At 42.1% G+C, this 144,179-nt stretch overlaps 2 protein-coding genes and 1 pseudogene across 2 annotated transcripts in view; 1 reads left to right on the top strand and 2 right to left on the bottom strand.

The window, feature by feature from the left end:
- LOC126100339 (deoxyuridine 5'-triphosphate nucleotidohydrolase-like) overlaps positions 1 to 8,657 on the bottom strand; it is a 17,857-nt gene extending 9,200 nt beyond the window's left edge. The window contains exons 1-3 of the mRNA XM_049910951.1: positions 8,420 to 8,657; positions 8,149 to 8,285; positions 7,923 to 8,068 (exon numbers count right to left, since the gene is read on the bottom strand). Of these exons, the coding sequence (XP_049766908.1) occupies positions 7,923 to 8,068; positions 8,149 to 8,285; positions 8,420 to 8,520 (384 nt within the window). The 5' untranslated portion in view covers positions 8,521 to 8,657. The remainder of the gene's footprint in view (positions 1 to 7,922; positions 8,069 to 8,148; positions 8,286 to 8,419) is intronic.
- Positions 8,658 to 78,280: 69,623 nt separating this feature from the next.
- On the bottom strand, positions 78,281 to 105,648 carry LOC126100780 (cuticle protein 19). The gene is made up of 3 exons (XM_049911402.1): positions 105,528 to 105,648; positions 92,248 to 92,451; positions 78,281 to 79,083 (listed from the first exon to the last, which is right to left on the bottom strand). Exons 1-3 carry the CDS (start codon positions 105,543 to 105,545, stop codon positions 78,778 to 78,780), a joined length of 528 nt encoding a protein of 175 aa, XP_049767359.1. The 5' UTR covers positions 105,546 to 105,648; the 3' UTR covers positions 78,281 to 78,777.
- A 4,215-nt stretch (positions 105,649 to 109,863) lies between these two features.
- Positions 109,864 to 109,981, top strand: LOC126102250 (5S ribosomal RNA; annotated as a pseudogene).
- Positions 109,982 to 144,179: the final 34,198 nt, after the last annotated feature.

Genomic DNA, 144,179 nt, shown 5'->3' with positions numbered 1-144,179 from the left:
AATCTGCTGTTCTCCATCTTCTAAGCAGGAGCCACATAAAGAAGCCTAAAAAGTTTAAAACTTTTCAGTAATTGCAGAGGTCACTGTGGCCCGAGTGGAATGTGAGGCTCATATTGTACTAGGTACAGAAAATTGGTTAAACCCAAAAATGGTAGTGAGATACTTAGGGAAAGTATATTAGAAGGATACGCCAATGGTAAATGAAGGCAGTGTATGTCACAACATATAATACGCCACGATTGTCTAAGAAAGACTCGGTATTAAGGATAGGTATGACCTAACTGGATTATTCTACCACCGCCACTCACCTACAGATATAGCCAAAACCTTTACAGAAAACAGAAGTTCACTTACATGCAAGTTCCCATTTGTACTTTCATCTTTGGAGGAGACTTATCACCCATCAACTGGAAAAAATTCAGTTTTGTAAGTGGCAGTCATGACAAGATGTCCTACAAAATATTACTAAATGTGTTCACTAGAACAACAGACTGTTCGGAAGACCGCCACTGATGGTAATATACCAGATGTAATAGCAGCAAGTAAAGCTGACCTATCTGAGGATGTCCACATAGAAACTTGTATTTGTGCCCACTAAGCAGTTGTAGCAATAATGATAACCAAAATACTAAGTGCACCTAAAGCAAGCAGAAGTATTTGTACATCCAGCAAATTAGAGAGAGAGAGAGAGAGAGAGAGAGAGAGAGAGAGAGAGAGAGAGAGAGAGAGAGAGAGAGAGAGAGAGAGAGAGAGAGACGAGTGTATATTACTAAGGAACTCTTAAATATTTATCTGTGGAGTGCAGCACGTAGAGGAACTGTGGTTCACGTTTATTACCATGCACTGGATACGTATCTACCTAGTAGAACAGTGTGGCGGACAGTGATGTGCTGTTGGGGAGTGCGCAGGGACAAGGTGGAAAGAGGGTGGGGTAGCTATGTGCAGTTAGGATGTTAAATGGAGAGCAGCGGAGATGTGGGGAGTGGGATAGCAGAAAATGAGAGTAGTAGAAAGAGTGGAGGTGATAGAGGGAGGAGGGCTGTGTAGTGCCGGAATGGGAACAGAGAAGAGGCTCGACGGGAGAGGAAAATGAATAACAAAAGTTGAGGCCAGAAGGGTTATGTGAACATAAGATATATTGAAGGGGAAGTTCCCACCTGCGCAATTCAGAAAAGCTGGTGTCAGCGGGAAGGATCCATATGGCACAGGCTGTGAAGCAATCACTGAAATGAAGGATTCATGTTTGGCATAATGCTCAGCAACAGAGTGGTCCACTAGTTTTTTGGCCACAGTTTATCAGTGGCCATTCATGCGGACAAACAGCTTGTTTGTTGTCATGCCCACATAGAATGCAGAACTGGTTGCAGCTTAGCTCGTAGATTATATGACTAGCAGCCCTGCCTTTGATTGGATAGGTGATGTTTGGGACCGGACTGGAGTAGGTGGTGGTGGGAGGATGTGTAGGAAAGGTCTTGCATCTAGGTCTATTACAGGGGTATGAGCCATGAAGTAAGGAGTTGGGAGCACAGGTTGTGTTGTAATGGATGGGTGTATTGTGAAGATTCAGTGGGTGGCAGAATACCACTGTGGGATGGGTGGGAAGGATAGTGGGTATGACATTTCTCTGCCCTCCGCCTAACCTCCAGCTGCACATAGCTGCCCCACCCTCTGCCACCCCTAACCTACTATCCCTCCCCCTCCCTACCCCAGCCACCTCCTTATCCCCACCCAGTTGCCATTCCTCTCATTCATTGGTGCTGTTGCTCACAGTGTGGCCTCTGTTGCCTGAGACTGCAGTTATGTGTGTGCGAGTTGTGTTTGTGCGAGTGTGTATGCGCGTGTGGTCTAATTTTGACGAAGACCTGCCTGGCCGAGAGCTATATTTCTGACAGTCTTTTCGTTGTGCCTATCAGTGACTTAGTATCTTCACTATATGGTGAGTAGCAACACTTTTTCACAATATTATTACATTCAATCCTGGTTTTGCCAAAGAAATTCTAGTCATATGCAAAATCTGTAAGTGGTACCTAAGCAGCCAGACATTCATGTATTATGTGGGTGGAAATTTAGAGTAGCAATGCAAAAGTAGAAACACTGAACTCTGTTTTCTAAATATTCCTTTACAAATCGCAATCCAGGGGTACTGTCCCAATTTAATTCTCATACCACTGCGAGGATCAGTGACTTTTATTGCCAGTGGCGTTGAGAAACAAACAGCTGAAATTGAATAAAGCTCCAGTGCTCGGTGGAATCACTATCAGATTCTACACTGAAATTTTGGCCAATTTAACTCCTCTTAACTTTAATCTACCATGGATCTCTAAACAAAATCCGCCCAGTAATTTTTTTTTTCTTTTTGAGCCGTGGAGATGACACTGCAAACACCATTTTGAAGATGGTGATTTTGGAAATTTTTTAAATTGCTGTATCTCTCTAACATATCTAGATTTGTTAGTTTTTTTTTTTTTTTAATTCTATAGATAACTGCTTCATGATTACATTGGTAACTTCCATTTGGACATATCTGTCAAAAGTTCTTTTACTGTCACCTTTTGAATTGTTTTATAATTTAGTTTTTTTTGAAAATGTAAATCCAGAAAAGAGACTTCTGTTGATTAGTACCATGTAGTACTATATTCTCTGTACAGGAGAGCTCCCACTTTTACGATGGACAGGTTTTATTAAAAACATTTTTCAACTTTCTAGGGTAATGCATGTCTCCACTGAAGTTGTTCCCTACCAATTTGTTTGTTACAATGTTTATGTCTATTGTCTTTGTTGCAGTCATTTCTTATCACTTTCATTGTTGCAGATTTTTCTTACACTTCGTTGTAGTTTGTCAGTTTCTTTGTGGTTGTTCATTGCTGGTTTCTGTATTTTTGTTGTTCAACGCCAATTTACAATTACTGAAGAGGCTCTTAAGAAATCACACCATCCAGTGAGTTGTGTGTTTTCATGAGGAATTTGTGAGTTGATACAGTCGCAATGTATTTTGTGAAAAGGATTATTTTATGTGTCTTCTGACTATGAAGGTGAGATTTTTTCCTAGCCTGCCTGAATTGATATGGACTATGCCTATAGCGTATGAAGCAAAATTTATATGTGCAAAACGAATTTTTTTTTGTAGGGAGGATGCAACTTTTATCCTTTCGCCATCGGCAGATAAATACCTGAGGCGAGTCCCACCGAAGAGTGTTGGCACCCTTGCAGTTCATGTTTTATGTTAATGACCTCAAACTTTTTACAGATGATACCGTTGTCGATAGAGGGGTCCAGAACTTGTAGACACTTTGGTAGGCAGTGTCAATTGAACAAAATGTCATACCATTATAATTCTTGAACACTGAAAGTTTTTTTTTTTTGTTGTGTTCCAAGTGACCCCCATTAGCAGCCAAATAACACTGACTTAACTGTTGACCCAACTATGGCTGTCAGTGTTGCTGGCACGATAGCTGCACGGGATGCCTCAGCTTGCCGAGTGTAGCTTTCAAATTTTTACAAGTTGGTGCCTTATTTTAAAGGCCCGAAAATGTAAAATTATGCACTTCATAAAAAAACAGTACTCTATGACTATGTCATCAATGTACCACATTTTGATTCAGTCAACTCAAATACCTAGCTTTTATCACTTAACAGGAATATGAAAAAATGATTACAAAGGCTTAGTCATGAATAAAGCAGCTGACAGACATTGGTTTATATTGGAAGAATGCTAGGGAAATGCAGCCGGTCTATGAAGGAGATTGCTACAAAACACGTGTGTGACCTGTCTTAGGACACGGTTGGTATGTCAAGACCTGTACCATGTAGCACTGAAGTGGGATACTTAACGTATACAGAGAAGGGCAGCACAAATCATTACAGATTTATCTGACGTGGTAGAGTGCCAGAGAGGTGCTAAAGAAACTGAACTGGCAGAAGCAGACTTCCCTGAGAAAGCCTTGTAACGAAGTTTCAAGAACCTGGTTTATATGATGACTTAAAAATATAGAACCCCTAGATATCACTCTAAGGCATTGAAAAGACAAGATCAAATAAGTTAAAGCACACAGAGGTATGTAATTTTCTTCCAGTGCTCCTACAAGAATGTAATGAAAAGAAGCCCTAATAACTGACACAATGGGAAGAATGCTTGCCATGGCGGAACTTCATTGTGGTTTGCAGAGTATGACTGTGCATGAACAGCACATTCTAATTACCTGTAATAGTGTGTCGGGTTTACTCCTACAAGTGCAGCTACCAATTCTAAAGTGGCCAGACTTGAGATTTGAAGCACATTTGCAATAAGGATGGACTTCCGTATCATCAGACTAACCACACACTACTTGACATTTCAACAAATACAAAATGTGGGAAAGGGACGGAGAGGTGTAGTGTGTGCGTGTGTGTAAATTACTGTATTACTATCACTATAAATTTTAATAGTACCATGGGCTTCCCTTCCACAGTTGCAATTTGTGTGTTCATTCTTAACTAAATACGGTAGTTGACTGAATGCTGTGTGTCACACAGCACTAATCTTAGTAACAGTGTGAAGTACCCCAGCACTGGGATCAACTTTTTTTAAAACTATCTATAAGGTGATTTAGATTGAGGTCCTACGAATCAAACCCTGCAACCATTCACCTTGGTGGGTCCTTGTTTGCGAGTTATCCAGGGAGGGGGGACTCGGGAATTTTGCGTGATGCTCTTTGTTTATAAATAGTAAAAATTCATACACTGGTTGCATAGCATAATGGTTAAGGTATTAACCTCATAAGCAAAAGATTGTCAGTTTGAACACTGTCAGGTGCATTGAATTTCTATTATTTCTACATCTTCATTGAAATGACTGATCGCTGTTTTTATTCAAGTAATTGATTAACATGCAATTTGCTTTATTTGTATTTTTTGTCACATTTTAATTAATGTTTTATCTTTAACTGCTCTTATTTTTATCATTCTTTTCACACTTTGAATCTTTGTGCATGTAAATGTAATTATAATAATATATCATAATGTTTAAACAATTGAAAATCCCACCGTCAGTTAAAAAACAAAAGATGAAATAATCTATCTATATTGACTATAGAATGGTGTCAATGAGTTTTTCATTACAAGATTTGCATCTTTTTGGATGGCAGTCATTGTAGAAACATTTAAAACTTAAATTATTAATGTACTATGGAAAAATAACATGGATGATGATTTAAATGACAGCAGGGATTGTAAGTAAAATGAAATTAAAATGAGAAATAGAAATAATGAATGTAATAACATGGACAAAAAATGATAATTAACTGAAACCCTCAGCTGCCGACAGGTGGTGGTGTTATACCTCGATGGGGACAGCTGAAAATGTGTGCCCCGACCGGGACTTGAACCCAGGACCTCCTGCTTACATGGCAGAAGTTCTATCCATCTGAGCCACCGAGGAGACTGATGAATAGCACGACTGCAGGGACTTATCCCCTGCACGTTTCCTGTGAGACCCACATGCCCAACTGTCCACAATGTACATAAATAATGTTCCTAATACATATTTGCCCATCCACTCATTACTCATGCACACTAAGGAGAGGTTCCCGCAGGAGTTCGGGCAACCTGAGCGCATTCGCACAGACGAGTGTGTGTCTCACGGGCAGCGTGCAAGGGACAAGTTCCTTGCAGTCGTGCTACTCATCTGTGTCCTCAGTGGCTCAGATGGATAGAACGTCTGCCATGTAAGCAGGAGATCCCGGGTTCAAGTCCCGGTCAGGGCACACATTTTCAGTTGCCCCCATCGAGGTATATCAACAAAACCTGTTGGCAGCTGAGGGTTTCAACTGATAATCATTTATTCTAGAGAAGCTGCCCAGTCATCAATGGTATCCATTCATTTGAGAACAGTTACTATCTTCACATATGGACGAAACGAAAGCAATTAAATCAAACTTTAAACATAACAATAACCAAAATCATGTGAAAGTAGATTCCAAGTGGGGTAAAAGACTGCCAGGAAGAAAAATAAGCAAATGATGTATTTCATACAATGACTTAATATGAAGTGACAAACGAATATGAAAAAAATTTTGATCAGTCATTTTGATTAAGATTTAAAAATAAAAAAAGAACCTCAGGTCCTTTTGCACACGAGGTCAATACTTGAACCATTACGTTAGGTAACCAGTCTGAAGATTTTTACTATTTTCAAAGCTACAAAGCTTCAAGCAAAACTCTGAATTTTTTTTTTTTTCCATACTTGCAAACAAGGCGCCCCCCCCCCCCCCCCCCCCCACCAGGGTTAACTGCAGCAACAACTTTTTCACATTAGAATTCTGCACAATTTAGGATATTTATCTTATTGGAACTGGGAGTAGGCTTTAATTTCACAGATTTGACCTTTATTTTGAAGTTGAGTTTTACTGGCCACGATTTAAAAATCCTTTGATATATCACATCTGTCAAACTCTGAACCACCAAAGTGCATGGGAAAAGGTATGCCACATTTTGCCAATATTACGGCTCCCCACAAATTAAACTTCCTGGTAGATTAATCCCCACAAATGCATTTGTAAATGGATCATGAGAAGATTAATCACGTAAATGCCCCAGTAATTAGTCTGATCTTGTCTCTATGGGGTTTCACTGTATTCCTAGATTCATTGAAGTCCACTGTAGAAGCTAGGCAGGTTTTCATGGGATAGTTTTGTGTCTATCTTCAGAAGTCTGCCAGTTCAGTTCTTTCAGCAGCTTCTTAAGTATCCCATGGATCAAACAAACCTATGACCAATTGTGCTATTTCTTTTTTTTTAATGAATATCCCTGTTAGTTCTATTTAGTGTATGTCCCCACATTGAGGACTAAATCATTAATTTAATACAGTGTTTTAGCTTGCTCAAAATGAACCACATGTTATGGCATTATAACTATGTGTTTATTTTAACCCTATAGACAAAGAAATATTACTAATAAAATAGAGATGAAAGTTGCAAAATGCCTCTTTGTAGATGTGGTCAAACAAATTATGGGCAGGACTGGAGGTTCCAACTCCATTATCAATACATGCATTGTACTCTCAAGGAACTGTCATACAACTACTTTATTGCAATAATTTCTGCCACAAACAAGGACTTTCTGTGATCTAAACAAGGCCTACTTGGGACAAATGGCTGAACACCAGTTACAGTGAAGCTGCAGAAATTTGGATTTTGTCAGTATAATGACAAGAGAATTTTGTTACTCAGGGAGGCGCAAAATTGTGAAAATCTAATGTTGTTACAGTTTTATAAACAATACTGAAATTTATTATTTCTTGATGCTTCTGCCACAATTGGGCAGCCCATTGTTACCATCCTCAGACACCATACTGAGCCAGGCATTTATAACCAACCCAGGCATATTTTTAAAAACTAAATAACCAAGATCCTTCTATCTTGTTTACACAGCAGTGTTTGCAGAATCCACAACCAGCAACAAAATGTTGATATCAAAAGCTGAACTTTGCACTGAACAAAATGTGCAGTATTTTCATATGTCTTGTTGCTGAACAGCTGCTAAGTCCTCAAGCCATTGGAGGCTAAAGAAAGTTTAGCTCAACACAGTAACCAATAGTTAAGACACTTTGACAAATCTTCCCATCACAGAAGGCCAAACCATATTGTTGGAGCAAGTAGTTCTTGGACTTGAGTGACCAAAATACATTTTCTGCAAGTTTACATCCATAGCATTTACATAGGATTTATGTTCCAAATAACAATCTTGTCATACATCTCACACACAAAGCCAAATGTTTCAATTTTTATGAACTAAGTCAACAATATGGATGAAATAAATACAGTATATTAAATGTACCACAAATTTACTACCATGACTACAAAACACATGAAGCTTTATGTAGCATGTGTCTAAACAATATGCAGTGCTCAAGCTGTCAATAACAGAAAGGAAACGAAAAATGATACCTGAACTTCCTCCAGATCTGGATAGAATATCTGTTCACATATTAGCTGTGCTATTCTGTCGCCACGCTGAACGTTGAAGGGCTTATCCGAATGATTAAAAAGAACGACGCCAACATTTCCTCTGTAGTCCTCATCAACAACACCAGCTGTAACATAAGTGGGAGTTTTTTTTTGTTACTGATCACTGATGCTGTAACACAAGAAAGAATGGATTTCTGCATACTACCTCCGACGTCGATGTGATGTTTTAAAGCTAGACCTGACCGTGGAGCTATTCTCCCATAGCAACCTTTAGGCAGTTGTATCTTTATGTCAGTTTTCACAAGTTCTTTTCCACGTGGAGGGACGACTATATCATAAGCACTGCAAATAAGATGTGGAAGAGGAACGAATTAGAAAGACACAAATATGAAAATTAAAAACACTCTCTTAAGAAATTACTGTAAAGCAAACGTCTTTACTGGAAGAACACGAACAAAAGCAACTTCCATACAAACCTTTTCAGGTCATATCCCGCTGCTGTTGAAGATTCTTTCGAAGGAGCAAATGCATTTTCCGTTAGCTTCACAAACCGGAGTGTTGCAGTGGCAGTCGGCATCTGTCAAATTGTAGCGTACCGTGAACAACAAGATTAAAGCCTTCACGCACAAGAATCCCGGTCCTCTGCAACTGACACCTGCAGCTTTCGCGCGTAAACACTTCTTGGCGCGTTCGGCACACAGAATTCATATAACGTCTGTTGCCGCCGTTTTACTGCCAACTTTCAAATATGAAATGTTCCAGCATTTATTTTAGCAATAATCGACCTTTCCTTAAAAATTAATTGTATTGTCTTCTTGTAACAAAACAATACAGCCATTGCAGATGCTTAGAATGGTGCCTACAGTTAAATTTTAAGTACATATCTACTGTATACATAGATGAAATTACAAAATTCAATTTCAAATTCAGTGTTTTATATGTCAGAGCTTTAGCTCCACCTCTTGTAGGTAGTGTACTATTAAACTATTGATTTTTAGGTTATTCTCATTCGTTAATTTTTTAAATATTTGTTCGTAAGAGAATCTTCATTTTCACAATGTTTATCCACAGTTTATTTTAATGTGAAGCGTTTTTGGCGCATCCCACGACGATATGGTCAAGATCTCCGTTGTCTTCTGGATGTTCGCTGCATGTGTGAGAGTCTGTCATTCCAATCCTGTAGAGGTATGGGGGGAAACATGCGTGTCACAAATCTGCTAGACAGTTTAGTAAACTGGTTCCAACTAAATGGGTTAAAATTGAATATTGGAAAAACACATTTACTACAGTTTAAAACTAAAAACTCTAAGATAAATGAAATTCATATTACCTGCAGAAACCAGGAACTGAAAGAATAAGATTGTGTTAAATTTTTAGGAATATATTCAGACCAAAATCTATCCCGGTCTTCACATATAGAATACATAGCAAATAAGTTAAACAGCCTGGCCTTTGCTATGAAGATTTTGTCATAGTCATCTAGCATGAAGGTAAGAAAAGTAGTTTATTACAGCTGTTTTGAAGCTGTTATAAGGTGTGGCATTATCTTTCGGGGTAATACTAGCAAAATCATTAAAATATTAAAATTACAAAAATCAATTATTAGAAATATTTGTAATGCAAGACTAAAAGAATCTTGCTTCCCACTGTTAAGAAATCTAAAAGTATTAAGTGCCCCCTGTTTGTACATCTATGAACTGATTATTTTTGTATACAGTAACCCTACGTTATTCACAGACAACAATTTTAAGCATCAATACAGCACTAGGAATAAGACAAACTTCAAGCTTCCTACTCTCAGGTTAAAGTTATATGCACAAACCCCAGAATATATGGGCCTGAAAATCTACAACATGCTAAAAAAGAAACCTGCACAAGTTGTTAGTGGAGAAATGTTATTTAATCGATAGAAGAATTTATGACTGATGATGTGGAAGTCTGAGCCAGGAAACATCATCTGTAAATTAAGCTTAGCTGTTTTGTGTCAAATAAATAAGTGTAAAAATATGTTCACTATGTAAACACTGTTGTTATATATTACTTTGTAATACATGTAAACTGGAGTGTTGATATATTGTTTTTGTAATATGTATATACAAACTGTAATTGTAATGTAAATGTAGTGTTGACAAGTCCCCAGTACATCAGATCTGTGATTTGACTTTGTATATTGTGGAGTAACAAAAATTCTGATTCTGATTGCTCCTCTGGAGATTTTTCTTACTGCACTACTTTTTTACTATTTTTTGTATATTGCACTGGACTGAGGCGAGCAACAAGCCCCTTGCATGCTGTAATGTTTGCCACTGCTGTTCCCCTTGATGGTATGCCCCTTTTTTGTGTGTCAATGTCAGTTCCCCAACTGCGATGTTTTCTTTTGCAAGACAGTCTCCTGTTTATTTATTTAATTACATTTTTTGCATGCAGGCCATCAAGATGATTTCTTTTGCAAACGTAATACATAGGTTGAGTAGATTATTTACATACAGTAATGGTACATACATTTGTCTTAGTATTCTAATTATATTATGTGTTACAAGAGAGGGCAAGTAGATTAAGTTCACTGAATGAATATAAACATTTATTTACTGTGAAGGCTTTTAACGTCCCTTGAAACAGCTTTGGTTCACAAGCTTTCAAAGCTTGCAGCATCTTGTTGAACCATATCTGCCCACTAATTTAAGGACTATTGCAGTTATTCTTAATTTTGCCCTCCGCCTGAAGTAGTTCCCCTTACTTATAGTATCATAATTATGTGTATCAGCGCACTTATTTAGTTTGTTTTTACTATTCAGAAAAAATATATTAAGTTTAGACAAATACAAGGAATATACTGTTAGATATACAGGGTGAGTCACTAACTATTGCCACCAACAATAACTCTGAAAGTATGATAGGAGCTTCAAAGTTTGTGGGACAAATGTGGCATGGGACAACGGGGGCCATAATATGACGTTGGTTTTTTTTTGCTAGATGGGGTCGCTTAGAGACATGAAGGTCAACTTTGTTTTTTAATGGTATGCTATAGTTTGGTACGTATTTTCTGATAGCGGCTATCGAGACAAATCCAATGATGTGTAACAGTCAGGTCTTTGAAGGTCGAAGAAGGTCACAAAGGTGGCATGAACGTCCATTTACATAAGTTGTTGGAAGTGATGACCATTGGTATGAGTGCAGTGCTGCAATCTTCTTATGATGGATTGAGTGGTATTCCTTATCACATCGGCACTTATCAAAGCACATAGTTCCCTCCCGCATATCTTCAGGTGTAGTCGGAATGTCTTTATAAAGAATGTCTTATACGAATCTCCTCAAGGAAAAATCCAGAGGCGTCAACTCTGGCGAACGACATATCTCCTCCGCATCTAGTCCAACGATTTGGTAATTGTCTGTGCAACTCGATTCCAGCCATCAACAAAAAAGGCGCCGGATACCCATTGTGTTGATACCACATTATGTTTCTTGTTCCTGAAGGTATTTTTTGCAATAACTGACCTAATGTTTCTTGTAGGAATGTGGTGTACTTCCTACCATTAAGATTTCCTTCAATTGAATAGGGGCCTATACTTCTGTCTTCCAGAATCCCACACCATACATTCACCGAGCACGATTTTTGGTGTGCAACTTGCCGCAGCCACCATGGATTTTCAGTTGCCCAATAATGCATGTTATGCAAATTAACATTTCCATGGTTTGTGACTGTAGCCTTAGTCAGTAAATGAAATCAAATTAATAAATGTGTCATCCCTCTGAATCTGAAGTTGAGCCCATCAGCAGATTTCAATGCAATGGATACAATCTGTACCAGTTAATTCTTGGTGGAAACTGATATGGTAAGGATGATATTTATGGCGATGCAGAACACGAACAACACTACTCTGGCTCAGGCCAGATACCCTTGCGATTTGACATGAACTAACACAAGGATCTCCAAGCACAGTGGCAAGAGTACGAATTTCCGTTTCCTCATTAGTAAATTTCCTTTGCCAGATATGTTTCCGCTGCATTAAAGATTCGGTTGTTCTCCATTTATCATACACATATTTAAATGTACGACGTGAAGGGTGAGTATGTTGAGGATATCTTTCAGCGTATAAGTCTCTAGGTCTCACTGAACTTCGTTGGCATTCTCCATAAATGAGAAGAGCATCGACTTGTTCTTCGAAGGAAAACATAATTCACATTCACTTGATTCGACGATACTAGTCTTACCTTTCCTATTAGTGTCATATTGCGAAACCATTGAATGGCGTTTACATGTCAATGGCACATTAGATGGATACACTGTATTCGGCGAATATTTACTATTTGCATGATACACAGGAGAAAATTGTCAGAGCATGTGCTTCGATAAGTGCTGAAGTGATAAAGAATACCACTCAATCAATGATAAGAAGATTACAGCACTGCACTGATACCAATGGTCATTACTTCGAACACCTTCTGTAAATGGATGTTCATCCACCTTTTTGACTCTCGTTGACCTTCAACGACCTTACTGTTACACATCATTGGATTTGTCTCTATTTCCACTATCAGAAAATATGTACCAAACTATATCATCCCATTTAAAAAACAAAGTTGACCTTCACATCCCCGAAGCGACCTGACCTAGCATCAAAAAACCAAGATAAAATTATGGCCACATTGACCCATGCAACATTTGTCCTAAAAACTTTTCAGCTACTTTCATACTTTTCTAGTTTTTCTAGGTAACAATAGTTAATGACTCACTCTGTATAGGTTGGACAAAGGCTTCACGATAGGACTCTCTGGGCTTTAGTCCATGCATTGACCTAATGGCTCTTTTCTGTAACACTAATATTCTGTTCAGGTGCAGGTCTGCCACACAACCCCACAGCTCTGTTTATACACTGTTCCATAGTAAACAGTTTTTAGTTTTTGGATTGACACTATTTTTGTCAGCTCACGCATAAGATACTGTTAATTTTCTCACACACAGAAATAATGTTGTTTACCCAATGGAGATTTTTGTCCAGGTGGACACCAAGAAATTTAATGTTATCTGTTTTTGCTGGTGTAATACCACAAATATTGTTTATTTCAGCCTTAATACCATACACCTCAGTGCCCCTTTACCCACTTTAGATGCACTGATCCATTTTCGTTGTTAGGCTCTGTTGTTAGTTCCATCACATTGTAAATACAACTATTATCAACTTTCCACTACTGGTGCTCTGATTGCTCCAAAACGCTTCTAGAGCCAATGAGAATTAGTGTTTTGTTCCCATTTTCGCTTCCAAACTTAATTGCCTGTATAATAGTTGTTACTTCTGCAGTGAAAATGCTAATTAATAGTGACAATAAAAATTGTTTAGCAATAACAGGTGCAACCGACTACCTCATCAGTTTTTGATCAGTGTATGTGTGTGTGTAAAAAAAATCTGGCCACCTTTCATGTAATACATTACTTCTGTATTAGCTCCAGCTCTAAGCTCTTGACTCATTCTGCCTGGTAGATAAAAACTTAAGAGTGACAGGCTGTTGTTCCATATTATTTACTGAATGATGGTAACATTCTGTTTTTCCATGTCAAAGGAAACTGTTTTTGTAACAATGTGATTAACATGTTCTGTCCAAGTTAGTCTGCTATCCACAAAAAGTCGCAATACCTTTGCTGACATTTGTACATTACATCTAAAAAGTGCCAGGCTTATCATATTTTTTGGGTATTTCGGTGTTTTTGTGTAAAGACAACGGCAGATTTGGATTTTGGCAAATTGAGACCATTTCCCTCAGCAACCATTCAGATAGTAGATAAGCAGCATTATTCATCTGTGAGCAACTCAGTTCCATATATATATATATATATATATATATATATATATATATATATATATATATATATATATATATATAATGTGAATGGTCCATGGGAAAAAGGGTTAAGTAAAAGAAATGAAATTTTAGGTTATTACAGTTTCAGAAAGATTTCAACAAGCTGTTTTTATCAGTTTTTGCTTCATGGAAAGAAGGGGGATAGTCTCAAAGTTACAGCGGTTTAAAAATATAGCGTCCATGGGAAAAAGGAGGTAAGTCAGTGTGAAACTAGGAAAAAAGGGGATTAGTCAGTTGGCACCACTGATCGCAGCTGATGTTTACGTTCCATTGTCCATGATTATCAGGTGTTGAATATGTGCTGTTGGAGAGGTTGAATTAATGCTTTATGTGTTGTGTGAATTGTTTAGTTTGTTTTACATTTCAACTGAACTGTGGAAGTGAACACGGAAAATAAAGATGTGGCCTGAGCACATCGACAGCGCAGAAAGATACGTATATAGCTTCTTTTCTATGTTTACTTCGTAGATTCTTACTTAAATTGCGTGTGAGTTTCGTATAGGAGGTGTAATTTCGAGTTTTAGTTACTGTAATCGTAAATTCAGGCAGATGTAGCGCAGTCGTTAGGCATTTTTACAGGTTAGTTCATACATTCTTTACATGTTTCCCTTGTGTTATCCAGGCATGGACTCGTGTTTCAGTAACTGTTGTTCAACATCGATTAGAATGGACAGGGACTGTGATTGCTGTGTTTGGATGAGGGTTGAGTTGGCATCCCTTTGCTCACAGCTGCAGGCGGCGCTGACTTTGGTCACGCAGGTTGAGGCTGTTGCCAATGGGCACCACCGTGAGGAACCGGACTTGGGTATCATGGGGATGTCAACCTCGACCCGTCTGTCCCCAGATAGGTCTGCCGCTGTGGTTGCCCCGGTTGCTGCCTGCAGTGAGGCTGAGTCCTCGCCTGTGGTTGATTGGGAGGTCGTTCCAAGGCGTGGCAGGCAGCGAAAGACGTCCCCGAAGGCTGATTGGAAAACCTCCCCAGTGCGTCTGACAAACAAGTTTCAGGTACTGTCTCTGACTCAGCCAGGTGCAGCTGCCTGCCCTGTTTCAGATTCTCAGCCTTCAGGGTGCGGGTAATCGCAGAGGGTGGGCTTATTGGTAGTTGGGAGCTCCAATGATAGGCGCATAATGGGGCCCCTTAGGGATATGGCGGCTAAGGAGGGGAAGAAATCCAGTGTGCACTCCGTGTGCATTCTAGGTGGAGTCTTTCCTGATGTGGAAAGAGTCCTTCCGGATGCCATGAAGAGCGCAGGGTGCAGCCAGCTGCAGGTGGTGGCACATGTCGACACTAATGACGTGTGTCACTTTGGATCTGAGGAAATTCTCTCTGGATTCCAGCGGCTATCTGATTTGGTGAAGGCTGCCGGTCTTGCTTACGAGATGAAGGCAGAGCCCACCATCTGCAGCATCGTTGACAGAACCAACTGCGGACCTTTGGTGCAGAGCCGGATGGAGGGTCTGAATCAGAGGCTCAGACGGTTTTGCGACCATGTTGGCTGCAGATTCCTTGACTTGCGCCATAGGGTGGTGGAGTTTCGCGTTCCGCTGAATAGGTCAGGAGTTCACTACACTCAGCTGGCGGCTACACGGGTAGTGGAGGCTGTGTGGCGTAGACTGGGCGGTTTTTTAGGTTAGAAGGCCTCGGGAAAGTACGGGGTAGGCTGCAATCTCAAAGAGTGCATGGCAAATACAGGACGTGCTTGGATCAAGGAACAGTCGGAATTGTAGTTGTAAATTGATGTAGTTGTGCTGGGAAAGTCCCTGAGCTTCAAGCGCTAATAGAAAGCACAGAAGCTGAAATCGTTATAGGTACAGAAAGCTGGCTAAAGCCTGAAATAAGTTCTGCAGAAATTTTTACGAAGTCTCAGACGGTGTTCAGGAAAGATAGATTGGGCAGAATTGGTGGTGGAGTGTTTGTGTCTGGCAGTAGTGGTTTATCTTGTAGTAAACTCGAAGTAGATACTCCGTGCGAATTGGTATGGGTGGAGGTTATACTTAACAGCCGAAGTAAGTTAATAATTGGCTCCTTCTACCGACCCCCAGACTCCGATGAGATAGTTGCTGAACAGTTCAGAGAAAATTTGAGTCTCGTAACAAATAAATACCCCACTCATACGGTTATAGTTGGTGGGGACTTCAACCTTCCCTCGATATGTTGGCAAAAATACTTGTTCAAAACCGGTGGTAGGCAGAAAACATCTTCCGAGATTGTCCTAAATGCTTTCTCCGAAAATTATTTCGAGCAGTTAGTCCACGAACCCACGCGAATTGTAAATGGTTGCGAAAACACTCTCGACCTCTTAGCCACAAACAATCCAGAGCTAATAGAGAGCATTGTGACTGATACAGGGATTAGTGATCACAATGTCGTTGTAGCTAGGCTAAATACCCTTTCTTCCAAATCCACCAGAAACAAACGACAAATAATTTTATTTAAAAAAGCGGATAAAGTGTCACTAGAAGCCTTCCTAAGAGACAATCTCCAATCCTTCCGAACTGACTATGCAAATGTAGACGAGATATGGCTCAAATTCAAAGATACAGTAGCAACAGCAATTGAGAGATTCATACCTCATAAATTGGTAAGAAATGGAACTGATCCCCCATGGTACACAAAACAGGTCCGAACGCTGCTGCAGAGGCGACGAAAAAAGCATGCGAAGTTCAGAAGAACGCGAAATCCCAAAGATTGGCTAAAATTTACAGACGCGCGAAATTTGGCACGGACTTCAATGCGAGATGCCTTTAATAGGTTACACAACGAAACATTGTCTTCAAATTTGGTAGAAAATCCGAAGAAATTCTGGTCGTAAAGTACACAAGCGGCAAGACGCAGTCAATACCTTCGCTGCACAGTGCCGATGGTACTGTTACCGACGACTGTGCCGCTAAAGCGGAGTTATTGAACGCAGTTTTCCGAAATTCCTTCACCAGGGAAGACGAATGGAATATTCCAGAATTTGAAACACGAACAGCTGCTAGCATGAGTTTCTTAGAAGTAGATACCTTAGGGGTTGCGAAGCAAACCAAATCGCTTGATACAGGCAAGTCTTCAGGTCCAGATTGTATACCGATTAGGTTCCTTTCAGATTACGCTGATACAATAGCTCCCTACTTAGCAAAGCTTTTGACACCGTTCCTCACAAGCGACTTCTAATCAAGCTGCGGGCCTATGGGTATCGTCTCAGTTATGCGACTGGATTCGTGATTTCCTGTCAGGAAGGTCGCAGTTCGTAGTAATAGATGGCAAATCATCGAGTAAAACTGAAGTGATATCAGGTGTTCCCCAGGGAAGCGTCCTGGGACCTCTGCTGTTCCTGATGTATATAAATGACCTGGGTGACAATCTGAGGAGTTCTCTTAGGTTGTTCGCAGATGATGCTGTAATTTACCGTCTAGTAAGGTCATCCAAAGACCAGTATCAGTTGCAAAGCGATTTAGAAAAGATTGCTGTATGGTGTGGCAGGTGGCAGTTGACGCTAAATAACGAAACGTGTGAGGTGATCCACATGAGTTCCAAAAGAAATCCGTTGGAATTCGATTACTCGATAAATAATACAATTCTCAAGGCTGTTAATTCAACTAAGTACCTGGGTGTTAAAATTACGAACAACTTCAGTTGGAAAGACGACATAGATAATATTGTGGGGAAGGCGAGCCAATGGTTGCGTTTCATTGGCAGGACACTTAGAAGATGCAACAAGTCCACTAAAGGGACAGCTTACACTACACTCGTTCGTCCTCTGTTAGGATATTGCTGCACGGTGTGGGATAATTACCAGGTGGGAATGACGGAGGACGTCGAAAGGATGCAAAAAAGGGCAGCTCGTTTTGTATTATCATGTAATAGGCGACAGGGTGTGGCAGATATGACACGCGAGTTGGGATGGAAGTCATTAAAGCAAAGACGTTTTTCGTCGTGGCGAGATCTATTTACGAAATTTCAGTCACCAACTTTCTCTTCTGAATGCGAAAATATTTTGTTGAGCTCAGCCTACATAGGTAGGAATGACCATCAAAATAAAATAAGAGAATCAGAGCTCGAACAGAAGGGTTTAGGTGTTCGTTTTTCCCGCGCGCTGTTTGCGAGTGGAATGGTAGAGAGATAGTATGATTGTGGTTCGAAGAACCCTCTCCCAAGCACTTAAATGTGAATTGCAGAGTAATCATGTAGATGTAGATGTAGATCACCTTCAGCCAGCTATCACATTCAATGAAGAAAAGGAAATGAACAGGTCGACTTTCCAACGTGAGAAAAAAAACTTTTACCATCCAGCCATGAATTAGGACCAGATTGTAAATGTTCCAGATTGAAATGTTTTCGGAGTACCGCTGATGCAGAACGTGGGTATATTGTATCTAATTATGACAAAATGACTGTGAATGAGCATAATGCAGGCCTAATTAACGTAAATAGTGTATCGCAAAGGAGACCTAGGAAACCAGAAAATGAAGCTAAATTTCGTGACAACTGTTATTCATATCGTGTAAGAGTGAAGAGGGAGAATTCTGTCACTGAAGTAAATGTTTGTTCTAAATCCTTAACATCTTTTCATGGAATTTCTAAAAAACTTAGAAGTGATACAATGTTATTTGAAAAAACGTGTGAGTCGTAAGGATAGTCGAGGCAAACACTCTAATTGGAAACATCGTGTGACATTGGAGGCACTTGCGAATACATTAGTTTATTTAAAGGTGTTTACAGCTTGAAAACCTCTAAGAAAGTGTATCTCTCATCAGGTTCGAACATCAGTAAGATGTATGAGCTACTAAAGGAATCATGCCCTACTCAATCTGTGTCATATGAAAAATATAGACTTGTTTGCAATACAGAATTTAATGTCTACCTAGAATGGGCACTTGTAGTTACTGTGATAGGCATGCTGCCGAAATTCGAGCTGTTGAACATGCTTTGAAATTGCACCCAGAAAATAGCTCAGAAATGGTTAGTGCAGTAAAAAAATCAATTAACTGCCAACGGTTAAAAAACTTCACTTATTAATGTCTGACATGTTTTATATTAGAAAAAAATTTCTAAAGCAAACAGCAAGTCATCAAAAGAATGTGAAAGTCTTACTATGGATTTCCAGAAGAACTTACCTATCCCTAACATCACAAATAAAGTTGTGTACTACAAGAGACACTTAACGTTGTGCATGTTTAATATTCATATATTGTCAACTGATGAATCATATTTCTTCATGTATGATGAAACAGGAGCCTACAAAGGGTCTAACGAGATCTCTTCCTTTTTGTTTTATTTTGGGACAACAATTCTTGATCCCTCGGTTAGCAAATTAGATATAGTTTCAGACTCTTGTGGGGGGCAGAACAGGAATTGGACTATTTTCCACCTGCTGCACTACATCGTTCAACACATCAAGAGACTTGAGCATGTGAAAATGACTTTTCCAGTCCGTGGCCACTCGTATCTCGAATGTGATCGTAACATGGCCAGTATCAACGAAAAAAAATGGGTTGAAAAGCCCAAAAACTGGATAGAGGATATACAGAGTGCAAGAAAAAAACTCTCACCTTTCATGTTGTTGATGTAGACATGGAGTTTCTAAGACATTGGTCTACACACCTCGATCAGTTATATGTTAAGAAATGCCCATTTCCTTCTAGACCAATAAGAGAATTAGTGGCTGCAAAAGAGCATCCCTAATACTTGGAATACAGAAGTGCATTCCATGGCCATTGGGATTACAATGTTATCAACAAGTCACTGTTCCAACAGAACAATCTCAGCCTCAAGGAGTGTTCTCTCTACCTGACAATGCATTTGAAGGTGAATGTTTTTGGTTCATCCTTATTTTTATCTTAATTTTTATTGTATTATGTACTTAAAACGGTTTTTATTTTAAATTTTGTAAAAAACTACACCTACATTTACTTTTTAAAAACATACAAGAAGGTCTTTTTGTTGTAGGTGCACAACCTATTACATATGACAAGTATGCAGATCTACAACAGTTAGAGATGTTTTGCAGAGAAGAGGCTAAGCAGTTTTTTCACCAGGTGCCAAAGCTGGAAAAAGGACAAAAGTGTAACAAGAAACTGTGTCATCAAGATGATGCAATTTTTCCAAAACCCATGCAAAGAAGGAGACCCAGCACGGAAATGAATAAACAATGAATGAATATAGTTTAAAAAGAAACTGTTTGGACCTACAAAGTTTTGTTCTGTTTGTAAAGAATTAATTATAGTCTATAATTTTCTATCTTACGACTTTTATAATTTTTTCTTAACTAATAAATTTTTACACATTCATTTGTTACATTTTAATGGCATCTTAAATAATATTGGTAGTTAGTTGTATTAAGATTAACGAAGTTTACGAATTAGTGAGATTTACTGACATTCACCGTTTTATGATGACTTACACTCTTTTTCCATACAAAAATTGAAGTTATTTGATACAATATTTTTTTTTGTTTAGTCTAGTTATGTCATGTTCCATAGATCATTTTCAAGATTATTTTATTGATATGAAGAAAAAATGCTGCCTTTGTTTATTTCCTTCTGTCTAGAAAATTTATGGTACTGTGGGCAATGTGGATTTGCTGCAGTGATTTCTAATGGTAGTTCACCCTGATATGAACCACTGGGAATCACTTACTGGATGTTTTATTTGTTGCTGGGGCTGCTTGAAAGTTGCGAATCTGTGTTGTGTGTTAGGTAAACTGGAGCAAGCTTGGTTGTCTTCTCTCAGCTACAGAGCCATTGCAACTTCTGCGTAATGTCTGTGAGTTACTAGATTCTTAGCTTCAATGTATGGATGTTGAGGTCAACAGAAATTTTCTTTGTTTGTCTCTCCTTCTCATACTCTCGACACCCCTTATGTATTTCATTATGATACTCTCTGATATGAACATACATGCGATTTGGATTTGAGCACTTATTGCTGAATGATTATCATAATATCGAAAAGTGTCCCCATGAATATGCAGAAATGCCACAACACATTGTGGCATGGACTCGACTAATGTCTGAAGTAGTGCTGGTGGGAACTGACACTATGAATCCTTCAGAGCTGTCCATTAATCTGTAAAAGTATGAGGGGGTGGAGATGACTTCTGAACAGCACGTTGCAAGGCATCCCAGACATGCTCAATAATGTTCATGTCTGGGGAGTTTGGTGGCCAGCGGAAGTGTTTAACCTCATACGAGTGGTCATGGAGTCACTCTGTAGCAATTGTGGATGTGTGGGGTGATGCATTGTCCTGCTGAATTTGCTCAAGTCCGTGGGAATGCACAATGGTCATGAATAGATACAGGTGATCAGACAGGATACTTACGTACATGTCACCTATCAGAGTCGTATCTAGACATATCTAGACCCCTGGGTCCCATATCACTCCAACAGCTCATGTCTTACATCGTTACAGAGCCTCCACCAGCTTGAACAGTCCCCTGCAGACATATAGGGTTCAGGGATTCATGAGGTTCTCTTCATACCTGTACACATCCATCCACTAGATACAATTTGAAATGCGACTTGTCTGACCAGGCAATACGTTTCCAGTGATCAGTAGTCCAATGTCGATGTTGACAGGCCCAGGAGAGGCGTAAAGCTTTGTGTTGTGCAGTCATCAAGGATACACGAGTGTGCTTTCAACTCCAAAAGCCTATATCGATGATGTTTCGTTGAATGGTTTGCACGCTGACACTTGTTGATGGCTTAGGATTGAAACCGCAGCAATTTGCGGAAGTGTTGCACTTCTCTCATGTTGAACGATTCTCTTCAGTCGGCGTTCGCCCCATTCTTGCAGGACTTTTTTCCAGAAGCAGCGGTGTCGGAGATTTGATGTTATACTGGATTCCTGATATTTATGGTACACTCGTGAAATAGTCTTACGAGAAAATCCCCACTTAATCGCTACCTTGGAGATGCTATGTCCCATTGCTCGTGCGCCGACTGTAACACCACGTTCAAACTCATTTAAATCTTGATAATCTGCCATCGTAGCAGCAGTAACCAATCTAACAACTGCAGCAGATACTTATTGTCTTATATAAGCGTTGCTGACCGCAGCGCCGAATTCTGCCTGTTTACATAATTATGTGTTTGAATACACATGTCTATACCTGTTTCTTTGGCGTTTCAGTGTGTGGTCAGACTTGACACACTTTTGTATTCTGATAAGCTTTGGGAATCAAAGGTCAAAACACAAATTTTGTACGTCATTCTCCTGATGCTGAGTACTTTTGTCGGCGATTCTTTGGCTTGAAAATAATCTTCATCAGTAATATTCCAGTCAACATTTCGGATTTCCCCATGCCAGGTTAATTTGTGTGCTACAGTGTGGGCTAACAACTGCTTACTATGAAACAGCGACAATTCTGCTAAACTGTTTGCAGCTTGTGTGGAATTTAGATATCTTCTAACTCTGTTTTTCCCTACAGATATGATGTTTGTTACATTCCTTCCATAGTCTGGTTTTGATTATAAAACGATTTTTTCCAATGCCATTGGGTGCATGTTGCCAATGGTTTTGATTGGAAAACAATTTTTCCCAATGCCATTGGGTGCATGTTACCAATATTTCCGGCCTTTCCCTGAATATGTATTCAAAAAGGACCTGATGAATCGACTCTGTATTGGTTGTTCTTGGATATCATATACACATATTCTACGTCTGTCATTCTTTCGGAATCAGCACTATTGACACTATGTACCACAGGATGTACTGATGTTGCTTTTACATCAGTTTTGTAAGACTATTCGTTACGCAGTGCAATGTAATTAGTATCTGGTTCCATAGAGTGTTCCAAGTTATTGCAGTGTCATACCTGTTGAGTCACTTCATGTGTTTAATTCAGTTATTTCTTTTTTTTTGCGTGCCACTTACCTTTATTTTCAACTGTCTCATCAGATAAACGTTTGCTTTTCAATTCACAGTTTGTGGCATCAACATGAATGTTCAACGTTTTGTGCTCTTCATTCTGGTTTATTGGAGTTACAGCCTCACATCTGCATACAATTGTTCAAGTGTTGACTGTTCATCCTCGTTCAACTGTGAGTTTGAATGGCTGCCTTTGCCATACTGTCCACTGTCTATTATATAAATCTTCACACGACTGTGTGAAATACAAGTGGCTTTAGAAGTTGGAAAGTTATTTCACAAAGCAAGAAAATACAGACTGATGTAAGCACCAAATTCTACATATGTTGCTAGGTCACAGATGAATTGACCTTTTAGAAAGTCGAAGTTGTTAATACAGAATTCAGAATGACAAATATGATACATGCCTTCAATTCCTTATGACTTTTACTGACTGATTCTCCAGAGGAAGAATACTATGAATTAACTGAACAAGTATCATGTGTGACCGAAATTCGACCACTTGTGTTTATAAAGTAATGAAACTCAAATTTTTTAATATAAGTAATCGGAATTTATTCATATGCAGATTCTAAGTTCTTATCCAAATACTAAGCAGACTTTTAGGTCTTACCTGAAAGCTATGAGGAAGGGAGTAAGAAAGGATGAAGAGCAAACCTGAGAGAATGGAAGACACAAATGAGGAAAATAACTACTTTTTTCTACAATTTAATGATACAAAACCGCAGTACAAAAATATTTTCAGTAAATATTCATTTATGACTCGCTAAATGTCCTTGCTCACTGTGTTCACAAATATAAAATTTCACACCATCAAAAGAGCAAACTCTACTAGTTGTAACATATAACTGACATTGCATAAAAGCTGGTTGTCTTAATAAGATTCCAACTTTGTCGAATGTTTGTCCTTGTGACTTATTAATGGTAACAGGAAATGCAGGACTAATTGCGAACTGATTTCTTTGAAACTGAAAAGGTAAAATGGTACCTGAGTAAGTCATATGTACATGTGGAATCAAAATCCGCTTTTTTGTGATTACAGTTAAAACCTGGTAATCAATAGCATTATTACATAAACATATGACACGCATTATGGTTCCAGTAATCCTTCTTTTGCATTTACATTTGTAATAAAAGGAAGAATGCAGTTAATTTTTAACTGTAATTTGTGTGGTGGTAAACCACTTACAGACAGCGAAATCAGAACTCTTCTGGACAGTAATTACTAATTTTGTATTCTTTATCACAAATTTTGCTTCACCTGTCATACCATTGAGTATATCTTTATTTATTATGGCAAAACCTTTGTTTTTGGTGCTAGAATATTTGAATTTAACATGGATTGTGATAAACTTTGCCAGAAATATAGTTAATCATATTATTGTGATCAACAACTAATAGTTGTGGTATTCCAATAATATTGTCACCAAACTGTGGAAATTTCCTGGCTTGGTCGTTATCAATTTGTTTCAAAAAATCCACAAACACTGCATTATGTATGAACTTCCATCATGCTAGAGTAGCTTTGGGTCAGTAACTTCTGTTAACCGGTACAAGGAAAAACAAGCTATAGTTCAAATTTTGCATTTTTCTATTTAGTTGATGAGTACTTTTGGGCCAGGACCCATTTTCAAATCACTGCAACATAGTGAAACACGGTACTTCCGATAACGCACAAACCCATGTCAAAAATGTGCAAATGAACAATTACAGCAAGCGCATACAGATAACTCATGCAGAAAACTCCTCATATTTTGAGCTAAAGTAACATGATGATATTTATGAAACTCATTCCAACTTGCAATGCACTTCTCAAGTAAAGCCACATGTGATACATGCAAAACACCTGCAAAAATTGGTCGAAAATCACTCCACAAAGAAAAAGTATTTTATGTTTAATACATTCTGGAAATTTTATCAGTAAGAATCAATGAAAATTGAATTAATTTATTGACCATAGGTATTCTTTGATGTTATACTGGGAATTGAATTTTGCAAAAGCTGAATGGGCAATTTAAAAGCATTGTGTAAAGTTCTGTCTCCAATTAGAAGAGTTGATGGTACGCTGCTTAAGGCTGTTGCAATGTAACCAAGATTCAGTGAAGATAATTTCTGAAAAGTTGCAGTTTATTTGAATGTTTTACCACAACCTGCATGAACAGTTATGCAAAACATATTTGTGCCTGCATTATGGTACTGAACTTCAAGAATAACATGATCAATCAAGTAAGGTGTTCACAGTGAGCTATTTCATGAGGTTAATTAAATTGTAACTCTTCACAGATTGGATCTGAAATATGTACTTCAGGAAATTGTACTATTGAAACTTGAACAGGTAATCCAACTAACTGACGTGTTAATTATGGGCATTCAAAATACCATCTAATTCTAATAGTGGCCTGCTGTAAGAAATTTTTCATTGTATTCCCTTAAGAAATATTCACTAAAATATTCTAAATTCAAGCTCCAATGCTAAAACATTTGCTGGTATGATTAATGTACAAATTACACAATATGAATGGCACATTTGCTTTGGCAAATTCATTTCCTTTCCTTCATGTAAACATTCAAGCCAGTAATTAATTGTCAATTGAAGCAATACTATGAGTGTCACATGTTTCAGTATACATATTATAAATTATTCCATTATAAGTTATAACACCTTCAAATGATTTAGGACCATAAACTCTGAATAACAGTAAACATTAATAAAAAAGTTCCATATTGCTTGGAGATACTACATGTATGTTTGTAATAATTTTATCATCACCACATGCCCTCTTCTTCCATATTTTGAGCATATACCCAAACATAGTGCAAAGGAATGTCAGTATAACAGCAATTTTTCACTGATGAATCGATTTCATTTAATGCAAAGAATAATGACAATTTTTTTTTTTTTACGTTTTCAACTGGATTCCAATCTTGTCCTACTGTGAATTAAACATTTTGTCTATATAGTAAATGAATATCAAGCCTAATGATAGTGTATGACAGCAAAAGTATTGGAAATTAGCAAATACGCCTTATTGTGTATTTAAATATCTGGAAATTCTGCACATATGACTTTATCAATATCTTATATATCCACTACTTTATCGATTTCACATAAAGTTATTAAAATATGGGCATGTGGAATCCTCATTCTTTGAAATTCAATTGTGATAGCCTGAATTTAACCAACAATATGTTTCATTACCTCTGTATGAATTTATTCTTTTAATTTAAGTTTGAATACTGACACAACAATTGCTGGGCGGAAATTAGCAGTCACATGGTTCAATGTTGTTAGTAATTTCTGGACAAGTAGGATTGCAAGTCATTGTAAAAAATAATGTTGTCCCAAAATGTTGAAAAATAGATGTTACATCCAAATAATTTTGATGCATATTTCTTAGAGAACCATTCAATGAAGAAGGCAAAGTAAATCTTCTTCCAGTATGTACAATATCATTCAGGTTTAGCTCAAATGATCACAGAAGTTACTATAAATTTCTGAACATAGAGCAGACAGATTTTGCCTTATAAAATGAACTCTCCTACCTTCAGCACGTACATATGTATCAATAATCTACTGCAAAAATAATTTTTGTGAATGAAGTAAAACGCTGAAATCACCTGTAATTGAAAAGAAGTAGCATGCACATTGCGGCATAGTATCTTTATTTATAGGCTGTCTGACAGTGGATGTATTTGGTGTATAATGAAACCAATTAGCATGTCACTCAGCATCTCCATTAGAAAATAACTATAGATATTCTAATGGATCCAGTGAGGAACCTAAAACCGAGAAGTTTTTGATTGTACCAGTGTTTAAGAAAAAACACACTATACTTCTTTTTAATAATGGCTCACCATCAACTACAGTAAAAGTAACGGTCATATCAGCTTAACTGCATCATTGCAACACCAGAGGTGTAAATTTTTACCAACCATAATAACCATACAAATTTCTCTATTCCATTTTCCACTCTTGTACAATAATCTTTCCTCACAGTGAAGGCATGCACAAAAGGATTATCACATTCTAATTCAAAAGCAGTTCCATGCATTACATTGTTATCAGTACTGCACAAATGATCTACTTTTTCATTCAGTATATGGCGAACGTCAGTGTCGATGATATAAAATTATATTTGGACATAACATCATGAATGATGTACATAGAAACTATTGGACTAGATCTATGATAAAAATGTTGTGTATCTTACAATGATACACTCCACATAAAACTGTGTTTGAATTTTGACCTCAGAACTAACTGTAGCCAGTGCTGCATTGTGGCTATGAATATTGTTGAAATAATTTTTAACTGCTCTTGAATTCTTGTATCATTTGAAGTGTGTCACTATTAAAGTGTGTTGGAAAATAAGTTTTGTGTTAATGCTGGCAAATTAACTTTTCGCTTATGACAACACAATGTGAATGTCATTGCACATGTACAGTAACCTATGATGTGAAATGTTTTGCATTGCAAAATCTGCACTGTAATTTCATCAAACCACAATTATAATTGTCAAAATTATTCGGTGCACATCTTTATATATCGTTCAATAAAACAGTTGCATTAATAATATCAATGCCCACATTCCTCCTACTTTCTGTACAGCAAAATTGTGTTTGTCTAACTCTTCGTCTTTTATGGTGACCCATTAATGTTCTCCTTCTAGGTATGTTACAAAACAAACGTCGTTTCCATATAGTAACGTGAGTTGCAAGTCATAGTTATTCAAAAGGAAGAAATTAAAAATTAGGAACTTACTTCAAATTTTCAAGTGAAAGCGGCAAATAACCACAAAGTTATTCTCACAGAAAAGCAAGCGAATAATGAAGCAAATATGAAATCATGTATATAGACTTCATTACTACGATATTTTGATTTCCACTGCTGACAACATCTTTGACATAGCTATTGTAGCATTTTAGCTGCCCAGTATACACGTGTTGTGCAAATGAAACATGTAAACATCAATGTCCTAGAACACGTATTCACAAAACCTTCTTACTTTCATATGTCATTTCTACCTTAGTACCTGATCGGTACACAGGACAGAAGATTATACCACTTCAAATTTCAATGTTCACATACTGAAGATTTTAATGCGTGATAGAGAAGGTGTCTTCAGAGTTACGAATATGAAAGCATTGACTTCCTTTTACCACTCTTAAACGCTACATACACATTTAATTTTTTTCTCTGTACATATCTATGGCAAAGTATATTTCGAATTATATAAGTTTCATTAGTCTCCTTGTACAATTACTATTAAAACTCAGTACTTCAATTTTCGTGTTTACATATTAATATTATGATCAGGTAGGTGAGATGGCGCTGGTAGGATTGTGTAGTGATACGATGAGCCAAAATCAGTTGAATTAAATGGTTCTTGGTGCAGGAAGTGTAAAAAACCTGTAGTCAGAGGAATTAGATGCACCAAGTGCAGCTTTTGGTGACACAACAAGTGCACAACAAAAATTTGTGAATGACGATATTCTGTGGACATGCCTCGACTGTGTAAGTGACGAAAATGCACGATAAACTTACGCATTAAGTTCTAAAGACGAAACTATTCGTGTTATTAAAGTGACATTGACGCTCTGACAGCAGAACTGTCGGCTGTAAAACAGGAAAATATTGCACTGGAACGTGAAGATCCCAGTGGAGGTTCGAGTCCTCCCTCGGGCATGGGTGTGAGTGTTTGTCCTTAGGATAATTTAGGTTAAGTAGTGTGTAAGCTTAGGGACTAATGACCTTAGCAGTTGAGTCCCATAAGATTTAACACACATTTGAACATTTTTGAACGTAAAGAACATCTTCTTCTTCTTCTTTTCCTTGTACTGCTGTCCCATATTGTCGCAGGGTCGGCATGGTTATGGTTGTGTTTTGCATTGTTAATTTAAGGGGTGGCCAGTTGCCCTTCCTGTCGCCACCCCATTAGGCGAATGATGATGATGAGATGATGAGGACAACACAAAACACCCAGTCCCTGGGCAGAGAAAATCCCCTGCCTGGCTGGGAATTGAATGTGGGCCCACATTATCCAGAGGCAGCAACGCTAGCCACTAGACCACGGGCTGCAGATGGGGAAGTAAAGAAGATCGTTTTCGTAAAAGAACTCAGGTGGTAGATGGATGTACAGCGACAAATAAGCCTAGTGATATAATTGATCAATAGCGAAATAACCCAACCGCCATTACAGAAGAAAAAAGAAACTGAAGATTCAGAAGAACTAAAGAAATACAAGTGGACCAGTGTAACAAACAATAACGACAAAATGATGAGTCATAGTGACACAGAAAGTGAATTCCTTATAACAGGGGACTTATTGTTAAAAAAACATAGTCATACCATAGTTAAAATAGTGGCGGTCGAAGTAATAAGTAGTGATTCAGCTTTCATAAAAAATGGGTTGACCTATATATTAAGTATGTAAAATGTAAAAGAAACATAAGAAATTGTATTGTGTGTCCACTGGAATCACTTTGCTCATGCGAATGTTACTGAACATGACCTACCTGAAGAAAGTGCAGAGTGAATTTGTCCAAGGTGTGCTGATACAATAGGTAACATTATAAAACCTTACACAGTATCTGATAGAGATAACAATTCTTTATTACCAATTATTGCTCAGCTACATCAGGACTTAAAAATACTGAGACATGAAAGCAGAAAACTGAAGCATACCTCGGAAGAGAGTGATCATCAGGTATGTCTCAACATTTCAAAACTAGAAAGATTGTCCAGAAGCGAGGTTTGGATATCAACAGCTCACAATAAAAGCTCCAGCAGAGGATGGGAAACTGTGGAATCGAAGAGGAGCTCTTACAAACCCACCAACAATAAATGTCGACAGGATTTTGTTCTACAAATTGATAACAAATATAATTCATTGCAAAACACAGATGACATAGAAATTGTATCACCATGCTCATCTGATAAGACGCTGCAAGAGACCCAAAACTTAGTAATAGCAAACTAATATATAAGAAGAAACGTAAAATCAAGATTTATGCAAATAGTTATGCACGAGGATTATCAGTCATGTTAACGGAAAATAGATGGACAAGTTTGAAATAGTAGGAATCATAAACTAGGGGCTGGTTTAAGAGATGTTTCAACATCAAACAAGAAGCACAGCATGGCCCTCATGGATAAAGACTTCGCAGTGGTAATGGCCAGAGTGAACGACGTCAACTGAAATGAGACGAAGACAGCTACACTGACACTGAAGAAGACTCTCAAAATGTTATCCCACACCAATGTGATTGTTGTCAATATGCCTCGTCGACATGATTTGCCTCAGTGGTCATGTGTGATTAAAGAAATGGAGCAAACCTGCAGGCACTTTAAAATTGTTTCCTTCGTTAACACCAGTAGTTATAGGAGAGATTGGCATACCAGCTATGGCCAATATCTCAACAAACTAGGTAAATGTGCTTTAAGTGATGTAATTCTCAGAATAGTATTGGATAATCTTAGAAAGGAAGGAAGAATAGTACACTGTTTGGATTACATTTCAACTGAGACAACAGAAACTTACAGGATTAGACCAGGTTAGATGTTCCAGTGCCACAAGGGCACAACATGAGCAATTTTTATATGGTAACATTAACTTATGTCAACTAAATAAACACGCAAAAAAATTAATGCCGGAAGTAGAGTTTAAAACAGGCTTCCTCACCATTCAGGATATGGTAGGTAAAAACCTAATAGTTTATGAATTTTCAAATGAAAATGTGTTGGACTTTTGTGTTTAAGTGAACATTGGTGTATAGTGAAAGAGCTTGGGTAAAAGTAGTGAATGATTACACATTACTTAGTTGCTGTAGTAGAAGACATCCCTTACATTGGGGGGGGGGATGGTAACAATATACATAAAAACACCTCTAGTGCCAAAATGTGGTAGGTTAGACCTCAACACCTTTTGTATTGAACTGCATTTCGAAATATCAGATATAGTAATTGAGACTCTTAAGCTAGTTGTAGTAGTAGTGTACAGACCCCAATATCTTCAGAGAGAACTGTACCATACCAAAATGGGCAAAATGTAATATTATTGTTGGTGGGGATGTCAATTCAAATTTTGATGCGCTGCAGGCAAAAAACAGTTATTGAGCTCAAAAATGTTCTTAGACATTTTAACCCTTACTAAGTTAACTGTACATCTATAAAATGCTCTGCCTGTCTTGATAATATGTTTACAAATATTAAGAGAACCTGTATGTCCTCTGATGCAATTAGTGCCCTTTCCCAGATCACGATGCAGTGTTTATTAGTATTAGTAATGTAACTTCAGACTGCTCCAAATATAACTATGGACAGGCAATCAATGCAGCAAATAAACTACATAATAGAGCAAACATTGTAAAGTCCAGAAACAAACATAAAAAAGCCTGGAGTGTAATCAACTCTATTGCACACACTAAACAAAAAGATGATACTGTCATAACCCTAGAGGAATTTAGTAAATTTTGCATCCAGTCTATTAGTGCTACAAATAAACCCCCAGAAAATGCACTTACTATCATGGGTAACTGCTTTGAAAAGCCTACCCCAGGCACTTTTACATTCACAGAAGTATGTGCAGAAACGATCCTGAAAAGAGTGAAAAGTTTCAGAAGCTCAGCTAGTGTTGATTACTATGATATATCACGTAATTCGTTGAAAGATGTTATTGACTGTGTAATTTACCTTTTAACTTGTTGTGTAAATAAATGTCAGTTGATAGTAAGTTCCCTGACATAATACAAATTTCTAGAGCTGTGCCTATATATAAAAAAGGCGAAAAAAACAGTACTGCTAGTTACAGGGATGTATCGATAACTTCTGTAGTGTCTAAAATTTTTGAACAATTATATATGATTAAGTTTCTGTTTACTTATTTACTTTACTTTACATGATCAGGTCCAATGGATCATGTGCTGCTTTGAGAGATTGCCTCCACTTCAGCCTGTCTTCGGCTCCTTTCTGCCATCCTTCCAGCAGTCCCACTATCTGAAGATCTCTCGATATGAAGTCACTCCATCGATTTCTAGGTCTTCCTATGGGCCGTCTGCTGGTTGGCTCGGTGTTGAGTACAGTTTCCGGCCATCACTTGTCCTGCATTCGAGCAATATGCCCTGCCCACTGGAGGCGTCATGTCTTCATTATAGCCATGATGTTCAGCTCTTTGTAAATATCATACAACTCTGTGTTGTGACGAATCCTCCATGTTTCACTCTCATTATCGTAAATTGGTCCAAAAATCTTCCGAAGGACTTTCCTTTCAAATATCATCCAGGTGGCACATCCATATAATACTACTGGCTGTAGGTGTGTTTTGTAAATGTTTATTTTGAAATGTCTTGAAAAACGTGTGGTTTTGAGGAGAGCATTAAGGCTGTGGTAACAGCCTGTAGTCTTGCCTGTATTTCGACTTTACTGAATAGTTCATCTCTGAATACTGCACCCAGATATTTGAGCTCCCTGAATTGACCATAGGAATCTTCAGATATCTGTAAGGGTGGAAGTGGTTCTTGAGTTTCATTATGTCTACCTTGTAGAACCATGTATTCCATCTTGTCACGATTGATTTGAAGTCCAGAATGTCAGCCATTCCCCCTAATTCTTTTTGCGACCCAGATAGTAGCACTATATCATCGGTCTATCTAAGGTACTTAATGTTCACATCCCTGGTCTGGACACTTGTGAGTTCATTAGATGAAATCTCTCGCATTACCTTCTCTAATGCGAGACTGAAAAGAACAGGTGATAGTCCATCACCCTGCCGTAGCCCAGTTTTTGTTTTGAATGTTACAGTCACCTTATTTCCAATTTTTATCTTTGTTGTAGTATCCATCAGGCAGATCTTCGTGAGGCTTACTAGTTTCTTGGCAAAAGCGAACTCTTCCAGACACCTCAGCATACTTTTCTGATGAATGCAGTGATATGATTTTCTGAAGTCGACAAACAGCATGTGTATATCTTGGCGAAACTGCCACCTTTTTTCTACGATATGGCGTAGGACGAAGATTTGGTCGATAGTAGATCTCCAGTGACAAAATCCTCCTTGTTATTCTCTAATAATGGTGTCTGCCAACGGTTGGATTCGATCTAGAAGACAGTTTGAGAAGACCTTATAACAAAAATTGAGCAGGGTGATACCACGGTAGTTTTCCAGTCTTCTGGAATGTTTTCAGTGTTCTAAATTGTCTCTATTAATTTGTGAATCCTTACAACAAGGTATTCATCCCCTTCCTGAATTATTTCAGCATGAATACCATCTTCTCTTGGACTTCTGTCCTTTTTAATCCGTTTTATCTGCTTCCTGATCTCTTCTACAGTTGACAGTAGGTATTCAGGGTCTGCTGTCTGTGGTAGGGGAAAGTTAAAGAGTGTTGTTGGGTCTTCACAATTTTACAAGTCACTGAAATATTTTTCCCATCTCTTTGCAATTTCATATTCGTTTGTCAGCATCTCTCCTTTGGAATTTTTTGGAAGTCTTCTTGTGCTTCTGTAATAACCCCATTCACGAACTTCCTCTTTTCTCTTCGCAATATCGCTTGTGTTTCTCCTTGGACCCTGTCAAATTCTGCCTTACCACTCTGATCAGTTGCTGACTGTTAGTGTTTACTTGGATAAATCAAACATAGTTAGAGATAAGCAATTTGGATTTAGAAAAGGTAGATCCACCACTGATACAATGGGTTCCCTAGAAAAATTTGTCCTAGATGTTCGATGCTAGGGGCTATATTCTGTGACTTTAGCAGAGATTTTTACTGTGTAGAGCATCATACTTTGTTGAATAAGCTGTGTTATTATAGTTCTGATGGCAACAGCATAAGGATGTTTAAATATTTCCTAGAGAACCACCAACAAGTTGTGTGTGTTCGCAGTGAGAAGTCAAATTTTGTTTATGTTAGATCTAGAGTGCCACAAGGGTCAGTGCTTGTTTTTATGAATGGCTGATGATCTGCATTTATTCATAAATTCTCACACAATACTGAATGCTGACGACACAAGTTTTCTAAATAAAACGTCTGATCTAATCTCATTGAAAACATTAACCAAAAATACCCAAGTCCATTCTCTGTTATGGTTTTTGACCAAACTGTTTCCCACTAAAAGAAAGTAAAACACAGGTACTTAATGTTAACTTCAAACAGATTCCTAACTGTCATGAATTAGAAACTGTTAAATTTTTAGGTATTCTTACCGGCAATAAATTGACCTGGGAACCACAAATTAAAATATATCTGCTTCACTTTCAAGAGTTATATATTTAATTAGAAATTCAAAGAGATGTGTTCCAAATAACTATCTACGATCAGCATATTTTGCTTTCTTCAATAGTATCATATCATTTGGAATTTTATTTTGAGGTAGTAGTTGTCATCTAAATGACATTTTACTCTTGCTGAAGAACGTGATAAGATTAAAACCTATTTATGATAAAATAGAACATTGTTAACCTCTGTTCATTAAACTGGAATGTCTGACAGTATTAAACTTATTCATCTATAATGTTTTATTGTATGTCAGAAGCGATATTCCTAATTTTGTATTGAGAAGTGATGTACATGTGTAAATGAGCCATATCACAAATTATCTAAATCACATAACTCCTACCTAGTCCTTGGACTAATGATGTTTAATGGGCTAAGAGTAGATTTTAAAGAACTGCCTGTAATTATTTTAAAGCTAAATTGTATAAGCTACTAGTAAACAGTCTGTTTTACACAGTGCACAGTGAACGAATTTTTTAAGATGAAAATACTGCTTTCTCACATATAGTTTCTAGTTTTACCTATTTCATGTAAACTAAATTACATTGATACAGTAGTTAATGGAGAAATGTATTCTTTTGAATTTATCCGTTGCTATAAGAGCTGAATGACAATAAAATCAAAAGAATATGCAAAATAAGATTAGCTTCAAAATATACATTATGTGGGGCGGCAGGTGGAATAATAGAATAAATGTTTTGTATTTATGCTGTTTGCTGTTCCCAACACTGGCTCTCTAACTACAATATTGGCAACCAGAAAGTGATTAGCAGAACGTGAAGCCTGTAATTAGAATTCCTAGTGCCCACTTCATCTGAGAAATACATTTATAGCTACAGCTTGTAGCTCTGAGGAATTGGAGATTGTCTGGGATTCATAATCAAAACCATTCTCTCTAAAATGTTCACTATATTCTGAAAGTCACAGACCAAAAAGAATCCACACAATCCAACTACCAGAGCAGTTCAGAGTCTAATGCGCTGATGCCACTATAACTCTTCAAATTAAATGTTTAAGTGAATGCTCGCCATAATTTGATGATAATGTTCATCAAATGCCACGCTAAATAATGGTAGAATGTCTGTCCTGTGGTGGCACGTGAAAATACGACATACGCAAACTGAAGATAGATCATTAAAGTCATCCCAGAATTAACACTTCACTCGAAAATGATTTCATGGTTATGCGTATCCCGAGTAACTTATTACTGCATCCGAGGCTGTTTATAGCAATGATACTGACGCGACAAGACTCCCGGCACATGTGGTGCGCTAATCAGCGTCTGGAGAGAACTGGCGCCTTTTTTTTCTCGCACAGCGTTCTTACATATAAAGCCGCGGTGCGGACGGCTAATGGAACGCCTGATCAAATTTGCTCTCCCGACTACCCGCTGGGCTGGTAATGCACCACTTTAAGTTATCGAATAAATCATTGCTTCCTTTGCTGATGGCCGATGAAGCTTTCAGTTTAATTGTGCAATCAGCACACAAGTAAGTAATCATAATAAAAGAGTGACGTGGCTAAGTCAAATATTTTGGGCGAGAGAATTAATTTAATTACACTACACACAGTAGACGAGCTCTGAACTTGCTCTTTGGAGATACGCTATACCTATAGTTTTTTAGTTATTCTGTTGAAACCTCTCACATTTTTATGGTTACAGCGGATTTCCCTTCTACTTAAATTTAAACATCCTAGCTTTATTTATTCGCCTACTTAATCTAACTTGCTTCCTTAATTTTTAAGATAAAAACCAGAAAATCATGAATTTCAACTAAAATTTTAATTTATGAGCTCCAGAATACTTTTTCTACTAAATTATTATGCAAAAGGAACCTAAATATAAATTTTTAAGTTTCTAGCTCTTTTCTGTTGCGCCAATGATTGTTACAGAAAAACGTCCAAATTTCGAAAATGGTTAAAGTTATTGAACTGATATTCAACACATATTGATTTAGTATTACTCCTGACATGCTATAAACGTTTCAGGTTATTTACTTGATTTTTAAAGTATTGCGCAACATTTATGTCAGAGCTAGTTACAGCGGACTGGCTGGCACACAGTGGAAAGACTGATGTGAATTTTATAAGGTGTGAGTAGGCTGCTTCCCTGCAATTAGACCAGGAATCAGGATGCATCAATTGCATAAACATTTAAGCAACACCTTAAACTCAAAAGAGATTGCAACAGATAAGCTTAACATGAATCCAAAAGGTGTTTTTATCCATCTGGCAACAAATTCCTTTTAAAACAACCATAAAGAAGAAATCGTAAACCAGGCAAGAAACCTTATTCAAATGGCCAGAAACCTCTACATGAGTTTCAGAATAATAGTGAGTGGTACTTTGTGTAGGTGATCAATGAGTGACAGCTATGTGCACAGAATAAACGATCATATTAAAGAGCAATGGAATGAACTAGGAGTCTTTTTCATTGATCCCAACGAATTTCTAAGTGTAAAGTATCTTGCTATAGATGGTCTACATATGAAAATATCAGACTCAAAAATATTTAGTAAAATGTTCACAGATACTTGCAGATTGTACAAAATAAGGGAAACTGATAAACAGTGGTGGGGTGAAAGATCTTGTGTAGAAATAAAAACGATGAAGCCAAACCATTATCTGGCAAGAAATGTGCTAAAGCCTATAAATAATACCAGTAGTCAAGTAGATATGTTATTCACAGGAATATAAGTGGTTTACACTGATGCCTAAAATAATAAAAGCTTCAAAATAGTTGAATTGGGTATCATTCTGTCAGAATGTGGAAACACTAGACTTATTTGTTTAAATGAGCACTGGTTTACTGAGAACACAATTAAAAGTTAAACCAAAATGGGCAATTTCAGGTTAGCAAATAGCTTTTGTTGAAGAAACAAGTCACATAGAGGCTCATTATACTTCTGCATAATGATACAAATTATGACACCAGGAATTGTTTTAATTATTTAAATGAAGAAAAAGGAGATGTTGGGTAGAAATAAGGGGCTCACCAGTAAATATTATCTCAATATATAGAATCGCAGGGCAGTCAACAACAGAACTACTCTTATCTAAGTTTCAAAATATGCTAGAAGGCCTTTACAGGAAAAAAAATTCTAATAGCTGCTGATTTTAATATTGATATCACATGTGACATAGCTATGCTGTAAGATTCACTAGCTTAGGAAAGAAACATGGCATCAAATTGATTTCTTTGAGTCTAACAGAGACAGTGGCCTGTCACCAACCTGTATTGGCAATGATTTAACTAATTATTTATATGAAGATGTGCATAAATTTCATCTAGATTTAGGTATTTCATATCATTGTGCATTGTTTATTGAGCTGCCACAGACAGACAGGAACACATCACATGTGAAAACCCATATGAGAAGGAACTTCAGCAAAGAGCATTCATTAATATTTGGTAATAATCTAAAAGAAAAAGAAATGCCTTTTCTTCATTGTAACTCAACTGATGAAAACTTTGAAAAGTTCCTAAATAAGAAACTTCCTGGCAGATTAAAACAGTGTGCCGGACCGAGATTCAAACTCGGGATCTTTGCCTTTCGCAGGCAAGTGCTCTACCAACTTAGCTACCTAAGCACGACTCCCGCCCCATCCTCACACCTTTACTTCGACCAGTACCTCGTCTCCTACCTTCCAAACTTCGCAGAAGCTCTCCTGCGAACCTTGCAGAACTAGTACTCCTGGAAGAAAGGAAGTTTGGAAGGTAGGAGACGAGGTAGTGGCGGAATTAAAGCTATGAGGACGGGGCGCGAGTCGTGCTTGGGTAGCTCAGTTGGTAGACCACTTGCCCACGAAAGGCAAAGGTCCTGAGTTCTAGTCTCAGTAAGGCACACAGTTTTAATATGCCAGGAAGTTTCATATCAGCGCACACTCCACTTTACAGTGAAAATTTCCTTCTAGTTCCTAAATAGTTTTCTTGACATCTTGTATGAAATGTTTCCACATAGACTCTTCAGCAATAAAGTGACAAATACATTAAAGTGGATCACCAAGGGCTTAAAAATTTCCAGTGTAAGAAAAAGTCAGCTGCACAGAGAATAAAAATATAATAAAGATCTTGAGTTCATTGTATATGTTGACTCTATAAAATAATATTTAAAAGAATTTTCAAGGCAGCAAAATAAATGGCAAATAACAGGCTAAATTTAAAGCACAAAAATAAGACAAAGGCTGTGTGGTCACTCATTAAATATGAGTTAGGTGTTAAAGCCTATAACTAATAAATTTTAAAAATTAAAATTGAAGGAAATGCTCTTGTAAGTCCAACTAAAATACTAGAATATTTCAATGAATTCTTTATATAGCAGCAAAATCTGTTGTAAATGTAATAGAGATCATCCAACGAAGTAAATCCCTTTGGCCTAAATGAAAACTTTGAACATCTTAAAAAGTTTTTAAAAGTTTCAGTGAAGGATGTAGAAAATGCAATCCTAGCATTAAAAAACAAAACCTCTCCAGGTCAGGTTTGAATACCCACTAAAGTTATTAAAGCAGTACACAACAAAATTTCAAACCTATTAGCTCAAATAAATCAATGTTTTGGAGAGGGCTACTTCCAAGAGGTACTGAAATGTGCTGAAGTCAAATCACTTGTCAACGACAGATCAGAAGACATCATGGGAAACTATTGTCCTATCTCAATTCTACCAGCCTTTTCTAAAGTATCTGAAAAAGTTGCTGTTGCCCAAATCAAAACTCCATTGCAAAATGTTCTATTATTCAGAACACCCAGTTTAGTTTTCAACAAGGGAAAACATCATAGATGAAGTGAACAGTTTCACTGAGAAAATAAATACATCATTAAATAAGAGCAATAAAGTGGCAAGAATTTTCTGCAACCTCACAAAGGCATTTGATTCTGTAAACAATGAATCACTTATTTACAAACTTGGAAAGTACAGCATTAGGCACAGTTCTCTACAGTGGCTTAAGTCCTACTTATCAAATAGAAAGCAAAGAGTTAGCTTCTCTTCAAATGGGGCAAATTATTGTTCTGATTGGAAAAAAAAAATCTCAGGGTGTTCCACAAGGCTTCATACTCTTCTGCATTGATAACTTGTGGTTAAATATCGAGCCCCCCAGTACAGAGCAATGGGAGAAGATGATGTGGTTCTCGTTAAACGGTATTTAGGTGATAATCTTGCAGGAATGTGGGAGGGCGCCACGTTCGGCCAAAACCAGATTGTTGTGAGGTGTCAGGTAGTGGTGGCTTTCCATCAAGGTCAGCTTGTGGAGGGGGGGGGGGGGGGAGGGGCTCTTCAGTAGTGATCGCGGAAGTGTGTGATGTTCTCGGAATAGTGATTGCGAAGAAAACGTCGAATGAAAGCCACTGTGTGATGGCTACTGTATCCTCATCATTGGACAGTTCATAAGAAAGCGTGAAATGCTGATTGATGAAACCATTTCTAGTGTCACGTTCAGGATGTTGATCTCCGACGATCAGGAACTTGTCAAGGAATTTGACACTTGGGTTGTTGGTTTAGAAGTCTTTGGTATCAAGCTCTGCAATTAAGTCTATGATGAGCACAGTTGGTCCAGTCGCGTTGCTGTGATGGTTGGTGGAGGTTGATGTGTCTTTGGTGGATAGATCATCCTCACTTGTGCACATAGGTTTCAGACAGTTTTCCCACACTGTGATGAGTCTTCCATTCAGGAATATTTCGAACGTATGTGTACCACGTTATAGAACCTTGTAGAGACCTGTATAAGGAGGCTGTAAGGCAGGCCAAGCTGCATCATCACAAAGCATGACATGGGTGCAGTCTTATGAATGAAAACTTTAGGGGTACTTTGTGGTTATGGAGGCAGCATCTTGAGCCATACGATGTGTCTTTTAGCCTAGTGATGACGGTGGGAAGTTCAGTGGTTTTGTTTGTAGCACATGAAGCATGAAGTTGGTGGGAAGGGCAAGGGCTTCAGCACACAGCACTTCATCAAGGGAGATACTGAGTTGCTTCTTATGGGTGGTACCTAACAGTACCCATGGCAAAGTTTCTTGCTGGTGTCCGCCATGACACATAAGAATAGCCGTTAATGTGCGATGCCATCATTCTACAAGGCCTTTGCTCTGCAGGTGGTAAGCGGTAGTTCGATAATGCTGGGTGACACATATCTTACATAGTTCACTGAACAGTGTAGATTCAAAATGTCGGCTTTGGTCAGTAGTTATGGACACTGGACATGCGTATCGGGAAATCCAAGTGTTTTTGAAGGCTCTGTCTGTTGATTCTGCTAACAAGGGAACCTCCCCATCGCATCCCCCTCAGATTTAGTTATAAGTTGGCACGGTGGATAGGCCTTGATAAACTGAACACAGATCAATCGAGAAAACAGGAAGAAGGTGTGTGGAACTATGAAAAAAATAAGCAAAATATACAAACGGAGTAGTCCATGCGTAAGATATGCAACATCAAGGATAACGGGAGCTCAGGAGCGCCGTGGTCTAGTGGGTAGCGTGAGCAGCTGCGGAACGAGAGGTCCTAGGTTCTAGTCTTCCCTCGAGTGAAAGTTTTACATTCTTTATTTTCGCAAAGTCATGATCTGTTGGTTCATTGACGTCTCTGTTCAGTGTTATAAGTTTAGTGTCTGTGTTTTGCTACCGCACCGCAAAACCGTGCGATTCCTTACAGTTCGGAAAATATTCATTGACCTTGTTATTGAAGTCACGAGCTATATTGGCTGTATTCATATTACCGACGGAATACAGCCGACGGAATACATCTCATGTATTTAATGCACTCTCGTCCAAAGTAGCGAACAGTCAATTGCCAGCCAGGGAGCCTCGTTAGCAGGAATACTCTCTCTTCCGTGCGCTGTAGTCGACTGACGTCGTGTGTTTCGATGTTTTTTTACGTGTAGCGTCCCCATACTACGGCGCAGTTACCTCGCATCTGACGGCCGGACGGACAGATAATAATTGTCTGAAAATAAAATATTAAACGTTTTACTCGAGAGAAGACTTGAACCGAGGACCTCTCGTTCTGAAGCTGCTCACCCTAACCACGGGACCACGACGCTCCTGAGCTCGCGTTGTCCTTGATGTTACCTATCTTGCACATGGACTACTCAGTTTGTATATTTTGCTTATTTTTTTCATAGTTCCACACAACTTCTTCCTGTTTTCTCGATTGATCTGTGTTCAGTTTTTCAAGGCCTATCCACAGTGCCAACTTACAACTAAATCCGAGGGGGGTGCGATGGGGAGGTTCCCTTGTAAGATGTTTCATAGGGGGACAGGTTTTATCCACCATGCAACACTGTTGATGGTTGATAGGGTGTATCAATAACCCTTAGATTCAGGGAGGGGTCCCACCAGATCAAGGTATAATATTGGTACCAACATTTAGGTATTGTAAACTGTGCGAGGGGTGGTTCTGTTCCTACTTTGCTTTTTTGACATGGTATGCACATGTAGTCTTTCTTGATGTTCGGCCATATAAAGCAATGTGTAGCAAGTCATGATGTAGGTTGAATGCCAGGATGTGACAAATTGTGCAGTTGGTCAAAGATGATCTTCCAAAATGGGTAGATGTTCTAAGGAACAGGTTTGATTTTGTGAAATGTCACTCAAGATCTGTCCAGTTGTGCCCAGCATTGGGCAATATCCAGTTTTGAGGTTCCCATTCATATAAATAATGATGTGTTGGAGCTGTTTGTCCTGCTGTTGTGCTTCCACGAATTTGTGTGGAGATTATGCTGAACCGTGAAAGATAGTCAGGAGCAATGTTGCCCATGTCCTGCAGGTGGTGTACTTCAGTTGTAAACAGTGTGATGTGATCCAGATGGTAGGAGTGTCTGCAGAACAAGTCTGTCGATGGATTGTGAATTGAGTCTGCTATTGGTTAGCGATCTGTGTAAATGACTAGTGGTCTACCTTCCACATCGTCCATAAACAGATGGCTTACCTCATAGACTGTGAGGAGTTTGTGGTCATAGGCAGACCATTTGCTTTGGGAAGGAGTCAGTTTTCACGATGCTGTACACCAGTCGTTTCCTATTGGAGGACTGTGCCAAAAATGAAATCGCTCGTGTATGTCGTTATGGCTATCTGTGCGTGGGGGAGTCGTCACTTGGGAGAGAAGTCTTTCGGCTGGTCGAAAGCTTCTTTCATTTGGTTGTAAACTTCAGCTTCCAGTTACTGTCAACATTTCTCTGTTTGAGTGCCTCTGCGAGTTCTGCCTTAATGGTGGCTGCCTGTAGGAGGTGGTGCTGGTAGAGATTGATCATCCCAAAAAATTGACATAATTGATGATAGTCTTGCGTGGACGGCAGTTGTCGAATAAATTCTTTCCATTGTGGTGTAGGGCGGCTGTCCACAGCATTGACAACGCGACCGAGAGAAGTAAATACAGGTTGTATAGGTTGGCTTTTTTTCATCATTAATTGTGAAGCCATTTGCAAAAATTTCTCCAATATTTGTTTGAGATGAGAGTCATGTGCGTCATTATTCTGGGAAAAATCTCATCTAGATAAGCGTAGCAGAAAGATAACTTAAATAGGATGCCGTCCAAAAACCTTTGTCATATGTGGGCTGCGTATTTCAGCTCATACGACATAAACAGGTACTCAAATGAGCCAAAAGGTGTGACGATTGCTGTCTTTTACACGTGTTCTGTGATCATTGGTATCTTTTGGTGAGCTTTCTTGTTATCCAGGAAGCTCAAGACAGAAGCACTTGCAGGGTAGTGAGCAAAGTCCTGTATATTAGGTATGAGGTAACTGTTAATTATGGTATGCTGCATTACGAGTTCAGTAATCCCATCATAAACGTAAAGTACCATCTTTTTTGGCGTTAGTTTAATAGGTGAAGCCCATGAACTCTCTGAAGGTCAGACTATTCTGGCTTTTAGGAGTTCATCGACCGAAAGGATAGGAAAATGGGAAACGGAGAGGTGTATTTGTGGCAGTAGATAAGAAACTCAAATCCACCGAGATAGAAACTGAAGCTGGATGTGAGATTGTTTGGACAAGACTCACTATCAGTGTTAGGTATAAAGTGATAAGTGGATCCTTCGATCACCCACCAGACTAATTCCTGATATAACTGAAAGCTTTAGACAAAACATCAGTTCACTTGCATACGAGTTCCCCAATCATACTGTAATCATTGGTGGAGACTATAACTATCCAACGAGCAACTGGAAAAATTGCAGTTTTGTTAGTGGCGGGCATGATAAGACATCCTGTGAAACGTTACTAAATGCTTTCTCTGGAAACTACCTAGAACAGATAGTTCGGAACTCCACTCGTGATGAAAATATATTGGATCTAATGGCAACAAATAGACCTGACCTCTTTGAGGATGTCCACATCGAGACTGGTATCAATGACGGTCACGCAACAATGATTACCGAAGTATAAAGGACAACTAAAACAAGCAGAAAGATATATATGTTCACTAGGATAGACAAAAAAAATCAATAGTGTCATATCTCAATGAGGAACTTGAAACTTTCAGCACAGGGCAGAAACATAGAGAGGAACTGTGGCTCAAGTGTAAAAGAATAATTGACCATGCACTGCACAGATATGTAACCAGTAGAACAGTTCATTATAGGAGTGGCCCTCCACAGTATAGAGTCACTGTAAAGAAACTTCTAAAAAAACGGAGATTACTGCCTAACAAGTGTAAAACAAAGCATAGGGCTGCAGATAGAGAGATGCTGAATGAAACGCGTTTTGTCATGTCCTGACATAGGTGGAGAGGGAGAAAAGGGGTCACTGGTCAGTCTGCACCCCCGAGTGGTACAGAGCAGAAGGCAGAAGGACAATTCACAGTGAAGGCATTTGATTGTTTTCTTCTATCTGCGCCAACACTGGTACAGGCATTTACCAGAAATGCAGGTTGTGAGACTTGGTAGGGAACTCGTTGTGGAGACTCTTGGACAAACAGGGTTTTGAAAATAGTTGTTTATTCCAGACAGGACTAACTAATACAATGGAGGCTAGTTCTAGTGTTAGAAAAAGCATTAATAACACTGTTACAACAGAAGCCAGTGCAGAAGTCCCAGAAGTGGACGCTAACCACAGTAGCAAACACTAGCAGCAGCTTAAGGCAACAGCTTAGTTGCAAAACAAAATATACTGAATGTGACACTGTTCAGAGTCGAATGGGGGCACTGTTTTTCCCACTTAAAGCCACCCAGCCAATCCTGCAGGTCTCTTGCAGGCGCCTGCCAATCACTGTTGCACTAACTAAGTCCGCATTTGGTATCAACATTGTTCAGCTGAAAGCTAAACGTAACTGCTCTGCCTTATTGGCTTGCAACATTATTGTTATACGTCATGTAGCCCCGCCCCTCGGGCTCCCCGTAGTAGGGACTGCCAGGTCAACAGTTTTTTTCTAACCCTTGTGAGCCTACTGACGTTGCTGTTCTCAGGGCTGGTATCAAGCTGGCTTTTTACGCTAATACATGGCTGTTGGTTACAAAGTTCCACTGTGGCAACCTACCACAGCGTCTAGACGACATATGAAGTTACATGTTAATTTCTTGAAGAGTAACTAACGACCTGGGACCGCGTCTGGGGCGTCTGCATTTTCGCAAGGCTCTCCCCTTACGGTTTACTTAATGTAACAATATCTGTCCTAGTTTCGTCTGCCCTCAACATCGTCTCTGCTTCCGCGCCTTGGAGCGCCTGTCCCCCTTTCTCACAGCTTCAAGATAACACTACAGTAGCAAGGAATAAGCAATATATTACAGTTTGGCTGTCAAGAGAGTAATGCGTGATGCCTTCAGTGACTACCGTAGCAGAATATTGTCAAGTGATCTTTTACAGAAATCCTGGTCGTAGGTTAAGGATGGTATTGACACCATAGTTGGAGTCCAATCCCTAGCGAATGAAACAGAAGCTGAAATCGAGGGTAACAAAGCAAAAGCTTAAATGCTTAACTCCGGTTTCAAGCGTTCCTTTACAAAGGAAAATCCAGGAGAATTGCCCCAATTTAATCCTTGTATCACTGAAAAGATGGACGAAATATGTATTAGTGTCAGTGGTCTTGAGAAACAGCTGAAATCGTTAAAACTGAAGAAAGCTCCTGGGCCTGATGGAATCCGTGTCAGATTCTATAATGAATTTGCGGCTGAGTTAGCCCCGTCTTCTAACCGTAATCTATTGCAAATCCCTCGAACAAAAAATCGTGTCCAGTTCTTGGAAAAAAGCTTAGGCGACGCCCGTCTACAAGAAGAGTAGTAGAAGTGATCCACAGAACTACCGTCCAGTATGGCTGACATCGATTTGTTGCAGACTCCTAGAACATATTCTCAGCTGAAACATAAGGACGTATCTCGAACAGAATGACCCCCTCTATGTCAACCAGCATGGATTCCGAAACCATCAATCACGTGAAACGCAACTTGAATTTTCGCGTATGGTATTCTGAAAGCTTTGGCTTAAGTCAACCTGGTAGATGCAGTATTTCTTGATTTCCGAAAAGCATTTGACTCAGTACCACACCTACGCTTATTGTCTTAAGAAGGATCATATGGGATATGAAATAAAATTTGTGACTGAATTGAGGACTTTTCAGTAGAGAGGACGCAGCACGTTACCTTGGATGGAGAGTCATCGTTGGATGTAGAAGTAAATTTTGGTGTGCACCAGAGAAGTGTGTTGGGGCCCTTGCTGTTCATGTTGTATATTAATGACCTTGCAACAGTATTAATAGTAACATGAGGCTTTTTGATGAAGATGCAATTATCTATAATGAAGTACTATCTGAAAGAAGCTACATTAATATTCAGTCAGATCTTGATAAGATATCAAAGTGCTGCAATGATTGGCAGTTTGCTTTAAAGGTTCAAAAATGTAAAATTTTGCACTTCACAAAACGAAAAAAGTAATATCCTAGGACTATATTGTCAATGAGTCACTGGTGGAATCGGCCAACTCATACAAGTACCTGGGTGTAACACTTTGTATGGATATGAACTATACCAGGGAAGTGCAATCAGTCTACAAAAGAGATTATTTACAAATCACTCCTGTGACTGGTTCTGGAATATTACTCAAATGTGTGGGACCCGTACCAGGCAGGACGAACAGGGGATGTTGAACATGAACATGCACAGAGAAGGGCAGCATGGATGGTCACAGTTTTGTCTGATCAGTGGAAAAGTGTCACAGAATTACTGAAAAAACTGAACTGTCAGACTCTTGAAGTTAGACAGAAACTATCCTGAACCAACTTTAAATGATGACTCTAGGACTATATTACATCCCCTATGTATCGATCACACATCGATCTTGGGGATAAGATTACAATCATTACCACACACACAGAAGCATTCAAACAATCATTCTTCCCCCACTCCATATGTGAATGCATTGGGAAGGAACCTTAATAATTAATACAATGGGACGTACCCTCTGCCATACACTTCACGCTGATTTGCAGACTATAGATGTAGATGTAGATGTAGATGTAAGACCCCTGGCTTGGTGGCACGAAGTTCGTCTGGCAGAAGCCAGTATGGTCTGTGTTGGACCAAGGAGAGGAGTCTGGCATTTGGCGTTGCAACGTTACCTAATGGTTTCCTGCCAAGTAGCTGTTCTCTAACCAGCAGTCCATAAGAGCAAGCCAACACAGAATTTAGGTGATGCTGCTCATAATTTAGATAACTGGGCTATGCACGAGTCTCTTCGAAAATGAATAGCTCGCTAATGTTGTAGGGGCACGTCATATACATCTGCTGTCATGCCCAGCACGTAACTAGTTGCAAATTATAACCTGAAGCTGCGATCCTGCAGTGAAATAGTGTGTGCATTGGCTAGAAATGCAAATTAATGAAATACACACAAATGTAAAATAAAAGATACATGAATAATTTAATAAAAAGGGTTCTATTATAACGTCTGTAAGTGATATAGATGACAGAGAATTATGTTGAACAATGTTTATTCCAGAACGTACATTTAAAATGAACTGAAAACGATCCTATGATAAGCAATTAAAATGCAGAAAGAAAATAACCTTATCAAATGCAGTGAAGTTGCACTTAGAGCGTTACAAGAATGGTAGAAGAATCCCCAAGCTAAATAGTCATACAAGATGTGGGAAACTAAGTGCATTTCGTGAATACAATACAGGAAATATTCACTAGCTGAATATAGTTGGGAGTTCGACATGATGATTCACAGACTAACACAGGTAAGACAATTGGAAAAAAGTTAGAGTTGTGCACTGGAGCACATTCAGATTTCGTGGAAATTAAGAAGTAAAGTATTATAGCAGCCTTTCACCACCCAGATTCAATCACTGATGCGACTGAATATTGCTCTATACCATAGGCAGGTTTGCCTTCTTTAAGACTTGACATGAAAGAGTTTCAATGTTGACCTTCTTTTAGGTATAACATAAAAGTGCCTCCAATAGTTAACGTCTTATAGGGACCATTCACCGCCCAGAATCTGTCACCTACATGATCAAATACCACTTAATACTACATGCAGCTCTGCCTTCGTCAAGAAAAGCGTCTGTCTCCACTTGATGTCATCAGTGTTCTTCCACTGTCTGCTTCTCTATTGGCTGAAAGCCATTACACCAAGAATACATAGTTCTTATGTTCTACAGTCATGATTTTACCCAACTTGGGCACTTTTAGCACTAAACTAACATGTTAAAACAATATTTAAATTCAGAAATGTAAACATCTGGTCACACTCAGATCGTTTACAATAAATATTATAATAATTTTTTCATAAATAAATAAGCCAGAATTCTTGACAAGTTGCTCATGTTAAATGACAACATATTGTTGTTAAATATTGTTTAAAGAATTACTTAGGCCTGCTTGACAGAAGCGTCCTTTGGCCCTGTTTTCAATGGTGGTGTCAGCTAACACTTGCGACTGAAAACTTTTAAATTACTGCTGTTATTAACATCCTCGAATTTCTAAGAGATGTAAGAAGTTATCTTCTAACTTGTCTGACACTCCTCCAGCGAACTCTGAAATATGGCACTATGACGTCAGAGACAAAGCATGTTCTTGCAGCTCCAGACCTGTCTACTGACCTACCTGATGTGTTTTGGCCCCTCAAAAACACTCTCAGAGCTGTATTACCACTGGTTCTCTTAACTCTGAGCCTCTCCACTTCTGTCTTTATTCAGACAAACACCGGGAGGGACAGACTTTCTGGACGCTCAGCCCAGACTTATTCCCCTGAGCTGGAAGTCCAAATTGTACACTGTGTGGTAACGTTCTTTTAAAAAATGTGGAATAGTAAACTTTACGATTACGTAGAATGAAGTCTGAACTGTGGAATGGATACAGAACTCGAATTGTCGTGTTGCGTGTTGTAAGAGAAAGTGGTGTGCTTACTGTCTTATTGTTAACAAAACTTTACGAATCGATTGGGCAATGCAACTCCCATTACAAATAAAGAAATACAGTAACTGAAAAATACATTCAGCCCCTTAGGCACTGAATCATTTGGCCCTGTTCAAAACTGGTAACTTTGGTCTATGTGCACGAACATAACAAATAAATTAAATTGTCTTACCTCTAGAGCAGCAACGGAGTAACGCGATATTTTCTGGTCTCTCATAAAAAATATGAATATGCGAACTACAGGCTCAGCAGTGTGCAATGCTGGCCATAGTACTTGAAATGCACTTGACATTCTTTTGGCTGATAAAGGAGAACAGTTAAGAAAACTGAACTTCTTTAAAAAAATTGTTTGACCTCGACTGGGAGGTGGTACTGATTATGGTGAATTACTAACAATGGGATTTCTTAGCAAAATTATACTGTAAGTTAAGTTTGCCTTTTCAAAAACATCTTACAATTCAAGCTACATTAATCACAATTGATTCATAAACAATGAGATTTAAACAGCAAGTATTATCTAACTTCATTGATCCAACATAAATGTAAATCATCAAATTACATACAGCTCTGTTAACAAATCTTAAAAGCATTACAAAAATGAAATATCTAACTAGTCTTTTTCTCAAAATAGTTTACGTACATTCTGTGGTTACTCAACAACTACAAATTACCAGACAAATCATCTATACTAACGCGCTGGCAAAAGCAGAAATCATAATTATTTAAACCTTTACCTTATTTGCCTGAAGACCACTGCTTCCATGTTCAACAATATTGACATACCTGCATTAAACTAACTCTTGGTGGCCTCACACAGCACACCACAGAAACTGCTTACATCATCGTCTTTCCTTCACAGACAGCTACCTACAACTGTGCACCCAGCGCTTTCTTACTCCAATAAAGCAGTATCTTTGGCTTTACGGCCGCGCACAGTCAGAGATCCACATTATGAGCTTATCAAAGACATTCTTCGTTTATAGTATCTTAGTTTTATTTTAATTTATTAATATTCTTGTCTTATTCTGGTGCCATATACAAGTGTGCTGCAGTGTACTCCTTTCAATACTTGTATCTTTATTTCAACAAATTATTCATTTAAGTGCTTGAGAAGTCCTCCACCCAGCCTGATGGTTGGACAGAACTGTCAGTTGCCATGAAATTACTACCTTGGACACCAAATACAAAATTAATTAATTCTGACACTTACAGGTCCCCAGAGGGGGACAACATCAACTTATTACGAAATTCGGAAATTGTGGTGTCTTCACATCATTCCTGTAAAGTGAACGTCAGCGATGGCAAATGTATGTTATGAAACAGCGACACCTTATGAGAAAAATAGTCTGTTGCCTTCATATCCACAACATCTCAACACAACACAGCCCGCATCTCGTGGTCGTGTGGTAGCGATCTCGCTTCCCACGCCCGGATTCCCGGGTTCGATTCCCGGCGGGGTCAGGGATTTTCTCTGCCTCGTGATGGCTGGGTGTTGTGTGCTGTCCTTAGGTTAGTTAGGTTTAAGTAGTTCTAAGTTCTAGGGGACTTATGACCACCGCAGTTGAGTCCCATAGTGCTCAGAGCCATTTGAACCATTTGAACATCTCAACACAGAAAACACCTGCCAGTGTCAGACACCCGACCATAGTGCATCATGTATTTAACATGGACCAGAAGTCAGGAACTTTATATTCCAACACATACTTGATAATATAAACTCTCTCTACATAGTGGTCCATATTGCAGAATGTAAAGCACACAGGTCTACTATACACGAATGCTTAAAGTTATTTGTCAGAGACATACATTCGTTCTCCCATTGCTCCATATGCAGGTGTAACAGCAAAAGGGACTGACTAGCAGTTACAAAAGATATTTTACACAATATGTTTCTTGTATGCAGGTATATTAACCATCAAGAATATATTGGAGAAAGACAGTATCAAGTATTTAACACCACACACAACACACAACAGAACTAGCACCAACTTTATATTTCAACACATACAGGGTGACATCATTGAACTATATGAAATAAAATCATCATAACTTCTGAACGGTTTGCGATCGGACGTTCAGACTACATGGTTGGCCACGGGGCATGATGGAAATTAGTATGTGCATTCATAAAAATGTTCAAATGTGTGTGAAATCTTATGAGACTTAACTGCTAAGGTCACCAGTCCCTAAGCTTGCACACTACTTAACCTAAATTATCCTAAGGACAAACACACACATCCATGCATGAGGGAGGACTCGAACCTCCGCTGGGACCAGCCACACAGTCCATGACAGCAGCGCCCTAGACCACTTGGCTAATCCCGCGCGGCATGCGCATTCATACAAATGTTGGCTTGGTTTCTGCTTTCATGTGTTATGACAGGCCCCAATTGAAGAGCTCTGTCAGGAGGGTCAACATGGAGCTAGATCACCTGCTTCGGGTGGCTACTTTGTCAGGCATAGGTTTGATTCCTGTTGATGGTATTGGTAGGTGGGACTGCACAAGACATGGCCTGCATCACAGTAGGAAAGGGAAGGGTAAACTGGTTGGGATGATAGCAAAATCTTTAAGGGGGGTGGGCACTGAAACTCATGGGAGTACTTTTTTAGGCTAAGATACATGTCCAATCATATTACATTGATTGAAATTAAGCTTAATGAAAAGTTCAGACATGCAGGCACCAGAGATGTGAAAATATCACAAGATTTTCATAACAGTACAGTGAAAAATAATGTTAGTATGTCACAAGATTCACATAAAAGCACAGTGAAAAATAATGTTAATATAGGAGGAGTTGTCATATATGTTAAAATCAGTCATAGTGTGAAAAATTTGGAAACTAAAATTTTTTGCATAGAGCAACATTTAGAAGCACGTGCAGGTGAGCTTCAACTAAATAATGGCGCTTTTATAATTGTAGCTGTGTATAGGTCCTCATTGGGAAATTTTCAACTATTTTTTAAAAACTTGAATTCTTTGTTGTGTTACCTATCAGACAAAAGATAGCAAATTATTTTTTGTGGGAATTTCAACATAGATTATCTGAAAGAGTCCAATATAAAGCTTGACCTTGAAGTATTACTTGGTTCTTTCAATTTGACATCAGTTATTGATTTTCCTATTTGGGTGGTACAGGAAAGCAGCACACTGATAACATTTTCATAGGCCAAGATAAATTTAATCAAATAAAAACTTTTCCTGTTAAGAATGGTCTGTCTGATCATGATGCACAGCTAGTTACAGTATGTGATATAACTCCATAAAGTAATGCAAAACAGTCAACCAAAATAGTGCATTCCATTAACGATTTAACAATTCAAAATTTTAGGGAAAGCTTGCAACAGTTAGACTGTGATGAGATGTACAGGGAACATGATGCTAATTCAAAATTTAACCTATTTCATGATACCTTTGTGAGTATATTTGAAAACAGTTTCCTGAAGAAAACAGTGAAATATAATTGTTAGAAACCATATAAAAAGCCATGGCTTACTAAAGGGCTAAAAATATCTTGTAAACAGAAAAGGAAAATATATCTTACAGCTAGGAGGAGTAATGATCCCAAAACAGTGAAACATTATAAAAACTACTGCACTGTATTAAGAAAAATTATTAAAAAGTCCAGAAATATTTGCATTATGTCTGAGATTAGCACATCTGCTAATAAAATCAAAACAATATGGAATATTGTGAAAAGGGAAATAGGGCAACCGAGAGCACAGGAAGATTGTATTTCTATCAAACACAATGAAAAGTTTGTTAATCAGAAGTCAGAAGAAGAAAACATTTTTAATAATCATTTTTTAAGTCTTGTAGAGAAAACAGGATCCAGCTATTCATTAGAAAATGCAAGACAGTATATGGAAGAGGCAGTATCTATGCAATTTGATAAAACTGAAATTCAACCCACCTCTCCAACTGAAATTAGGAAAATAATAAATTCTCAAAAGTAAAAGCTCACATGGAATTGATGGCATTTCCAACAGAGTACTAAAGGCTTGTTCCCAACAAATAAGTAGGATTCTCAGCCACATATGTAGTAGCTCACTGAAACAGGGCATTTTTCCAGATAGACTGAAATATGCTGTTGTTAAACCATTGCATAAAAAAGGGACTAGATCTGATGCTAACAACTACCACCCAATCTCACTTCTGACAACTTTATCAAAAATTCTTGAAAAAGTAATGTATTCAAGAGTAGCGTCACATATTTGTAAAAATGAAGTACTAACAAAATGTCAATTTGGTTTTCAGAAAGGCTTTTCAACAGAAAATGCTATATATGCTTTCACTGATCAAATATTAAATGCATTAAATAACCGAACATCACCAATTGGGACATTTTGTGATCTCTCAAAGGGTTTTGATTGTGTGAATCACGAAATTCTTCTAGATAAGCTTAAGTGTTGTGGTCTCAGTGGGACAGTGCACAAATAGTTTAATTCATACTTAACTGGAAGAATGCAGTAGGTTGAAATTAACACTACAGATAGTCTGCAAAAACCAGCAGAGTCCTCTAACTGGGGAGGTATCAAGAATAGTGTCCGACAGGGTTCAGTCTTGGGTCCCTTATTATTCTTAATATATATTAATGAGTTGCCACTCTATATTCATGAAGATGCAAAGCTAGTTCTTTTTGCTGATGATGCAAGTATAGTAATCACACCCAAGAAGCAAGAATCAGCTGAGGAAATTGCAAATAATGTCTTTCAGAAAATTATTAAGTGGTTCTCTGCAAATGGACTCTCACCAAATTTGGAGAAAACGTAGCTTATACAATTCTGTACAGTAAATGTCATAACACCATTTATAAGTATAGACTATGAACGAAAGCCGGTTGCCATGCCAGAACACTCAAAATTTCTGGGTGTGTGAATTGATGAGAAATTGAATTGGAAGAAACACATCAATGATCTTCTGAAGCGGTTAGGTTCAGCTACTTATGCTATTAGGTTTATTGCAAATTTTGGCGATAAACATATAGTAAATTAGCCTACTACTCCTATTTTCATTCACTGCTTTTATATGGCATCATATTTTGGGACAATTCGTCATTAAGAGAGAAAGTGTTCATTGCAGAAAAGCGTGTAATCAGAATAATACCTGGAGCCCACCCAAGATCACCTTGCAGACATTTATTTAAGGAACTCGGGATATTGACAGTACCTTCGCAATACACATATTCACTCATGAAATTTGTCATTAACAACATATCCCAATTCAAAAATAACAGGAAAGTGCCTACCTACAACACTAGAAGAAGGGATAATATTCACTATTCTGGATTAAATCTCACTTTGGCACAGAATGGGGTGACTTATCCTGCCACAAAAATCTTTGGTCATTTGCCAGATAGCTAAACAACATTTAAAAGCAAATTAAAAGAATTTCTGAATGAGAAGTCCTTCTACTCAATAGATAAATTCTCAGATATGAAGTAGTAAGTGTAAAAAAATTTAATTAATTAATTAATTATTTTGTGTAAAGAATACTTATGTTAAAGTGACAGGTTCCACATCATTACGAAATGTCGTACTCATGATCCATGGAACAAGGATTAATGAATGTATGTATGTTCGCGCGTTGTTGTTGTTGGCCATTTGCACGTGAAAGTATCACGGTACAGCGTGCCTGAGCGTATAGCGCTTGTGAAGGCATTCTACGAGAGCAACAACAAACAGTCCAACTACGGCTCAAAGGAAGTTTGCGACTGAGTTCAAGCTGAAGACAACCGGTCAAAGCGTGCTAAACAATCAAGAATTTGATTCGCAACGGGTAGTGTTCGTGATGACAGTGTTGGCAATGTCTGTCGCCGGAAAAGATTGAAAACGCCTGAAAACATCGAAAAGATACGCTCTGTGTTTCAAACCAGCCCCAGGTAATCGATCGAACGAGCTGCACAACAGTTGGGAATCAACCGGGAGACACTGCGACAAATAGTTGTTGAAGTCCTGCATCTCTTCCCATACAAAATTCAGACCCATCAGCTATTAATCCCCAGGGCCATGGAACAGCGGTTGTGTTTCGCCAGCACTGTTGTCCACAGAATCGACGAACAGGACTTAGATGTTAATATAGATGTGAATATAGTTCATTTGGATGGGCTCATCAGTAAGCAAATTTGGCGAATCTGTGGGACTATGAATGCGCGTTTCGCGATCTAGAAGTCTCTTCATCCTCAACAGGTGACTGTGTGGTGTGCAGTGTCCAGTCACGGAATAATTGATGCGATATTCGTTGGTTGCACGGTGAGTACCGAACGGTACGTGAAGGTTTTGGAAGATGATTTCACCCCCATTATTCTAAGTGACCCGGATTTCGACGAGATGTGGTTCATGCAAGAGGGGCTCGACCCCATTGAAGCAGGAGAGTGTTTGACGTCCTGGAGGAGTACTCTGTGAAGGAGTACTCTGGGGACCACATTCTGGCTCCGGGGTACCCAGAGGCCACTGGCATGGGCCTCGATTGGCCGCCATATACTCCGAATGTGAACACATGCGACTCCTTTTTGTGGGGCTATATTACAGACAAGATGCACAGCAATAACCCCCAAACCACTGCTGAGCTGAAAACATCCATTCAGGAGGTCATCGACGTCATCGATGTTCCGACACTTCAGCGGGTCATGCAGAATTTCGCTATTCGTCTGCACCACATCATCGGCAATGATGGCAGGCTTATAGAACATGTCATAAGTTAAAACCGAATTTCAGTAGTGACGTTTACATTTTGAATAAAGTGTGTACGCGCCGTAGTTTGTAACTAATTTACGTTTTTTTTCATACGGTTCAAATATTGTTATCCTGTACTTAACAACATAATCAACAAGTAATTCTAAGATATGTCCACCATAGATTGAGTGTTTCCATAGCGATCCATATTGCAGAGTAGAAATCGCACACGTTCACTACTTAAACTTATTTGACTGAGGTACATATTCGTTCTCCCATTACTCCATATGCAGGTGGAATAACAGAAGGGGCCAAACCACTCCTTTTCCTCTCAATGTGCCTGTCGAGAAAATCAAGAGATGCACATTCATCCTCCCGATGGTTGCTCATTCCTTTCTTGAACACATTTCAACACGAAAAACAGTCACCAATACCAGATGTTAGACCAGAGCGCCCCCTCTATTTAACACAGACTAGAAGTCAGGAAAGCTAATTTTGTTTTCGAACAAATAATTGGCAACATAATGCAAGAGCAATTAAGATGTATCTGGCATAGGTAGTCTCTTCTCTATCTCTTCTATCACTCCTACCTGGTAAGGATCCCATACTCATGAAAAATACTCAAGAATAGGTGGAACAAGCGCGTTATAAGCGTCTTTCTTCACGGATGAGTTACATTTCCTTAAGGTTCTTCTCGTAAATCTATGAAGTAGTGAATTTCTTTTTCTATATACGTGCAGTAAGTTACATTTATTTACATTTAGGGTCAACTGTCAGAGCTTGCACTATTCATCAATCCTCTGCAGATCATTCTGCAAATCGATACCGTCTTCCTTCAGTGCTATAGACAACCACATAATCTGCCTATACTCACAAAATAGTTTCCGACGCTTTCTACTAGTTCATTTATATAAACTGTAAACAGTAACGGTCCTATCACACTTCTTTGGTGTTTTCCGGAAATTACCTTTACATCTGTCGATTTTGTTCCGTTAAGAAGGACGTGCTGAATTCCCTCTACAAGTAAGTCGTGAATCCAGTCGCAAATCTGACCCGATGTTCGGTAATCTCGTAAGTTTTTCACTAAACGGCAGTGCAGGACGGTGTCAAAAGCCTTCCCGAAGTTAAGGAACCCGACATCAATATGAGGGCCGTTGTCTGCAACCCTATGGGTCTACATCTACAAACAGGGTGTTTCAAAAATGACCGGTATATTTGAAACGGCAATAAAAACTAAACGAGCAGCGATAGAAATACACCGTTTGTTGCAATATGCTTGGGACAACAGTACATTTTCAGGCAGACAAACTTTCGAAATTACAGTAGTTACAATTTTCAACAACAGATGGCGCTGCGGTCTGGGAAACTCTATAGTACGATATTTTCCACATATCCACCATGCGTAACAATAATATGGCGTAGTCTCTGAATGAAATTACCCGAAACCTTTGACAACGTATCTGGCGGAATGGCTTCACATGCAGATGAGATGTACTGCTTCAGCTGTTCAATTGTTTTTGGATTCCGGCGGTACACCTGGTCTTTCAAGTGTCCCCACAGAAAGAAGTCACAGGGGTTCATGTCTGGCGAATAGGGAGGCCAATCCACGCCGCCTCCTGTATGTTTCGGATAGCCCAAAGCAATCACACGATCATCGAAATATTCATTCAGGAAATTAAAGACGTCGGCCGTGCGATGTGGCCGGGCACCATCTTGCATAAACCACGAGGTGTTCGCAGTGTCGTCTAAGGCAGTTTGTACCGCCACAAATTCATGAAGAATGTCCAGATAGCGTGATGCAGTAATCGTTTCGGATCTGAAAAATGGGCCAATGATTCCTTTGGAAGAAATGGCGGCCCAGACCAGTACTTTTTGAGGATGCAGGGACGATGGGACTGCAACATGGGGCTTTTCGGTTCCCCATATGCGCCAGTTCTGTTTATTGACGAAGCCGTCCAGGTAAAAATAAGCTTCGTCAGTAAACCAAATGCTGCCCACATGCATATCGCCGTCATCAATCCTGTGCACTATATCGTTAGCGAATGTCTCTCGTGCAGCAATGGTAGCGGCGCTGAGGGGTTGCCGCGTTTGAATTTTGTATGGATAGAGGTGTAAACTCTGGCGCATGAGACGATACTTGGACGTTGGCGTCATTTGGACCGCAGCTGCAACACGGCGAACGGAAACCCGAGGCCGCTGTTGGATCACCTGCTGCACTAGCTGCGCGTTGCCCTCTGTGGTTGCTGTACGCGGTCGCCCTACCTTTCCAGCACGTTCGTCCGTCACGTTCCCAGTCCGTTGAAATTTTTCAAACAGATCCTTTATTGTATCGCTTTTCGGTCCTTTGGTTACATTAAACCTCCGTTGAAAACTTCGTCTTGTTGCAACAACACTGTGTTCTAGGCGGTGGAATTCCAACACCAGAAAAATCCTCTGTTCTAAGGAATAAACCATGTTGTCTACAGCACACTTGCACGTTGTGAACAGCACACACTTACAGCAGAAAGACGACGTACAGAATGGCGCACCCAGAGACTGCGTTGTCTTCTATATCTTTCACATCACTTGCAGCGCCATCTGTTGTTGAAAATTGTACCTATTGTAATTTCGAAAGTTTGTCCGCCTGCAAATGTACTGTTATCCCAAGCATATTGCAACAAACGGTGTATTTCTATCGCTGCTCGTTTAGTTTTTATTGCCGTTTCAAATATACCGGTCATTTTTGAAACACCCTGTATCTACATATATACTCCGCTAGCCACCAAGAGGTGTGTGGCGGAGGGCACAATTCGCGCCAATGTCATATTTCCCACCCTCTGTTCCACTCTCATGGGGAAACAGAGAAAGCTGATTTTCCAAAGATCTCTGTTTCAGAATCCCTGTTGATATTTATATAGGACATTTTCGTTCTCTAAAAAGTCATAATTCTTGAGCATACTATGAGCAAGAAATTGACTCGCAATATTCTCCAAGTCTCTTCGGAACTCTTCTTCCACTATTGCTCCTGTGACATGTGGCCTATAAAAGTGTCCGACCAAAGGATTGCTAGTGACACACAATAGGAAACATGAGAATTTGCAGCCACTGTACCGGAAATGGGTGATAATCGTAATGTGCTGCTCGCTTGTAAATGAGTGGTAACTGTACAAAGATTTACGTTCATTTTTTTAATGTTTTAATCGATTTTCTCATCTATAGGTTAGCACTATGAGTGCCGGTCACTTACGTAAATCTACTTACCCCAGTGGCAGCCTCTTGCCTTTATCTACCACTTCCGAACATTTTCACTATAATTTGACTCTCTCGTCAACGCGAAACAAAGCTTATTAATTGCTTTTTAGTTAAATTGAATTATATTGTTCTTCTGTTAAACGTCTCATCATCACAGGGAGTGAGAAAGATTGCCTTTCTCGGATAAAAAAAGGTACAGATTTAGTTTACAATTTACGAGTAAAAAGTATGAGTTTAGTATGTGTACAGGGTGAACCAGAAGTCCGTTACCATTTGAAAATTCAGTACGCCACGGAATAACGTAGGTAGAGGGATAAAAATTGGCAAACATGTTTGAAATGACTTGGGTTTTTATTGAAAGCAAAAAAAGTGCAAAAAATGACCAACAAATGGGGCTTCATATTGTACAAAAGCAATAACTAGCATACCAATTGATTTTTAGCAAAGGCGATGTTATTTATAACAAATGTTCAACATGTCGGCCGTCATTCATCAACAATACATGTATTAGAGGGACAATGTTATGAGCAGCACTGCACAGGATGTCAGTAGTCATGGTGAGAAACTGTCGTCGTATGTTGCCTTTTAGCATCGCGATTGAGGATGGCCGATTGCGGTAGACTTGCGGCTCCAGATAACCTCACAGCAAATAATCACACGGATGGAGGCCTGGGGACCTGGGAGGCCAAGCATAACGGAAGCGGTGGCTCAACATGCGATCCTAAACGAACCATGTGCGCAAGAGGTCTTTCACACGTGTAGAATATTGGGTACGATGCCGTACTGCATAAAAGTCGTATTTTGCAGCAGGTGTTTAGCAGCCAGGCTAGGGATGATGCGATTCTGTAAAGGCCCCCGTCAAGTTCAAATCTTTTGTCAAACTTAACTACGCTTGCCAAATATTTGACCGTGTACGGTGTTGTTCGATGTGTCTGTCATGCGTAGATAGTGTTAGATGTTTTTGCCAGAAATTTTGATTGACCGAAAGTTTGACAAGATGACGATGATTTTTGACGATGTTTCGCCGCATATGTTTAGTGAAAATTTGTTTTATCACAATTTATGTCATTAGATCGTGAGTTTTCACAACCATGGAAACTGCGGTCAAGTGTAAAAATAAAGTAGCACTGACAATTACGAAAATGCTAGAGGTATAGCATCTTTCTCAGACATACATTAGAATGAAGAGGTTAAGAACGAAAGCAATATTTTACGCATACAGTCATATACAAGCGGAAGTGGAATGAAATAAAAGACATCGAAGATCTCCTGTTCTTCCACGGACGATGTGGGCTATATGTTCCTAAATTGTGTTATTTTAACGAACTGTGATTATAGGAATATGTAGAAGAGAATAAATTTTCGCATACCTGTGTCTTTTTCAATGTGAGGGGGAAGTAACGCTAAACAAGTTATTGAACATTTCACTGTCAATCTACAGACAGTTGATGTAATCATCAGGTTCTGAATATAACATTTCTTTCTCATTTTATATCATTCACTGGACCAGCCTCTTGTTTTCTTCTTCTTTAAATACAGTGTCAGAGTCAGTGTTATTGTTTTTGCGGTCTGCAATTCCAAGAGTGGTTTGATACCGCTCTCCATGCTACTAAAAATGCCTTATCTGTATTTGTACCTATTCGCAGAAGTGCCAAAACACAACATACACGCAAAGCTTCTGTTTCAAAAGTAAAGTTAAATTGACGAGATTTCTCGGTACGTGTACTGGCTCTTTTCACACATTAGTAGCTAGCTAAGAGCTCCTTTAGTAGAGCCTTAACAAGATTTAAAAAAATTGTTATCCATTCGAAAGAAGTTGATCTGATCATTGGGTTCTGAGGTTGATATCTCCTTTAGCACATATCCATGGACAAATCTCTCATTTTATGCTGTAGCATGGACCAGACTGTTGTTTTCTTCTCTTTCGTCTTCTTCTTCTTTAAACACAGTGCTAAAGTCACTGCCAGGACTGGTTTGTCTTCATTTGTGGCCTTTCTCATTACTGTCAAGATACTTACGAAGACGAATAGCGTCTTCTACAAAGTGACGTTAAACTGGCAAACGTTGTTTGAACTTGTACGGACTTTCTTGGCAAGTCCTTGGCTACATAAGACCAATTTTGTCAAACACGACTGTTCGTTTGCGGAGGCTTAAACGTACCGGCGTACCTTGCACCTCATGCGCCCCTCATTCGGCGTCACTGACGTGTTTCTCTCCAGCACCAGGGAGGTTTTGCACTCCTTTTAAGTTTAAGTTAAACTTCATGTCATTTCAGACATACGTGTCAAGTTGTACATCTCTACCTACATTATTCCGTGAATTAATCAGTTTGAAATGTTAACAGACTTTTGGGTCACCCTAAGCACTGAAGGAGAAATATAGTATTACGAGAACGATTTCTTTCAAACAGTTCCTTTTCTACGTGGCAGAACTGGGAACATGCTTGCACACAAAACCCCAGTTTGGGCACTGAATCGATATTTCTGCATTTGTGTTCCAGTGATCTGCAGTTGATTGTCGCTCGCCAACACTCATACGCCTACGCAAAATGACTGCCATAAATTTTCGAATGTCCCCCGGAGTGACTGTTTTCTTACATGTATCAGATAAATCGTAAATAGAATCGTAATCAGCATGGTCAGCATATAAACGATCGCTACTGTCGTCTTCAGATTCTTCGAGAATGCGGAGAACATTTGCCAGACATATTCCGTCGAGTACATATTGCGCTAGCAATGGAGCCTCACGCTGATATGACTTAGTTTGATTACTTCAGTTATCAGATTGCATTGTCGTGAATCAAACCGGCAGAAATGTGTACTAGCAGCATTTGTGTGCTGTCTCTTAGCCGGTGGAGGACTAATGTTAGTCATGAGAACTAACAGTTCAGTGAGAAACGCTGCTCATAATATTACGGGTATTGCAGCCCTCAGTAAGTTGTGCCCGTAATACTACGGGCATAGCACACAAAGCCTTACAGCGAGCCTGCGGATTGCCAGAGAGACTAAAGGGTCTTCCGGTTAGGCAACCCGCAGAGCTGATGGGATTTGCAGGTCACTCACTACGCAGGCGTTTCACGAATTTCCATCCAGAAATAGTTCCAACGAAGACACACAACTTTACCCGTAAAACATGAAACCTTCCCGTCTCCGCTCTACCTCTTTTGTTAATGATAACCTTCCCTTTTGCAATAACCTATGTAACCTTCCCTCAGGATTTATATCTCTTGCTTAATAATAACAAATGAAATCTTCCCTTTGAAATTTATTCTCTTTCTCAGTCTTCGCATACAACTTTAATTCCTGCTTATTAAAAGTGATTTTCTGATTATTTCGACGAAACATAGAATGTGTCGTCGTTGTGGCCCTCAGTCGTTATCTGCAATAACCCAAAACTATTCCTTACCTTTTTTGCTGTTACTGGATCGCCATCTGACTGCTACATCGAACTGCGACATGAATATACTTACTCTTGTTTACTATACTCTATTAAACTGCTGGTGGGCTGTCATAATAAGTGGCTGTATTTATTACCAAAGCTGACGTCAATCTTTAATTAATTTGACTGAAGTTACGTAATTCATAGTTAAACTTTTTCTTGACAACAAAATTTTTGCAAAGTATTATGTTGATGGTTATTGGGACGGATTGTAATCAGTAATGCAACATTGCTGGCAAAAATTAATTATATTCTGTAAACGCTTCAAATATTTACTGTTGGTAATGAAATGATTTTACAAACGTTCAAATGGGACTTACTTTTTACAATAATTTTACAACTAACAATGCGCAAACATACCTTCAGTAGTCTTGAGTTTCTCAAAAAATTAATTCAATAGTATTAGTTCCTCTTATTATAGTAGTTAGCTGATGTCTCTGTATATCCGTTTATAATCTCTTGTAAATCATAGCTGGTGGCTGGCAGGCACACTACTCCTCTCAACCTCTCGCTTCAGACCTGCTACCAACTCGCTTCACATCTCGCTTACTACTGACTTCCTACGAACGCTAAAGTGCGGTCTCTCCTGCCAACAATGCTTTCTGGTGCAGACAATCCCTGCTACCATTACAAAATGTATCAATGTGCGGTCTTTCCCGCTCTTTTCTTAAAATGTATCCATACGGTGTATCTCCCGCCCTTTTTAAAATTATATCAATTTGCGGTCTCTCTTGTCAACAATACTTTGGTGCAGACATTCCCTGCTAGCACAATTATTTCCAACATGACAAATATTAATTATTCCTACTTAATCCTATTAATAAAATATAAACATCTTTCATAAATTGTGATTTGACAATAGACAATAGAAATATACACGTCGTACATAACCCTCCACTGGGTTTCCTTAAAATTTTGCTACGTCGTTAAGTCATTTGGACTTGACGTAAGGAGAAAATTTGATTATAGAAATATGTGTAATAGTAAGTAAGTTAATGATAAAATATTTCTTTCAACAAAGCACATACATATACTGTCATAAGAATTTGTTTTCCTAAGTCTAACAAAGTGAACATTCAAAAGAGTATACATAAAAATATACAAATAATGTGAGTCAGTAAGTTGGAAGTGTACATCGGGTAGTAAAAGTTTTTTATATCTCTAATAGTAATTGATGGCAAAAAATTAGAACATAGTTTATATTTCATTATAAATTGGAATCTATTAGTAGCATATTCAACGAAGGGAAAAAAGGAATTGGATAGCATGGTCAAAGCACTGGCAACTGTCTGTGAATGCACTCAAAAGTCCGTTTCTTTCCCTCACATAGCACAACTCCAGGTTTCGCCATGTGATTCCGTCGTCTCTTTGATCCATAGTTTTAGTGTAACCAAACAGTAAATTAACCATCGAATTGCCTGAGTTGCCGCAGCTACATCAGGTACAAGTTCCAACTCCAATTGTCCATTAGTAGTGATAGTGTGCATCTTGGTATGCAAGCACCTATTGACGTACATCATGACTGTGGTATGTATCTTGGTATGCCGACACCTCATAGAAAACATCGTAGATTGAAGTAACGTGGGTCACTATTCACTTTGTTTGTGCTCCATAACCATGGGGATGCACACGACTTAAGGTACAGGTATAATCATTTTGTCGAAAGGTTCACGGATATGGTTGATACCGTTATTACCAAATTTTACATCATCTCTTTTCTCTGTGCTTATAAAAATTATTTATTTTACGTTTAAAAGGACAAAATATGTCACCTTGTGTGACTGTAGAAAAAGTTTATAGTTTTAAACAATTACGTAAAAAACACATTTTCCATCTGTTGTGAATTCAGCCTACAATACATATTACATTACGTGACAGTAAACAACATAAACAAATATTTCTGCAAGTGGAATTTAGTAGTACATTTAGGCATCAACATTTTCTGTGACACTTTCTGTGACTCTAAATAAATCATAATCTGGTGCTCATATAAATAATTACATAAAGACACTGTTATATTACTTCACAGGCTGTGAATTCACAGTTTTTGAAATATGAAAGTACATTTTGACAAACTATGTCACTTTCTGTGACTTCAGTATATTCGGTAATGTGGTCATCAGTTATTGTCGGTCAACTATATATTATGTTTGAGTTGTGTAGCTCACATCGTCATTGTTATTTAAGAGAAAAAATTTGTATTTTACGTAGAGTGCGAATCGGTATGCTGACATTTGGTGTGATCTATTTTTCCTATGTTTGTATCTGATGTAAAAGATACCATGTTCAATGCAGAAAATTTTTTTCTAGTAGCAAAGTACATTTAGTAAGCAATTTAATGTGGTTCCTCCATCCGTAGAGCTGCGCTGCGCTGTGTCACCTGTTATCAAAATAAACCATTACTAAATTATATTCCTTACATACTAACATCTTCATTCTCCTCTCTCCTTTGTACCTCGTGTCATCTCTCTGGATAGCCTATAATAAAATATTCATTGTTAATAATCATCAGCGCACGGCATGACTTCAATATCTCTCTGTATTACCTATAACAAAATATTCATGGTTAATAATCGTCAGCGCACGGCATGACTTCAACATCTCTCTGCATCTGGAAAATCGCGTCAGCTCTCGGCATGATCTGTAAAGCATATATCCGCATTTCTCCATATTCAATACTTATATTATAATTAAAACTACGTTTATTTTGGTGAACTATGACAACAATGCTGGATGCACAGGTTAAAGAATACATCTAATTGCTACTACTGTATGAAAATCATTTGTATGTGTTATACATTCACATTTTAAGTAGTCCTGGTAATTGCTTCACTTACCTTACATAATGTGAAATAAATGTCCTGCGAGAACGCTTCTAAGACTGCTATTAATGTTCAGTGTATTTATCTGCGGTCGAATCAAGGAGACCTGTTGTGCACGTAAATAACCCATTAGTAGCTCACTGTATTCGGGCTTGCTGGAATGTGTCAAAAGGCTCGTTGTTGTACTCTGTCCATATGTATCCCTGTAAGAAGGTTTTTCTATTTTAAGGATTTCTTTATGTTTGACATAAGATGGTTTCCTCTCGATTTTTTTGTTCTGAGTGTCTCAATGTGTACTACATTAGCGCGCGGAATATTTCGAATTCTGTACGGCCCCGCGTATGGAAGTTCAAATTGTTTGCATCGTTTCTTCCCTTTATGTGACAGATAATGGGTACGAACTAGTACCTTATCGCCAATCTCGTACTTGCGTAATCTACTTACCTGCTTCTACTGTCTCTTCCGACGATCTGCAGCTCGTTTAATGTTCGCTAGTGCCATGTCTATTATCTCACAATGACGAAGTCTACGCTTCTTTGGAAAGGTAATCATTTCAGTAATTTTACTCGGTGGGTCTTTATTCATCAGTATTGCAGCTGGTGACTCATTAGGTATTGCATTTAATTACCTCCTGAAACTGTGAAATGTATTCGTCCCATGTTGTATGCTTTCTGTGGCAATAAATTCTACAAAGTTTCCCGATCTCTTTCATTATTCTTTCTGACGGGTTAGAAGAACTGTGATATTTTGATATGTAAATTGGTGTTGTGCTCCTACTCTCTAACATTTGTTTCCATATGTCTGGCCTAAACTGTGGTCCGTTATCTGAAATAACCTTCTGTACATGTCCTACTATTGATAGAAAATCTCTTACAAATGCTCTTGATACTGATCTAGCTGTCGCTTTCCTTAGTGGAGAAAATGTTACAAATTTGGATGACAGTTCTACGGCTACTAGAATATAACTATAACCTTTACTTCTTCTGGGGATTTGACCGAAAATCTCTACTGCTGCCATGTGTCTTAACCGGTATGATGGGATACAGTGGTGGAATATGTGATACTGTAGATGATTTAGCTTTCTGACATATCTTCCAGGATGCTATAACTTCGCGACTGTGTTTTTCCATATTGCTGAAGTGACAATTTTGTCGAAGAATCAGAAAGCATTTCCAAGCTCCGTAATGTGCATAGCTTACGTGCGTATACCATATCGTTTCTGATCCCTTCTGGAATGGATAAAAGCCAATTGTTGCCGTCTGGGTACGAGCGAATAAACAGAATATTTTGATGTATAGTCTAATTATGTCTGATATTTGCGTTGCTCTTGTCTCGCCAAAGCGTTACAATCTCTTTTAGTGTTTCATCTTTCTGCTGTTCTCTCTCTATGTCCTGTAATGCTGATGATATAAAGTTTTCAAAAGCTACTTGTTTGATATACATAATACTATGGTTGTTGTAGCAGAAGGTATTTTCTTTCTCTAGTCGTTTATGCTGAATAGATCTCGATAGTGCACCGGCAACAATATTCTGCATGCCTGGAATGTGTACAATAGTAAAGTCGAGCTCTTGTAGATATAATTTCCAACGGCTTAATCTATCATGCGTAACTTTTGCTGATAATAAAAACTGGATTGCTCGGTGATCGGTATATACTGTGGTGTGTCTTCCATATAGATAATGACGGAATCTCTTAAATGCCCATACTACACATAGCGTCTCTAATTCTGTTACAGAGTAATTGCGCTCTGCTGGAGAAAGTATCCTGCTTGCAAACGCAATATGTTTAACGATTGTCTTACCGCCCTCCTCTACTTCCTGGAAAATATGTACTCCTAGTGCTGTAGTTGAACTATCTGTTGCAATGGAAAAGTTTTGTGTTGGGTCAGGATGTGATAACAAAGGTGCCCTTAGCAACGCTTCTTTCAAATTCTCGAATTCAGCTTCAGCGTCTTCATTCCATGACCAAATTGTGTTTTTACTTGTGAGCTGGTATAGCAAGGGTATGTCTAATGCTTTATAATGAATGAATTTTCTAAAAATTAATAAGGCCTAAAACGCTCTGAAGTTCCTTCTTATTTGTTGGCACGTCGATATCTTTCAATGCTTGCAATTTGTCGGAGTGTGGTGCAATACCTGTTTGTGAAATGATATGACCTAGAAATTTTATTGAGGCTTTTCCAAATTCAGATTTACGGAGGTTTATAGTTACACCGTTCTGCTCGAATGTATTCAGGGAGGGTGTGGATGTGCTGTTCCCAGTTTTCTGCTGCGGTTAGAATGTCATCTATATATGTAATAATTTTGTTTTTAAGATCCTGTGGGAGAATTGTATTCATGCCTCGTATAAAGACTGCAGACGAAATCATTAGTCCAAACGGAAGTTTACAAAATTGGTAACATTCACCAAAGCAAAGGAATGCCGTATACTTTCGGCAATTTGGATGCAACTGGATTTGCCAAAATCCTGATATGAGATCGAGGGTGGTATATATAGAGGTGCTATGAAACTTTTGCAGTAACTCTTCTAACGTCTGTGGTCGGTCAGTTTCTGTAATTATTATTTTATTAACCTCACGTGAATCTAAAACTAAACGGAGTGATCCATCCTTCTTTTCAACGATGTGTAATGGATTTATATAATGGCTTGCTGCTGGTTCAATTATACCCTGATCAGTCATTGCTCGTAACTCTTTCTTAACTGCTTCTGTGTATATATGCGGGATTGGATAGTGTTTTGCTTTGAAAGTCTCGTGTGGTTTCACCTGAAATTCGTACGTAAATCTTGTCATCGTTCCTGGAACATTGTTAAAAACTGTTTTATGTTGCACAAGAATATTTTCTAATTCTGTGCGCTATGTGTCGTCTTTTGCTATACTGTCTCCAACCTTGCGTGTAATTGTATCTAATACATTATACTCCTGTTCCTCTGCCATGTCGTTATTATGTGCATTCGTGTACAGTGTGAGATAACAATCGTTATCTTTAGAATCTGCAATAATCTCGATCCTGTGCATATTTTGTTCTTCTGAGGATACTGTGTTTTGAAATCTCACTACCACTTCACTCTCTTCCTTCTGTAATGTTAGGTATGACGATTTAAAGTCAATCTTTGCGTCGTACCATACGAGAAAATTCACTCCTAATATTATATCAGTTGTTAAATGTGGAACTATCCAACAATTGCTGAGGAAAGTTTGCCCTGCAAAAACAGACGTTAACTGTGTCTGTCTTTTGACTTCAATGATTTTTCCTGGAAATGCTCCCTTAACTTTAGTTCTGTGAAATGAGAATACTGGGTAATCATTATTGCTATTGCATCTGTCCCCCCCCCCCCCCCCCCCATGAACCATGGACCTTGCCGTTGGTGGGGAGGCTTGCGTGCCTCAGCGATACAGATACCCGTACCGTAGGTACAACCACAACGGAGGGGTATCTGTTGAGAGGCCAGACAAACGTGTGGTTCCTGAAGAGGGGCAGCAGCCTTTTCAGTAGTTGCAAGGGCAACAGTCTGGATGATTGACTGATCTGGCCTTGTAACAATAACCAAAACGACCTTGCTGTGCTGGTACTGCGAACGGCTGAAAGCAAGGGGAAACTACGGTCGTAATTTTTCCCGAGGTCATGCATCTTTACTGTAAGATTAAATGATGATGGCGTCCTCTTGGGTAAAATATTCCGGAGGTAAAATAGTCCCCCATTCGGATCTCTGGGTGGGGACTACTCAAGAGAATGTCGTTATCAGGAGAAAGAAAACTGGCGTTCTACGGATCGGAGCGTGGAATGTCAGATCCCTTAATCAGGCAGGTAGGTTAGAAAATTTAAAAATGGAAATGGATAGGTTAAAGTTAGATATAGTGGGAATTAGTGAAGTTCGGTGGCAGGAGGAACAAGACTTCTGGTCAGGTGACTACAGGGTTATAAACACAAAGTCAAATAGGGGTAATGCAGGAGTAGGTTTAATAATGAATAGGAAAATAGGAATGCGGGTAAGCTACTACAAACAGCATAGTGAACGCATTATTGTGGCCAAGATAGATACGAAGCCCACACCTACTACAGTAGTACAAGTTTATATGCCAACTAGCTCTGCAGATGACGAAGAAATTGAAGAAATGTATGATGAAATAAAAGAAATTATTCAGATAGTGAAGGGAGACGAAAATTTAATAGTCATGGGTGACTGGAATTCGAGTGTAGGAAAAGGGAGAGAAGGAAACGTAGTAGGTGAATATGGATTGGGGCTAAGGAATGAAAGAGGAAGCCGCCTGATAGAATTTTGCACGGAGCACAACTTAATCATAGCTAACACTTGGTTTAAGAATCATGAAAGAAGGTTGTATACATGGAAGAACCCTGGAGATACTAAAAGGTATCAGATAGATTATATAATGGTAAGACAGAGATTTAGGAACCAGGTTTTAAATTGTAAGACATTTCCAGGGGCAGATGTGGACTCTGACCACAATCTATTGGTTATGACCTGTAGATTAAAACTGAAGAAGTTGCAAAAAGGTGGGAATTTAAGGAGATGGGACCTGGATAAACTGAAAGAACCAGAGGTTGTAGAGAGTTTCAGGGAGAGCATAAGGGAACAATTGACAGGAATGGGGGAAAGAAGTACAGTAGAAGAAGAATGGGTAGCTTTGAGGGATGAAGTAGTGAAGGCAGCAGAGGATCAAGTAGGTAAAAAGACGAGGGCTAGTAGAAATCCTTGGGTAACAGAAGAAATATTGAATTTAATTGATGAAAGGAGAAAATATAAAAATTCAGTAAATGAAGCAGGCAAAAAGGAATACAAACGTCTCAAAAATGAGATCGACAGGAAGTGCAAAATGGCTAAGCAGGGATGGCTAGAGGACAAATGTAAGGATGTAGAGGCTTATCTCACTAGGGGTAAGATACATACTGCCTACAGGAAAATTAAAGAGACCTTTGGAGAAAAGAGAACCACTTGTATGAACATCAAGAGCTCAGATGGAAACCCAGTTCTAAGCAAAGAAGGGAAAGCAGAAAGGTGGAAGGAGTATATAGAGGGTCTATACAAGGGCGATGCACTTGAGGACAATATTATGGAAATGGAAGAAGATGTAGATGAAGATGAAATCGGAGATACGATACTGTGTGAAGAGTTCGACAGAGCACTGAAAGACCTGAGTCGAAACAAGGCCCCCAGAGTAGACAACATTCCATTGGAACTACTGACGGCCTTGGGAGAGCCAGTCCTGACAAAACTCTACCATCTGGTGAGCAAGATGTATGAAACAGGTGAAATACCCTCAGACTTCAAGAAGAATATAATAATTCCAATCCCAAAGCAAGCAGATGTTGACAGATGTGAAAATTACCGAACAATCAGTTTAATAAGCCACAGCTGCAAAGTACTAACATGAATTCGTTACAGACGAATGGAAAAACTAGTAGAAGCCGACCTCGGGGAAGATCAGTTTGGATTCCGTAGAAATACTGGAACACGTGAGGCAATACTGACCTTACGACTTATCTTAGAAGAAAGATTAAGGAAAGGCAAACCTACGTTTCTAGCATTTGTAGACTTAGAGAAAGCTTTTGACAATGTTGACTGGAATACTCTCTTTCAAATTCTAAAGGTGGCAGGGGTAAACTACAGGGAGCGAAAGGCTATTTACTATTTGTACAGAAACCAGATGGCAGTTATAAGAGTCGAGGGACATGAAAGGGAAGCAGTGGTTGGCAAGGGATTAAGACAGGGTTGTAGCCTTTCCCCGATGTTATTCAATCTCTATATTGAGCAAGCAGTAAAGGAAACAAAAGAAAAATTTGGAGTAGGTATTAAAATCCATGGAGAAGAAATAAAAACTTTGAGGTTCGCCGATGACATAGTAATTCTGTCAGAGACAGCAAAGGACTTGGAAGAGCAGTTGAACGGAATGGATGGTGTCTTGAAGGGAGGATATAAGATGAACATCAACAAAAGCAAAACGAGGATAATGGAATGTAGTCGAATTAAGTCGGGTGATGTTGAGGGTATTAGATTAGGAAATGAGACACTTAAAGTAGTAAAGGAGTTTTGCTATTTGGGGAGCAAAATAACTGATGATGGTTGAAGTAGAGAGGATATAAAATGTAGACTGGCAATGGGAAGAAAAGCGTTTCTGAAGAAGAGAAATTTGCTAACATTAAGTATAGATTTAAGTGTCAGGAAGTCGTTTTTGACAGTATTTGTATGGAGTGTAGCCATGTATGGAAGTGAAACATGGACGGTAAATAGTTTGGACAAGAAGAGAATAGAAGCTTTTGAAATGTGGTGCTACAGAAGAATGCTGAAGATGAGATGGGTAGATCACATAACTAATGAGGAAGTATTGAATAGGATTGGGGAGAAGAGAAGTTTGTGGCACAACTTGACCAGAAGAAGGGATCGGTTGGTAGGACATGTTCTGAGGCATCAAGGGATCACCAATTTAGTATTGGAGGGCAGTGTGGAGGGTAAAAATCATAGGGGGAGACCAAGAGATGAATACACTAAGCAGATTCAGAAGGATGTAGGTTGCAGTAGGTACTGGGAGATGAAGAAGCTTGCACAGGATAGAGTAGCATGGAGAGCTGCATCAAACCAGTCTCAGGACTGAAGACCACAACAACAAACATTGCATCTGTTAAATGTGTCTTCGTTAATTACGCACATTGGTGAGCCTGAATCAATTATTGCTAAAATATATTGTGACTTTAAATTTATCTGGATTATTGGGTGGCATATAGTTTTTTGCATGGTCGGTTTTTTGTGTAACAATGTGTCTCGCACATCGTCGAATGTAATGGCATTCTCTATCGTTATCTTTTCTCTGTCCTTATACATAGTGTTGTCATGTAGAGATTCATCACAGGCCACCTCTAGTCATAAATGTTCTGACATTTCATTTTCTGTTGGGGAGTGTTGTGTGTTTTCTATGAGCTGTACTGTTCTACCGTTTTGATTATTAGCAGTAGGTGGCGGATGAAATCTTGTGTCTGGTACATTCATACGATAATTTGGTTGTTGTGCACTGTTTGAATTTCTATGAAAATCATTATTGTAGAATGTCCTTTGCGGTCGGTGTTCATTTTCTCTCCTTCTGTCGTCATAACTGTGCTTATACGCCGAGGCATGAGTGTTTCTCTGAAAAGGCTGTCTTTGTTCGTTTTGTGTATTTTGCGGCTGACCCATGTAATTGTTTGCACCTGTCGCATTTTCTTGGCGATGAGTCATGTGTCATGTGTCGTGTTATTTGGATGGCTTTGTTGCTGTCTTGAATTGTAATGTACATTGTTGTTGTACTGCTGTTCGTTAAATCCATGTGTGTATTCTCGATTAAAGTTTTCATTTTCGCTGCGAAAGCCTTTATTATGATTGTTATTGCCAAATAGTGTTTGCTCAAAATTAGTATTGTTTGTCTGGTTTGCGTTATGTCGTGAAAAGTTCTTATTAACAAACTCATAATCTGCCTGGTGTACCTCTAGCAAACTGCAGGATGTCTCTAAATGCGTACACGCTGTCCTTTTGCTGGCCTGTTAATAATGACACTTTTAATGCTCTGGGGAGTTTTGAAATACACAGCTGTATTAATGCGGATTGACTGTATGACTCATTGAGGTATTGGTTTTGTTCAACCATATACTCGAAAAATTGTGTGATTGTTGGGAAAGTAGAATTCTCGAAATTTGGCAGACTAACAATGCGACATGTTTCGCCAGCAGTCCATGCTTCCTGCTCAAGATACCACGCCAGACGCAGCCACTGTATATTGTGTTGTGGTGTCAATGGCAGCCTACACGTGGGGTGGTAATTCCCTCGTCCAGGTACTTTTTTGTCTACGATCAGCAGTGCGGAATGACAAAATGTTGCAGGTCGTCGATTAATTTCCTCGGCGGGGGAAGGGATTAAATGCAATAGAAGTAGATGTTGCGGCGGATTTCGTAGTCGGAAAATGGGTGTCTGCTCAAATAAATCTGGGAGAAGGTATTGAGAGTGTATAAGTGTAGAGTGATGTGTTGATTTAGGCGCGGAAGCACTCTTAGCTTGCCAGTAAGGGCTTGAGGGAGGAACCATGGGGTTTTGGAGTCGAGTATATGGGAAGTATACTTATTATTATGATACAATATGTAATTAAAAGTACCTGGACGACTGGCTGAAAATGATTTACAAGTTCGTGGTGCTCTCCATCGGTAATGCTGGAATTCAGTACGGTGTTGGCCCACCCTTAGCCTTGGTGGCAGCTTCCACTCTCGTAGGCATACGTGTAAGTAGGCTGTTTAGGTTTTTATGTTGGTAACGTCACGTAGCGCTCTGTATGAAAATCACTGACTGTGCTGTGTGCAGTCTGTGGCTGGTTTGCATTGTTGGAATTTGCTATTGTAGTGTTGGGCAGTTGGCTGTTACCAGCGCATAGCGTTGCGCAGTTGGAGGTGAGCCGCCAGCAGTGGTGGATGTGGGGAGAGAGATGGCAGAATTTTTAGAGCGGACCATCTGGAAGTGTGTCCGCCAGAAAGAGTAAATTTGTAATACTGGATATCATGAACTGATATATACATTATGACTTTTGAACACTATTAAGGTAAATACGTTGTTTGTTCTCTATCAAAATCTTTCATTTGCTAACTATGCCTATCAGTAGTTAGTGCTTTCAGTAGTTAGAATCTTTTATTCAGCTGGCGGTATTGGCGCACGCTGTATTGAAGTAGTTTGAGTAACGAAGATTTTTGTGAGGTAAGTAATGCATGAGAGGTATAGGTTATTGTTAGTCAGGGCCATTCTTTTGTAGGGATTTTTGAAAGTCAGATTGCGTTGCGCTAAAAATATTGTGTGTCAGTTTAAGCACAGTCATTTATAATTTTTCTAAGGGGACGTGTCATACGTTCAGTCAGGTGCTGGAAGGTTTCTTGGGGTATGACAGCCCATTCTTCACGGAGTGCTGCACTGAGGAGAGGTATCGATGTCGGTCGCTGAGGCCAAGTTGGTGTTCCAAAACATCCCAAAGGTGTTCTACAGGATTCAGGTCAGGACTCTGTGCAAACCAGTTCATTGCAGGGATGTTATTGTTGTGTGACCACTCCACCACAGGCCGTACATAATGAACAGGTGCTCGATCATGTTTTAAGATGAAATCGCCATCCCCGAATCGCTCTTCAAGAGTGGGAAGTAAGAAGGTGCTTAAAACACCAATGTAGGCCTGTGATGTGATAGTGCCACTCAAAACAACAAGGGGTGCTAGCCCCCTCCCTGAAAAACACGATCACACCATAACACACCGTCTCCAAATTTTGCTGTTGGCACTACACACACTGGCAGATGACGTTCACCGGTCATTCGCCGTACCCACACCCTGCCATCGGATCGCCACATTGTGTACCGTGATTCGCCACTCCACACAACGTTTTACCATTGTTCAATAGTCCAATGTTTATGCTTCTCACACCAAGCGAGGCGTCGTTTGGCATTTACCGGTGTGACGTGTGGTTTATGAGCAGCCGCTCGACCATGAAATCCAAGTTTTCTCACCTCCCCCATAACTGTGATAGTACTTGCAGTGGCTCTTGATGCAGTTTGGAATTCCTGTGTGACGGTCTGGATGTCTGCCCATTCTACATTACGACCCTCTTCAATTGTCGGCGGTCTATGTCAGTCAACAGACTAGGTCGGGCTGTACGCTTTTGTGCTGTACGTGCCCCTTCACGTTTCCACTTAACTACTACATCGGAAACAGTGGACCTAGGGATGTTTAGGAATGTGGAAATCTTGCATACAGACGTATGACACAAGTGACACCCAGTCACCTGACCACGTTCGAAGTCCGTGAGTTCCGCGGAGTGGCCCATTCTGCTCTCTCACGATGTCTAATGACTACTGAGGTCGCTGATATGGAGTACCTGGCAGTAGGTGGCAGCACAATGCACCTAATATGAAAAACGTTTATTTTTGGGAGTGTCCGGATACTTTTCATCACATTGTGTATATGGAGGCGTATGACAGATATTCCGAAACAAACAATTAAATCTTATCCTTTTATTAATATTTCACTCGGTAAGTTATTGAAGCAAATTTCCGTCCCTAAGCTATTGGTTACCGTTTCAGATTTTCTAAGTTCGTAATACGTAGAATTATCTGATTCAGTGGGTGGCGGCTGATTGTTCCAGTAGAAATGAAATAACAAAATCGGCACAAAATAATGTTTATAACATGGTAATCCTGTCTAGTGGCGAATCTCGGGGTGATGATTCAACCTAGTTTCCGTTAGGCGTCACCTCCGTCGCTTTCATAACCAGCAGAACAGATTTCCATTTTTCTCGTAGAGCAAAATATCGAATACCGAGAAAGAAGAAAACAAACTTGTGCGCACTGGGTCGTAAAAATATCATAATATTGAAATATAATGTAAAACAGATGCTGATCAAGCTTATCCATTACGAATATTTTACATCCCGCGACTGTTAACTGAATGTAAATTCATAAAACTGCAACCAGTCACTTTTTTGAATGGTTATTCATTATTCCATGAATCGGTTTTCGAATCTTTGCAGATTCACGGAATAATAAATAACCATTAAAAAAGTGACTGGTCGCAGTTTCATGTATTTAGCCATTCAAATATATTCGCCAAAACATGAAAAACAAAAATTATAATTTACTGAATCGTAAATGAAACAATTTTCTCCTATAATTTCCAGTTCAAGTGCATTGGGGCACCTGCATCGACAGAGTCCACCAACCCTAAGACTACGCACACTCCACATCCACTCCCAACGAAATTTCAACTGTTTCCCTCTCCCAGACAAAGAAGTTCGTCCCGATATTTACCCACCCTACCAACCATAATTAGACCCTAACCATCCCACCTCATCAGGGCTCCCCTTTTTGTTTTCCTTCCCCATCTTCCCCCACCACCTTTCCCCTTCGAATAATGGCCCAACCTACACCGCAAACTATTCTTCTCTTCCAGTCTTGCTAACTTCTCTTGATTTCCTGTCGATTATGAATTCGTCTAAAGTGTGGGATAATGTTTGCCTACCTATAGAATCATAAGTCTTTTTGACGTCGACAAATGTTACCACAGTATTTCTACCTCTTCTCATTTGCAAAATTATGTTCAGGTTCCATATTATTTGTACACAAGATCGCCCTTTATGAAGTTCTATCTTATACGCTACTGTTAATGGATCTGCCTGTTTTTCCAGTCGACTTAACAGGGCTTTTGAAAGAATTCGTACACAACAGGCAGCACTGAAATAGGCGTATCGCGATGTGAACTCAAGAACGTTCTGCAGAGGCCTGTTTAGGCAACTGGCAATACTAACTACTCCTTCCCAATAGCTTAATGAAATTTGCCATTAAAAATATATATCTTTTTAAGACCAACAGCTTAGTTCACAGAATATACTAGGAATAGAGATAATCTTCACAAAGATTTGCTGTCACTTACTTTTGCCCAGGAAGTTGGCCATTATTCAGGAACACACATTTTGAATAACTTGGTCAAATCATACCATTCTATTGAAGAAATTCTTGGCAGAACCAACTGTTTGTATATGTTATTAATAATATCAAATCATGTATTAATATCAAATACTGCGAGTGTTATGCACAACCTGACTTCTGCACAACTTCAGTGTAGTAAAGTGATCAGTGGAAATACGTGTTGTGACTTTTTATATGATGACATCTGATTAAAATAGCCTAAGACTTATCATATGCACTTGAGTGATTTGGTTACATGTTTTGTGACAAATTTGTTATTACCTTTTAAATGAAATATGCTTAAAATTTTTTGACTTATTCCACAGCCATGGGAAACTGGGATCTGTCGATATTACATTAGCATTTACTTTTTTTCCTTACAGATATTTATTGTGTATTCTTGTTGTGCGACTTGTTCTACGTCCAGGGGGATCTCCTCCCTATGGACCTATGAAACGAAGAAAACCTCTACTCTAATGACGCCTGTAATTATTTGGCTCAGTTTCTTCTCCTTTTTGTGTTGGAGGATGAATTAACTGTGCAGGTATTTGTTCTATTTCTGGAAAGTTTGATGTAAGTGTATGATTTGCTTGTGTGAGATTACTGTCATTTAATGTCCATATTTCTGCTATGATTCATTCCCCCCCCCCCCCCCCCCCCCCCGGGGGGACTTGCTATTTTCAAAGATTGATTGTTTGCTTTACTTCCTCAAGAGACAGTAATTTTGAAAACCAGTTGGATGAAGGTTTTTCAGAATCTGGTTTTCTATCAGGGGCTGGCAGTTAAGAAGTGAGTGAAAGTACGAGCCTAAAAATTTTACGGTTGTTTTTTGTGTTGGGTTCTGCTGAATCGTCGGCCCAGCGGAAGCACGGAGAAGGTGGACGATACTCTGATTTTGTCTAAGAATTTTGTAAAAGTTTCTGGTGTTGTTCTTAATAAAGTCTTGTTCAGTTTCTTTAAGCAGGTTTACAGCATGCATTATTTTTGCTCTTCGTATCGCCTTGGGCAACCTCGCCTGTGTTAAAAAAAATTCTTGCCTTTTTCTGGAGTTTTGTCGCTACTGAAAGTTTTCCAAGCTTGTACCCCTGTTGTATTGTCTGATCACAGACAATGTTCCACCGCCTGTTTTTTCTCCTTCTTGGAAGTTTGCCTAATCTCATATTGGTTTCCAGGACACCTGTAAATTTCTTCCAGATCATAGTATTACTCGTAGATTGATAGAGTGTATATTGTTGATATTCTACTCGGACATTAATAGTTTGGGCTAGTTTGTTGAAGAGTGCTAGCATACGCTTATTACTTGTATGTTTTCTGTTGATAAGTAACTAATGGTGATGAATTAAGACATTCCTCTTTTTATCGTATCACAGTCTTTCCCAGGGTATGGAACGCTAAGGAAATTTAAATAGGATTATGTAGGATATGAAGATGAAAGTAAAAGTTTGAAACAGTTTTCACGTATAAAAATGTGTTTATTGGCAGGCAGAACAAGCCGATAAAAACATTTGTTCCTACAAAAGGCATCACACATAAGTATAAAAAAATAATAATGCTTGGATGAGTAATATTTACAAAAGAGAGAGAGAGAGATGCACAGACGATTAACTACTTACAATACACTGCGTTAAGTGTAAGGGTGGTAGCAGAGAAGGGACCTGCGGACATGGCGATGTGAAATCACGGAGACGATGTGGCAGGGCCGAGACCTGCGGGTCGACGGGCGAGTGATGGGGACCGCCATCCCCAGATGTGGCGGCGTTGTGGCTTCCTGATGGCCGGATGGATGGATGGAATAATGGATGGATGGGTGTGAGACGCGGCGCGGATGGTGGTGGCGTCGGAGTGTGCCGGCAGAGTTTCGCCGTGCCTTTCGTGATGTCGATGTTTATGGCAGAAAAATGATGTGTCGGTGTAAGATGGGTGACAGATAATGCGAGTACGGTGAAGTCAGAGAGACGGACGCTCGCTGAAGTCTCTGGACGTTACCCCTGTCGAGAATTTTCTGGCAGATTGTAACTGTGCGGTGGAGCATGAGTCGAACCCCGAAACCTTGTCTTCCGCGGGCAATGCCGTTACCAGTTGAGGTATCCAGATGCGACTCAAGACCCGACCTCACAGCTTCAAGTCTGCCGGTACCTCTCAGCCAGACTTCACAGAGGTTTCATGTAGGTCTGCAGGTTTTCGTGGCTGTACTATCCAATGACGATGGCCCACCACTGGACACCACAAGATCCAGAGGTTTTATGTAAGTCTGCAGACTTTCTCGGCAGTACTGTCCACCTGACGTTGGCCCACCAGTGGTAGTCCAAGATTTTTACCCAGTAATCCCACTTCTACAGCATAAGCGTGGGAAAACTCCCCTTTAAATGAGAAGGTGACACTGGTCTACGATGGGCACCACAGGATCCGGAAGACAGTGCCAGCAGAGGGGTCGAAACGTATATTGTTTGAAGAAATATGATGCAGCCTAGCAACCCAGACGATTTTGACTTCAGAGGCTAGCGACTCGCGATGTTCGAAGGCTGAGGAATGGTAGATGTGTCGATGTAAACTGGTACAGATACGGCGATTGAAGAAATAGTGGCAGCGACGGGTGGAAATGGACGCGTTCAGCACTGTTCTGCGAAGAGTGGTTAGTGCGGGTGGTGTTGGTGATGCACTGCTGCAGAAGTGTGTGTCGACTAGGATGTAGCAGTTTTACGTGTGGCGATGTCCCGATGGCGACGGTACCGCAGCAGCCGTCCACCGACTGGGGGGTTGTGAACGGCGGCCAGCAGCGATGCGGAGGAGGGGCGGTAGGAATGGGGAGGGGAGTTGGTGGGGAGGGGAGGGCCCGGTCAGCCCGACGCCCGGCCTCGGCGCGCGGCGGAGGGTGGTTCGTCATCGTCAGTGGTAGCCGTAGCCGCCGTAGCCGACGGACTTGACGATGGCGGGCGCCGCGGCCACGTACTTGGCGACGGCGGGCACGGCCACGGCGGTGGCGGGGTGCGTGCTGGGCCCGGAGCGGTGCACCACGGCGTTGAAGCCGTTGTGCGCGTCGGCCGTGTAGGTGACGGTGCGGGTGGTGCCGTCCGGCTCGAGCAGCGAGTACTCGCCGCGCACCACGTCGCCGTCCCGCTCCTCCCACTGCCGCTTCACGTCGCCGGTGTGCGGGTCGTTAACGCCGTACTCGTAAGCGTACTTGGGGTACGACTGCAACAACCAAGGAACAGGGCACGCCGTGTCAGACAGTGGGGTGATCCACGATCGCCGATGTATACAAAGACGCTGGCAATTTAAACATCTACACTGTAGAGCCAAAGGAACTGGCATATCTGCCCCGCGAGCACGCAGAAGTGCCGAAACAGGACATGGCATGGACTCGACTAATATCACAAGTTCAGATGGTTCAAATGGCTCTGAGCACTATGGAACTCAACATCTTAGGTCATAAGTCCCCTACTTAAACCTAACTAACCTAAGGACATCACACACACCCATGCCCGAGGCAGGATTCGAACCTGCGACCGCAGCAGTCCCGCGGTTCCGGATTGCAGCGCCAGAACCGCTAGACCACCGCGGCCGGCAATATCACAAGTAGTGCTGGGTGGAACTGACACCATGAATCCTGCAGGGCTGTCCATAAATCCGTAAAAGTACGACGGGTGGAGATCTCCCCTGAACAGCACGTTGCTAGCCGTCCCAAATGAGCCCAATAACGTTCATTTCTGTGGAGTTTGGTGGCCAGCGCAGCTGTTTAAACTCAGAAGAGTGTTCCTGAGGCCACTCTGTAGGAATTCTGGACGTGTGGGGTGTTGCACTGTCCTGCTGGAATTGCCCAGTGGACACGAATGGATGTAGCTGATCAGACAGGATGCTTACGTACGTTTCACTTGTCAGAGTCGTTTCTAGACGTATCAGGGGTCCTGTATCACTCCAACTGCACACGCCCCACACCATTACAGAGCCTCCGCCAGCTTGAACAGTCCCCTGCTGACATACATGGTCCATAGATTCACGGTCTCCATTCCCGTACGCGTCCATCCGTTCGATCCAATTTGAAACAAGACTCGTCCGAGCAGGCAACATGTTTTCAGTCATGGAGAGTCCAATGTCGGTGTTGACGGACCCAGGCGAGGCGTAAAGCTTTGTGTCGTGCAGCCATCAAGGGTAAATGAGTGGGCCTTCGGCTCCGAAAGCCCATATCGGTGATGTTTCGAAGATTGATCGCACGCTGGCACTTGATAGGTCCCGGTCGTGCAGGATCCTTTTCCAGCTGCACCGATGTCGGACATTTGATGTTTTACCGGATTCCTGATATTCACTGTACACTCGTGAAATCGTCGTACGGCAAAACCCCACTTCATCGCTACCTCGGAGATCCTGTGTTCCATCGCTAGTGTGGCGACTATAACACAACGCTGAAACTCACTTACATCTCGATAACCTGCCTTTGTAGCAGCAGTCACCGATCTAACAACTGCGCGAGACACTTCTTGTCTTATATAGGCGTTGCCGATCGCAGCATCGTATTCTGCCTGTTTATATTCTCTGTATTTGAATATGCATGCCTATATCAGTTTCTTTGGCGCTTCAGTGTAATACTAATTTCAGAGTTCTCGCAGATGATGCCCTTATCTATAAAGAAGCGGTGTCCGAAGGAAGCAACAAAAATTTCCCGTCTATTTTTGACAATATTTCAAAACAGTGAAAAGATTGGCAACTTGCATTACATGTTTGGAAGTGTATGTGGTGTGTTATGATTACAACACCAGTGGGTCACAACTGGAATCAGTCCACTCATAAAAATACCTGTGTTTAGCAATTTGTAGGGATATGAAATGAAATGAGTATATAGGCTCAATTGTCGGTAACCCAGGTGACAGTCTTCCGTTCACTTACTGGACACTGCGAAAATGCAGTCTACAAAGATGACTGCTTGCAAAAAGCTCGTGTGACCCATCCTAGAATATTGCTCAAGTCTGTGGGACTCGTACCCTCTAACGTATGCAGAGAAGGGCGGCACTAACGGACACAGGATTGTCTGACCCACGGTTACAGATAAGGTGAAGAAACTGAACTGGTAGAGCCTTTACGACAGACGCAAATTATCCCGTGAAAACCTGCTTATTTGTTTTGAAGTTTGCCGTGTATTTATGTAAACGTTGGAAGCTCCATGACACAGCTCGATGATGATGCTGTTGCGTGTAGAGAAGTCGCAACGCTAGAAAAATAGTAAAACAAAATAAACAGATAGCAGATGATTCTCTGCCGAAGCATACCTTCAGTACGCTGTGATGTGACGGCCTATGTATTATTTAGGTTTCTTCGAAGCAGGCGTCACATTTAAAAACCACGGAGCTCTTCCACCATGGAGGCTATCAAGAAACAGGGTACGGGCCTGGTGGGAGATAAGTAAGGCTAAAGTTGCTGCATCCAGCTCCATACAGATGGCACTCAAAACGAACGGCGCTCCAGGAAGTATCACGACTCCTCATTTGCGTCGAGAGGAAGATCACAACAGAGGCAGCACGCCGGATGACAGCCACACTGCCGGATGGGCAGAGAGAAGTTTTTCTGCCGACTGGTTACAATGAGTGAAAGTCGTATTTAGCTCAAAGTTCGTTACAGTCGAGGAACAATGGACGCAGAGGCGTAGGAGAAATTCACCATTTCGCTCGCTTCCTCCCAGCCAGATATAAGGAAGCAGTTTAGCTCTTTTACCGTGGAGATCTTCAACTGTTGGTATTTTCAGTAAGAACTGCGTTAAATGTACGACGGTAACTTAAAAGCGAGAGCAACGTGAAGCTAATTAGTGCTTCTTTATACTAGAATGGTTTATTTGGTCACTGAATGAGCGTGCGTTTTGGAATAACTTTAGCTGCGTAGGTACACAGAGTTCTTTTTGTTTTTCCTCTTTCTTTCTTCTTTCTTGTTAAAACTATTGAGAATGTCGAATACTCAAGCATCAGCTTGAAACAACGCTGACAGTCTAATTTCCTTCCTCCTAACAACAGTTCCCACCCTAACTGTCACAAACAAATGCAAGAATTTTAGTAAGAACTCTTAGAGAATCATCGTACAAGCTATTTAGGATTGAAACTCCACTGCGTACGTTCTTCTACGTATATGAAGACAATTTTATGGTACACTATCCAGTCGATATGGTACGAAAATTTCGGCTACAATCAATGTCCTGCTATATATGTTTTTTTGGTTCACAAAAGAAATGGAGGAATAGACTGTTGTACGAAAGTAGTTAAGTAATCAGGTTGATTTTTCAAAAAAAGAGCTGCACTGTTCGTCCCAGGAATACATTTAGTTGGAACAAACTAAAGTGGGAGACGCTACAAGGAAGATGTTGAGAGTTACAGGAAGAATTACTCTTAAGAGTACGAGGCCATCCTACCGAAAAGAGAAGGAGTGATGACTACAGTACATTATAAAAATAAAATCGAGCTCTGGAAGACAGGAAGACGCGATGCTGTGATCTACGCAATCTACACCAATACACACCGGTCAGGCTGCAGCTGCAGACATGGGTAGCTACTTCCCTTATATCTATATTTATACTGAAACTTCCTGGCAGATTAAAACTGCGTACCGAACCGAGGCCGGCCGGTGTGGCCGTGCGGTTCTAGGCGCTTCAGTCTGGAACCGCGTGACCGCTACGGTCGCAGGTTCGAATTCTGCCTCGGGCATCGATGTGTGTTATGTCCTTAGGTTAGTTAGGTTTAAGTAGTTCTAAGTTCTAAGGGACTGATGACCACAGATGTTAAGTCCCATAGTGCTCAGAGCCATTTGAACCATTTTTGAACCGAACCGAGACTCTAACTCGGGGGCTCCGCCTTTCCTCAGGCCACCTTAAGGTGTGTGGCGGACGGCACTTCTGGCTCCTCTATCCTGACCTTCAGGTCCGATACTCGGTAAGCTCGAACTTTGCTCAGCAAACAACAGCGCAGGACTGTATGGAATGCCTTCCGGAAATCGGAGAAGCACGGTATCAACTTGACGCCGTCTTTGTCTACGGCGCTACGGATCTTACGAAAGGACGGAGCTAGTTGAGTTTCGCAAGATTTCTGTTTGTGAAATCCGTTCTGATTTCTTTTTCACACAGGAGATTTTTCTTTCCGAAAAATTCATAATCATTTAGCATGGCAAGTATATCGCTATTGCTCCTGTGCTATGCTGGAGGTTTTGTCCGTATGGCTGATACACACCACTCGGCGCAAGCAGTACACGACTTCAGACTACGAGTGGTACCTGGCCAGCGATATTAGCGCTTCTGATTAAAGCTCCAAACACTGCTTTTCAGTCTTGCGAGTAACGTGGGTAGCGGAGTGGCGCGTTCTGTTGCTGGCACAGTGTGTTCCTCGCGCTTGCCGACTGTTGGAAAACAGAGGCGACACGCACTGTGCCCTGCCCGTGGCGGAACGGCGTGCAGCGAGGAAGTGAAGTTGCGGCGGACGCCGTGGCGCACTGGGAAAGCGTGCGCACTTTGCGTTCCGCCTCGCTCTCTTCCCATCCACCCCCCCCCCCTCCGTCCCACCTCCCCCAACCCTCTCCCCTGCTGTGCCTGTCCGCCTCCCTCACTTACGTAAAGTAGAGGCCGCGTCACGTCAGAACAAGAGCACCGCGATATGGGAGGCGATGACGTCAGCTGGTAAACAAGCTCACCGCGCCTACTCCCCTACGTCGAGTAAAAAAAAAAAGCGCATAGCGATTCCTTATAAGTCCGTCAAGAGAAGCAAATGTGAAAAAAAAGTATTGACTATTAAGAAGCGCTGGAGAGATTGAAGGAAAATTTCGGAAGAGAAACAGAAGTGTAAAGAGACTAGCAGACGACGTACCGTGTCTGGTCGGATGAAAGCGAAACTCAGCTTAGCCTTTTGTCTCACGATATTCTGCGAACCACGGATGAAGGGCAACACGTAGGCTCCGTATTCCTAGATTTCCGTTAAGCCTTTGACACTGTGCCCCACTGCAGACTGTTAACGAACTCGGAGCATACGGCATAAGTTTTCATGTATCTGAGTTGCTCGAAGACTTCTTAAGTAACAGAACCTGTTGTGTTGTCCTGGACGGCGAATGTTCTTCAGAGACGAGGGTTTCGTCAGGAGTGCACAGCGGAAGAGTGGTAGGATCGCTCTTGTTCTCTGTGTACCAAAAAGATCGTTTGGGAAAGTGTTGCAATTGAGTGACCATAGGAGGATACAGGATAACTTGGACAGAATTTCTGTTTGGTTTAACGAATGGCAGCTGACTCTGAATGTAGAGATGAGTAGTAAAACAGAACCCACAATGTTCGAATACATCGTTGGTGGCGTCCTGCTTGACACATTCACGTCAGTTAAATGTCTAGGCGTAACGTAGCAAAGCGATGTGAAACTAAACGAACTCGTGAGGTAGGCTGCAGGTAGGGCCAATGGTCGAATTTGGTTTATTGGGAATATTCTAGGTAAGCATAGTTCATCTATGAAGAAGACCTCGACCAATTCTTGAGTACCGCTGGAGTGTTTGGGATTCCCACCAAGTCGGATTAAAGGAAGACATTGAGGAAGACACTGAACCAATTCTGAGGCGTGTTACTAGATTTGTTACCGGTAGGTTTGATCAACTCAAGAGTGTTATGGAGATGCTCCGTGAACTGAAAAGAGAACTCCTGGGGGAGGGCGGGGGGGGGGGGGGGGGGAGGAAGACGTTTTGTTTGCGAAACACTATTGAGAAAAATAGAGAACCGGTATTTGCGGCTGACTGCAGAACGATCCTATTGCCGTCAAAGTATTATATTTCACGAATGACCACGAAGACAAGCAGAGAGGAATTAGAACTCGTACGGAAGCGTATAGGCAGTCGTTTACTCCCTAGCTCTCTTTGCGAGTGCGAAAAGAAAGGAAACTACTAGTAGTGGTAACAGGTACCCACCGCCATGCACCGTATGGTGTCTTGCGGAGTATGTATGTGTTCGTAGATGTAAGCAAGATTTAGAAGACGCGTTGAGAGAACTGGGCATCGTACTTGATACAGAACACTGCTGAAAAGGATGAACAAAGCAAAGGCAAAGGTGTTGAAGTGTGGTAGGAAAACGACAACGACTTAATCAAAATTGGGAACGACACAGTAGTCTGTTAAGAGAAAGAATCTCTACGAAGTAAGATTACATAGGATGGCTGTAGCGAGGAACATATCAGAAAAGTATCTACATTATCAGGTATTTATATGGGACTGAGGTACAACTGCCGGCCGAAGTGGCCGTGCGGGTCTAGGCGCTACAGTCTGGAACAGGGTCATGGATGTGTGTGATGTCCTTAGGTTAGTTAGGTTTAAGTAGTTCTAAGTTCTAGGGGACTGATGACCTCAAAAGTTAAGTCCCATAGTGCTCAGAGCCATTTTTTTGAGGTACAACTTCCTGACGCTGTACGTTTGCTGAACGGCATTGTATGGAAGTGTAACTTGGTCAATCGAAAATTCGGAGAGTAAGCATTGCAAACGAGTTGTTACCGAAGATAGTTTTAATGTATTACTTCTTTGCCACTAACTCCATTCGCAGCACATTTCGCAGATAATATAGGTGGACATGCTGAGGAGATCCGTGAAATGGATATTCTGTACATGGGAGTTGGATTCTTTAAAGAGGATGCCACCATCATGAAGCCATACAACAAAGTTGCATGCCCTCAGGATATGTAACAGCCATTCGCAATACCAACGTAGTTTCATGGCAATGTTGGCTAATATTACAGATCAGTCGCCGAGACCAGTGCCTCTGCCTTTCTCGAGGAACCACATGTTTGTCTGGCTTCTCCACAGATTACCTGTCAATGTTGTTGCACCTGTCTGTGTCGTAGGAGCACGCAAGCCAACGCACCACAACAAGGTCCATGGTTGATGGGAGAGGGCTGGTTCTTTGCAGCCTACAACGTAATAACGAATGACTGCTCCACCTTACCGTACGGTCTAGCTGGCTCCGTGGTGTTTATTTCTCGTTTGCGAGCTGCTTAGGAGCAGTCACAAGTCGTATTGTTCTGAGCAGAGAGACAGGTTTGCGGTCTAGGAGCTGCGGGCGTGTGACGACTTCCTTTTGTGCTGCCTGAGGGGCGTGGCTTTGTGCTACTTGTGTGTGTGTGTGTGTGTGTGTGTGTGTGTGTGTGTGTGTGTGTGACTGTCGACCACATTCCTCGCGGGTACTTAGCGAACTCTCAGAAATGGCTGCTCTCACTGCACTGTGACGCAATTCGCTCGCTGTAGCGCTCCTTTCGCGCGTCCGTTTCGACCGTCACCGACTCTCGGTTACTGGCGAGCCGCTCTAGCAAACTGACCCGAGTGAGGTGGCGCTGTGGTCAACACACATGACTCATATTCGGAAGGACGAAGGTTCAAATCCACGTATTGCCACCCAGGTTTAGGTATTCCGCGGTTTCCGTAAATTTGCCTTTGAAACAGGACGGCTGATTTCTGTTCCCATCCTTGAAACGTTCCTAGCTTGTATGTTCCGTCTCTAATGACCTCGGCGCCGACTGGACGTTAAACCGTAATATTCGTTCCTACTTTGCTCCCAGCTAACTGGACGGACCGACCAGTGCGACGTGGTACTCGAATGTATTGCGACAGCTGCTGAGTGTCAGACTTCCAGGACCAGCTGGGCTAGGGGATATTCCGTTGAGCCAATTTAGGCAAGAGTGCTACGGTTACGTTACAGATCTGACATTGTGGTGTATTCGAATCATAAAAATCCAGGAAAAGCGGTTCCTGCTCCGCGCACAGCCGTTGGTCTGTCAATATAGTTTTGAAGGTCTGAAGATGATCAAGTGATGACCGAAACCTGTCACCTTGAAAAACGTGCCTTTGCAATGTAGACTGTTTTGTAATTGATTTCAGATATTCTATTTTTATCGCTGGCTTTTTCCAGCAACGTTCTCAGAAATAATTACTAGGCACATTTCTGCTGGAAGCGATATGCCCTTCCGTTTCTCCGAGTTTCAAACTGACTCACCTAGTCAGCTGAAGGGGTATCTACAGTTCATTGTAACTGAGGTGTAGCTTGATTCTTTCCACATTAACGAATGATTTCTAGAGCCAGAAAAAGCAATATGTGTCAAAAAATCCTACGACTTATTGCGAATGGAACACTGGAGCTTTGGATTTATGGGCATACCTTTTGGAACTAATAAATTGCATCACCTGACTTTGCTGCAGGAACCGCTACACCTTCTCATGACGTACATTAGTGACACGCGACGTGCCATTTGGTAAGATCATGGGAAACGTGAGACATAATAATATCGGCGAGGGAGGGTGACAGGACATCTGTTAAGACATCAGGGAATAATTTCCATGGTACTGGAGGAAGACAGACAGGGGAAGACAGAAAGGGGAAGGCAGAGATTGGATTACGTTCAGTAGGAAGTAGGTTGCAAGCGCTATTCTAAGCTGCAAGAGAGGGATTAGTGGTGGGTCGCGTCAAGCCAGAAAAAAAGAAAAGCGCTATGAAAGCAGAAATTATGGGGTACTCTATCGAAGCTTCTACAAGCTTTACAATTACACGTCTGAACCAATCTTCAGCCTTCTATTTGAACATACTAGCAAAATTTTGTGTTACAATATTAGGTTAATTACAGGGTAACTACTGAATGGATTGATCTCAAATTTGGTAAATGTAACTCTGAAAACATTTTGAAGATAAAAATAAAATAAAATTCATATCCTGTCATATAACATTAACGTGTTAGACAATGTTGTGCAATATACTGAAGTTCGCCACGCTTTTTTCCTTGCTTGGGAGGTTTAGATGTTCATGCCACGCCGAGTGTTGCTTCGTTCTTTCGGCAGTTGCATCCTGTTATAGGCTCTTAAACTGAGCCCTGACAGGGCTACCAGCTTTATTTTACCTGCTTGGCCACAGCAGGAGGGTACAACAGTATCATCCGGCCGGTGTGGCCGAGCAGTTCTAGGCACTTAAGTCTGGAACCGCGCGACCGCTACGGTCGCAGGTTCGAATACTGCCTCGGGCATCGATGTGTGTTATGGCCTTAGGTTAGTTAGGTTTAAGTAGTTCTGAGTTCTGGGGGACTGATGACCTCAGACGTTAAGTCCCATAGTGCTCAGAGCCATTTGAACCATTGTAAAACAATGTCAATAGCTTCCTCCCGATGCACCACAACCAATTGTGTGATTCGTGCGCTACTAACGACTCAGGAACTAGAGTGATGTTTGTTAAGTGGCAGCTCTAGCAATAATGGGGTAACTGGATGATCCAGTTTCCCGGAACGCTCGGAAGACGCGTCTGCAGCTCTTTCGGGACGCGATGTTTACGTCTAAATTGCGAAAGGCGCCGTGTAGGGAAGTGGACAGACAGGTGGCAGGTAACTCGCGTACCCGGCAACGCGTTTCTGCCCCGAATACCTGCGCTGCAGTCTCTGGCAGTGCGACATTGCGTCACATGCGGCAGACACACACACTGAGGTGAGTTCCCCTTTCTGTCAGGCGTGGCTCGCTCCAGTTCCATCTCCAGCGGGCGCGCGTGCGCTCCAGTGCCACAAATGGCGGGCATTCCACACCACGGCTGCATACCGGCGACACAAAAAAAGTCTCGCCCCGCCTGCTTTTCCTCTCTGCCAGCGAAATACGTCGTGTGGCCACTCTCTACTTTTGGAGAGCTTTCGGAGCTGCCCCGAATATTGGATCCTATGAAGAGTTCCACTAAAATAATGTCTCTAAAGTCAGAACGCAGACCGTTCACCTGCTCAACGCCCGAGATCTGCTACATGGCCAAAACAGTCTTTACTACCAGTGCCCGCTCTCTACAACTAGAAGCCGACCTTTGATTTTCTCTTGGTAATTCCCTGCAACATGTCCGTCAACCACATTGTGGGAGTGTAGCATATGTTACTTTATTATTGGATTTTTTAAAAAGAGGTAAATTACAGTCTTAATACCCTAACTGATCGAAGGATGATGAAAAAGTGTTTAAACAAAAGAAAGTGTACAGGTTGAGTCAGCTGCCCCTACGACTGGGTTTTATGCAAACTGCTACGCCTTTTAGAACAATACATGAGATTTTCATAGTCTCTCTCTTGCTATGTGCAAACTATTAGTGCCACAGAAGAACAATGAATAGGCCTTTTTGTAGCGGATTTAATGTAGTTAAATTTCTTGTTGTGTCACCGCCAGACACCACACTTGCTAGGTGGTAGCCTTTAAATCGGCCGAGGTCCGTTAGTATACTTCGGACCCGCGTGTCGCCACTATCAGTGATTGCAGACCGAGCGCCGCCACACGGCAGGTCTATTCTAGAGAGACTCCCTAGCACTCGCCCCAGTTGTACAGCCGACTTTGCTAGCGATGGTTCACTGTCTACATACGCTCTCACTTGCAGAGACGACAGTTTAGCATAGCCTTCAGCTACGTCATTTGCTACAACCTAGCAAGGCGCCATATTCAGTTTCTATGAATGTATTCTGAACAGATAACATTGTGAATCATGTACCATCAAGAGCGACGTTCATCATTAATGGATTAAAGTTAAGTATCAAACTAATTACGTCTGTTTTCTGAATTCTAATTCCTTGTAATGTTCCAGACCTCACGTCAGTATAGTTCTTCCCTCCTCACGCCAGCCTGCGTGAGCTAAAACGCGTGGATTTCGGCCTCCACTAGTAACACGGTGTTGGGTCTTCTGCCAACACAACATTTTTACTGGGGTACATTTTCAGTGGAGGCAACAGTATTTGAGTTATTCAAGAAAAACGAGTTGGAAAGTAACTTTTGTACGTTTGTTTTGACTAGTTCGAAAACTACGGCCTCTAGCGAAAACGTATCCCATTACAAAATTTAACTACACTAAATTTCCTAGAAAAAGGTAATATTCATTTTTCTGTAGGACTAGTAGTTCGCACGTAGCGAGCGAGAGAATTCGAAAATCTTGTGAGTGGTATTTGAAGGCGTTGTGGCTTGCATAAAACACAATGGTAGAGGCAGTAACCCTGTGTAATAACGACGTTCAATTGCAAGCAGTTTTATTAAAAAAAAATATTGTTAAGGTAATGAAGACATTTAAGCTTTGTACGAAACATACGTCAGTAAGTGCAATCAGTCTATTCCACCGTTTTTTCATTGCACAATTTTGTCTTTCTTTGGCTTTTTTGTCAGTTTTTGTTACAGCCCTAGAGACGACACTGTTTAGCCGAATGTAAGAGTCTGTTGGCGCTCTTCTGAAGTTCCTCGTTCCAAATCTAAATGTTAGGGTGAGCCATTCCAAGCAAAGAGCTAAAACGAGAATGAGAACTCACGCACGCATTTTTCGTTCTCTCTTGTACCTGAGGGGCAAGCTGCGGCATTCGCGTAGGGCTTTCATTAGACCCAACCTCGATCTTTCCGTGTTCACGCACTGCAGTGAGTTCAGCTAGCTTGCGTAACTACTTGCTGCTATCGACATGAGAGGTGTATCGTGGTTCAAATGGTTCAAATGGCTCTGAGCACTATGGGACTTAACATCTGAGGTCATCAGTCCCCTAGAACTTAGAACTACTTAAACCTAACTAACCTAAGGACATCACACACATCCATGCCCGAGGCAGTATTCGAACCTGCGACCGTAGCGGTCGCGCGGTTCCAGACTGAAGCGCCTAGAACCGTTTGGCCACACCGGCCGGCGGTGTATCGTGTTTTCGCAGTTGTTCCTCGTAAATTTCTTGATTTCATTTTGTCAGGAAGAAAGACGGCACGCGTCACATGTCGAGCAAGCCACTGACTTTACCTTGCATATCTCTCTCTCTCTCTCTCTCTCTCTCTCTCTCTCTCTCTCTCTCTCTCTCTAGTCATTCAGTGGCTTCCGAGTCTCCATGACCCTACGAATATGCAGGCAAGTTTCTGCTGTCCTGCACTATTTCCCAAATACCCTTCACGCTGGAATCCATTACGTCCGTAATGTCAACGATTCGTCTCATCCTTTGCCGCTCTCTTCTCCTTGTGTCTTCGACTGTCCCCAGCATTGAGATCTTTTCCAGCGAATGATATCTTTTTATGATGTGCCCAAAGTAGGTTAGTTTTTTTCAGTATCAGACCTTCCAAGGAGCAATGTGATTTTATTTGGTGTGGCACCGACCTATTCGTTCTCTTTGCAATTCATCGAACTCTAAGGAGTTTCCCCCACTGCCACAGTTCGGACGAATTTATTCTACGATGTTCAGCCTGCTTCATGGTCCAGGTCTCACATCAATACATCACAAGCGGAAACACTAAAGCCCTTACCGTACGGATGTGTTGTTATAAGATTCGCTGATGACATTTCCACCCTCGCTGAAAGCGAAGGAGAATTACGGATTACTGGACTTTTCGAATGGAATGAACAGACTTATCGGTACAAAACATGGATTGAGAACCAACCAAAGAAAGACGTAAGTAATCAGGAGATCAGAAAGAGATTAATTAATGCTGAGTTACACTTAACACCAAAACTGATAACCACGAAGTAGATGAAATGATGGGATTCTGCTGCAAAGGAAGCAAAGTAAACACTGCACACAAAACAAGGACATAAAAAGCAGACTAGTATCAAATATCCCACTTAATTTTAGGACTATTTCTGAGCACTGCGTTGTACGGAAGTGGATTGTGGGAAAGCCGAGAAAGAGGAGAATCGAAGCGTCTGAGCTGGGGTGGTATTGAAAATTAGGTGCACTGGTAAGAAATGAGGAGGTTCTCCAAAGAATCGGCGAGGAAAGGAACATATTGGGGAAAACTGACAAAAAGGAGCAGGATTATAGGAACAGGAACCTGTGGTATGAAATGAGAGAATAACTTTCACAGCAGAAGGGGAGCGGGCGGGGGATGGGGGTGCTGTAGGAGGTAAAACTTGCAGGGTAAGCAGAGATTGTAGTAACAAATGTGAGAGGGAGTCGGATACAAGTGCTACTCTGAGATTAAGAGGGTAGAACACAAGATGAAATCATAGTGGGGAGTGTTAAACGATTCAGAAGGCTGATGACACAAACAAACAAAAAGCGTGTTGGAAATACATTTTCCTGGAGACATATGAGTCTCAACTTTATCTTTGATAGCGATGGAAGTTGAAGTAATGAATTAAAATTTATGCCAAGGTCGGGACTCGACCCCAGGTCTCCTGCTCACTACGCCGAGGTGCTAAACACTACACAACCATGGCGTGGTGGCTCAGACAGCTGCATGGACTATCTTAGTCCATTGGTCTCCCCAAAACAAACTTTATTTCACACCTTCACCCCATTTCACTTTCTTAAATGGCCACAAATATTAATTCATTACTTCAGTTTCTATCCTTATCGAAAAAAGGCACGTTGTTACGTGTGGCTAGTACTCGGGGACTGATGCACTTAGCTCCAACATCGCGATTCTACTCACGTAGTAGTCGACGGCTGGGGCGGCGGCCTTGACGATGGCGGGGGCGGCATAGGCGGTCTTGACGATGGCGGGAGCGGCGGCGTAGGCGGGGGCGGCGTAGGCGGCGGGAGCGGCGGCGTAGGCGGCGGGGGCGGCGGCGTAGCCGCCGTAGCCTCCCAGGTAGCCGGCGCGGCACGTCGCCACCAGCATCGCGGCGGTCAGCAACTGCGGGCAGGCGGGGGCGTCGCGTTAAGGGGGGGTCGACAAGGTGAAAGGTGAAGCCGCCCATTCCCATGCACAGCCTGACGAATCGGCCAACCCCACCACTGCTCAGCAGATCGCTGACCCATCTGACTGTGTGGTGGCTTGCTGCGACTGGGTGGCGGACCCAAGCTGCGCGCAGTCGCATGGAAGGTTTCACCGTGCCAAAACAGAAGGGAAAAAGGACAGAATGGGAGTAGCAGGTAGTCCGGAACCGTGAGACTGCTACGGTCGCAGGTTCGAATCCTGTCTCGGGCATGGATGTGTGTGATGTCCTTAGGTTAGTTAGGTTTAAGTAGTTCTAAGTTATAGGGGACTGATGACCTCAGATGTTAAGTAACATAGTGCTCAGAGCCATTTTTTTTACATCTACTTTGGAAACATAGGCGGAGAATGGAAACTGGCAGGAAGCCTAGGAACGGAAATAAATGAAAGAATGCGCTTAAATGCAATCTTTTTGTTGATGATGAAGTTATTGTTCAGCAAATTGAGGATGGCTTTCGGACATACGTTTGATATGTTCATCATTTCTGCCGAGGATATAACATGACAACCTGTTGTACAAAAGACTAAGACTATGGCTTTTAATAGTATGCGTACGGTACGAAGAAAAGCAACTCTATCTAATAGGCGTAGTAAACTAGTGTCTCTCTTCCAGCACCTCGGCTGTGAGGTAAGTTACGGCGTTGATGACGATATTGATCAAAAGCCGAATATGTTACTCACCGTATGTGGAACAACCCGAAGAACGAGAAAAAGAAACAGCAACTAAAATTTATAAAGTCACGGCTGTGCGAGTTTCGTGGTTAGACAGGGGTGGCGAATATGTTTTCGTGCTGTACAGGGAAAGACTGTGCGGGACTGCATAGAGAACTGAATATTTGTGGAGCAGAAGAGAAAATCAAAGGTAACGTTCCTCTATCTGTGAATTAAATTACTTGAAGACTAAAGAAAGATAGCTCTCGCACTGAGACAGAATGCAAAAATGAGGAATACAAGAAAGAGTGTAGATCGTTGTGGTAGAAGGGACACTGGCAAATCGAGGAAATATTGCCAATATTTTCCTTTGTGACCGTAACGGGCGAATCGTCTACTTCATGAAGGAAGAACCAGAATGCTAAGGTAGCACGGAACGTTGCTATGAAAGTGCACCTGGTACCACTGCGCATTGGTGCGCTGGTATGAGGAAGTTGTCCATTGCTGGATACCGCCATAATACGGTGGCTGTTAATCCGGGTCCCTGTTTCACCGCATAATCCAGCTAGAAATCTGCATAAAACGGCGATTCCCATTCGCCGTGTTGGGCCAGACCGAGCGGAATAGCCCTGACTGCCCTGCAGGAAGTGGCCTCCTGTGCATGTTATACTCTGCTTGTCTTGCACGACCGGCGTGGCTCTTTAAAGCACCCCGACACCTAAGCTCCATCTCTTCTGTAACCCTTTGATTACCCTTAAAACATGAAAGTAATTTAACGAAAAGAATTAGTCTGGATCGCAAATGGTGTGTATTTTTTTGGTAACCTGTTTCATTTACAGGAGGACAGTCTTCAGCCCAGTGTGTAACTCCATTGGTGCCGATTCGCGGGGCAGTTATACATGCGCATCGTCTCCACGTGTCACCAATGGTGTTACATGCTGCTCCTACTGCCAGAAAAATAAACATCATTGGCCATCTAGATTGACCATTTTTTTGTTAAATTAGCATAAAAGATTGCTGTAGATTCAGTTATGACTACAAAAATTATTTTCTGGAAGAGGTAGCTGACTTATACCCAATAACATTTTTCTTGTGCGTCTTCATGTTTTCACGGCGTAATGGCTGCTCCATTAAATATCAGGCGCCCAGCCGCACAAATTGAGCTTCTTCTTCTTCTAGTATTTCGAATGCATACCATTCAGCCATCTTCAGAACGAACTGAAAGCCTGACGCTCCAGCACTCGCTCCGTCCTTTTAAGCTCGCGGACCGCGCCGCTGCGTTTGCGGCCACAGATACACGGGCGCCAGAGATGTTGATCGGCGGCAAAGGACAGTGCGGATGAATTATATCCGTGGCTGCGCACTCTGTGTATCACTCTGAGCTGCACTGTCGAGACGTCTTTCTAAGTTTACTACAGAAAGCGCTGGAATCCGTGACTTATACAGGCAGCCGCCGATATCTTTATTAATTAAATTCGTCGCCAAGCGAATTGCAATTCCCTCTTTCACCACCGAGTCCTAGAACGATGAGGAGTCTTCGTACAACATAGAGTGACCAGTATCAGTACAGTGTTCTGTCACGGCCGATTTATTTCTCTGTAAGAGGCGGGCGTACCTGCGGTGTTCCGCACATCTTTCATGTACTGTACGATGTCTGAGAGGCCACATTCACAGGAAGACCTTGTAAATCCCAGAGCATTAAATCATCTTTAACTGAACCCAAGAGTGCTGCTGTCTTTGGTGGAACATTTTTCTCAAATGGTTTAAATGGCTCTGAGCACTATAGGACTTAACATCTGAGGTCATCAGTCCCCTAGAACTTAGAACTACTTCAACCTAACTAACCTAAGGACATCACACACATCCATGCGCGAGGCAGGATTCGAGCCTGCGACCGTAGCGGTCATGCGGTTCCAGACTGAAACGCCTAGAACCGCTCGACCACACCGGCCGGTGCATTTTTCTCAAAAATTCTCTTTTATAAATTGTCCACCTTCATAACCGAATGGTTAGTCCTGCGGCCTTCAGTGTGGAAGGACCTGCATTCGATTTCCGATACCTCCTTGGAATTTTTCTGGAGTAGGGAGGTCTGAAACGGGTACCACTCATCCTCGTGTGGCCAAATGAGGAGCTGCTTGAATAAGGAAACAGCGGCACCATCAGGATTCGTCCACCGGTTGTGGTAGAAGGGACACTGTCAAATCGAGGAAACATGTTGATCCCATGTCGTAAGAGCATAGATCGCTTCTCGTACTCCGATGTAGGCAGCAGTCTTCAGGTACTGGTGGAAAGCTATGAGGAGAGACTGCGAGTCGTGTTTGGATCAGTCAAAGACCGCTTGTCCGTGAAAGGCAAAGCTCCCGGTTTCGAATCTCGGTCCATCACTCAGTTTCGACCTGTCAGTAAGTTTTTCCTTCTGTCCCTTTTTTCCTCTGGTAACACTCAGCTCGGCTCTGCGTGTGCAGAGAACTGTTATCCGCTGCGAAATGTGCCGGTGTTAGAGCGCCAACCAAAAGTGACGTTCAGTCGCCGTGGTAGAAAGTTGGGCTGGACACGCCGGATGGCCGGCTGCCTCCGCAGTGCCTGCGTACCGGACGCGTCGGGCCCGGCCGGAGGCTGCAGAAACTGTGACGTGTCGAGGCGGTTCCACGCTCCACTTGCGCCGCGCCACAGCTGAAGGACGACCGCGATGCCTGGTCGAGCATCGCCGCGGACGAAAGCCGCCGCAAAACGGCGCCGGAACCGTTCGCTTTCTAGCGGCGGCGCGGACCTCCAAAGAAGGCGATGTCGCTATCGACGCGGTCGTCATCGCTCCGAAGATGAGAAGAAGCAATGTTAGCCTAGTCTCGTCCAACTCGAGACCTCTAGAGGGTGAGCACTGTCTCATTTGGGAAGGGAAGTTGCAGCAGCCTGTCTGAAGACTCTACTACTTCTATAATCTGCGAACCCATATGAAGTGCGTGGTAGAGGGTGCTTCTTACTGTACCCCGATTTAGGTTTTCCGTGATTTCCCTAAATCGCTTCAGGCAAATGACAGGTTCCTTTGAAAGGGCATAGTCAATTTCCTTCCCCATCTTTTCCTAATCCGATGGGACTGATGATCTCGCTGTTTGGTCCCCTCTCCCAAATCAACCAACCAACTACTATCCGATCTAAAGTATCCGAATACCTATTAGTGGACATTAATATATAGTTGGTCCTCCCTTCGCCTTTATAACGGATTGAACTGTACTGGAGACACATTCAGTAAGGTGACTGAATGTCCGTGAAGGAATGGCAGCCCGTTCTTTCTCAAGAACCGAGACCACAGAAAGTAGTGTAGTTTACCATCTGAGGGAAGTTGAGGTTCTAACACATTCCAGACGGGTTGCATTGGGTTCAGGTCGGGACTCTGGGCAAAAATGGCTCTGAGCACTATGGGACTTAACGCCTGAGATCATCAGTCGCCTAGAACTTGGAACTAATTAAACCTAACTAACCTAAGGACATCATACACATCCATGCCCGAGGCAGGATTCGAACCTGCGACCGTAGCGGTCGCCCGGCTCCAGACTGTAGCGCCTAGAACTGCACGGCCGCTCCGGCCGGCTCTCTGGGCAGGTCAGTTCATTTCAGGGATGATATTGTCCACAAACGATTGCCTCACAGATGCTGCCTCATAAAAGGGTGTATTGTCATGCTGCTACGAACAGTCATGGTCTTCCAGCTGTTCCTGTACTGTACGCAATACACAGTGCTGTAAATGTATTCATATCCTTTCACATTTATCATTTTCTTAAGCACAATATGGGGACCACATCCTAACCGCGAAAATCACTCCCATACCATAGTATCACCACCTCTACTCTTCACTGTTGGGACCACACGTTATGGCAGGTAACTTCCTCTAGGGATTTGTCAAGCCCGAGGCCTTCCATCAGACTGCCGCAGGGCACAGCTGGATTCATCACTCCCAGTCACTCGTTTCCAGCCATCCGCTGCCCATTAGCCCTGCTCGACCACTGTACCCCATTCTTTTTAACCCAGTACCCACAGACATGGTACTACCTGGACTGCTTGTAGTATTTTGGAGCTCAGGTGTGATTGCTTCCGCTGATTCCATGCTACTTTTTGTAACAACCGTCCGTGTCCAGCAGTACATGAGATCTCTCCTGTCTTGCCCGCAGCTCGTGGTCTATTCGCTAACGTTGTTGTCTCTGGATATGGGGACCCGGGTTCGATTCCCGGCAGTGTCGGGATTTTCTCCGCCTGGGGACTGGGTGTTTGTGTTGTCCTCATCATCTCATCATCGTTCGGGTAGTGGCGTGACTGGAAATGGAAAGATTGAAACTTGAACAGGCACTGATGACCACTATGTTGAGCGCCCCACAAACCAACATAATGATCATAATCTTCTCCGGTCTTGGTTTAGTTGTGGTTCTTTCTTTGCGTTTCCATTTCACAGTCACATCCCCAGCAGTTGCCTTGGGCAGCTTTAAAATTGTTGAAACGTTCCTGATGGATCTATTAATCAGGTGACATCGAATGGCTGGTTCACGTTCCAAGCCGCTGACCTCCCTGACCGACCCATTCTTCTGCATCTCTGCTGACATCAAGGTGCTGCCCACCTCCTTTTATACGGGCGCGGTCCCTCTCGTGTTATCTGGCGGTCAGTTCCGCGTTACGCAGTGGTGTCCTGATACTTCGGGTAGCGTACCACGGTATTTCGCGTTCCATTCACGGAGGAGTGTAAGTGGCATAACTGCTTATTCGCCTGTGAGGGAGCTATTATTTATTTTATCTGCACTATCTCTGCGGGATGGATAAGTCTGTGGGCGGAGAAGAGTCGTAGTTACTGCCCTAAGACATTTTCTAAGCAGGTTCTCGCAGGAGATGCGACTTCGGCATTCATCTGGAGCGTTTCCGGTAACCGCACAAATACCTAAATTTAAGAATTTTGACCTACCTCCTGCCTTATTAGTCTGTATTGTCTTGAGCATTGTGCCACCGCATAGAAGCAGCTCGGTGACTCCTGTATTCCTGACTACAGGTTTTACTACACCTGAATTGTGCCAAGTAGAGCTGTATCCTGTTTTTGCGTCCTTTGTAAATTTTGTTTCCTAGGCCTTTGCCCGAGGTGTAAGACGTATTTCTGTGCCTGATGTTTGACGCTTCGTTAGCTACTGGTAAATATAATTTGCCTACCTTGTAGTTGAATTGTCGGCAGTGTGTCATGTCTGATTCGTAAACTGTTCAATCCCTCTACCTTCTTACACTACTTCATTTGCTGTCTTCATCTACATCTGCACCTCTACTCCATAAGTCACCGTACGGGGAGTAGTGGAGAATACTTGTGGTACCTCTATCATATCGTCTCGTCCTCTGTTCTATCCGTAAATGGTGAGTGGGAAGCAAGATTGGTGGTAAACCTCGGTCTCAACTCCATTTCCTCAGATTTATCACATCATTTCGTACGTGTATGCAGGATGAACCAATATGTTGCCTGGCTTTTCCCGGAACGTACAGTCTCGGAATTTCAACAGTAAACCTGTCCGTGATGCAGAACGTCTCTTTTGCAAAGCCTGCTACTGGAATTTGATGAAAATTTCTGCGACTCTGTCGAACTTACTAACTGAATCCGCGGCAAAACGCACCTCTGTTCTTTGGAGCTCCTCCTTCTCTTCTATTAATATCGAAACAAAGGAACTTTAATGTCCAATTCGGCCACCCTGAGTTGAAATTCTCATAAGGCCCTCGTAAAAGTGTTATGCAAATGTAGAAGCGGAAATCCCAGGGTTACGTCCAGTGTTACACTCGTTTATGCTACACATGTTTCCAGTTATGTACCTCAACGAAAGGGTGAAGGGGACTGAGTCCTATTCTTACGGCATTACCGGGAAATTATAACGAGTGGCATTACAACTGGAGCTGTAACTGCGCCTCTGCCTGGAGCTGAAGCCAGAAACCTCCAGGAAGCGAGCGGTCTCCCATTTCCCACGCCCGAGCTTCGGACTTAGGGAGCTACGATTGCTAAGGTTCCATCTCTAATGCCCCATATCTTCATTCTGGATGCTACTGAAATGTCATATTCTGAATGGACGTATCCCATTGTTGTGCTTGAGGAAATGAGTAACTCCGTTGCAGAGAGAGGAGGTTTACACCCAAGCGTACAAATACCCCCTCGTGCTCGTGTACGCATGATATAGCTATTGCGTGCACGAGAAAGAGAGACGGAGAGAGACAAGAGAGAGAGTTGTCAGACGTTGAAGGGCAGTGACAGAACGTGTGAGAGAAAGGCGGGGCGCGTATGAACCGGACACATCAACGCTAACTCGCGGTCGTGTCACTGGCCAGCGCGAAAAGCGTGGGAATAGCCAGACTCATGCGCTTGCATTGCTCGACTCGACGTACGAGAACCGTAAATTTTGCTGCAGAGAGTACGTGACCCACGCGTCCAATTTCCCTGGCCGAACAGCTGCCAATTACATCAGCGCACCTCACAAATGTCCGTTTCGCATGTACGGTCAGGTCCTCTCGAAAAAAAAAGAGTGGTTACTTCCTGTTTCGCGTTCGTTACTGAAGCACGGAGCTGGCAGGGCACGGGTGCAGAGTTATGGGTTGTGTGAAACAGGAAATAATGCGGTAGCAACGAATGCAAGACGATCATGAGCGATACGAGAATGCTGGCTTTGTCGGAGAATTTCATTGACGAAATTTTCTCGGCCGATTCGTGGCGAAGCTTCCGCCTGAAGATGACCAATAGGGAACTCGTCGAAACTTTGCGATAACCCGAGTTTCATTAAGTTGATGAATAATATTGGTACTATGTACTCTCCGCCATGCATTGTACGGTGGCTAGCAAAGTGTATATGTAGACAGTCTTTCAGTTTCATTTTCAGAATTCTTGTGTGGGCGATATAAGCTAGAAAGAAAGTAGATTTGGGGGGGGGGGGAGGAGAAATGGAAATGTCAGGTACTCTACTTTCTTCTATGAACTTCCAATATTTTACTTGCAACATGATCCACTACAACTGTAAACTGAATTATAAACAGTGCAACACAGGTGACCATTGCATGGGTCAAAATATATTTTTATTTGGCTTTCGCTACTGCACTGTTTCGCCTGTAAACCCATTTTCAAATATTTGTGTAGTGTAACCCACCGGAATGGACATACTTGGGCTAAAGTCAGTTGTGTGATTTGCTGATTGCCTGGGTTAAGCCAAGTGCAGTTTGATGAGTTAGACTCTACAAACGTTTGAATATGGCCCCACAGACGAAACTGCACACTAATGAAAACAAAACTGAAGACCTGTTTTGACCTATCCAGTGTATCGTCGTCTGTTAACTGTTTTCGAGGTCCAGCTGTCAGATTTCGCCCAGATTAAGATGAAGAAACTTGCACAGGATAGAGTAGCATGGAGAGCTGCATCAAACCAGTCTCAGGACTGAAGACCACAACAACAACAAGACAGCAGATTCGGGTACTCTACGAGAAGCGAAGTGTGCACCTCTGGCGAGACAGGCGTATTTTAATCTCCAGTGTTTTACTGAAATAACTCCAGAACAACCATTTGGGCTAGCGATCTCCCTTGCAATGCTTTCGTTACCCGTGACAAGTTTGAACTGTACAATGTGTCTCGAGGGACGCGTTTCCAGTCGGCAGCGCTTCGTCATCCTCAGCGAGCCGTCGTTTTTCCTAGATCGTTCGAGCTGCGAAGGCCGCGACCAATCCATAATCGTGCTCGGGTACCTTTCAAGCTGGCGTGGACGCACGCCGTTACCAGTGATCTAGAACACGCGCGCCGCGACACAGAAAACTAGCTACCCAGAATTTCTGTCGCAATAACTGCGAAGCGTTCCAGGAAAAGTTCTGACACACGCATGAGTCTTCTACAAAGATATGCGGAGAGATCACTGCACAAACAAATGAGCTCTAATTACACGTGTTACTTCCGACACATCGAGGATATCATCGAACGAGGATATAATTAAGGTCTTGAAGGTGGAATTTGATATTCACAGTCCTTCCACTACATTACGTGAAGGCAATCAGTTATCGGCTGACATTTTCCTTGCAGCCTCTTCGGACAGTGATCAATGATAGTTTTAGTATGACACGTCAGTCTCGTGTTGCGGAGCAGCTTGAATTGCCTTCCAGTAATGAAGTTTCACATACGCTCATGTAGATAGCACAACCAAAACTGGCGGAAAGTTATGTACTTGTGATGAAATTGAACGTATAAAGGCTGTCAATACATTTCTTAAGAGAACAGTATAGGGTTGACTTTGAAAGCTGTTGACTAAGCTGCTCTATAGCAACTCGAAAATACACAGGGTACTAAGCGAGTGTGAGGTGCATTTATTGGAGGTCGTTATTGAAGAAGTGAAATGCTGGATTTTTGTCGTACAAGAAAAATCGGTAGATCAATTAGACTCCTGCCGCTTTGCCTGTAGCTTCACAGGTGAATAATTTAGAAGGCCTATTGCTGTAGATGCCGATGTTCACCCTACTCTATCCTGTGCAAGCCTCTTCATCTCTGAATAATTGCTGCAACCTAGATCCACTTCTATCTGCTTACTGTATTCAAGCCTGTATCCCCTCGCTGGAGAGTCTACCATCGACGCTCCCTTCCATTACCAAATTAACTGTTCGTTCATGACTAAGGACATATGCTATCGACCTATACGTTTGCGTCTTGAAAACTATCTGTTATTGAAGAAAGGGAAAAGGGACAACAGACCGAAATGCGTTTAATTCCCGTAGAGTACTTCTGAATAGTCAAAGTTAGCTAGTAGGGCATGTATATACGCTAAAACTCCCCTGCCCAGGTGCAGTAAACTGAGGGTTTTGTACGGGTATGGTTCTACGGTATGTTTTTCTTTTGCTCCAGATGATGCTGGACCACAATGCTGGCCACAAGTAAGTAGAGCTGTCAGCAACCCGAAGGTTGATTTGAACACTCCAGTTCTTACCTGGGCTCGACGTTATTGGAGGTGCTATGCCCCCTTCCTTCTTCTGACCTACGAACTGACTTACCAAGCTAGTTCTAGGGGAAACTAAAATTTAACGTGCACTCGGAACGCGATGCAGTTTGTAAATTATCGCATTAAGAAATTATTGGCAGAGGTGGAGGACAGAAAACATTCCTAGAAACGACTGGAACCTATCCCTAGACCCGCAGGAAAAACTTTGTGGCCCTCTGGTGCTGGTTGACATTATCATAAAGTTGGCACCTACTTCTAGCGAGGTATTATCTTGGCCCTCGTTCTGCCGTGCGGGCTGCGTAGCGAGTGACTTCACAAACCTTACTGGGTGGATCTTGTACGCCGCTCTGTGGCGGTCGCGAGTTAACACGTCATAAAGCGGGGAACCAAGCCCACTTTTGTTTTATGGGTCTTACAATACAATCATTCAGACAATTATTAATTTCTTTAATGATCTTGTGCCACTACCACACTTACTGTCCCACATGTAACACAAATTGTGTTACTCAGCAAACGCGCCTGAAAAAGTGTGGTCTGCTACTCGCGTTTCCTAATGCATAGTACTGCACAACACTGACTGCATCCTGACGTGTGCCAAACCAGGCCCATTGCTGAGACTGGAAACAAGGAACAATGCACTCTCACATTCATACAGCAGTATATAACACAGAAAACTGGTCGGAAATCAATAGGCTGGAACGACTGAGATACACGTCTTGTCTCACGAGTTGGAACTAATGTCAGACACCAGTGAAGCCAGCGCATTTTACAACCTCCGCGGCTTTCGGTAAGATTTCCGCACAGATTATGTTGGGGTTCGTTGTTTGAGCGATTCCCGTCCACGATGCACTATCCCTGGTAAAAACACTACTGTGTTAACAGGTAATGCCCGCGTATCCACATCTGTAGACTCACGTAATTGACAATGCCATTTACACTTTGATTGTCTGGCGTATGTGAATGACCGCTCGTGGCACTCTGCGAGGGGCGAATCACGCCCATTCAATCACGCCTTCTCAAAAAAGCGCCTCTCTATGCTAAAGCAAATACTTACAGACTCAGTTGTGTTAGCCAACATTCGGAAAAGTGGCGCCTACCGTTGAAGAAGACGGAACCTCTGCATCGGAAACCTGTGAAAGATCTGCCTAACTGCTAAGCCGAGCTGCTGTCGTAGCTGTAAGCTCCGAGCAGACATGCGGAAGTACAGATTGTAGGTTGGCAGATGCAAAGAACCGTATGCAAGCACACGTCTACAAATAACGTAAGCTAAATCAGGGTGTACATTTCTTACTGATATTTACAATCGCCGCGACAAACGTAAAAATAAACACCACTTCCTACAAGGCACTGTCGGGAGCGATCTGTGACGTTTGACATACATGTTGCCAGCCGCTATTGAGAGTGAACGAGAATCCTGATGATGATGCCGCCTCTTTATTCAAGCAGCTACTCATTTGGCCTCACGGGTCTAGTTTCCAAAGTTATTCTATTTGCCTGCCAGTTTCGGCGATTTGCTACGCCATCTTCAGGTCCCTGACCGACGTGTAAGAAACTTCCAGCTTGATTCTGGTCAAAACAGCGGTCAGCATACAAATACTGGTATCTTTAGACTTCTGCTTGCTGTAGAAATCACTCCATCATCTAACGAGTGTTAGATCACTGGAAGTAGTTATAGTCATAAATTGTCTACATTGTCTACTGGCATGCGGTCGGAGCGATTTAAAGTGGACGTACAGCGTAAAATTAATCGCATGTGAGACTGATGCTGGACAGATTAGTTTGGAAAAACCTGCAGGAAATTTAGTCCATCCATCCACCCACAAAGGAGGTAGCTTACAAAAGCTCCGTTCGTTCGATACTTGAATACTGCTAGCCAGTCTGGGATCCGGCTAATAGAGAGAATCCAAAGAAGAGCAACGCGTTTCGATAGCTGTACATTTGAAACTTGCTGGCAGATTAAAACTGTGTACCGGACCGAGACTCGAACTCGGGACCTTTGCCTTTCGCGGGCAAGTGCTCTACCAACTGAGCTACCCAAGCACGACTCACACCCCGTCCTCACAGCTTTAATTCCGCCAGTACCTCGTCTCCTACCTTCCAAACTTCACAGAAGGTCTCCTGCGAACGTTGCAGAACTAGCACTCCTGGAAGAAAGGATATTGCGGAGACATGGCCTAGCCACAGCCTGGGGGATGGCAGAGCACTTGCCCGCGAAAGGCAAAGGTCCCGAGTTTGAGTCTCGGTCCGGCACATAGTTTTAATCTGCCAGGAAGTTTCATATCATTGCACACTCCGCTGTAGAGTGAAAATTTCATTCTAGCTGTACATTTAGTTAGCGCGAAAGGGTCGCGGAGAAGCTGAGGCATCTGCAAAGGAAGACACTGCAGGGAGGTGTTCTGCATCAGGACGTGATTTTTGTGAATAGTTAAAAAAAAATGGTTCAAATGGCTCTGAGCACTATGGGACCTAACATCTGAGGTCATCAGTCCCCTACAACTTAGAACTACTTAAACCTAACTAACCTAAGGACAACACACACATCCATGCCCGAGGCAGGATTCGAACCTGCGACCGTAGCGGTCTCGCGGTTCCAGACTGTAGCGCCTAGAACCGCTCGGCCACTCTGGCCGGCTGTGAATAGTTCCAAGAGCGTATGTTCCTAGGAGAGTCAACTAGAATGTTGTTTCTTGCTACGTACTTGTCGCGGAAATACCACGAAGATAAAAGTAAAGACATTCCTGAGCTGGTACGGAGGTTTACCAGCAATCGCTCTTCCCCTGAACTATCCGCGACTCAAGAAGGAAAAGGGGGTGGGGGGAGAAGTTGGGGGGGGGGGGGGGAAGTAACAGTGGTACACAAAGTACCCTTAGGGACTGAAATGTGGCTCGCGAAGTGTGGCTGTAGCTAATGGCGTGTGACGAGGGCCTCCCGTCGGGTAGACCACTCGCCTGGTGCAAGTCTTTCGATTTGACGCCACTTCGGCGACTTGCGCGTCGATGAGGATGAAATGATGATGATTAGGACAACACAACACCCAGTCCCTGAGCGGAGAAAATCTCCGACCCAGCCGGGAATCGAACCCGGGCCCTTAGGATTGGCAGTCTGTCGAGCTGACCGCTCAGCTACCGGGGGCGAACTGGATGTAGCTGAAGACAGAATTAGTCGTTCTTCCAGACATGCGTGTCCAGCCAGAAATTTGTATTAGTAATGGAGCGATCATGTTGTCACGGGGTGAGAAGCTGGTAGTGACTGTCTGTAATCAGCTCGTTGTCGACGGGACGTCAAACACTTGTCCCCGCTAGTTGGCAGAAGAGAGACACTGTGGGGCGCGGTTAGAGGCGATGCGGCGGCGAGTGGTGGCCCGCTGTTGTGTTTACCTGCGTTACGGCCCTCATGGCTGGTCTGCTGGGCTGTGGACGGTGAGAGGTGGAGAGCTGGGCTGAGCTGTGGTGCCTCGTGCGGTACCGGCCAGTGGACTGAGGAGCCAAGTCCGCGGTCGCGTTTATATAGCGCGCGCGCGGCCAGGCCACGCTGGGCGATGCGATGCCGTGGCTGCGCTGCTCTGGAAAGCAAGGTCGCCCCGCCGGACACTTTCACTCTCTCAGCCTCTGCTCTGTCTGTGTACGCGCGTGTGTGTGTCCGCTCTGTGTGTGTGAGTGCGAGACCGAGCGCCGCGGCGCGCCGCGACCCGTCGACGTCCGCGTCTCTCGTGCCGGCCGGACGCCGGCTGTGGACCGAGAGAGAAAAACGCGCGGCGCAACCGGAAGGGCACCGGGCCGGCACCAGGTGATACATACGGCGTGTGAGGCGGGAGTCAGCCACGCGCGATGCATTCCGCAGGCTGCTGACAGACGATTATTATCTGTAGGATTAAGGCTGCGGTCACAGTGGCACCGAAATCGCCGACCGACGTCGTCCGAAGGCGGCCGATCGTTTCAAATCAGTACGCCACTACTTGCGCGCACTGGACTCGCATTCGGGAGGGCGACGGTTCAATCCCGCGTCCGGCCATCCAGATTTAGGTTTTCCGTGATTTCCTAAATCGCTCCAGGCAAATGCTGGGATGGTTCCTTTGAAAGGGCACGGCCGACTTCCTTCCCCGTCCTTCCCAAATCCGATGAGACCGATGACCTCGCTGTTTGGTCTCTTCCCCCAAACAACCCAACCCAACCCTACTTGCGCGGTCACAATGTAGTCGATCTCACCACCCGAACTTGCAGACTTCGGACGGCAATCGACGACATTCAAATCAGTTTTTTTTTCTCTCACAATGGCTGGCACGACTCGAAACATACACTGTAAGAAACGGAAAAGTTTAGTCAAAGTACACTGAGGCGCCAAAGAAACTGGTGTAGGTTGGTTGCTTTGTAGGGGATGAAGGGACCAGACTACAAAGGGTATCGGTCCCAAACTGCTGTAGACTGGTGTATTCTAATACAGAGAGATGTAAACAGTCAGAATACGGCGCTGCGATCGGCAACCCCTATATAAGACAACAAGTGTCTGGCGCTGTTGTCAGATCGGTTACTGCTGCTACAGTGACAGGTTATCAAGATTTATGTGAGTTTGAACGTGGAGTTATACACTACTGGCCATTAAATTGCTACACCACGAACATGACGTGCTACAGACGCGAAATTTAAGCGACAGGAAGAACATGCTATGATATGCAAATGATTAGCTTTTCAGAAGATTCACACAAGGTTGGCGCCGGTGGCGACACCTACAACGTGTTGACATGAGGAAAGTTTCCAACCGATTTCTCATACACAAACAGCAGTTGACCGGCGTTGCCTGGTGAAACGTTGCTGTGATGCCTCGTGTAAGTAGGAGAAATGCGTACCATCACGTTTCCGACTTCGGTAAAGGACGGATTGTAGCCTATCGCTATTGCGGTTTATCGTATCGCGACATTACTGCTCGCGTTGGTCGAGATCCGATCACTGTTAGCAGAATATGGAATCGGTGGGTTCAGGAGGATGATACGGAACGCCGTGCTGGATCCCAACGTCCTCGTATCACTAGCAGTCGAGATGACAGGCATCTTATCCGCATCGCTGTAACTGATCGTGCAGCCACGTCTCGATGCCTGAGTCAACAGATGGGGACGTTTGCAAGACAACAACCATCTGCATGAACAGTTCGACGACGTTTGCAACAGCATGGACTATCAGCTCGGAGACCACGGCTGCGGTTACCCTTGACGCTGCATCGCAGACAGGAGCGCCAGCGATGGTGTACTCTACGACGAACCTGAGTGCACGAATGGCAAACCGTCATTTTTTCGGATGAATCCTGGTTCTGTTTATATCACTATGATGGTCGCATCTGTGTTTGGCGACATCGCGGTGAACGCACATTGGAAGGGTGTATTCGTCATCGCCATGGCGTATCACCCGGCGTGATGGAATGGGGTGCCATCGGTTACAGGTCTCGGTCACCTGCTGTTCGCATTGACGGCACTTTGAACAGTGGACGTTACATTTCAGATGTGTTACGACCCGTGGCTCTACCCTTCATTCGATCCCTGCAAAACCCTACATTTCAGCAGGATAATGCATGACCACATGTTGCAGGTCCTGTACGGGCCTTTCTGGATACAGAAAATGTTCGACTGCTGCCCTGGCCAGCACATTCTCCAGATCTCTCACCAACTGAAAACGTCTGGTCAATGGTGGCCGAGCAACTGGCTCGTCACAATACGCCAGTCACTACTCTTGATGAACTGTGGTATCGTGTTGAAGCTGCATGGGCAGCTGTACCTGTACACGTCATCCGAGCACTGTGACTCAATGCCCAGGCGTATCAAGGCCGTTATTACGACCAGAGGTGGTTGTTATGGATACTGATTTCTCAGGATCTATGCACCCAAATTGCGTGAAAATGTTATCACATGTCAGTTGTAGTATAATATATTTGTCCAATGAATACCAGTTTATCATCTGCATTTCTTCTTGGTGTAGCAATTTAATGGCCAGTAGTGTAGTCGGCGCACGAGCCATGCGACACAGCATCTCCGAGGTAGCGATGAAGTGGGGATTTTCCCGTACGAACATTTCACGTGTGTACCGTGAATATCAGGAATCCGGTAAAACATCAAATCTCCGGAAAAAGATCCTGCAAGAACAGGACGAACGATGACAGAAGAGAAACGTTCAACGTGACACAAGTGCAACCATTCCGCAAATTGCTGCAGATTTTAATGCTGGGCCATCAACAGTTGTCAGCGTGCGAACCATTCAACGAAACATAATCGATATGGGCTTTCGGAGCCGAAGGCCAACTCGTTTACCCTTGATGGCTGCACGACACAAAGCTTAACGCCTCGACTGGTTCCGTCAACACCGACATTGGAGTCTTGATGACTGGAAACACGTTGCCTGGTTGAGCGAGTCTCGTTTCAAATTATATCGTGCGGATGGACGTGTACGGGTATGGAGACAACCTCATGAATCCCTGAATCCTGCTTTTCAGCAGGGGACTGTTCAAGCTGGTGGAGGCTCTGTAATGATGTGAGTGCGTGTGCAGTTAGTTTTCTATGGGACCCCTGATACGTCTAGATACGACTCTGATAGGTGACAGGTACGTAAGGATCCTGCCTGACCACATACATCCATTCATGTCCATTGTGTATTCGGGCGGACTTGGGCAGTTCCAGCAGGACAATGCGACACCTCACACGCCCAGAATTGCTACAGAGTTGCTCCAGGAACACTTTTCTGAGTTCAAGAACTTCCACTGGCCACCAAACTCCCCAGACACGAACACGGCATTCTGGGATACCTTGCAACGTGCTGTTCAGAAGAAAACTCCACCCTCTCGTACTCGTACGGATTTTCGGGCACCCTTGCAGGATTCATGATGTCAGTTCCCTCCAGTACTACTTCAGACATTAGTCGAGTCCATGCCACGTCGTGTTTCGGCTTTTCTGGGTTTTCGCGGAGCCCCTACGTGATATTAGGCTGGTGTACCAGTTTCTTTGGCACTTCAGCGTAGTAGTTCGTGGCGTCCTCCAGATGAAAAGTATCATATTTAGGTTATGGTTCGGAACCTACGGACTGAAATCGCAGGTTTCTTGGAAACCACAAGTAGGCAAAATCTTTATCGGAAATTTTAGGCGTGGATTTATAACCCCAAAAAATAATTTGTTCATGTGACAAAGATGATGTGTTTTATGATTAAAGTTACTTTGATAGATCTTTTTTGGCTTTTGGTAGGTAGATATTATTAGCTGTATAAAATTTTTTTTAATGTTTACTGGCATATTTATGCCGTTAGGCTTGTGACTGTGTTCATGAAGTGGTTTGCAAATGTGGTGTACGTGTGTGTTTCCACCTTACAGTGCTTTAAGTGTTCAGAGTATCTTACTCAAAACTTTGTGTTTGTCTTTCACACGTATGCTGAACGACAGTCATTGTAGGTTATCTGACGTACGTCAACACAACTTCAGACAAATTGAGCAAAACATATCTCGTGTGCTTGTAGAGGTGTGATGAGAGATCCCAATAAGAAATACGATATTCACATTAAAGATGCAGTTCTGGCTCAGCTAAAACTAGAAGTTACACTCTGATACTTGACATCTGGTGATTACATCTTTCCAATAATTAGGCCTATATCGCGCTTTAAAAATTTTGTGAAATGTTGGATATTATTTGCGATGCCTTAAATACTAATTTAAGAGCTAATATTTTCACTCTTTCACCCCCAAATGGCAACGGCCTTGCCGCAGTGGATACACCGGTTCCCGTGAGATCACCGAAGTTAAGCGCTGTCGGGCGTGGCCGGCACTTGGATGGGTGATCATCCAGGCCATCATGTGCTGTTGCCATTATTCGGGGTGCACTCAGCCTCGTGATGCCAATTGAGGAGTTACTCGACCGAATAGTAGCGGCTTCCGTCAAGAATACCATCATAACGACCGGGAGAGCGGTGTGTTGACCCCATGTCCCTCCTATCCGCATCCTCGTCTGAGGATGACACGGCGGTCGGATGGTTCAGATGGGCCACTTGTGGCCTGTAGACGGAGTGGTTTTCACCCCCAAATACTACGAGATTTTTAATTAATACTGTGCCAAATTTTGCAGCTATGCTTCGTACAAGTGCAGTGAAAGTCACAGTAATATGGTGCATTTTTATTATTAAAAGCCGCGCTTAATCTGAAATAAAACTGCCATCAGATATCTTGTTACACCTTTTCTCAAATCCACTGGGCAACTGTTTAAAGAGCAGTGAAGATACCAGTACTAGAAACTGTTTATCTGAATATCAAAAATGGTTCAAATGGCTCTGAGCACTATGGGACTTAACATCTGAGGTCATCAGTCCCCTAGAACTTAGAACTACTTAAACCTAACCAACCTAAGGACATTACACACATCTATGCCCGAGGCAGGATTCGAACCTGCTACTGTAGCGATCACGCGGTTCCAGACTGAAGCGCCTAGAACCGCTCGGCCAAATCGGCCGGCTATCTGAATATCCCTACTGCTAGTATTGCATTAATATTCACCGTTTTTTAGAATAAAGTCAGCTGCTGTCAAAACCACAAATTTACCTTTCATTAATTAAATCAAACTTGCTTACTTGCCCACAAATTTAATCTATCCATCTTGTAATAGAAACCTCTACTTTCACCACGTAAATTAACCATTATGTGCTCATAACCTCATTGGCGAAACCTTTATACACCGAAGTCGCCACTGTAGCATAATAATCCATATTCTGAATAAGTTACATTCAAGAATTGTCTACAAGCATGCGTTCGGAGCGACTTAAAGTGGAAGTACCGTGTAAAATAAATCGCTTGTGAGACTGATGCCGGGCGTATGAGTCTGGAAGAATCTGCAGGAAATTCAGTCCACCCAACCACCCACAAAGCAGATAGCTTACAAAAGCTTCGTTCGTTCGATACTTGAATATTGCTAGCCAGTCTGGGATCCGACTAATAGAGGAAACAGGGAGAATCCAAAGAAGAACAGGGATCCTTAGTGGGCTGTATCACTGAAACCAAGTATTTTCGTAAGACACTACTTCGTAAAACTTGTCTGGTAATTCCAGTAACTGAAGATATAGTTTACAATACTCGACACGTTCTTTCCACGAAAGATACAGCTCATTCGTCAGCTTTTTAATAGCATAACCCCACATAGCAACACTCGTCTCCAAGCACAGAGGCGTCGTAGTATCCATCCCACACATGGAGGTTAAAATCCAACGTACTTCTTACACAGACTAAATTCTAACCTCACCTTATCTACTCGACCTCTCCAAAAAATGGCAAATGAGATCGGAGGAGAGCAGATGTTTGATTCTCACGCTGGCACAGCCGACGCTGGCTACTGGGCCCAGCGAGACCTGTACTTGCCTAACGCTGCGTGAAATATGTTACACACACTCTCTCTGTGAATCTGAAGAAGTACTGTTCAATATTAATCGATCTTCTCCATACTCAGTGTACCATATTCTATGGATAACACAACCATACTCTTAAAATAAATAATAATTCCAATCCCAAAGAAAGCAGGTGTTGACAGATGTGAAAATTACCGAACAATCAGCTTAATAAGCCACAGCTGCAAAGTACTAACACGAATTCTTTACAGACGAATGGAAAAACTAGTAGAAGCCGACCTCGGGGAAGGTCAGTTTGGATTCCGTAGATATACTGGAACACGTGAGGCAATACTGACCTTACGACTTATCTTAGAAGAAAGATTAAGGAAAGGCAAACTTACGTTTCTAGCATTTGTAGACTTAGAGAAAGCTTTTGACAATGTTGACTGGAATACTCTCTTTCAAATTCTAAAGGTGGCAGGTGTAAAATACAGGGAGCGAAAGGCTATTTACAATTTGTACAGAAACCAGGTGGCAGTTATAAGAGTCGAGGGACATGAAAGGGAAACAGTGGTTGGGAAGGGAGTAAGACAGGGTTGTAGCCTTTCCCCGATGTTATTCAATCTGTATATTGAGCAAGCAGTAAAGGAAACAAAAGAAAAATTTGGAGTAGGTATTAAAATACATGGAGAAGAAGTAAAAACTTTGAGGTTCGCCGATGACATTGTAATTCTGTCAGAGACAGCAAAGGACTTGGAAGAGCAGTTGAACGGAATGGATGGTGTCTTGAAGGGAGGATATAAGATGAACATCAACAAAAGCAAAACAAGGATAATGGAATGTAGTCGAATTAAGTCGGGTGATGCTGAGGGAATTAGATTAGGAAATGAGACACTTAAAGTAGTTAAGGAGTTTTGCTATTTGGGGAGCAAAATAACTGATGATGGTCGAAGTAGAGAGGATATAAAATGTAGACTGGCAATGGCAAGGAAAGCGTTTCTGAAGAAGAGAAATTTGTTAACATTGAGTATAGATTTAAGTGTCAGGAAGTCATTTCTGAAAGTATTTGTATGGAGTGTAGCCATGTATGGAAGTGAAACATGGACGGTAAATAGTTTGGACAAGAAGAGAATAGAAGCTTTTGAAATGTGGTGCTACAGAAGAATGCTGAAGATTAGATGGGTAGATCACATAACTAATGAGGAAGTATTGAATAGGATTGGGGAGAAGAGAAGTTTGTGGCACAACTTGACTAGAAGAAGGGATCGGTTGGTAGGACATGTTCTGAGGCATCAAGGGATCACCAATTTAGTATTGGAGGGCAGTGTGGAGGGTAAAAATCGTAGGGGGAGACCAAGAGATGAATATACTAAGCAGATTCAGAAGGATGTAGGTTGCAGTAGGTACTGGGAGATGAAGAAGCTTGCACAGGATAGAGTAGCATGGAGAGCTGCATGAAACCAGTCTCAGGACTGAAGACCACAACAACAACAACACTTAAAATTTCAAATCAATAATTTAGATACTTTCGGAGATATAAATTTTTCACTATAACACATAATAACCATGTGAAACTGTGAAACTGAGTTAGGGACTGTAATGTATTCATCTATAGTATCAACTGAAACAACAACCGAGAGGATAGGTTCATATAATTTAATTTCCTGGAATTTTCTTTAGTTTCATTGCCACAGATTTCTGACGTGATTAAAAGTACTTTGGAAAATTCTTATTTCATCGTGTTTTGGTTGTCTGAGTATTTTGGAGGGACTGAGAGAGTGAACGTTAAGTGAGACTGTGATATTTTCATTTCTTCTTCTTCTTCCGTGTCCGGATGCACCAATTATATCTTCCCTTCCCAGTAATTAGCAACGTAGATTGCTTTGTCATTGACTTTCAAAATATCATCTTTAGTGCATGTTGTAGACATATCTGGGCAGATCAGTAGGTGGTCCAAGTCCTGTATTGCTCCGCATTCACACCTGTCGCCATCACTGTAACCCCATTTAAATAGGTTTGATTTGCACCCAGTTACTCCAGTGCGCAGCCGGTTTAATGACCTCCAAGTTGTAAAAGGTAGTTGAAATCCTGCAGATCCCTCCTCAAGTAGTTCCATTGTGGAGTGTGGCACCATTTCTTCCCAAAGATATAGCCGCCTTGCGGCGGGCTTGGTGGTGAGCTCTTCAGTAGTTTCAATGAAACTCCTGCGGGATTTCAGCCGGACACGTTGTTTTCGGTGCATATGCATCGGGTGTCGAGGATCATTCTTTTGTTTTGATCTTTCGATCTCGGCGACTACTTGTCTGCGGATAGTGGGTGGTGCTATGCCTATGATGGGGTAAATGATGTCTGTGGGAGTTGGTTTGAGGCATCCTGTGGCAATACGTACAGTTTCGTTTACGGCGACGTCAACTTGCTTAGTGTGAGCAGAGTTCCTCCAAACTGGCGCCGCATATTCCGCTGCTGAGATACCCAGCACCAGACCCGTGGTGCACAAAACATGTGGTTGAGCTCCCCACGATGAACCTGTTAGCTTCCGCAGTATGTTGTTCCTGGCACAGACCTTTTTTTTAGTGTTGTGACAGTGCTGCTTAAAAGTAAGTGCTCTGTCCAATGTTACTCCCAGGTATTTTGGGCTGTTTGTATGTTTCAGCTCTTCCCCTTGCCACATGACTCGGAGTTTCCGTTTAGCTTGTTTGTTCCTAAGATGGAAGGCGGATACTTGAGATTTACTAGGGTTTGGTTTGAGATTATTGCCGTCGTAATAGGTAGCAAGTTCTGTTAAGGCTCCTGTGAGATTCTCCTCCACTTGTTCAAAGTTAAAACTACGTAAATGTAAGCTTGAGATAGTTATCGTGCAATAGAGGAATTTGTGACGTATGTCCGAGTGAGCCTGATGTTTTAAAAGCCAGACAAGAGGGGTGTCGGGTATAAAATTGGTTAGTAATTTATTTTGTGAAAATGAATTGTATTCTGTTTTCGTTAAATTTTTATTTCGGAGTTAAAAATTTCTTGTCTGAATTACTTGTGGTAATGTGATTGGTTGACACTAGAAATAGTGCTCTAAATGATCTGACCGGCTGCTTAACATACTAGCCAATAGGAGTTCACCGTTTTCCCGCGCGTTTGAGTAGAGCCTTGTGCCTGAAATCTAAGAGGCTTCTGGAAGACATCTTTGTTAAACTGCCTGACCAAATTTGTACCAAAATGAAGGAATTAGCATGTTTGATCGGTTCTTGTTTTGCGGACGAAAAGCAACTACAGTACTGAGTATTTTGTGAAAGTTTGAGCCTTGTGAGTGGTTTATTAAAGGAGATTTTTCGTCGTCCATAAACTCCGAGTCGTTTGTTTCGTGCAGATTACGAGATTTCATGGCGGGCACTTCTTTACAAAAAGCCTATTGAACGACTGGCTGTGTTCACGCAAGTAGTCATGGGTCAATGACTGTTTAGGACGTTTAAAACATCGGGTCGAACTAAATATCTTCTGGCTGCTTTTGGGTGTGAACTTGTTACAGAGCCAGTAACATTGCATAAGTGATGTCGGGATATTAAATACGGACTTGATAGCCAATTTCCTTGTTTTAATGACAATAAACCAACTAAAAGGAAATTTTTGACTTTTTTTCAAACGTCTCATACAAGAATCTCGTACACTCGATGGCTTAACTAACTTTCAGCTACTACGCATGGAGTTATGTGGCCTTTGTGTGGTAGGAATTTAGTCGAATTTTCGTCAACGCTGCTTTTGACGGCTAAACCAGTATCTAACATCGCAGAATGAAGGTGCAGACAACCTGAAGCCTGTCCACCTAGGTGGACAGATTGTTTAAAGGATTGTGAGAGACTAACGCGCCCCGCCGCAGTGCCACATTCAAAGTAGATTAAGCTACAGCCTAAGTGGTGTTCGGTGCAGGAGTCCAGTGCAAGTCGTTTATAAGATATCGTAGTCTCAACACCGACAGTTGTTTGTTCTCTGTTGTAGCACAAACCAATGTGAATACACATGGGTACGTATGTGCAACTCTACATAGATGTTAGTTAGTCTCAGGAGGTTAAATGAGACATTGCTTAGAAAAACGAAGAATGGTGAATACAGCATCTCAGTGGGGTCTTACACGTAAAGAAGTAAAGTACCCTCAAAGCCAGTGCTCAAAATGACCACCACCAGCGTCAGTACAAGCTTGTAGGCTGTCACGCAACGATCGCTGCACACTTTCTGGCATTTCGGTGGAAATTGCAGCGCAGACAGCAGTAACACGCCGTTTCATGTCATCTCTAATTGTTTGAAAAGACTGAAGAGGTTGACGTCTACTGGGTTAGCTTTCGGCGCACACAGTGGACGAACGAACAATATAAATCCAACATTCACAATGAACCATGGGTTTGTCCGCTTTTTTCGCTTTCGGAAGTACAATCTTCCAACAACTTGCTACTACGTCCACTAACACACAGTAAGTGACAGGACCGTCGCAGCGCAATCGCAGAACAGAACATAAGGTAAACAAACATAACGTCGTCGCCTAGCATGTAGGCAATATGAGGAAACACACAGTTGCCGGTGTTTACAATGTTCACAATACAACTCGTGAACTACTTGCAGTAACTTCTTGCACCAAACACCACTGACATTCTCGTTTACACTGCTTTTACGATAGGCATTGTCTCACTTAAAATTTCTAAGTGTTGTAAAACACTGCATTTTCGTCAGCGTCTCAAAAAAATCTGTATATGGGCTACAAATACGCGCCACTGACTATAATTCAGTTCCGCGAGAAACGCGTATTGATAATGCCTTCCACATTCGAAATACTTGCGGTGCAAGTGTTAGGTGGTTCGCCCTGAAGAACATGTAGCGGGCACGTGACAACGTTGACGAAAGTACGAAAGTAACTTTCGCATGACGTGTCACTACCAACGAACGTAGCTCGATGAAACTTGGACCGTCCATCGAATTGACTGCTACAGAACAGTACAGAAGGCAACTGAGAGAAATACGCTATGAGATGAACACAAATGACAATAATTCAAAGAAAATAATTAGACTCAAGTCACCGCGATTTATGATGGCCCACTGACCATTACAAAAGACGGGAAACGGTTATTAACAGGGTCTTTCTCACCATGGACAGCATTGCTTACTCTGCAGCGTACTCCCATGCCGACCACAAGGTTGATTAGGAGTTCTCGTGGTAGGACGATACATTTGTCCAACAGCGCCAGTATGGACATTCCAACAGCTCTTCCACCTGCGCCGTTCAAAGCTGTCGCGCATTGTCATCAAATGGTTCAAATGGCTCTGAGCACTATGGGACTTAACATCTGAGGTCATCAGTCCCCTAGACTTAGAACTACTTAAAGCTAACTGACCTAAGGACATTACACACATCCATGCCCGAAGCAGGATTCGAACCTGCGACCGTAGCAGCAGCTCACTTCCAGCCTGAAGCGCCTAGAACCGCTCGGCCACAATGGCCGGCCCGCATTGTCATCCACAAAAGTGAAGTCAGCGCCGAATGGTTTGCTGAAACAACACACATGGGGAAGGACTACAGTGTCGCAATAAAGTTGACCAGTGAGTGTGCCGTGTCAAAGGCTTGGAGGTCAATACGACCCATGCAACTTTATGCCCTCCCAGACCATAGCACCTGGACCACCAAAACGATCGACAATGTTTGTTTAAGAGAAAGTTCCGCCATTTGACTATGTTGTTGTTGTTGTCTTCAGTCCTGAGACTGGTTTGATGCAGCTCCCCATGCTAATCTATCCTGTGCAAGCTTCTTCATCTCCCAGTACTTATTGCAACCTACATCCTTCTGAGTCTGCTTAGTGTATTCATCTCTTGGCCTCCCTCTGCGATTTTTACGCTCCACGCTGCCCTCCAATGCTAAATTTGTGATCCCTTGATGCCTCAGAACATGCCCTACCAACCGATCCCTTCTTCTGGTCAAGTTGTGCCACAAACTTCTCTTCTCCCCAATCCTATTCAATACTTCCTCATTAGTTATGTGATCTACCCATCCAATCTTCAGCATTCTTCTGTAGCACCACATTTCGAAAGCTTCTAGTCTCTTCTTGTCTAAACTATTTATTGTCCATGTTTCACTTCCATACATGGCTACACTCCACACAAATACTTTCAGAAACGACTTCCTGACACTTAAATCTATACTCGATGTTAACAAATTTCTCTTCTTCAGAAACGTTTTCCTTGCCATTGCCAGTCTACATTTTATATCCTCTCTACTTCGACCATCATCAGTTATTTTGCTCCCCAAATAGCAAAACTCCTTAACTACTTTAAGTGTCTCATTTCCTAATCTAATTCCCTCATCATCACCCGACTTAATTCGACTACATTCCATTATCCTCGTTTTGCTTTTGTTGATGTTCATCTTATATCCTCCTTTCAAGACACTGTCCATTCCGTTCAACTGCTCTTCCATGTCCTTTGCTGTCTCTGACAGAATTACAATGTCATCGACGAACCTCAAATTTTTTATTTCTTCTCCATGGATTTTAATGCCTACTCCGAACTTTTCTTTTGTTTCCTTTACTGCTTGCTCAATATACAGATTAAATAACATCGGGGAGGGGCTACAACCCTGTCTCACTCCCTTCCCAACCACTGCTTCCCTTTCATGCCCCTCAACTCTTATAACTGCCATCTGGTTTCTGTACAAATTGTAAATAGCCTTTCGCTCCCTGTATTTTACCCCTGCCACCTTTAGAATTTGAAAGAGAGTATTCCAGTCAACATTGTCAAAAGCTTTCTCTAAGTCTACAAATGCTAGAAACGTAGGTTTGCCTTTCCTTAATCTTTCTTCTAAGATAAGTCGTAAGGTCCGTATTGCCTCACGTGTTCCAACATTTCTACGGAATCCAAACTGATCTTCCCCGAGGTCGGCTTCTACCAGTTTTTCCGATCGTCTAAATAATTCGCGTTAGTATTTTGCAGCTGTGACTTATTAAACTGATTGTTCGGTAATTTTCACATCTGTCAACACCTGCCTTCTTTGGGATTGGAATTATTATATTCTTCTTGAAGTCTGAGGGTATTTCGCCTGTCTCGTACATCTTGCTCACCAGATGGTAGAGTTTTGTCAGGACTGGCTCTCCCAAGGCCGTCAGTAGTTCTAATGGAATGTTGTCTACTCCCGGGGCCTTGTTTCGACTCAGATCTTTCAGTGCACGCAGTATCGTATCTCCCATTTCATCTTCATCTACATCCTCTTCCATTTCCATAATATTGTCCTCAAGTACATCGCCCTTATATAGACCCTCTATATACTCCTTCGACCTTTCTGCTTTCCCCTCTTTGCTTAGAACTGGGTTTCCATCTGAGCTCTTGATATTCATACAAGTGGCTCTCTTTTCTCCAAAGGTCTCTTTAATTTTCCTGTAGGCAGTATCTATCTTACCCCTAGTGAGATAAGCCTCTACATCCTTACATTTGTCCTCTAACCATGCTTGCTTAGCCATTTTGCACTTCCTGTCGATCTCATTTTTGAGACGTTTGTATTCCTTTTTGTCTGCTTCATTTACTGCATTTTTATATTTTCTCCTTTCATCAATTAAATTCAATATTTCTTCTGTTACCCAAGGATTTCTACTAGCCCTCATCTTTTTACCTACTTGATCCTCTGCTGCCTTCACTACTTCATCCCTCAGAGCTACCCATTCGTCTTCTACTGTATTTCTTTCCCCCATTCTTGTCACTTGTTCCCTTATGCTGTCCCTGAAACTCTGTACAACCTCTGGTTTAGTCAGTTTATCCAGGTCCCATCTACTTAAATTCCCACCTTTTTGCAACTTCTTCAGTTTTAATCTACAGTTCATAACCAATAGATTGTGGTCAGAGTCCACATCTGCCCCTGGAAATGCCCTACAATTTAAAATCTGGTTCCTAAATCTCTGTCTTACCATTATATAATCTATCTGATACCTCTTAGTATCTCCAGGATTCTTCCATATATACAACTATGATTAAGTTATGCTCTGTGCAAAATTCTACCAGACGGCTTCCTCTTTCATTTCTTAGCCCCAATCCATATTCACCTACTATGTTTCCTTCTCTCCCTTTTCCTACTGCCGAATTGTAGTCACCCATGACTATTAAATTTTCGTCTCAGACAGTTTATTGTGTTGTACAACCATGATTTCGTATGTTTGCAGGTGGGGATATTAAGCCGCCAAATAATTATTGAAATTCATGGTGAAACCTTCAGCTGTCATTTATTTTGCACAATTCACTACTTGTTTCGGTCAGTGACCATGATCCAGCTAAGCTTGATAATGCTCACTGACCAAAACTACTAGCGAATTGTCCAAAATAAGTGCTAGCCGAAGGTTTCACCATGAATTTAATAATGATTTCGGCCTTTTGCCATTTTCAAGTACCACACCCAAATGCTCTTTTTGCTGGTCTTGTAACAGATTTAATCCTCAGCTGAATATAGTTCGAGATGTTTTTATTGGACCTGTACTTTTCTTTTAACCTGAGAAGTTAACCATTTCCAATGTATGAAGATTAAACTAATTAAAATGACTAAATACATCAGGTTTAATAAGAAGTGCAGGACCAATAAAATCATACCGACCTGCATTCACCTCAAGACTAAATTTGCTACAAGACCAGGAAAATAGTAATTTGAGTGTGATCATGATTGTACAATAGAATGAACAGTCTATACGGTCAAATGGCGAAACTTTCATTTAAACAGTATTACATGACTGTCGCCCCAAACTGTGGAAAAACTGTATTGGGCAGTGTTCGTGGGTGTATCGTGTCTTCCTGCCTCTCGCCATGTGAGAGTACGCCCAGAATCACGACTCAGACTGAATCTACGCTCATCCGAGAAGAGCATGCTACTCCACTCCTTGGTGATCCAGTAAAGCTGCTCTTGACATCATTGCAAACGATGTTTTCGATGTGTGGGCACGAATGCCTCACAACGTACTGGTTGTCGGGCAAAGAGACCACCCTGATGCAGTCCCATGTCACTGTGGGTCGTGAGATTGCTTTCCTTGGAGTCCTGTTAAATGTGGTTGGAATTGCACCCGCTGTTTTGTGTCGTCTCGTTGTCACTGTAGGCTTTTACCGTGGGAAGCAAGGAGAAGATGTTGTTTGGTGGCCGGTATCCTCTGTGTATAATACGACTACACACATGTATTAAAAGGGTTTTTTATTAACAGAACACGAAGCTACTTCAGATTGTCCAGGTGTTGTGGTACAAGCTCCTCTGTAATAGTCCACGTTAGCCCCACTGCTGGTGCAGTACACTACTCTGGTTTCTAGGTACTGACTGACTCTGAGCTAGAGGCTGAGCTAACTGCGGCTACGAGATGGCTCGACTCGTTGAATCACTGGATGACTGACTGGGTTTTCCGGTTCGCGACGGCAATATAAATCTACATCTACATCTACATTTATACTCCGCAAGCCACCCAACGGTGTGTGGCGGAGGGCACTTTACGTGCCACTGTCATTACCTCGCTTTTCTGTTCCAGTCGCGTATGGTTCGCGGGAAGAACGACTGTCTGAAAGCCTCCGTGCGCGCTCGAATCTCTCTAATTTTACGTTCGTGATCTCCTCGGGAGGTATAAGTAGGGGGAAGCAATATATTCGATACCTCATCGAGAAACGCACCCTCTCGAAACCTGGCGAGCAAGCTACACCGCGATGCAGAGCGCCTCTCTTGCAGAGTCTGCCACTTGAGTTTGCTAACCATCTCCATAACGCTATCACGGTTACCAAATAACCCTGTGACGAAACGCGCCGCTCTTCTTTGGATCTTCTCTATCTCCTCCGTCAACCCGATCTGGTACGGATCCCACACTGATGAGCAATACTCAAGTATAGGTCGAACGAGTGTTTTGTAAGCCACCGCCTTTGTTGATGGACGACATTTTATAAGGACTCTCCCAATGAATCTCAACCTGGTACCCGCCTTTCCAAAAATGGTTCAAATGGCTCTGAGCACTATGCGACTTAACTTCTGAGGTCATCAGTCGCCTAGAACCAAGAACTAATTAAACCTAACTAACCTAAGGACATCACACACATCCATGCCCGAGGCAGGATTCGAATCTGCGACCGTAGCGGTAACGCGGTTGCAGACTGAAGCGCCTTTAACCGCACGGCCACACCGGCCGGCTCCCGCCTTACCAACAATTAATTTTATATGATCATTCCACTTCAAATCGTTCCGCACGCATACTCCCAGATATTTTACAGAAGTAACTGCTACCAGTGTTTGTTCCGCTATCATATAATCATACAATAAAGGATCTTTCTTTCTATGTATTCGCAATGCATTACATTTGTCTATGTTAAGGGTTAGTTGCCACTTCCTGCACCAAGTGCCTATCCGCTGCAGATCTTCCTGCATTTCGCTACAATTTTCTAATGCTGCATCTTCTCTGTATACTACAGTATCATCCGCGAAAAGCCGCATGGAACTTCCGACACTATCTACTAGGTCATTTATATATATTGTGAAAAGCAATGGTCCCATAACACTCCCCTGTGGCACGCCAGAGGTTACTTTAACGTCTGTAGACGTCTCCCCATTGATAACAACATGCTGTGTTCTGTTTGCTAAAAACTCTTCAATCCAACCACACAGCTGATCTGATATTCTGTAGGCTCTTACTTTGTTTATGAGGCGACAGTGCGGAACTGTATCGAACGCCTTCCGGAACTCAAGGAAAATAGCATCTACCTGGGAGCCTGTATCTAATATTTTCTGGGTCTCATGAACAAATAAAGCGAGTTAGGTCTCACACGATCGCTTTTTCCGGAATCCATGTTGATTCCTACAGAGTAGATTCTGGGTTTCCAGAAATGACATGATACGCGAGCAAAAAACATGTTCTAATATTCTACAACAGATCGGTGTCAGAGATATAGATCTATAGTTTTGCGCATCTGCTCGACGACCCTTCTTGAAGACTGGGACTACCTGTGCTCTTTTCCAATCATTTGGAACCTTCCGCTCCTCTAGAGACTTGCGGTACACGGCTGTTAGAAGGGGGGCAAGTTCTTTCGCGTACTCTGTGTAGAAAATACTTGCTGCCGAGAGGGTGTTGGCGGCGCGTTGCTCCGCCTCGCTTGCGCCTGCTGTCGATCTCCTTGCAACCTCTTTGCCGCTTGGTGTGCCGGTGACAGCTTACGCCAGCACAGTTTGATGTGGATCCCTTCTCGGCTGTTGCACAGTGTAGCGGTCATCTGCTGCTCTGATTTACTGTGGTCGACCATATCCTCCGCCAGCCGGTGTGGCCGAGCGGTTGTAGGCGTTTCAGTCTGGAACCGCGAGACCGCTACGGTCGCAGGTTCGAATCCTGCCTCGGGCATGGATGTGTGTGATGTCCTTAGGTTAGTTCGGTTTAAGTAGTTCTAGGGGACTGATGACCTCAGATGTTTAAGTTCCATAGCGCTCAGAGCAATTTGAACCAACCATCTCCTCCCCGTCGGGCGCCAGTACCAGAGGTTCCGAATTCTCCCCATGGACGTGAAAAATGTGCTCTCAGCAGTACCAAACTCCTGGGCTGTACTTGTTCAAATGTGTGTGAAATCTTATGGGACCTAACTGCTAAGGTCATCAGTCCCTAAGCTTACACACTACTTAACCTAAATTATCCTAATGACAAAAACACACCCATGCCCGAGGGAGGGCTCGAACCTCCGCCGGGACCAGCCGCACAGTTCATGGCTGCAGCGCCCCAAACCGCTCGGCTAATCCCGCGCGGCCCTGGGCTATACTTTTCACACTCCGTTCTTCTGTCAGTTTCCCCATGATTCATCCCCAGGTGAAGTCATTCTCTTGGGGCCAAGTTGTAATGAAGAACACCACCACATGTACAATGTAACTGCTCACTGACTGGTACACACACTGTCTTTCCCCGTTCCTATTACTGCCCCGTGTGGTGGTGCCAGCCCCATTTGGCGCTATAGTCACGCTGATCTCACGCCATATGACGTCCATCTTTCGGTGCACAATTGGGAGACCTGTGGCAACTTGCTCCCGCGCATTCGTTCATTTCCAATCAGTAGTTAAAATGTCGTGTTACTATATCTAGCTTCTCCATTAGTTCTGCAGAGCAGTGTACATGAGTGGACTAAAAACGAATAGCGTGTCATTCTAGCGACGATAAGGCTCACAGACGGGAAAATCCAGTGAGTTTAGCAATTTTGACAAGTGGCAAGTTGCTAATAACAATTTCATCAAGTCCACAAGCAGTTTCGGTCTTTACGTCACGCTATTTTCAAGTGACGAGTATGTTTGCGCGGTCATCCTACCCAGCAAGCACAGAAATATTAGTTTTGTAAATAAAAACTCCTTCTCTTGCTGTACTGTATTTTGTCCTCCCTGACCCGTTTCGCCATTTTTCACTTTAAGGCATCATCAGTGGGATCTATAATGGTACAGTTATGATACATTTTTATTTTTGACATGTATTACTCGTAGATTATGAAACGAGCGAGAAGAGAACTGTTTTCTAATCTACGAATAATAATATCAAAACAAAAGTGTATCGTAAGTGCATCATTATATGTCCCACTCATGATGCCTTAAAGTGAAGAAAGGCAAACGCGTCTAGGAGAATAAAATACAGTGCAGCAAGAGAAGGAGTTTTTTATTTACAAAACGATTTTTTCAAGAGAATGCGAAATTGCCATTGTTATTGCCTAATAAGATGGATGTATAAATATTTTATGTAATAGGAGATGAAAAACAAAGCTTAGATATGTTTAGATAAGTACAGAAAGAATATGTAACTTAAGATGTGCTGTAAAGAAGAAACTTCAAACGATAAAAAATTTAAAAAATTTATGCAACGAATGAGATTCTGAGAGAAGTGGGCGTCTCATGATCATAAACACTGTACATTAAAAGTATCAGCATGCTTTAACTTTAAAAAAATTTATTTCTGACGTGTTCAAAATTTACCGATTGAGTGCTATAAAAGCCTAAGAGTATTTTTTTATTTAACACAAAGAACACTCAAAATTGAAAAGAAAAAGCATAGGAAGTGGCTGAACCTACGCGTCTTACTTCAAGAAAGTGACAGATTGCACAGTATCGTAGCCCTTGATACAACGATGAAGGGACACTTTATGGATGTGCATGAAGCAATAGAAATTTACACCCACCTGAAAAATCCACGGAGGGCAACGCAGACTAAGAAACAACAGTTTTCTTGGAGATCTGTCGCCCCCTTGTTGACAATTTCCTCGCACTTTCGTAGCGATATAGAGATGTTTGGAGCGGTGCTTTTGTACGCAGTTCACCGATGCCTACAAGCTCTCTGGCTCTAAGCACTATGGGACTTAACATCTGAGGTCATCAGTCCCCAAGACGTAAACCTAACTAACCTAAGGACATCACACACATCCATCCCCGATGCAGGATTCGAGCCTGCGACCGTAGCAGCAGCGCGATTCCGGACTGAAGCGCCTAGAACCGCTCGGACATAGCGGCCGGCTGCCTGCAAGCGCCCTCTACAGTTCCGTGTGTTTCAACTTTTAGACGATAGAGCACGTAGCTATATTCTTCACTTGGATTCTCCTTTCGCTGCAACTACTTTATGTTTATATTAAATTTAAAAGGTTATTGTTAGCCTTTTACAGGTAAAGCATGCAAAAAAATGGTTCAAATGGCTCTGAGCACTATGGGACTCAACTGCTGAGGTCATTAGTCCCCTAGAACTAGTTAAACCTAACTAACCTAAGGACATCACACACATCCATGCCCGAGGCAGGATTCGAACCTGCGACCGTAGCGGTCCCGCGGTTCCAGACTGCAGCGCCAGAACCGCGCGGCCACTTCGGCCGGTTAAAGCATGCAAACTGAAACTTAGAACGTATCAGTATTAAAAATAAAACATGCCAATGCTTTTACTACATCACATTGTACAGTTTATTAATCACGACACGCCCGTTTTTTTCAGAATATAACTGGATACATATTTTGTTAAAAATCTTCCGATTTTTACTTTTTTTCATTTGACGTTGCTTCTGTGGAACACAATGCAAGTAATATATTGTTTCTATACTTATACTCTACATATCTAACCTTTGTTTTGCATCTCCTGTTATGTAAAGTATTTGTACATAAATGAAAAAAAGTTTTGCATCAACTCAGTTCCCAGAACTCCTGAAATAGACGTTGACTGTGGATATTGTATCACAGACACGGTCCCTTTGACTGTTCAGAGATGTCAATAAATCCTCCCAAAGATGTAAACAACCATGCATGAGCAGCTCCTATTAGACGGAGGGGATCTGACTGAAGATTAGTTCCTGTCATTCCACCAGGAAGGAGGTACACGGCTCGTGTCGTCTGCAGTTCAATCATGCCTAGACGGTCACTACCGCGATCGTGTCCGCATTGTTACTTTGAGACAGGAAAGGCTCTCAACAAGGGAAGTGTCCACCCGTCTCGGAGTGAACCAAAGTGATGTTGTTCGAAAATTGAGGAGATACAGAGAGACAGGAACTGTCGATGACATGCCTCGTTCAGGCCACCCATGGGCTACTACTGCAGTGGATGACCGCTATCTACGGATTATGGCTCGGAGGAACCCTGACAGCAGTTCCACCATGTTGAATAATACTTTTCGTGCAGCCACAGGACATCGTGTTACGACTCAAACTGTGCGCAATAGACTGCATGATGCGCAACTTCACTCCCGACGTCCTTGGCCAGGTCCATCTTTGCAACCAGGACAACATTCAGCGCGGTATAGATGGGCCCAACAACATGCCGAATGGACTGCTCAGGATTGGCATCACGTTCTCTTCACCGATGAGTGTCGCATATGCCTTCAACCAGACAATCGTTGGAGACGTGTTTGGTGGCAAACCCGGTCCGGCTGAAGGCCTTAGACACACTGTCCAGTGTAGCATGCTGTTCCCTGCTGTTTTGGGGTGGCATTATGTGGGGCCGACGTACGCCGCTGGTGGTCATGGAAGGCGCCGTAACAGCTGTACAATACGTGAATGCCATCCTGCGACGGATAGTGCAACCATATCGGCAGAATATTGGCGAGGCATTCGGCTTCATGGACTACAATTCGCTCCCCTATCGTGCACATCTTGTGAATGACTTCCTCGGGATAACGACATCGCTCGACTAGAGTGGCCTGCTTGTTCTCCAGACATGAGCCCTATCGAACATGTCCGGGATAGATTGAAAAGGGCTGTTTATGGACGACGTGACCCACCAACCACTCTGAGGGATCTACACCGAATCGCCGTTGAGGAGTGGGACAATCTGGACCAAGAGTGCCTTGGTGAACTTGTGGATAGTATGCCACGACGAATACAGGCATGCATCAATTCAATGCAAGAGGACGTGCTACTGAGTAGTAGAGGTACCGGTGTTTAGAGCAATCTGGACCACCACCTCTGAAGGTCTCGCTGTACGGTGGTAGAACATGTAAAGTGTGGTTTTCATGAGCAATAAAAAAGGGCGGAAATGTTGTTTATGTTTATCTCTATTCCAATTTTCTGTACAGGTTTCTTAACTCTCGGAACCGAGGTGATGCAAAACTTTTTTTATGTCTGTATACCCATCTGGTTACGTATTAACAATGACAATTTCAAATCCACATGAAAATGCTTTATGTAAATGCTGAAACCGGTCGTGGACTTAACGACGTCCTTGTTAGCAACTAGAGTAGCTTTTCATTAATTGAACATGCGGTTGCGGAATCAGCAACATCCGAATACGGAGAAACTAATAAATGGCAGACTGACAAACTGCTTGTTGGCTCCCGTCCCGGTTCCTTTGAACGACTTTTGTTTGATGATTTTTCTGACATTAGCGGAGTCCACCACTAGCAATGGAGGACGAAGCTTTGACAATGCAATCTACTCGTGCTGGCGAAATGCCAGAAAAATTATCGAACAAACGTCGGCCGAAGAACCCGAGACAGAAACCAACAGGTAGTTTGTCAACAAGTGGCCGCGAAAGCCTTAACAATTTTGAAAATGGTACTGTTACGGTCCGCTAATATCTGGCGAACGACTAACGGCTGTTCGCATGCTTCTGTCGTGAGCATGAATGAAAAGCTATCTTCAGGTTGTCGTCAAGTCTTCGAAGGAAGCACTTGAAATACGACTTCGTTACATCTAGTTACTGATGACTCCAGTGTGCCAGTATCGATAAGCTGAAATGTGTATATATGAGATGCGTATGGGACCTGAAGATGGCATATCTAACTGCCGAAACTGGTTGTGAAAATAAAATAAGTAAACTTCTCAAATCGCACAGCTGTTTGGTGAATTTTCTTTTACGAAAAATGGTTGAAGTACAGCGAAATCACGAGTAGGTGACAAGGTGTCGGATGTCCTCTCCTCATTCACAGAAGGTGCAGGTCTGTGCTGCTGGGTAGGCGGCGATCTGTGGCAGATCTGACAATAGTGGTGGTGCGTGTCTTGGGAGCACACAGTTCAACTCTGACTACTGAACTTGGAACTCCGCAACAGGCGACCCCAACGTTTCTCCATGCTTACTCAACAACATCGTTAATTACGATTGCAGCATATATGGGATCATCATAATTGGAGCGTGGTTCAGTGCAAACCTGACCCCTGCTCAGATGAATCACGTTTCTTGTTAGACCACGTCGAGTACCCTGTTCGGATACGGCGTCATCTAGGCGAAAGGCTGCCCGAAACACGCACCACGTCAGTGATGTGAAAGTGGTGAAGGCAGTACAGTTCTACTGGGGACAGTCGACTGGGCCTCCATGGGATCTTTGATAGCAGTCGAAGCACCATGGTAACTGTGGACTACGTGATCATTTTTGTGAACCACATGTATCCGCTCATGGTTGATATCGTCCCGACGCCTACAGCATCTTCCAGCAAGATAACGTTTCGTGTCATAAGGCCGGAATACTCTACAGTGGTTTGAGGAGCATGGTAGTTAACTGACATCGATATCTGATCTTAAACCGATGAAAAATATCTCGAATGCTATTGGGTGACAATCCAATTTACGAGAATTTTATGACGCGTTGCATCGATGTCCGGTGCCACATATCTCTGGTGATTTACTAAAGGCTCGTCGAATCCATGTCACTCAGAATTGATGTATAATTGCGTTCCAAAAGTGGACCAAGGTGCAATTAAGCATGTGGACAGAATATTTTGGCTCATCAATGTATGGAGAGTGGTCATAAACAGTCTGAAGAGCTTGTAAGAGTGTTGTAGGGTGAGTCGTGCTGATAAATAGTAGTTAAGAGAAAAATCCAGTAAATTGCGTCGTTTCCTAGTTATTTAGCATTGGAGGTAGACAATCAGGCCGTTACGTGCGCAAATTCAAGCAGCTTGCCAGATGCAATTGGTGTCAGTTTTTCTCATAGTGTAGATGATTGCGCACGAGACACTTCAGCATTTGGATAGGGTTCGATCCCTACTACCGTCCCATGTCCCATTTCTGCGTGGCTCTCTTGTTCGGTTGTAGAAAGCCAAACGAGAGACACCTTTGGCAACAAGTCTTGGGGAGGTTGCTTGAATGTGGCCGCGAAACGACCTGCTCGGCTAGCTGAAATGCTAGTTTAATCGGAAATGGCGTAACGTAACGAATTTTTTTCTTAACAATTATTTCTCATCTAAATGATGGAACCATTTTAACCATTGTGGGCTGTCAGTTTTATTCATTTAGTGCACCATGCATATAAAGTACGTTACTGGCCAGTTTCGGCCCTGGGCCGTTGTCAAATGTATGATATTGGTGATATGTGTGTCACATTTATAAAGTTTGTTTCATTTTATGTGGGGACAGATAGTAAATAAATATTTTAAATATTACACGCATATTACCAATATCACACATTTGTCAGTGACCTAAGGCCGAAACTGGCTAATAATGTAATTTATAACCATGGTGCACTAAATGAATAAAACTCACAGCCTAAAATATTTCCATCATTTCGACTATATATTGAGGCTGTGGACCTGTACATGAAGAAATTAATTATTTAAAAAAACTACCCTGAAACATCCTTAAATGGCCAAATGAAGTATGTAGACGTTTCTTTTTTTAATTATTATTGTTTTTCTTTTTATGCAGATATTTTATGTTGATTTTTTTCTCCGTAAACACCATAGTACTTAGTTATACTAGCACAGTTGAAATAACATTAAAATATTATGTGCTATATTCGTGCCAATTCATGTCAACATTTGGCCTGTTATTGTATCTAGATAACAGACTAAAAAAACATATACATCATAACTAACAGACTAAAAAACAGACCCAAACAGACTAAAAAATAACTTTACAGGCTTTTCAGATTGTTTCTGACTTCCCTATATGCAGGATGTCTAAAAAATATTCCATATTCATACAGAAAAGAAAAGAAACAACTATATGGTATTGCTGGTTGGATGACAACGAGGGGTAGGTGCAGTCGCTCTAACTGGAAGGGTTTCTTCCTCCATGTTCAATGGCACCCTTCATCGCATTGTGTCTCTTGAACTTAGGGCTGTAACGGATTTATTTACAACGTGTGATGACGACAACACCAGGTGGTCCGCCGAGCTTAACGTCCTCGTTCGACGAACGGATCTGCAGTCACCTGCTGTTTTGGCTCAGGCAAATCGTTACGCTTAAGCGGCGCCTTAAGGTTAGGCATCTGGGTGCAACCCGTGCGTATTTCGATAAAGTGTTGAGAGAAATGAGACGGAGTGAATAGTCTCTTGTTTCGCCGAAATGCAAGTTTATTAGGTAGAGTAATTAGGGGAATCTTTGGGATGGGACGGTTTATACATACCTTGATTACTGGTGAACTGTTTGAGCGCAGCGAAAACAAGATATCCTATAAATTACACAGTGTCTGTTCGTTGGAATTTCCATAGACAAACGAAGAAAGCAAAATGGACAAGTGGGGCATCAAATTAACAAACGTGAGGTCTAGATTAGCAAAGATGCGTCAATTTGTTTCTTGCGTTTAGACAAATAATTTCGCAAAATATTTGACCAATGTTTTGGATTTTTTCACACTTTTGTTCAAGTAGCTGGCTTCATAGACATATACTTTCCACTATTACTGACATATTCATCACGAAGGATCCCACAACTACGCTGAATTTTAGAACTTATTTTTGTTTCAAAGTTTCAGTTGCACACTTATTTTCTAATGATTAGTTCTGATCAGTATTTGGTTGACTTCAGATCAATGTGGTTTAGTAAGCAAGCCGTCACATCCAAACGAAACTAAATGTTTTCAGCATAAATACGACGCGTTGCTTACGAAACCACATTGATCTGAAGTTAATCAAATATATTGATCGAAACTAGTGAAACAAAGAGTGATTTTCAAATGTCTCTCTATCTCCCGACTGTATTTCCCCATGTTTGCGCAGAGGAGTCGTGATAACTTAACTCCTTATTCTGTGTTCCTCGACTTCTCAGAGCAACTGTTATTATATTTGAGGGATACTGTACAGAGACAGAACTGCTTCTGTTCTATCCCACGTCAAACTGTAACTAGGATATCTCTGTCAGGAACAACGGCTGGGGCCCATCTTGTGCTGTATACGAAGACAGAAATTTCTCACTGATCGGAAGTTCTTAATTTCGATCTACTACAGAATTCTAACTTCTATTCAATGCCATTGAAGTTTCAGACAGTTTCGTGGGCGCTTTATGTGTCTTCCTGTAGCTTGAGTTATAATCGCGAATTAAATATCAGGTCAGTTCTCGTCAATTATTCTTGAAGCAGATGAGCTTCCCTTCAGCTTATCGAGCTATCTATCTGTCGATGACATGGGAATCGTTTATTTCGCAGGGCGATTCATGTGCACTTCTAATGGTGTCGTGTACTATTCCGGAGTGCTGTATGCCCCTTGCCTAGTTTTTGTTCTGGGAGTACTCTCAATTAATGTCGTCAGTACAGACTGTGATACGACGTGACCAGCCTCATGATACTCACGTCAGAGAACTTTCCTACTTGGTGGACAGCAAAATTCGACTTTACTCAGTTTGTACAGTTGGGATGTATTGAAGTTAACTAGGTTATGAGAGCCTTCTTACTTCCTGTATGGTGACAGACTGTGGTTTGGGCTAAGTTATCGGGCTAATAAAGCTGGTGGTGTCGCCTGAAAAGTAAAAAAAAAAAAAATTTAATGTGAATGAAAGAAAAATCTTTCTTCTATCTTTTAACTCTCATGGGTACGATACACGAGTTGGAATGGCAACAATTAAAACAAACAATTTTAAACATGGCTGTTTCTCAGCAACCGTATGTAAGTTCCAGAACGGGAATCACACAGCCAACCGGTTGCAAATAACACTAAACACGTTCAGACCTTTGGCACGTATGCCTTGCTAGGAAAAATATCAGCATACGTGTCAAAGACTTGAAGGTGTTTAGTTTTAATTTTTACCTTGACCATATCTGCTCGAAATTTTGACCACTGCTTCCTCAAAATGTAACTTTGCGGTTTCTTAAAATTTCATTATAAAAAAAATGGTTCAAATGGCTCTGAGCACTATGGGACTTTACATCTATGGTCACCAGTCCCATAGAACTTAGAAATACTTAAACCTAACTAACCTAAGGACAGCACACAACAAAAGTTTCATTCTGATGACATCCTTAGAGGTGTCGAAACCTAGGTCATGTACCAAACAGTTATTTTCAATGGGTTGGCTATGTGATTTCTATACTTAAAATTAAAACGAAGGCGTTTTTCATTGAGAAAGGATCTTTTGAAGAAATATGATTCGTCAATTTTCTCCTGCGAATACGAAAATACACTCCTGGAAATGGAAAAAAGAACACATTGACACCGGTGTGTCAGACCCACCATACTTGCTCCGGACACTGCGAGAGGGCTGTACAAGCAATGATCACACGCACGGCACAGCGGACACACCAGGAACCGCGGTGTTGGCCGTCGAATGGCGCTAGCTGCGCAGCATTTGTGCACCGCCGCCGTCAGTGTCAGCCAGTTTGCCGTGGCATACGGAGCTCCATCGCAGTCTTTAACACTGGTAGCATGCCGCGACAGCGTGGACGTGAACCGTATGTGCAGTTGACGGACTTTGAGCGAGGGCGTATAGTGGGCATGCGGGAGGCCGGGTGGACGTACCGCCGAATTGCTCTACACGTGGGGCGTGAGGTCTCCACAGTACATCGATGTTGTCGCCAGTGGTCGGCGGAAGGTGCACGTGCCCGTCGACCTGGGACCGGACCGCAGCGACGCACGGATGCACGCCAAGACCGTAGGATCCTACGCAGTGCCGTAGGGGACCGCACCGCCACTTACCAGCAAATTAGGGACACTGTTGCTCCTGGGGTATCGGCGAGGACCATTCGCAACCGTCTCCATGAAGCTGGGCTACGGTCCCGCACACCGTTAGGCCGTCTTCCGCTCACGCCCCAACATCGTGCAGCCCGCCTCCAGTGGTGTCGCGACAGGCGTGAATGGAGGGACGAATGGAGACGTGTCGTCTTCAGCGATGAGAGTCGCTTCTGCCTTGGTGCCAATGATGGTCGTATGCGTGTTTGGCGCCGTGCAGGTGAGCGCCACAATCAGGACTGCATACGACCGAGGCACACAGGGCCAACACCCGGCATCATGGTGTGGGGAGCGTCTCCTACACTGGCCGTACACCACTGGTGATCGTCGAGGGGACAATGAATAGTGCACGGTACATCCAAACCGTCATCGAACCCATCGTTCTACCATTCCTAGACCGGCAAGGGAACTTGCTGTTCCAACAGGACAATGCACGTCCGCATGTATCCCGTGCCACCCAACGTGCTCTAGAAGGTGTAAGTCAACTACCCTGGCCAGCAAGATCTCCGGATCTGTCCCCCATTGAGCATGTTTGGGACTGGATGAAGCGTCGTCTCACGCGGTCTGCACGTCCAGCACGAACGCTGGTCCAACTGAGGCGCCAGGTGGAAATGGCATGGCAAGCAGTTCCACAGGACTACATCCAGCATCTCTACGATCGTCTCCATGGGAGAATAGCAGCCTGCATTGCTGCGAAAGGTGGATATACACTGTACTAGTGCCGACATTGTGCATGCTCTGTTGCCTGTGTCTATATGCCTGTGGTTCTGTCAGTGTGATCATGTGATGTATCTGACCCCAGGAATGTGTCAATAAAGTTTCCCTTTCCTGGGACAATGAATTCACGGTGTTCTTATTTCAATTTCCAGGAGTGTATTTTGTTGGCGCCCACCTACAGACGGGGAAATTATCATCGTAATAAAATAAGAGAAATGGGAGCTCGCAAGGAAACATTTAAGTTTTCGTTTTCCACGCGCCCTGTTCGAGAGTGGAACTGTAGAGAAATAACCTGAAGGTGGTTCGATAAACTCTCTGGCAAGCACTTTATTGTGAACTGCGGGGTAGTCGTGTAGATGTAGATTACCGTTAACAGTTTGAGGTGTGGCGGTCTAGTGGTGAAGCGTGTGCATGGAAACCGAATTCTGGTCGATCCGCAGCATTTACAGTGTGCCTATCGTCTAACCTACACCTCTTAATCATGTGAATATTCACCCTGAACGACGCCTTGTTCGGATTCAGACGTTAAACTGTACGCCTCCTTTCGCCAGTAGGATTATTGGATAGTTTAGCGACATGCAAGTCGCTGAACTGGCGTCCAATCGAAAGAATTTCACCAGGTTGTTAGGCCACACGGAATTATTATCATTATCACCATTAATGATGTCAGATCGCACACTACATTAGACACTTCGAAGAAGTCGGCAGTTTAGTCCTGGCGGAGTGTGGGTTCAGGAACTATTGGCTTCACCACCATTTCACCCATTGGTGACCAATCAGTGGTAATGAAAACTTCTTTCTCCACTGGGATTCGAATGGGATTCCTCCATGTCGAGCGCCACCGCGCAAATGTCCGTTAGCGACCTTGGCTGCGAAAGTGAATTGCTTATATGAGATAGAACAGCTCAAAAATAGAAAAATGGTCGCATTACAATATGTCACGAAACATACTTGCTGAGATATGGGCCAGTCTGTCCTATGACCACCATTTGTCAGTTGGCACCATAGGAAGTGCCCAGTGTGCTTAGTATTCACGTACTTACTTCGGCCCTTCTACTCAAGAGAATAAAGAAGTCATGCAAGGACGTCTTGTTGCCATTGGATTTGGTCACACACATGGGACACACACTGCTGCTGTGTATACATTCCCAATGAGTCTGTCACCTACAATTGCTGCCCACTCATACCATTCATAAATTAAAGTCCCGCATCGCGGTTTCTATGTGTTTGTTTGGACTAATGTCAGGATTTACTGTAGTGATATTAATACGGTTTTCTCTAATAGATAGTCATTCATGAGGAAGATTTGTGTGTATAATGTATTAATATATCGGGAAACTGGCTGAACTATGGCGAATTAATGTCCTGTGGAAAAACAAAGTCATTGCCGTATAGTGGTGATAGCTGCAAGGCCAGCTGACTGCTGCATTGGGCTGGCACGAGCTACCGCTGCTGGGAGATACTGTCGGCTTCCTAAACTACCTGTGATCTACATCTACATCTACATCCATACTCCGCAAGCCACCTGACGGTGTGTGGCGGAGGGTACCCTGAGTACCTCTATCGGTTCTCCCTTCTATTTCAGTCTCGTATTGTTCGTGGAAAGAAGGATTGTCGGTATGCTTCTGTGTGGGCTCTAATCTCTCTGATTTTATCCTCATGGTCTCTTCGTGAGATATACGTAGGAGAGAGCAATATACTGCTTGACTCTTCGGTGAAGGTATGTTCTCGAAACTTTAACAAAAGCCCGTACCGAGCTACTGAGCGTCTTTCCTGCAGAGTCTTCCACTAGAGTTTATCTATCATCTCCGTAACGCTTTCACGATTACTAAATGATCCTGTAACGAAGCGCGCTGCTCTCCGTTGGATCTTCTCTATCTCCTCTATCAACCCTATCTGGTACGGATCCCGCACTGCTGAGCAGTATTCAAGCAGTGGGCGAACAAGCGTACTGTAACCTACTTCCTTTGTTTTCCGATTGCATTTCCTTAGGACTCTTCCAATGAATCTCAGTCTGCCATCTGCTTTACCGACGATCAACTTTATATGATCATTCCATTTTAAATCACTCCTAATGCGTACTCCCAGATACTTTATGGAATTAACTGCTTCCAGTTGCTGACCTGCTATTCTGTAGCTAAATGATAAGGGATCTATCTTTCTATGTATTCTCAGCACATTACACTTGTCTACATTGAGATTCAATTGCCATTCCCTGCACCATGCGTCAATTGGCCGCAGATCCTCCTGCATTTCAGTACAATTTTCCATTGTTACAATCTCTCGATACACCACAGCATCATCTCCAAAAAGCCTCAGTGAACTTCCGATGTCATCCACAAGGTGATAAGGGATATATCACGCATTAACTTGTAAGAACAGATTTTTTTTGGTACAGAGTTAACTTTCAGTGGGTGTGACCGGAAATACGAGGGTTGGAACTTAAATAGTGGCAACTATTTATTCACAACAGATACAAAAGAGTTGCATGTTTGCACCTGTTACTGTCCTTCAAAGTAGACACCAGCGGTGTGTAGCACCCGTTGCCAGCGATGTGGAAAGCGTAGTATACCATTAGCAGAACCTGTTCTGTTGATGGTGCGAATGGAGCTGTCTAAAGTTATGGTGATTCCCGTATACGACCGTGACGGTGTTACCCTAACGCATTACATTCCTCCACGGGTGACCGTCAGCGCACAGTATTACTGTTAGTTTTTGGAGTATCACCTGCGGACCAGCTTTGCGAAAGAAACGGCGACACTTTCTGCGCAACCCACCCAATGCGCCAATGCGTGGGCGCATAAAGCGCAAGCTGTGGCTGCTCTGTTGGATCAATGGGACTGGGAAGTACTGTACCATCCACCATACTCCCCGGACTTAAGTCCTGGCGACTTTGATTTGATTCCGATGATGAAGGAACCACTTCGTGGCATTCGCTTCAGAACTGTTCCAGAGTTTCGATAGGCAGTAGACCGTTCCTTTCTCACCATCAACAGAACGGGCTCTGCTAACGGTATATTACGCCTTCCACATCTCTGGCAACGTGTTCTGCACAACGTTGGTGACTGCTTTGAAGGACAGTAAAAGGTGCAAACATGTAACTTGTAAGGTGGCTCTGAGCACTATGGGACTTAACATCTGAGGTCATCAGTCCCCTAGAACTTAGAACTACTTAAACCTAACTAACCTAAGGACATCACACACATCCATGCCCGAGGCAGGATTCGAACCTGCGACCGTAGAGGTCGTGCGCTACCAGACTGTAGCGCCTAGAACCGCTCGGTCACCCCGGCCGGCCTTTAACTTGTAAGGTGTCAGGCAAATCCAACACCTTCCATGAAAACCCTGACATGATAAGCAAATCCAGTAGTATGTCACATAGCTCCGAATAAATCATGACATTAAATTAACCAAAGTAATACGAGTAACGAGTGAGCAAATGGAATACCACAGACTAACACAAGAATGCCTAAATGCATGTCATACCTTCCCACCGTGAGACAGACGCAGTTCCGAGGCGAGAAACGAGAACAGAAGCCGAGAGCAGAACCGTGTTAAGCTGGAAGGCCCTACGATAAGGGACGGACACCCACGTCGCCAGCTAACCGCTAGGACCACCCCCCAGCCCATGTTAAAAGCTAGAGCCCTCCAGAAGAACAGTATAGATCTTACGATAACACTAAAAGGACCACACCAGCTGCAACTTTTAGCGTGAGACTTTTTCGCTTCTCTGTTACGTTGCAAACTTTAAAAACATTGCCCCACCACGAAAAGTATAACGTTTCTCATTGGATAGACAGAATTTTTGTAGGCGGAGCTTAAGGTTAAAATTGAGACCCTGATTGGTCAGATGAAAACACAGCCAGATAGTTTTTTTTAAACCAACTTCGGTAAATTGTAGTAAGGAGAAGTTAGGAGAGAGTTGCTTCCGAGACGGCGAGGTGAGCGGAGCTCTGCTGTCCGCCGCCCCATGACGAACACCGACGAGGTAATGAACACATGCGATGCCGCATAACAGCGCATAAAGCTTCACTCAGAAGTGCAGAAGTCTCATCTGTTACACCCCCTTTTTGCGTAATACTAGTGTCGATCGTCAATTAAAGCTCATGGTGTTCACATTTGCCACTTGAAGTTAAAATCTGAAACGCGATTATTTTTCTGTTATATAATTATTGAGAAGCCACATCAGCCACTGTAATTTACGACAAGTTAGATAAGTAATTAAAGATAATTGAGGGTCACTGTAGACCATTTTGATAGTTTTCTCTTTTGTGAAACTTAATTTAAACCTAGATTATAGATGTGATATGGCATAGGTCATCCTTCGATCCATTGTAGAACTTGGAAACCCATTCAGGGAATATTCGTTCACATTTTTGTTGAACGCAGTTGGTTTTTATCATCCTGTATTAAAACATTTCCTTTTATCAATAGTGCAATTTATAAACAATGTTTTGTGAGTAGAATAAAATTTCCAATGGTAAACTTAACTGCTTTTTCGACGTTATTTTACCAGATAACTAAAAATAGGAAAGCCTTGAACCCCTTCCACTAAATTTAGTTAGTATTAAGATTCTTTTACAGGCAGTGCAGTGGAGCTGACGCTGAAATCATTAAGTATTTGGTTATATCATCGCTAGTCTCACTGAACTCTTCTGAACTCTACATGTCATGTGTGGTCTGACGTCTCCTTACCAGCAACAGGTCCCAGGTTCAAACTAGTCAATTCCCTAAAAAACACGCTCAGAGCGTCGTTGCGCGAAAGTGGTAGGGCGACACGATATAGAACAACAGACACCACGCAGAATGTTAGAACTCTTTTGTATCAGTTGTGAATAAACGTGTGTTCAAATGTGTGTGAATTTCTAAGGGACCAAACTGTTGAGGTCATCGGTCCCTAGACTTAAACTAACGTACGCTAAGAACAACACACACACCCATGCCTGAGGGAGGACTCGAACCTCCGTGTGAATAAATAGTTGCCACTATTTAAGTTCAAACGCTCGTATATGGTGTGTGCTGCTTAAATCGTTTAAGTTATGCAGAAGACATGATATTCAGTTACCTGTCCTGTGAATTGTAGCCATAACTTTACACAGTGGCTCTTTTACAAAATTACTGCAACGTCAGACAAGTAGTACAGGAATGGATACTTAGTACTACGCACGTGAAGCCGGAGTGGGTTGCTAGTTGATACTAAAATGAACCTCATGCCTTGCTTCTATGATCGCTCGAGGATATGCATGTTCCTACATGTAGATCTTATGGTAATTTACCATGTCACTGTGTTTGAATCACAGCTCATACGTAAATAAAATGCAAGCTGTGACTTTTAGATTTTCAGTCTTCTATCTTACAAGGAGACCACATGGCAATTAAAAAAATATCAGTCAACCAAAGCAGTTCAGTGCAACTCGACAAAATTCTCGAGAAAGTTGACTTTGTAGTTTTCTGGCCACCTTGAACATGCTACAGTAAGGTCGATTTTTGTCGACTGGCAGCTTAATTGTGTGGTACAATGCTCACCTGCTGCAATGGGATGTTGGTTTCGATTTCCGACCATTAGAAATTTTTAAACAGAGGTGCATGTTCTACTATCATTTGTGTGCAGTGTAAAATACATAAAGATATTTAAAAAATCAGTAGCACTCGAGACTGGTAATCGCATTGTTAGAGTCTCTATCTGGTCATTATTTTTTTGTTTTCTTCCGTGCAATTCGGATAGCTACAGCATTTATGTATGAAACTAGCTGATAAACCCAGCATTGCATGGGTATTCATTCTGCCAGTTTTCTATCAGAAACAAAAACAAGAAATGAGCTGTATTGTAGTGAAGTATGGAAGAAATGTCATATCGATGTATTCGTGAAAACACCTCTGAAATTACGAAAAAGTCGTACAAAGATATATGCAGAACGTGCAAATGTGTAAGTACAGTATCCAGATTAAGAAAGATGATCCCGAACAGTTTCTGGAGGCTGAGCGCAGCTGTTTTACGTCTCTACAACGCGATTTTATAAACGCGTCTATGTCAACACCTCTTCATAGCACTATAGTCGGCTGTCGTTTACGCCCACAGCCGTTTGCGCTTCTCAGTTGTAAGCTGTCAAAAGAGCAGCCACGTGGCAGGGATTTTCTTACGTCCACTCGTCTGTAAGAGTGTCTTAGGGTATGAATACCTAACGCTTCGAAATTGTTATTCACACGAAATTGAGGACTTTCTCAGAGAACTTTCTTTTGCTCTGAGAATCTTCTCCGCAGAATGTTCTCTTAATACGACCTATTGGCCTGTGTCAGTCTTTTCGATATTAATTATGATACACACTGTATAAGGAAATTGTACACTGCGGGTTTTCCCCTCGGACATCGCATTTGAATGTTGTTAGTTTTCTGTGCAAGAGTGAGACACTGGAAGCTCGATGTTAGGAACGTCGTTCATACTAAATATGCCTAGGCGAGTTGTGTGTCACTAGCATCGTGCAAAGACTCTCTGCTCGGATTTCTCATCTCTGATAGTGAAGTATCCTATTTGGCTGCATGGTAAAAGCATATCTGTACGGTGTACTTTGAGTGCACACCCCCGCTGACCAATCAGGTAACTGGGCTGTTGAAGTTCGATGTCGATTGTACATGTTTCTTCTTCGTGGCGACATTATTATTTTTCATCACAGTCACCTTGGCAACCAACACATTTCTCCCAACGAGACACCAGTATGTTCACTACTGGCCATTAAAATTGCTACACCAAGAAGAAATGTAGATGATAAACGGGTATGCATTCGACAAATATATTATACTAGAACTGATATTTGATTACATTTTCACGCGATTTGGGTGTATAGATCCTGAGAAATCAGTACCCAGAACAACCACCTCTGGCCGTAATAACGGCCTTGATACGCCTGGGCATTGAGTCGAACAGAGCTTGGTTGGCGTGTACAGGTACAGCTGCCTATGCAGCTTCAACACGATACCACAGTTCATCAAGAGTAGTGACTGGCGTATTGTGACGAGCCAGTTGCTCGGCCACAATTGACCAGACGTTTTCAATTGGTGAGAGATCTGGAGAATGTGCTGGCCAGGACAGCAGTCGAACATTTTCTGGATCCAGTAAGGCCCGTACAGGACCTGCAACATGCGGTCGTGCATTATCCTGCTGAAATGTAGGGTTTCGCAGGGACCGAATGAAGCGAAGAACCACGGGTTGTAACACATCCAACGTCCACTGTTCAAAGTGCCGTCAATGCGAACAAGAGGTGACCGAGACGTGTAAGCAATGGCACCCCATACCATCACGCCGGGTGATACGCCAGTATGGCGATGACGAAAACACGCTTCCAATGCGCTTTCACTGCGATGTCGCCAAACACCGATGCGACCATCATGATGCTGTAAACAGAACTAGGATTCATCCGAAAAAATGACGTTTTGCCATTCGTGCATCCAGGTTCGTCGTTGGGTACACCATCGCAGGCGCTTCTATCTGTGATGCTGTGTCAAGGGTAACGGCGGCCATGGTCTCCGAGCTGATAGTCCATGCTGCTGCAAACGTCGTCGAACTGTTCGTGCAGGTGGTTGTTGTCTTCAAAACGTCCCCATCTGTTGACTCAGGGATCGAGACGTGGCTGCACGATCCGCAACAACCATGCGGATAAGATGCCTGTCATCTCGACGGATAGTGATACGAGACCGTTGGGATCCATCACGGCCTTCCGTATTACCCTCCTGAACCCACCGATTCCATATTCTGCTAACAATCATTGGATCTCGACCAACGCGAGCAGCAGTGTCGCGATACGATAAACTGCAATCGTGATAGGCTACAATCCGACATTTATCAAAGTCGGAAACGTGATGGTACGCATTTCTCCTCCTTACACGAGGCATAACAACAACGTTTCACCAGGCAACGCCGGTCAACTGCTGTTTGTGTATGAGATATCGGTTGGAAACTTTCCTCATGTCAGCACGTTGTAGGTGTTGCCACCGGCGCCAACCGTGTGTGAATCCTCTGAAAAGCTAATCATTTGCATATGACAGCATCTTCTTCCTGTCGGTCAAGTTTCGCGTCTGTAGCACGTTATCTTCGTGGTGTAACAATTTTAATGGCCAGTAGTATAGAGTATTTGCTTTGTTGACGGGACCACAACCTCACCTCTGCTTGTACTGCGCTATCACTATCAAAAGGAAACAGATGAAAATCAGGTGGTGCCACGTCAAGACTGTATGAAGGATGATCGACGGCAACGAACCCAAGGCTTAGGATTGTTGCAGATGAGGGAGCGGTCGTGTATGGTCTGGGATTGTCATGCTGAAAGAGAGCGTGCTCCACGTGTGCAGAAACTTTCTGCGGTTAGACACTCGCTTACAGCACGCTGTTTCTCACGCACCGACGCAGTTCCGTTACACACCACTGCTACAATTCGGAGCCGTCTAGCGGCAGATGGCTGCAGTTTGTGTCAGCAAAGAAGGAATGTCGACCGACCAATATGCATGACGTGTAACACCTCAACCGATATTGAGAACAGAATAAAACATTCGGGGGCATTACTTTTTAGCACACCGTCGTATAATTTACATTCAATGGTTTCTCAATGATTCAGGATGTGGTTCTCACACCCACGCTGCCTGACGAAGGCTCTCCATCTGTTCATCGTATAAAAATTCCTCTTTTCGCAATAGAACTAGAAATCTGGAGCAGATGCTTGAAACAAGATGATCATAAATATGGTCAGATGGGTACAGTGAGTATGATGTACAGTCTTCACCAAAGACGACTGTTCATACACGCTTCGAAGACAAGTCTTACAGCAGTACTTTTACGCAATGCTAACAAGTTTCCTTCTGTTCCTGCAAATCGGACTGAGGACAAAATGCTGATAGGAGTAGTCTATTCGAAATACCAGTCGGAAGGTGATGGGTATTCTAAAGTTACTGGTATAGTATTAGGAGTGCAATGTGTTTACCACAGTTACTATTGTTTCCAGCCAGCCGTGTGAAATAGCCATTCTAAGGACGAGACCTGTTTGCAGGAAAGTTGGTAGAACAGACCGCATTTAACGCTAGGGAAGAAAAATGTTGAACATGTTGATGGAGGCAAGTATAATTTTACTTCAGCCAGAAGATATTAGGGATTGTGAAGGAAGTTGTAAAATGTCTGCTGTGGTCGAAAGTTCTCGGTGCTAATTTTCGGAAAAGTGAAATAAGTTGTATTTATTTTTTTTATCTCACTTTTTTTTAACACACATGGACTGAATTATTGAATGAAACGAGAAAACGGCGTCGCATTCCTTTAAGAATGTCGCGCCCGTGTGAATAATTGCAATGTCACATATCGCTAAAAATGCACATTTTTCAGTTACTCCTGTATTTATCCTGGTCCATTTATGACGACGTGAGGGATATTTCGCTGTTGGAGCAGAAGTAGGCAGTGTTTTGAGGACTGCCGTTTTAAGTAGCTATTGTTAGAAGGTGGAAAGGACCATTCCTGCAACAAAGTGCTACAGACAGGTCAAAACGAGATGCTATTATGACATATGATGTTTTTTAACTTTTCTTGTTAGGTATTCGTATACGCAGCAAACATTATTACCACAAAAATGAGACCAATAAACACTTTTAAGCTTCGTTTTCAGAGTTTGTGACTTATATAATTTTAAAAAATCACATTGTATTATCAAATCATATAACTTCTCAAAACTGTTTGAGAGTCTAATGTTAGCAAATGACGAATGCTTTCAAGAGAATAGAATCACAGGATCTGTAAGTTACTGGTACTTGCAATAAACATTATTATCTCAAAAATGAGAACCAATAAATACCTATAAGTCTCAAGAAAATCTAGTGTTTTGACTGATTTCGCTTACATTTTATGTCCTCTTATCTTAATCCTCGTCGTGGATTGTGCAAATTGTGTGTGTATGTGTGTGTGTGTTTGTGTGTGTGGGTGTGTCTGCATGTGTGTGGTGTGTGTGTGTGCGTGTTCGTGTATTTTGTGGCTGACCGTAGCCATTCAAGTATTCATTTATGTCATATAATCATCCATTGCACCTACATTGTAGCACTATTAGGACATATTCTACTCTATATACATTTAATTAATTGTCATTTACTTTTGTTGTAGAACACAACGAAATGATTCACAGCTATTCAGAAAATCAAAGTAAAATAAGCGGATACTCATTACAAACATTTACTCTGAAAACATCTACATATAAAGTTCACAACCCACTGTACACTACGGGGTAAGGATTAATTAGTAAAGATATCAGCGACTTTCTCGTTCATAGTCCTTTTGCGTGATGATCCATAGAAAAATGAATCTCTACATGCCTCTGTATCACTCTTATATTATTCTCGCGATTTACATGCGAGATTTACAATTCTGGCTGAACAACTGTGGCGCATCCTTCCCCAAATGTCGGTTCCCTAAATTTAATCAATGGAGTTTCGTGAGAGGAACGCTACCTGTCTTACAAAAGTTTCCGTTTAATGTCCCACCAAGTTCCTCTGTTTCACTTTCGTACGGGCTTTACCGAACGTTACATTTCTAGCAGCGTGTTTGAATTCATCCGATGTTTGCTGTCATAGCTGCTTGCTAAAAATTCCAAACGCTGGAGAACTACTCTATGATTAGAAGCTCTGGCGTCGTGTAT

Source organism: Schistocerca cancellata, chromosome 9 (genome assembly GCF_023864275.1).
Source record: "Schistocerca cancellata isolate TAMUIC-IGC-003103 chromosome 9, iqSchCanc2.1, whole genome shotgun sequence".
NCBI lineage: Eukaryota > Metazoa > Arthropoda > Insecta > Orthoptera > Acrididae > Schistocerca > Schistocerca cancellata.
The sequence above is the reverse complement of the archived record's forward strand: the minus strand, read 5'-3'. Positions and strand labels throughout refer to the sequence as shown.

Coding starts and splice junctions, on each gene's coding strand:
- LOC126100780 (XM_049911402.1), bottom strand. Junction 79,084..92,247: donor CCCCAGCCGTCGACTACTAC/GTGAGTAGAATC, acceptor TGGTTGTTGCAG/TCGTACCCCAAGTACGCTTA.